Source organism: Myxocyprinus asiaticus, chromosome 7, assembly GCF_019703515.2.
Source record: "Myxocyprinus asiaticus isolate MX2 ecotype Aquarium Trade chromosome 7, UBuf_Myxa_2, whole genome shotgun sequence".
NCBI classification, from domain to species: domain Eukaryota; kingdom Metazoa; phylum Chordata; class Actinopteri; order Cypriniformes; family Catostomidae; genus Myxocyprinus; species Myxocyprinus asiaticus.
This window is the reverse complement of record NC_059350.1, coordinates 51,821,000-51,965,178: the sequence shown is the minus strand read 5'-3', so window position 1 is coordinate 51,965,178 and position 144,179 is coordinate 51,821,000. Positions and strand designations below refer to the sequence as shown.

At 36.7% G+C, this 144,179-nt stretch overlaps 6 protein-coding genes across 7 annotated transcripts; 3 read left to right on the top strand and 3 right to left on the bottom strand.

Moving 5' to 3' along the window:
- The first annotated feature begins 1,819 nt into the window (after window positions 1-1,819).
- On the top strand, window positions 1,820-10,712 carry LOC127444355 (arginine and glutamate-rich protein 1-B-like). The gene is made up of 4 exons (XM_051703662.1): window positions 1,820-2,451; window positions 5,411-5,636; window positions 7,308-7,391; window positions 9,791-10,712. The coding sequence occupies exons 1-4, from the start codon at window positions 2,117-2,119 to the stop codon at window positions 9,953-9,955; spliced, it is 810 nt and encodes a 269-aa protein (XP_051559622.1). The 5' UTR covers window positions 1,820-2,116; the 3' UTR covers window positions 9,956-10,712.
- A 4,830-nt stretch (window positions 10,713-15,542) lies between these two features.
- LOC127444351 (ephrin-B2a-like) lies at window positions 15,543-33,284 on the top strand. Its single transcript, XM_051703657.1, has 5 exons — window positions 15,543-16,151; window positions 21,554-21,843; window positions 28,091-28,183; window positions 28,605-28,718; window positions 31,725-33,284. The coding sequence occupies exons 1-5, from the start codon at window positions 16,039-16,041 to the stop codon at window positions 32,120-32,122; spliced, it is 1,008 nt and encodes a 335-aa protein (XP_051559617.1). The 5' UTR covers window positions 15,543-16,038; the 3' UTR covers window positions 32,123-33,284.
- Window positions 33,285-66,360: 33,076 nt separating this feature from the next.
- LOC127444349 (interferon-induced GTP-binding protein MxA-like) lies at window positions 66,361-81,288 on the top strand. Its single transcript, XM_051703655.1, has 12 exons — window positions 66,361-66,740; window positions 70,335-70,472; window positions 70,591-70,745; window positions 71,184-71,322; window positions 71,437-71,635; window positions 72,735-72,813; window positions 72,903-73,025; window positions 73,409-73,550; window positions 73,903-74,061; window positions 75,096-75,172; window positions 75,261-75,506; window positions 79,711-81,288. Exons 1-12 carry the CDS (start codon window positions 66,551-66,553, stop codon window positions 79,933-79,935), a joined length of 1,872 nt encoding a protein of 623 aa, XP_051559615.1. The 5' UTR covers window positions 66,361-66,550; the 3' UTR covers window positions 79,936-81,288.
- A 1,416-nt stretch (window positions 81,289-82,704) lies between these two features.
- pcnp (PEST proteolytic signal containing nuclear protein) lies at window positions 82,705-88,646 on the bottom strand. Of its 2 annotated transcripts, none has more exons than XM_051703666.1 (5): window positions 88,523-88,646; window positions 86,854-87,068; window positions 86,590-86,664; window positions 86,342-86,397; window positions 82,705-83,224 (listed from the first exon to the last, which is right to left on the bottom strand). In XM_051703666.1, exons 1-5 carry the CDS (start codon window positions 88,566-88,568, stop codon window positions 83,116-83,118), a joined length of 501 nt encoding a protein of 166 aa, XP_051559626.1. In that variant the 5' UTR covers window positions 88,569-88,646; the 3' UTR covers window positions 82,705-83,115. The 2 variants fall into 2 exon arrangements, with proteins under 2 accessions (XP_051559626.1, XP_051559625.1); XM_051703665.1 differs by having other exon boundaries at window positions 86,854-87,071; window positions 88,523-88,582.
- A 1,782-nt stretch (window positions 88,647-90,428) lies between these two features.
- On the bottom strand, window positions 90,429-96,749 carry LOC127444359 (myosin light chain 3, skeletal muscle isoform). The gene is made up of 6 exons (XM_051703668.1): window positions 96,615-96,749; window positions 96,256-96,286; window positions 93,652-93,795; window positions 92,999-93,169; window positions 91,156-91,233; window positions 90,429-90,909 (listed from the first exon to the last, which is right to left on the bottom strand). The coding sequence occupies exons 1-6, from the start codon at window positions 96,615-96,617 to the stop codon at window positions 90,881-90,883; spliced, it is 456 nt and encodes a 151-aa protein (XP_051559628.1). The 5' UTR covers window positions 96,618-96,749; the 3' UTR covers window positions 90,429-90,880.
- Window positions 96,750-105,425: 8,676 nt separating this feature from the next.
- LOC127444350 (glutathione S-transferase LANCL1-like) lies at window positions 105,426-123,500 on the bottom strand. The gene is made up of 11 exons (XM_051703656.1): window positions 123,447-123,500; window positions 122,159-122,259; window positions 121,922-122,039; window positions 117,957-118,164; window positions 115,065-115,212; window positions 114,535-114,681; window positions 113,029-113,211; window positions 110,767-110,943; window positions 107,455-107,527; window positions 106,948-107,026; window positions 105,426-106,862 (listed from the first exon to the last, which is right to left on the bottom strand). Exons 2-10 carry the CDS (start codon window positions 122,243-122,245, stop codon window positions 106,950-106,952), a joined length of 1,218 nt encoding a protein of 405 aa, XP_051559616.1. The 5' UTR covers window positions 122,246-122,259; window positions 123,447-123,500; the 3' UTR covers window positions 105,426-106,862; window positions 106,948-106,949.
- Window positions 123,501-144,179: the final 20,679 nt, after the last annotated feature.

Below are 144,179 nucleotides of genomic sequence, written 5' to 3'. Positions count from 1 at the left end.
TGGGCAGGAGGAGAACTTATAGTAAAAAAGGACTTAAATATTTATCTGTTTCTCACCCACGCCTATCATATCGGTTCTAAAGACCTTAAAATTTTTGGCCATTATTACCTTGGCATTGTATTGACCTACAGAGCCGAGATATTTTCTTTACAAATCTTCATTTGTGTTCAGCAGAAGAAAGAAAGCCATACAGTACACATCTGGGATGGCATAAGGGTGATAAAAGATAAGGGAAGTTTCATTTTTGGGTGGACAATCCCTTAAGATTACTTACACTGATCAGCCACAACATTAAAACCACTGACAGGTGAAGCGAACAGTCAGTTCTTGAATTTCATGTGTTGGAAGCAGGAAAAATGGGCAAGCGTAAGGATCTGAGCGACTTTGACAAGGGCCAAATTGTGATGGTTAGATGACTGGGTCAGAGCATCTCCAAAACGCCAGGTCTTGTGGGGTGTTCCCGGTATGCAGTGATTAGTACCTACCAAAAGTGGTCCAAGGAAGGACAACCGGTGAACCGGCGACAGGGTCATGGCCGCCTAAGGCTCACTGATGCACGTGGGGAGCAAAGGCTAGCCCATCTGGTCCAATCCCACAGAAGAGCTACTGTTACTGTAGCACAAATTGCTGAAAAACTTAATGCTGGCCATGATAGAAAGGTGTCAGAACACACAGTGCATCGCAGCTTGCTGTGTATGGGGCTACGTAGCCGCAGACCGGTCAGAGTGCCCATGCTGAACCCTGTCCACCATCCAAAGTGCCTACAGTGGGCACATGAGCGTCAGAACTGGACCATGGAGCAATGGAAGAAGGTGGCCTGGTCTGATGAATCACGTTTTTTTTAGATTATGTGGACGGCTGGGTGCGTGTGCGTCATTAACCTGGGGAAGAGATGGCATCAGGATGCACTAATGGAAGAAGGCAGGCCGGCGGAGGCAGTGTGATGCTCTGGGCAATGTTCTGCTGGGAAACATTGGGACCTGGTATTCATGTGGATGTTACTTTGACACGGACCACCTACCTAGAGATTGTTGCAGACCGCGTACACCCCTTCATGGCAATGGTATTCCCTGATGGCAGAGGCCTCGTTTAGCAGGATAATGAGCCCTGCCACACTGCAAAAATTGTTCAGGAATGGTTTGAGGAACATGACAAAGAGTTCAAGGTACTGACTTGGCCTCCAAATTCCCCAGATCTCAATCTGATTGAGCATCTATGGGATGTGCTGGACCAACAAGTCAGATTCATGGAGGCCCCACCTTGCAACTTACAGGATTTAAAGGATCTGCTGCTAACGTCTTGGTGCCAGATACCACAGGACACCTTCAGAGGTCTTGTGGAGTCCATGCCTCGACGGGTCAGAGCTGTTTTGGTGGCATAAAAGGGACCTAAACGATATTAGGCAGGTGGTTTTAATGTTGTGGCTGATCGATGCATATATTCTGTTGCTTTCTTTCATAACTGATGGAAATGTAATGCAGACAATATCAATATCAGGCCAATATCAGATAACCTTAAGATTGTGCATCCAGCAGTCAGAATTCCTTATCAGTTAAAAATGAACCCCGATTTAAATTGATCGTACTATAATTAGCTACATTTAGATATTATAAGCCTGAGGCTGCTGTATGTTGCATAATGTATTATGCTTTATGTGTGTTATAACGCTAAAGGTGATTTAAATTAAAATCCAAATAAAAGGCCTGATGCATTATCGCAGTGCTTTCCGAATGGTTGATTATCGTTCACGCTCCACGCCGGTTGATGGCAGTAATCAATGCGAGTGTCGATCGTCCCACGGTAAGAAAAAAAAAATCAAGAAGATGCATTCTGGGATCTGAGATCAGCCACCCTCCATTTTGCTTTTTAACCCTACGAAATAAATGGCTCAGTGCAGCTAAATTACATTGTTGTTATTATACGACTAATTTGCAGATAATAGCAATCAATCATTCTCATGCAGTCCGGCTTGATTCCTTAAGTGTGCGATTAAGGGCTTGTTTTTGAAGACGATCGAGTGCTTGTGCCGCCGGTAGTCACTCGTCTATCCGATGCTATAGAGGTCTTCAGCGTGTGGAGCTCCTGACTACTACTACTGAACCCTACCGGCTTTTAAATGGGTCGTTCGCGGAGCCGTAGCTCTTCCCGGTCCAAACACACCAAAAGCAGCAAGCACAGTAAAAAGCGCAGCCGCTCTCGGTCAAGGTCCCGGGACAAAGAGAGGAAGAGGCGCTCAAAGTCCCGAGAGTCCAAAAGGAGTCGGAAGAGAGAATCGCGCTCTGGATCCAAATCAAACACGGCCACGTCCCGCCGGGAGAGGGAAAGACCTGTATCGCCGCCCGAGAGAATTGATATTTTCGGCAGGGCTTTAAGCAAGAGGAGTGCCGTAGATGAAAAGCAGAAGAAAGAGGAGGAAGAGAAGAAAGCTGAATTGGAAAGACAGAGGAGAATGTGAGTGCCGCCAGTTTGTACACAAATGTGTAGTAGAACATGACATGAACTGTGTGAGCCATGAGGGCTCACAAAAAAAGTACTGTGGTGGTAACATGGTACATGATGGTATCAGAAGGCATCAGTGCCATATTACTTTGATATCCCTGCTGGGAAAAAATGGTTTCCTCTACCAATGTCATTACAAGTGTAGTATGTTTTGGACCATATACCATGAAGATTTTATAGTTTGCATTGGTTTCCATTACAGGTATTGGTCCCTATCCACTAGACATAACATGCCACCAATAGAAGCCAACCCATTCCCAGTAGACCCATAGTGACCATTATAGTTTTCAATAAAACCAGTGCAGTTCCCATAATAACCATTAAAACCATTAGTGTGAGGGTGTTTTTTTGTTTTGTTTTGTTTTGTTTTTTCTGCAAGAATATACCATGGTGCTGAATAAATCCCACATTAACATACCATGGTATTACCAAGGTGCTCAAAGAATACCATGGTATTACCATGCCCAAAAACATGGTATTACTATTGCACATGTCCAAAAGCATGTTATTGTTCCGTGTCCAAAAAACAAGGTAATGGCATGGTATTTTTTGTTCTGGAAGTGACTGAAGACACAATCTGGATTGTTGTACCGATAAGTTACGATAGATCAATATATATCGGCCAAGCTGATATTTTGCCATTTTAAGATTATAGCCGTGTCTGATTATCCAATTTAAAAGAAGTGGTCATTCTATCTAGTATCAGTTCCTGAATCTACTAAAATGTAGTGAGTCTTAAAACAATTCATTACAAAATACATTAAAATTAAGTAATTTTGTGAAAAATTTGACTATCATTAAATAAAATATACTATATTGCCAAAAGTATTCGCTCACCCATCCAAATAATTGAATTCAAGTGTTCCAATCACTTCCATGGCCACAGGTGTATAAAATGAAGCACCTAGGCATGCAGACTGCTTCTACAAACATTTTTGAAAGAATGGGCCGCTCTCAGGAGCTCAGTGAATTCCAGCGTGGTACTGTGATAGGATGCCACCTGTGCAACAAGTCCAGTCGTGAAATTTCCTCGCTACTAAATATTCCACAGTCAACTGTCAGTGGTATTATAACAAAGTGGAAGCGATTGGGAATGACAGCAACTCAGCCACGAAGTGGAAGGCCACGTAAAATGACAGAGCGGGGTCAGCGGATGCTGAGGCGCATAGTGCGCAGAGGTCGCCAACTTTCTGCAGAGTCAATCGCTACAGACCTCCAAAGTTCATGTGGCCTTCAGATTAGCTCAAGAACAGTGCGTAGAGAGCTTCATGGAATGGGTTTCCATGGCCGAGCAGCTGCATCCAAGCCATACATCACCAAGTGCAATGCAAAGCGTCGGATGCAGTGGTGTAAAGCACGCCGCCACTGGACTCTAGAGCAGTGGAGATGCGTTCTCTGGAGTGACGAATCACGCTTCTCCATCTGGCAATCTGATGGACGAGTCTGGGTTTGGCGGTTGCCAGGAGGACGGTACTTGTCTGACTGCATTGTGCCAACTGTGAAGTTTGGTGGAGGAGGGATTATGGTGTAGGGTTGTTTTTCAGGAGCTGGGCTTGGCCCCTTAGTTCCAGTGAAAGGAACTCTGAATGCTTCAGCATACCAAGAGATTTTGGACAATTCCATGCTCCCAACTTTGTGGGAACAGTTTGGGGATGGCCCCTTCCTGTTCCAACATGACTGCGCACCAGTGCACAAAGCAAGGTCCATAAAGACATGGATGAGCGAGTTTGGTGTGGAAGAACTTGACTGGCCTGCACAGAGTCCTGACCTCAGTCCGATAGAGCACCTTTGGGATGAATTAGAGCGAAGACTGTGAGCCAGGCCTTCTCGTCCAACATCAGTGTCTGACCTCACAAATGCGCTTCTGGAAGAATGGTCAAAAATTCCCATAAACACACTCCTAAACCTTGTGGAAAGCCTTCCCAGAATAGTTGAAGCTGTTATAGCTGCAAAGGGTGGGCCGATGTCATATTAAACCCTATGGATTAAGAGTGGGATGTCACTTAAGTTCATATGCGTCTAAAGGCAGGTGAGCGAATACTTTTGGCAATATAGTGTATGTCAGCATTATATTTAGAGGTCGACCGATATGGATTTTTTTAATGGCTAATGCCGATATCCAGAGAGCAGGGTGGCCGATATAATGCTGACATATCACACAATTTAAAGCTTAAAGGAATAGTTCAACCAAAAATGAAAATTTGCTGATAATTTACTCATCCTCAGGCCATCTAAGATGTATCTGAGTTCCTTTCTTCATCAAAAAGAATTTAAGATTTTTAGGATTTCATTTCAGGCCTCCTCCTCTAAACAATGCAAGTGAATGTCCTCCATTTTTTGACGGTCCAAAATGCATATTTAGGGTGCCTCAAAATCCACACAACTCCAGTCGACAAATAAAGTTCTTCTGAACGCAAACGATTGATTATTTTTAGAAACAAAACAGTACTTATTTACTTTTTAACTACAAATGTTCACTTCCGTATATCTCTGTGACGCGTGCTCATGAGAGGGATGACGTAAGCGTCATGTGGAGGAGGAGTCAGGAAGCGCGTCATTGTTTACATTTTTTTTTATTATTATTATTATTATTTGGAAATTATTTTTTATTTTAATTTATATTGTTTTGAAATTGTTTTGGACTGTTTTGGTTTGTGAACGGCACACGTTTCTCTTGTAAACAATGACGCGCTTCCTGACTCCTCCTCCACATGATGCGTGATCTAGCCAACGAGCTTACGTCATCTTGGCCAATGCCAATAAATTAAAAATACCAAACACCAGCCGATATACAGAAATCAATGGTTACATACAGAACACTTATTATGAAATGAAACAAGTAAGCAACAAGTAAAATTTCAGTTTGTGGTACTAAATGAAACAACGCACATTCTTTTTTCCTACCCCTTAGTCGACAGCAGGAGATAGAGGAACGGCTGATAGAGGAGGAGACGGCGCGGCGTGTAGAAGAACTGGTCGCCAAACGTGTGGAGGAGGAACTGGAAAAGCGCAAGGATGAGATTGAGAGAGAAGTGTTGCGACGGGTGGAGGAGGCTAAACGCATCATGGAAAAGCAGTTGCTAGAGGAGTTGGAAAGACAGAGACAAACAGAGCTGGCTGCTCAGAAGGCCCGGGAGGTAACTTGCATTTGAACACACACACCCCAAAATGTACTACCTTCCTTTCTTCTGTTTATCCCTGTACTGATCAACTTAGGGGCCGTTTGCACAAGACGAGTTTTTGCGTTTGTCTGTGCTGTTTTAGAATCGTTTTTCAGTGGAAACATGCGCTAGATGGTAGGGGTTGCAAGACTACACATTTTTAAGTCAACTAGTTGAGCCCATTAGTAGAGTCGAATTCGACAAATCGTAATGTCATCTCCCCCCACCCCTCATGGGTGGGCCAGAAATTCCACTCCCCTACTCATTGAATTTCACGAAAGATATTTGTTCACTTCAAAAATGGGTTTTAGCTAGTTGTTTGTAGTAAAAAAAAAAGAAATAGCAACGTAGTTATTTGTTGTCAGGCATTAGATAGCCAGCTAGGCTGTGCCTGAGGTCTTATATGTTGCCACGGCAACGCACATATGTAGTTTGACACCTGAGGGGGAAATTATGAGCAACGGTCTGAGCGTTGTTTTGTATGTGAATGGATCAGATGGAAGAAACATCAACCATTATGTTATCTCCAGTGTTGGGTAAGTTACTCTAAAAAGGTAATTAATTACTAACTACTAATTACATATTCTACAGTGTAATTAGATTACTGTACTAATTACTCTGTCTGAAAAGTAATTGCATTACTTATTACTAATTACTTTCTTAAACCCTTATCAACCTTGACCAGATGAAAATACAAGGATAGACATGAAACTGTTCTTTTAATTCTTTCAAATAAATCATATCAAATAAAATAAAGTATTCATGAACTTTCAAAAGAATTTAAGGGGGCGGCGTTAAATTAGAAAACATATATTTTAACATTAGACATTAAATTTCGATTTTATATTCACTCTTGTTTTTATCTAGAATTGTTCTATACAATATTTAACCCAATTACATCAGAAGTAACTGTAATTAAATTACTGAAAATTAAAAGTAATCCCTTTACTTTTTTCAATGAAAAAGTAATTTAATTACAGTAATTAATTACTTAGAAATGTATTATACCCAACACTGGTTATCTCCTTGTAAGCACCAATGTAAGTAACCTAATCTTTAACAAAGTTACCTGTTTGATGTTCAAATAGTGTATTGTACAGCGCTACCATCCTCTCATCTTTTTTAATGTTTCCACCATGTGAACAGAGTATTTTATTCATTTTTCTTAAAGAAAAAAAAAGAAAACACATGCACAGCTCATTTGAGAGCCTTGGTCGCAATTGTAAGCCTATGTACTCGCCTGAACAGTTGCTTACAGATAGAAGTGATGAAAGTTGTTCATGCTTCTGTTCCTCCCATACACCATTGGAGCTGACTGCTCCTCAGACGGCACTTCACTGTGTGACCTTTTTTCTGTGAGTGAGATGTAAGCAGAGATGTACCGAAAATACAGGTCAGTGGTTTGAAAGAACCTCCCTTGCTGATGGGTGGTGTGTTTTGCAATAAAAAAGAAAGTATTCCCAATTTGATTCCTCTAGGAACTCCATTTATTCATCAGTGAAGGACAAGTGTAGGTTTATCCATGTCTGGTGAGCTCAATGTATATTCATTATCTTCTCATTTACGTGTTGCTAAAGTTGTACTACTTGTTTTTTGGGAATCATTGTGAAGTCTTTACAATAACATTTAACCAGTTTACTTTTGCAGGAGGAAGAGAATTCAAAGCGTGTAGAACTGGAGAAGATTCTGGTAGAGAACAATCGCAAGATAGCCGATGCTCAAGCTAAACTGGTATGTGTATATATAACAGTTCAATTCAATTTTATCACCAAAAGGATGTATAAATTAATTAATTCAAACTTAAGTAATTTAAAATATAACAATTAATTTTCAACACAACTTTACATTATTTTTATCATACAAAGTACTTTTATTCAGATCCTTACAGCTCACTCCAAAAAACAAGATTGGAGTTATTTTTGTCAAATATAGTGCTGCACAACAGAGCATCAGATGTGATATAATGCTTAAATGTAATACAATTAATGTTTGATTTTTGATTAATGGTTTATTATTAGTAGTATTATTACAGAGATTATAACATAACTATACATTAGTGATATATATCTGATGTATTTTTTTTTCCATTTAAATTGAGCTTTTATTTTGGTGAAAACCGAGTGAAGCTCTTTCAGTTTGTATGTTTTTGACGACAGCTTCATTACTCCAGAAAAGCAGGTGGCTACATGACCCAGTGTGATTATTAAACCGCTAAAGGCTGCAATTTATGTGCTCTGTGCTGAAAAGTGAATGCAAGCTCTGCTCTTTGTTGTCTAATACACCCAATAGTGCACGTGATGGTCATGATCATGAGGTGTTTTCATTATTTAAACAGCTGGCTTCATATATCCACTTTGATGTGTGCAGGACATGCAGACTGTATATTTCATTAAATTGCATCCTTTGCAATTGCTTGTTTAATAACAATAGGACATAACGTAACTTCAATTTGTTAGCTGAATGTTTACATGACATTCATACGTCAGACGGTATCCATGTTTAATATCGGAGCATTTTTATCAGCATGAGTAACAGTTTGCAAACTGTAAAAAAAATAAATAAAAAATAAAAATTTGCTGAATAATCTATTATTATTCTTAAAAATAAGCAGTGAAATAGGTTTTTTTTTAAAAAATATGATTAATTTTTGAAAAACTTTTGTTCCCCAAATCAAAGTCAGGTTGTGTAACCAACATGTTGGTTTCCATTTTGATGTCATGTGACAAAAAAAGAAAAAGAGAGGAACCCTTAAGACTGAGTAAAAGTAAAAAAATAAATACCTTGAAAAATATATTTGAATTTTTTTGGGGGAAATTAATGATTAAGTTGTGTAATACCTTTTACTTGGTTAAACCACATGACATTTTTCAAGTCATTAAATAAATGTTTTGTCGATTGCTATAAATGTTTTTCAAAAAGATTATATTTCTAAATTATATTTCTATGAACTTGATAAATGTTTCTAATTTTCTCAAAGATTTCTAATTTTTATTACCTTCAACAAACTTATTTGTCAATAACCCTTATGCTTTGAGCTATTTACTCGTACCTGGTAGTTGAGACCATGGACACTGTGTAGCTTGCATGTGGTTATTTTTTTTTCTTCAGTTCTTTTAGTGTCTTGCAAGCACCTAGAAACCTTTCTAGCTCTAATAGCTATGACTTGCTGTCTTCTCATATGCAGTGAGCGTCCCTTTACACTGATTAAATAGTCTTTTTTATGTGATAGGGATTTAGTGTAGTCCTTTGGAATGTTAATATTGCATAAGCACTAATTAGCTGCTTTTCCACTATTGGGCCAGTGTGAGCCAGGGCCATCAACTGGCCAGCCGGGGCCAATAACCTCGCACCTCAAACCTCGAGACCAAAATCGATCTGCATTCCCACCATCAGGCAAATAGTCCCGCAGCGTTGCCCAAAAAGCCGCCCTGGTGCCAACGTCACACACCCTGCCCATTTCAAAAGCAAGAAGAAAGCTCAAGCCGAGGTATCATGTTATCTAGTTATCTAGAATATCGAGTTTATGTTGTTTGTAAACATTAGCTAGCTAGCAAGATGAGTTCGCGTTGATAACTCACCGACTGTAACTGCCATAGTGTCCCGAGTGGTCTCCGCTAACAGCCAGACACCGTCTCTGCACACCATCCATGACCTCGAACCATGGAAAGTTCTTTCTGTGGGCACTGCTTTGTCCATTGTGTATTTTAACGGATTTACCCGCAATTTATTCTATTTTTTTTCTGAACCTGTACCGTTGTGCGCTGGATACACAACCTGGCAAGTTTGGCGAAACTCCGCCTTTGACATTGACCCCGCATCAGTCCCAGTTGGCCTTGTTTGGCCCAAGGGTAATCGGAGGGCCAAAGGCCATTGGCCGTTGGCTTCGAGAAAGCCCCGAGTCAGCACGATGAAGTCCCAGAGGTGACCATGGGAACGCAACTGGCCCTGGCAGGCACTAGCATGCCCTCATTTGGCCCAATAGTGGAAATGCGGCTATTGACGTGTATTGTAGAGATTTGTTTCTTGATATAGAAGCCATAGTTTAGTTCTGGTGTTAGTGCATCAAGATACACAACAAGTATTAGTTTCTGGATCTTGCTAACAAACTCACCACATATTGTGTCCTACAGGCAGAGGAACAGCTACGAATAGTTGAAGAGCAGAGGAAGATACACGAAGAGCGTATGAAGTTGGAGCAAGAGCGACAGAAACAGCAGAAAGAAGAACAGAAGATTATTTTGGGGAAAGGAAAGTCGAGGCCTAAACTGTCTTTCTCACTCAAGGCCACAGAGTGATGGAAACAAAGTGGGCGGGATACCATGGGTTCTTCAGACTTTCTTCAAACCACTTCTTCGTCTGAAAGAATCGTGCTGCAGCACGAGTTTTTCTTTGTAGGTCTCATGTGGTGTGATTCAAATTCTCTGAACAATGGGAACAATCAGTTTGTCATATACCCTTCAATTTTTTCCTGTTTTAACTGTCTGTTTTGTATTACTGACTCTTGTATAGATAACCTCCACTTGTCCTCCATGTAGTCTCTGCAAATGCATTTGGTGTATTGCACAAGTGAGGAAAAAAAAGGACCGGCCTGACCTGCTGTCTCATCTAAATGTGCATTATGGTTTCCTTTTTCATTAATTCAAAACCTCAACAAACTGATTCGAATTGAAGTATTTTTTTTTTTTTATATATAGTTTATTGATAATATAATGGAATTAAAATGCGAGATGGGTAGGGAAGCTCGTTGAGTTGGAAAATCAACTTTGAACTAAAAGGTAACCAATCTGAAGCATTGTCAAACAACAATAACCATTTAACATTTTTACATTCACATTAATAATTGTACATTCAAGATGTAAAAGGATGATGCTGTAATAAAAGGGTACCTGGTCGTTGCATGTCAGTGAGCTGCGTATACAGTATGTCAGTGACGGGATGCTTTTAGAGGTGAATGAGTGGAAGATTGCAGATTGGCCAGAATTTGTGTTTGTGGTTAAGTATTTAACAGTTATCAAGGATATGTCAGGAATCTCCAATAAATCCATGAATGTGTCCTGGTTCTGATATCTGCTTGCTTTGGCAAAAAGTTATTTGTATTAATCTGGGTAGTTTCTTAGATTAAGCTTGAATTTAAGTAAAAAAAAAAAAAAAAACTGGGGTACAACAGTGCTAATTGTGCTTTTTTTCTGATCACAAAGTGTATCAAGATTGAAAAAATACTTTTTTTTTTGTTTGTTTGTTTGTTTATAGAATTTGATGGAGAAACAACATTGTGTGAAAAGAAATAATAGCGGAAGGTTGTTTTGATTACAATTCTTTGAAAAATCAATCAAATAAAAGGTGGCTAGGGAGCCCAGTGGGGATAAACTGATATAGTGTAAATATAAGGACAATATAGGGCAAAATTGGTCAACTTCGGCAAATGCATTTGAGACAGAGATGTTTTTTTTTTTTTTTTTTTTTTTTTTTTTTTTAGTAACAATGACGATGCTTATTCAAAATTACCACTTCAGAAAAGGGTTAACCATTTTCTGTTCTTTTTAATCACATTTGGCATTCCATAACATCAAGTACTCTATAAACAAATTAATCTCCATTATAATTGGATCAGTCTGTGAACCCAATTTAAACAAATTGATTCGCTCCATTTAAAGGAATATACCGGATTCAATACAAGTTAAACTCAGTCGACAGCATTTGTGGCATAAAATTGATTACCACAAAAAATAATTTTGACTTACCCCTCCTTTAAAAAATAAAAGCAAACATCTGGGTTTCAGTGAGGCATTTACAGTGCAAGTGAATGGGGCCAATTTGTAAATGTTAAAATTCTCTCTGTTTCATAAGCATAGCCACAAGATGTAAACAATATGTGTGTTAACATGATTTTAGTGTAATAAAAGCGCTTAATCTTTTACTGTGTAAAGTTATAGCCAATTTAATAGCTTTGTTGCCATGATGAAATGTCAACAAACCCTAAAATGACTGTAAAAATGATGATTCAAAAATTTTACAGCTTAAAAATTACGAGTTTTAACAGAAGAATTAATGTAAGAGCTTTTATAAAAATTATAAGCTTCACATTTCTGCCTTTAAACCCTCCAAATATTGGCCCCATTCACTTCCATTGTAAGTGCCTCACTGAAATTTTTTCATTTATTTATTTTTTTAAAGGAGGGATGAGTCAAAATTACCTTTTGTGGTAATCAACATTCTGCCACAAATGCTGTCTATTGAGCTTAACTTGAATTGATCTTTTAAGAAAAAATGATTTTTTTATGAGGGCCTTTAGCCCTTGCAACAGGGGGGCTTTTTACTCCAAATACTATCCTTTCACTTACTGGACAGTTAATACAAAACTTTTGATTTAATCACCTGTACAAAACTGAAAATGATTAACAAGTATTTTGTCTAAAATTTAAATGTGATAATTTCAGGGATTCTAATTAGCTATATAAATTTGCAACATTTTAACAATTATTAAATATTGGATTGAATCATATAGGTGTAATTTTAGGTAGAGATGACACCTAAGTGGGTGACGTCCCTATCAACTTTCAGAAATGTTTTACCACACAGAAAATACTTTAACTTTATACTATGTTTTTATTTTCATTTTAACAACTATTCAATGCCCTCAGTATAATTATTTAAGGTGTAAATTATTGTCCTACCTCTTCTGAAGCGGTGCATGAATGGTGTTGTCACGTGGCACCTGTTCCTTTTCTCAGCGCTCTTCAGGATGCAACAATCGCAGACGTTTGTAAGTTTATAAATACAGCACATTTAAAAACAACTGATGTTGAGCCAAAGTGCTGTACAATAATAAAAAAGGTCAAACAAAATAAAATAATACAAGAATAATTGCACAAATAAGTACTAAAGGAAACAAATGTGTTAACATCTCAAGCAACCTCAAATGCTAAAGAGTAAAAACGAGTCTTTAAGTTAGATTTAAAAATAGCAAGGGTAGGAGAATTTGGGGGCTGCTACTGAAAATGCCCGATCACCCTTAGACTTTAAACGAGAACGTGGAATGGAGATAAATAATTCATGACCTGAAAGATCTCGGAGCAGAATGTGAATGAAGATCACAAATACATTGCGGGGCAAGGCCTTAAAAACAAAAAGCAAAATCTTAAACTAACTGGTAACCAGTGCAAAAATGCCAGCACAGGGGTGATATGGTCTCTTTTTCTTGAACCAGTTAAAAATCTTGCCGCTGCATTTTGAACCATCTGCAGACGTGCAAGGGAGGACTGAGGCAGGCCCACATACAAGGAATTACAGTAATCTAGCCAGCATTAATAAGGGTATGAATAACATTTTCCAGATCTTTCTGTGAAAGAAAGGTTTTAATTTAGAAATGGACCTAAGGTGGAAGAAGCTTCCTTTAACAACGGCATTAACCTGCTTATTGCAGAATCGAAAATGACACCAAGGTACTTAACATTGTTAAGCAAGTTAGAAGATAAAGTACCTAACTGGTTGCCAATGTTCAAGATGCAAAACGGAGAGCTAAATGCAATTACTTCTGTTTTATTTCATTAAGTTGAAGGAAATGATGTGTCATCCAACACTTTATATCCTCAAGACAGGAAAATAGATTACTTAATGAACAGCAATTGGTAGACCAAACAGGGAGATAGAGTTGTGAATCCTCATTCGTCAGTATAACAGTGAAATTAGATATTGTATTTTTGAAAGATAGAGGAAGCATATACAGAGAAAAGAGTTGAGGACCTAAGATGGAACCCTGTGGAACACCATATGTAATGGGTGCAGAGGATGAAGAAAAACCACCAATGCTGACAGACATAGTTATCTCTTTGAGATAAATCATTTTCTGGAGATTACGTGGGCAGATTACCATTGGTATTTTATGTCCAGTCCTTGAAATTAGTAGATTTAAACAAGCATACTTTTCGTGTACAAAATGTTTGTTGTCAAAAAGTAAAAAATGTCATGAGTTCTTTTAAAAGAAGCCCAGTGGAAGATTCTGCTTTTCGGCAGGAAAGCGCCCTCTTTAGGAAGACACCTTAAAAATGTATTGGAAAAAAACCTAAAAGTAATTAATTGTAGACTAAGCCTAAAGTCTACTTTGTTCAGGAGGTTACTTTAGATAAAAATGTAAGTACATATAAATAAGCAATATGAGAAAAGATTATGTGGGATTGAGGGGAGTTGGAAAGCAGAAAGTGGGGGAAATGTCAATATTCCAGTGTTCCATTGTGCCCATGTTGTGATTTTGCACATGTACATTTTTAATTTAGCCTACCCTTTGTTTCGATTTGCTGGATAATACATTTAAAAGAATGTCACTTTATTTCCCTTGGATATTATTTTCTTGAAGTAAATCTTCTTCAAAAAGAAACATTTGACTTTGACCCTTAGGTCTATCGAATCGCATATTGCTGCATATTATCCAAGTTTATCGCAGATCACATTTTTCCTCCTAACCGTTCAGTGGTCAGTTCTTAATTTGTTTATTCTTTAGAAATTATCAAAACAAATGGCTAATATTTAATATGACGGGGCAGAGAGAACTACTGTAAGAAATTAGACTTGTTATATGCGGTAATAATGTTATATTGCCTATATTACCAGACTGACTATCACACATTTTCTTAATACCAACATTTTGAATATTAGCTATATGTCCCTACCAACTTTCAGACGACCCCAACGCCCTTGAATCGAATTTCCTCAAAATCAAACTTTGAGTAGACATTGCATGCATTTATCTTATTGATCATGAATATTTAGCAGTGTATAGTCACAAACAGGTGTTAAGGAAAGTACTGTGGTAGTTTTAAAATAAAATCAAAAGTGCCTTTTACCACAGGGTGCCGTTAACCCCGTTGTACCCTATTATAGGCTATATAAATCATGGGACCAACATTAGGTACTAAGTGGGTTAACATTTTGATAACAGGATGTTATCATCACCTAAATGCTTTCAATTCGCAGCCTAATTAATAGTTTGTTTGACACCAGTGTTACTTCAACACAAGTCCAAAGCGCAAATACACAACTGATTCACGCACGAACGCAGACCAGACGATGAAAGGGCAAACGCGTTCACACTTTAACACCGGTCGACATCCAATTATCTCTGACCTGTTAGTTTTCCCTTTGATTACTGTCCAAACACGCGACCGACAATAAACAAAAGTTGCCGAGCCATCGACCAAATGTTTCAGTTTATTCGTTTTCGAAATATTTGTCTGAGGCTTCTAATCTTGAAGTTGCTAATGTGTATTTTTTAAAGGGGGTCAGCAGTGAACGGATGACGAAATGCACCACACTCGTGTGAATATTACAGATTCTGAAGATCTGAGTGACTTTTTAAGGCTTATGTGACTAAGAGGATAAGCTTAGGAAGTACAAGCTTCATACAAGTTTGGATTAAAACAAAAGATTAGTTATTTCATCGCAAGAACACTTTTCTTACTCAGATAAATTCAGAAATTAAAATGTTAACTAATAGATTAATCCGTGCGACTCACTTAAACTTGTTCTCATAATAGGCCTAATTGTTAGGCTAAATGTGAGGGGTCGTTCACAATGAAGACGTCTGCACCTTTTTTTTTTGTTTCTCTCTCAATCTAAACATGCGTTTTTGAGAGTCTTGATGTTATTTAAACGCCATGTCAAGTTAAAAAGAACGTCTAATTAAAAAAAAAAAAAAAAAAAAAAAAAAAACGCACGCTTGTTTGAGCTCAAGAACACGTTCCGTCTGAACGGCCCCTTAGTCCGCTTCAAATAGACAAGATGTCACTCATTCAGCGTCATCCAATCGAGAGTAATGTGGGCGGAATCTACAAGCAATACTGGGTTGTCCTGAGAAGTCTCCGAGCACGTCTTGAGGGCACTCCAAGACTGGCGGAGTTGAATGCAAAGACGAAGAACAGGAGAGCCACTCATACTGCCTTTAAATTAGATACGTCAGTAACATCTGAGTTTCGAAAAACTATGCTGCCACTTCTAGAAGCATCCACTTTTTAACTATTTTTCGTCTTCTATATCCTTAGGAATGTAGGCTTCGCAGAGGATACATGTGTACATTTTAATATCCAAACAATCTGATTGCATGGATTTTCGCCCGCCGTCTACCGATTTTGTATAATTTGTCCGCTGTTGTGCCAGTTGCGCAGGAGCTGTTATTTTAGCTGGTTTTATCGAACTGTTCCTTTTATAAAGGGCTTCGTTTCGAAATAAATCACTGACTCCGTTTCCAACAGATGAGAGCGCTCAACACATCGGATTCTTCTCGTAAGTGACCGATTTGTGCCTGTGGATCTCCCACTTGTATACAGATTCAAGAGCACCCCGTTATAATATCAGATTTTGACTGGAGAACTCATTGTACATCGCAATGGATACAACTATGTGGAGTTATATTGTTGGTCTTTTCGTGGTTGCTTGTCGAATAAAACTGGCCCGGTCTACAATTTTAGAATCAATCTATTGGAATACTTCGAACAGCAAGTAAGTGAATCTAATTTCATTTTAATTGGTCGATTTCTTTATTGATTGCATTACCATGTCATAGTTATGTAACACAAGATAGCCCACTTAACAAATTCGTAATCAATGTCACTTTGGTGGAGGACCACCCACCTTTCCTGACTGCACGGTTTTAGTTACAATGATGCTTTATTGGCATTAACATTGAGATGTTGCAGAGCTCGTTTCATTTGCGGAATTGGGCTGAAATTAGTCTTTTTTCTTTTTGAGATAACGGTATAATCTTAATTTGAAAGCAGATCAGGTGGATTACTCGTGGATTTAGAACGTCCAGATGTATTTACATAATTTATTTTGGTAACACTTTACAATAATGTTCCATTTGTTAACATTAGTTAACATGAACTAACAATGAACAATACATTACAGCATTTGTTAATCTTGGTAAATGTTAATTTCAACATATAGTAATACATTAATACATTAGTTAATCCACTATGCACAGAAAAAAATGTGAAAATAAGTTTCTTTGATATGAAATTTAAATGTAGGCTTTACTCAAATACTTTGTGTAGCGTAAACCGTAATGAATTGAGTTAACCTAACCTAAATTTGATCTGCTTAAATAACTCTGTTGAACTTTGCAACTTGTTGTTGGCTAGCAACAAACACATTACAAGTTCAATGCAGGGTGGCCCAACAAAAAAACAAAACAAAAAAAAACAAACAAAAAAACAAAACATGGCCACTACGATTGGTTTCTCATTTTCAAAAATGCATAAAGGCGTTTACACAAATTTTGGCATACTTCCACGACTTTTTTGTAAACAACGAAAAGATGTCAATGTGACATCATCATGAGTAACAACTGGGGGGGGTGGGCAGGAGCGGAGCAAATTATTTACTTATTTATTTGTAGCAAGTTGTTGCTCACGATGACATCACAGTGACGTAATTTTGTTGTTTACAAAAAGTCATAGGAGTATGCCATAAATCGTGCAAACATAGTGACCACGTTTTTTTTTTTTTTTTTTTTTTGGGGCCACCTTGTATATCTTTTTGTACTCTTTTTCAGGTATGGTGCTGCTGAGTTTTTCAGGTATGGTGCTGCCATATCAGTTGTTACGCTGATGATCCCTCAGTATTTGTTTCATGATAAAAGCAATATACTGACTTTTCAGTTGTACTGTACCCAACCTCAACCTAACCATTAGCTCCACTCTTCTCCACAATGGTAACCTCCAAAAATATTCAACATGACAGAACATTAAACACTGAGAAGTATCCTATACATGTTTCATAGAAATAAAATAAAATAAAATAACACTTAATTTTAATTAATTTCTAATTTACTGTCCCAGTCCAGTCCCATGAAAAGCATGCTGAGAACTGAAAATCCCCTGCCCAGTTTCAACAATACATTGATGCAGCAAATAGTATTCACATAGTCCCAACACAATTGGATTAAGTGAACATAGATGGATTGTACACAATGAAATGAAGTTAAGACCAAGTTAAAAACAATTGTGTTGCGTTAGCTCATTTTAAATATGTTAATTGAGCAAGCAGTAAAAATCGCATTGAGTAAACAACATCCATAAGAAGTCTGAATCCATTTGAACAATTTCATAGAGTGAATATCACTTGGACTTTGCACAATATAATTATGTTCTCATTTCAAACATGAATGTATTAAGTTGATTTCAAGTGTGCTGGTTTAGTATTTTCAAAAGAGCTGTTTTTCCTTTTTTTTTCAGCGTGAACTAACAATGAACTATTGTATTTTAATTAACAAACATAAAGAATAATAAATGCTTTAAAAAATATATATTGTTCATTGTTAGTTGATGAGACCTAATGCATTAACTAATGTTAACGAATGGAACCTTATTGTAAAGTGTTGCCGTTATTTAAAAAAAAAGGCTTGTAAATGCACTGTTTTGCATAAATTGGTTAGGTTGTTAGATATCTTACAAATACCAAGAACCCTGGTATTTGCTGTGGAATTGCAGTAGAATGAGGCTGCATTCAAAGAAATCAAACTTGTGGAGGCCTTACATCTTGGTCAATAGTTTAAGAGTGCTGAGCCACAGTCTAAATTTAGGACTGATTATAAGCTGAGAAATGTTATATTGAAGAGTGGAATACAGCCTCACACTAATTGGCATAGAGAGAGCTGATGCCTGAGCTCCTGTTTTGAGTGTGAAGTGTAACTAGGTGAATGGGTGTCCAAGGTCTTTCCAAAATTATGCATCTGTCCCTCAGCACACCTTTCTGCTTCAGGACAAATTGTTTCAGTACACTAGGCTAAAAGAAAAGGAAAGGCACTTTCAGTGATTGAAATACCCAGCCTGGTGTTTTTCCAGCTGCCAAAGTAGCCTACATTCTCTCTTACTGCCTTGAGGTGGTCTTGTGAAAACCATTAAGGTGCCTGAGAGCTTGCCATTTGGTCAGCTTACCCAAAACCATGTCTGGACGTTGTTGACATTCACAGTTAGGATTACAGTTAACTATATACCTGGGTTAAATTATCTAAGCAGTCTCACACATGTGCATTGATTTCATAATTTGTAAAATAAAGATATGTTTTTATACCAAGAACCAGCCGCTCAAGTGAAATGGGTTGTCTAGGTAGTATCTTCACAGTGGTGGACCTGTATTGAAATAGATCAGTTTTGTTTAGATGCAGGATAACATTCTTTTAAGATGCTAAGCTGTAGTGTAGTGGAGCTTTGGTGCAGGTTGTAATCAGTTTTCATGAGTTCCAGTAGCTCAGTGGGTAATCTTTGTCACAGAGCTTTGGAGACAAAAGGTGCTCCTGGATGAAGGCACAGTTCAACCCCCATCCCAGTTTGTTCTCTGCAAGAACCACACAGAAGTTGGTACCGCAGGAGGTGGAGGAGGGGCCCTAAAGCTTCCTGTCTTCTTAGGACCCCCAGGAGAACCTCAAGTGTCCCTTTCTTTCCAGGTTTTAATGACTATATGAGGATGCAATTTAGTTTTAGAAAGTGACCTTTTTGTTCGAGCTTATGGTTTATAAGGGAGTAAGAATGAGTTAAAGAAAGAGATGAAGGAAAACTATGTGTTTTTGGTGGCCCATTTATTGTATAAGTTAGGGATGCACCGATGTACGAGCCACCGATATTTATCGGCCAGTTATTGACCAAATTAAAACCATCGGCATATTGGTCAAAAGCATGAAAATGTCAATATCAATAAACAATGGTTTATTAATTACGTAAATTTACTGCGTAACATATAAAGTTTATAATAATTTATTCCGTGTGTAATATGAATAAATACCTACCAATTTATCTGCAGAAACTGAAGTGCAAAATTCGTTTTAGAAGTGCAAAATAACCTTTTTTTTTTTTACCTACATCAATCGACAAGTTATTATACTTTTTTATCATTAATTTATCTTTTATTGTGGTTCTGTAAAAATTCGGAATGTCCTGTGTTCAGCAGATTCAATCTACAGCAAGTTTAATGGGAAGTATTTATTTTTAGAAAAATAAAATGGCTTTTGAACCTCTTTGTCCATTTTTTTAAAGCATAATTCCTAAGCAAAACAGTGATCTGATGACAAAGTAAGGTAAGTGCTAAAATATCGGTATTGGCCTTCAGCTTTTTTTTTATTTATTTTTTTTAATCGGTATTGGCCATAATTTTCATATCGGTGCATCCTTAATATAAATGGATATTTATATGCATACAAGCCTGGTTTAAAATGGAATTTGGAGTTTCAGTGTGTTTGTTATAACGAGAAATTAGCTTAATCTGTGAATCTTCAAACAATTGAATGGTCTTTATCAGAACCCTTCTATAACTAGTTTATGTTGTAAAATATGACTATAATTACATTGTAATAAACATCTATAAAGTGTTTATTACAAGGGTAGAGACAGGACAGCCGGCAAGCTGTCAGAAATGAGTGACTCTTGATTTTGTAAATATTTTACAGGGGAAGAAAAATGTGTAAGTGCAAGCCAAGGTCCTAATATCCCCAGTGCTTTTGATACATTTGCATTCTGCTTCAAGACAGAACTCTGAAAATTAGCCGAAGGAAATTGCTTGTCTCATTCCATTTTAGTTTATTGCTTGTTTTATGGCGTAGGGAGGGGATAGACATGGCTACCTTGTTTAACAAAAGTTTTCTGGGTATTGTTTTAAATTGCTTCTACAATAGATTACGTGTTGGTGTTTTATTGCTGGGCTGTTGTGCAGACAAGTTTTCAACTAAGACCATTAAGTAGTTGACTTAAACCCTTAAATGACATTAATAAAGCCATATAGGCCAACTGTTCAGTAATAAATTGTCTCTTTGGTTAACTGATGTACCCGAAGAAACTGTCAAATACACTCAAGCTGATGATATTTAAAGGAATATTCGGGGTTAAATACAAGTTAAGTACAATTGACAGCATTTGTGGCATATTGTTGATTACCACAAAAATGATTACAACTCATTGCTCATTTGTTAAAAAAAGCAGCATAAATAATAGCAGTAAGGCGCTTACAATGGAAGTGAATGGGGCCAGTCCAGACATTTTAAAATACACACTGTATCAAAAGTATAGCCACAAGATAAACATATGGGTTAACATGATTTTAGTGTGACGAAATTGGCACTTACCAGATTACAGGGTTTACCAACGTAACATCATCACGACAACGAAGTTGTAATATTGGATATAACTTTACACAGATAAGGCTAGTAAGCGATTTTTTTCACACTAAAATCATGTTAACCCGTATAATGTCAACATCATGTGGCTATACTTTTGAAACATTGTGTATTTGAATGTTTACAGACTGGCCCCATTCACTTCCATTATAACTGCCTTACTGTAACCACAAGTTTTGCTTTTTTAAAGGGACAAGTTTAAATTATTTTGTGGTTAACACTATGCCACAAATGCTGTCGATTGAGACTACCTTGATTCTAACCTGGAACATTCCTTCAATACTTTGAAGATACATTTTATACCAATAACATTGGCATCCAAAAGACATTCAAACATGATCAATTCTACATCTACTCCAAACAACAGAGAATTCATTTATTTTTATGAATACTTATCAGTATTTGTTTTCCATGTTTGTAATTCCATAAGCCATACTTTAAAGGGATAGTTCACCCAAAAATGGAAAATCTGCCATCATGTATACATCCTCATGTTGTTCCAAATTCAACATGAGATATTAGGCAGGATGATAGACTCAGTCACCATTCAGTTTTATTGCATCTTTTTCCATAAAGTGATTGGTTAACATTAGGGAACATTCTGCCTAACATCTTCTTATGTTTACAACATGAAGGTGAGTAAATGATGAGTTTTCAGTTTTGGGTGAGCCATCCCTTTATGTCTTATTCTCATTTTTGGAGAACTATTCCTTTAAAATCATTGTGTTCCCTACAGGTTTGTTCCAGGAAAGGGTTTGGTACTATACCCCCAGATTGGGGACAAAATGGACATTGTGTGCCCACGAATCAAGGCAGGCTCGACTGAGCAGATGAACATAGAATACTTCCGGGTCTATCTTGTTACCAAAGAGCAACTGGAGACCTGTCGTGTTGCTAAGGGTGACATGGCTCTGCTCAACTGTGACAAACCGGACCAGGACGTGAAGTTCACCTTTAAGTTTCAAGAATTCAGTCCCAACCTGTGGGGCCTGGAGTTCCTCAAAGGAAAGGACTATCACATCATCTGTAAGTGTCTTTCCATGCTTTCTCAAAGAATTTACCTCAGGTGCTGATTCATGATCATATTTCACCACTGTTGCCAGCCTTAATGTTGACTAGAACAAGCCAAAATGCAGAACCGATCCCACTCCTGGGAATTTCCGCATCCAGCATTGTCTCCCAAGATATCTTTCCCCTGTTTTCTGTCTGCGCAGGGGTCTGACTAATGTGGTCCTCCAAATTTCAGTTAACAAATCAAGTTTATAGTTCTATGTTAATGTGTTCAGTCTCCTGGCAAGAGTATTTACCACACAAGATGTCTTTGTCATTTTGAGGTATTTATGTTCATTAATCATTCTATTGTTTAGCTTGCACACATTAATTATTTTATAATGCTTTAAAGTAAAGCCAATATTTCACCCAAAAATGAAAATTCTGTCATCATTTACTCCCACTTTTGTTTATTCAAACCTTCACCCTAACATCTCCTTTTGTGTTCCAAGGAGGAAAGAAACAATGAGGTTCAGAAAATGACAGAATTTACACTTTAAGGTCTGGCTATTAGTTCGCTTTCCCTTTCAGGGGTGAAAAGCCTAGAGTCTGAGATGTTCTCTGTAAAGGAAGTCGTATTGATGGCTCTATAGATGGATGTTATTAGTATCATTTGACTACTTCGAAAGTGGCCATCGTTCAGTTTAGCGTGTGTTGATCTCTGCCCATTTTCAGTTGGCACATTCCTTAATGGCCGTTTGTGTGATTTTAAGATTTACATGCTCCAAATCCCTCAATCCTTTGTCACTATGAGACAGATCGGTTTGATGTGATTTTTTAAGGCAGCTTGGCCTGCAGCCTGAGGGACAGGGATATCTGACCTAAATGATTCTAAAGAGACTTACCTCCGTGACTCTGTCTTGTGTTCATGCGAGTTTTAGAAAGTGTGTGCGTAACTGTGTTGACAAAATGAGAGTGAGAGAACAAAGTTTTTTGTTAACCTCTTTTATAGACATAATGGAAAGTCTTTGACATTTGTTCTTGCATTTGCTTGTGAACAAGGTAAAAATTGTGAGGAGCTATAATTAGTTTATTATCAGCTTGTAGTTTCCGGAGGGAGAATAAAGGTCTTATTACAGTGTTGCACATTCATGCATGTAGAATCAGCAGACAATAAAAAGAGCTTGATAACAATGAATAATGAAACTGATCATTGGTGAAGCACAGAAAATAATGATATCACCATGTCTGGCTTAAATAAGTTCCATTTGTTCTAGACACAGGCAGACAATTATTTTTTTCTCCCCTTTTCTCCACAATTTGGAATGCCCATTCCCAATGCGCACTAAGTCCTCGTGGTGGCGTAGTGACTCGCCTCAATCCGGGTGCCGGAGGATGAATCTCAGTTGCCTCCGCGTCTGAGACCGTCAATCCGCACATCTTAACACGTGGCTTGTTGAGCACATTACCGCGGAGACCTAGCGCATGTGGAGGCTTCATGCTGTTCTCCGCAGCATCCACACACAACTCACCACGCGCCCCACCGAGAGCGAGGACCACATTATAGCGACCACGAGGAGGTTAACCCAACGTGACTTTACCCACCCTAGCAACCGGGCCAATTGGTTGCTTAGAAAGACTGACTGGAAGAAATTTTTTATAATTTTGCTAAAAGTACAAGCAAAATATGTGGTTAAAATCTATGGTGTCTTGATCCAGCCACGGAATAATAATAAAAAATAATAATTATAAAAAAAAAAAGTAATTCTGACTTTATTTCTCACAATTGTGACTTAATAACTTTCAATTCTGAATTATAAAGTCACACTTGTGTGATATAAACTCACAATTACAGGATATAAAGTCACAATTGCAAGGTATAAACTTGCAAATTGCGTGACACTCGCAATTGCGAGATATAAAGTTGTAATTGCAAGAGACAAGGACGCAGTTGCATATTTGTGTGTCATAATGTGTTATCTCAGAATATCTCAGAATTGAGAGTTTATATCTCATAATTTCAAGAAATAAACTCGGAATTACAAGAAATAAAGTCACAATTGTGAGATAAAAAGTCAGAAAATTACCTTTTTTATTTTTTTATTCTGAGGGCCGAATATAAATCTGATAACTACACTCATAAAATAAAATAAATGAAATAAAGGTTCAAATAACAACCAAACAGGTTTTTACAGTCGGATGCCATAGGAAAAACTTTGTAAAGTTCCACAAAGAACTTCTTATTCTCTAGTCCTTTTACAAAAACCATCTGGTGCTTTAAAGAACCCAGAAACCAAAACGCTGGTCTGACGAACCTATAATGAAACATCAAGAACTTTTTAACCCTATACAGTGAAAAATTACCCTTGAAAAGACGGTAAGTTCTTTACTGAACTTCAAGGAATGTTTTGGGTTCAAAACAAGTTAAGCGCAATCAACAGCATTTGAGGTATAATGTTGATTACCACCAAGAAATATTTCAACCTTTTTTTTTTTTTTTAAAGGCGGTTCCAGTGAGGCACTTAAAATGGAAGTGAATGGGGCCAGTCCATAAATGCTAAAATACACTCTGTTTCAAAAGTATAGCCACAAGATGTAAACAATATACATGTTAACATGATTTTAGTGTGATAAATTCACTTACTTACTAACGTTATTGTCATTGTCATGACAATGGAACCCTGTAGTCCCAGTATTAGATATAACTTTACTCATATAAAATATGCAAGCATTTTATCATGCTAAAATCATGTTAACATGTATTATGTTTATGTCCTGTGGCTATACTTTTGAAACGATATGTATTTTTAGAGTTTATGTACTGGCCCCATTCACTTCTATTGTAAGTGCCTCACTGTAACCACAATTTTTGCTTTTTTTTAAAATAAAGCAGGGATGTGTCGAAATTGTTTTTTGTGGTAATCAACATTATGCCACAAATGCTGTTAATTTAGCTTAACCTGTATTAAACCTGGAAGAACCATTGCAGAACCTTTATTTTTAGAATAGTTATCTATTGTAGGCCTATTCATATTATATACAATATAATAGTCTTTTAAGATATGGCTGCTAAAACTGAAAATAATCTACCAAAATTAACAGCTGCCTGTATGCTACCCTTGCATTTTCCACCTCCACATTTGTGACCTGATCGCTGGCTTCGTGACTGGCTAAGCTGAACTGGCCTGAGGCTCAGAGTGTGCTTGTTGTGGTTAGGAAATGAGCGGGCTTCATTCAAGCCGAAGAGTCGGGTCAATTCTAGAGAGGCCGCTGCGCACGAATGTGGGAACAGTTGAAGGGAAGTAGGACATGACCATCTTTCACTCTCTCTGTTTCTCCCTCCTTAGCTCCCTCTCTCTCTCTCTCTCTCTCTCTCTCTCTCTCTCTCTCTCTCTCTCTCTCTCCCACCCCCACTCCCTTGGCCTTTCACTTGCTGGTCACTCAGTTCTTCCTGTGTCCTAAGCAGTTTGGAGGGGAAGTCCATTTGTTCATGCGCGATTGGTCTTAATCCTCACAGTGAAAGAGAGATTACCGCCAATGGAATTCTTTAGCTCTGCTATCAGAGAACACAGCATGGGTGCACAGGCACAATGGCGTTTAAATCGTTGACCAAACCTCTCCACTGGCCGCAGATTGATGTGCAGAGCAAATCCTTGATATTCCGTGATAATGATGTGAAAAGACTTTAGTAATATGCTTAGTTTCTGTAAAGTTCAAACCAGCGTGATCACACTGGGGTTATTGCTCTCAATATGTGGTTTTTCTAAATTAGCGTGCACGTGAGAGTGTGTGTGTGTCCTGCTTTTCTTAACGATTTTCATATGGATTTACTAGCACGTAACACCACAAACACAAGCTTTTAAGAAGCTTTGCCGTGCTGCAAAACTGAGATTTTCTCTCTTGTGTCAGCAAGCTGAACCTGCACACACATACACTAACAAACATGATTTATAATGACTACTGAACACGTGACACAAATGTCCACAAGGAACACTTTAGAGGTTTTAAAGTACCTGTGAGTACACATGTGGAAAGTTTAACCAGTCATAAACTAGCTCACTTAGTGCCAAATAGCCAAATACATCCACAAGGCTGTGAGAAAAAAGTAACCAGAGAGTGAAGAATTATTTGATGGCATGTAAAATAAGTTTAGTAAGATGGACAGTGTGTTTTTTTTTTAATCCCTTTTCTCCCCAATTTGGAATGCCCAATTCCCACTACTTAGACAGTCCTTGTGGTGGTTACTCACCTCAATCCGGGTGGTGGAGGACAAGTCTCAGTTGCCTCCACTTCTGAGACCGTCAATCCACGCATCTTATCACGTGGCTTGTTGTGCATGACTCCACGGAGACTCACAGCATGTGGAGGCTCATGTTATTCTCCGCGATCCACGAACAACTTTCCACGTGCCCCATTGAGAGCGAGAACTGCTAATCGCGACCACAAGGAGGTTACCCTATGTGACTCTACCCTCCCTAGCAACCGGGCCAATTTGTTTGCTTAGGAGACCTGGCTGGAGTCACTCAGCACACCCTGGATTCGAACTCGCGTCTTCAGGGGTGGTAGTCAGCGTCAGTACTCGCTGAGCTACCCAGGCCCTGACAGTGTGTTTTAACATCAGAAATGTAAGCTACAAAATATTTGATTTCTGGATGCGTCAATGTCACTAAAACATGTTATATGATATATATAATAATATATGAATAAATATTTAATAATAGTATAATAATATTCAATAGTAATATATTAATAAATAAAATATAATAAAAGCAAATTATGTATATATTTATATATATATATTAGGGCTGTCAATCGATTAAAATGTTTATCAAATTAATTACATGATATGCCGATTTAGTAATCAAATTAATCGCAATTAATCCCATATGTAAATATTTGCTGAGAAAGCCCCTCAAATAACAATAATTCAATATATAATGATTCAATAATTATAAAAAGTTATTTTTAAATATTATAAATAAAATATATAAAACAATTATAATTTGGATAATTAAAATTAATAACACTTTTGCGGCCAACGAGTAAAGCATTGATAAACCAAAAACAAAAATTGGCTTCAGAATCCAATAGATTGTTTATTTCCATATTATTGAACATAAGCCTATCATTGGCCAATAGTCCACAGCAATTCATTTTGCAATTAAATTCGTCAGTCAGTCTGAGATTTATTATAAGGGCTTTTCTAAGGAAGCGTCAATGTACACCTGCGTCAGACAGACACTTTTGGAGCGTCTAACTTTGGTTGCATCGTGTTATAAACATACAGTTTTTAGGTTGCTCTGTAAAGTTAAATGTAGTTTGAAACTAAGAAAAAGACGTCTTGAGATACCTGCATTCGGATTTTCGCTCCATCATGTGTTTGAACCAAGAAGCTCTAAAATACGGTTTGAACGCCTTCTTATCTTGTGACTTGTGCTGCTGTCGGTGAGTGTGGTTGGTTTGTTCTCTGTATAAGCTGCACGTTGCCTATACAACTGGAATTTCGCTTACTGCCCCCTGGAGAAAAAAGGTGGTACTTCAAGCTTGAATTGCTCCGATAGTAGGAATATTCCTCATAGTCCGGGACTCAATTAATTGCGTTTTTTAATACATTATTTTTCTATATAATTTAGCGCACTAAATCAGCAGCCCTAATATATATATACACTACCTGTCAAAAGTTTTGAAACACTTACTCATTCTTTATTATACTTTTTTTTCACATTTTAGAATAAGAGTAAAGTCATCAAAACTATGGAATAACATAAATGGAACTATGGGAATTATGTTGTGACGAAACAAAATCCAAAATAAATCAAAACTGTTTTATATTTTAGCATCTTCAAAGTAGTCACCCTTTGCCTAGAATTTTCAGACATGTACTCTTGACATTTTCTCAACCAACTTCTTGAGGTATCACCCTGGGATGCTTTTTAAACAGTATTGAAGGAGTTCCCATCTATGTTGGGCACTTATTGGCTGCTTTTCTTTATTATTTGGTCCAAGTCATCAATTTCAAAAATGTATTTATTTATAAAATTTTAGTTTTATAAAGAAATAAATTAATATTTAAGCATACGCCTTCAGATCAAAAGATTTTTAAGATCATGAGAAACATTTCAGTCAAGTGTTTCAAAACTTTTGACCGGTAGTGTGTATGTATATATATATATATATAACCCGGATATGTTCTTCACAGGTTTCATGAAATTCACCCGGATGCTGTGATTACTTATTTATTTATTTGCGAACAACATTACAAAAATGTATTTCTTCCTTTCAGCCACATCGAACAGTACTTTTGAAGGTTTGGACAACCACGATGGCGGTGTTTGTAAGACCAAATCCATGAAGCTGATCCTGAGAGTTGGACAGAGTGAGTACCACCCACACTCTCTTTCTCCATATGCACACCTGCATCACTGCAATGATGAAGATCACTCCTGCCATAACAGTCTTTCAAGTCACTGGTCTAGTAGAGGGTGTCCATGCTAGTGTGCCTCAGCGTGTAATTGAAATGTCATGTGAGCTTGTTTCCTATGGCTATGCCAGCTGTCCCTTCCTTGGTCTTGCGGGAAGATGCTCGCAGCTTTAAGCCAATTCATTAAAGTCTTTCTCAGATCCTGGGGCATTATACCTAAAAGCCAGAAAAGATGTAGGGGTGGTCCAATTTTCAGAACAATTTTTTAGTTTGCTAAACATGTTGTAATTTATTGCACCATCTCTGTTCATATATTTTAGTAAAAGTTTTCTTTTTGTTGTCAGCCATAAATCTTTCTGTATATATTTGTTTTTAGGTCCTACGGATTCATTCTCAGTGAAAAACCACCCAACAAGATACCCTCCAAAAAACCATAACAATGAGGACCAAAGCATCTTCAACAAAGAAAATGATGTTGTCAGTAAAGTTGGTATGTATTCATGTGAATGAGGGTGAATCTCATCATGTCCAGATTGTATTTCACCACAACATCAAAATAATGATAAATTATATTTTGCATAAAAAAAATTAATAAAACATATTACGGTTATAAAAATCTAATGAGTAAAGATGCATTATGGTACATGGACAGACACACTGAGGAGAGATTTCACAAGGTTTTTAAAAATTGTGCCACAATGCAAAAATCTTAATTGCCCTAACAAAAGGTTTTATTTTCTTTAAGATAAATATACATTATTTCTATAATTTATTTATTTTCATTTTGGGGTGAAATATGACCCAGACACATTTTGTGAAGTGTGTGCTTTTGTAGACAACTATACAATTCACTCTGTTTTATGAACTCAAATCTTAAATCTCACCTTCAAGTTTGTAGTTTCTACCAGTGTTGGGTGTACTCTGATTACAGAGTGATTAGTTACTGTAATCTAATAACATTTGGCACAAAATAAATAGTGTAACAGATTGTAATCAGATTACATTTACTGACTTTCAATTAATTTAAGTACATTACTTGGGTTACACATTGTAACAGTTTGGGAAAGGACGATGCGGGAACCAAATTAACAATCAGCAAAACTTTAATTAGACAGAACATCAAACTGAAAACACAGAGCGGCTGCGTGTGTCTCTTTCTCTCCCTCTGGCATCCTCGGCTCTTCCCTTTTCTCCTTCCTGCTGATTAGGCAACACAGCACCGGGCATGCATCCTCACAGCCCAGCCACGCCCTCCTCCTCATCACACTTCTCTACCGCCTGATTCAGGCCGGGGTGCCATCCGGACTGGCTTAGTCCCTCCATCTCTGGAGGGGAAACGCTGCCCTTCCGGCCGTTCCGCCACCTGATGGTCCTCCCCGCCTCCTGAGAATCTGAGAGAGATGAGGGGAGGCAGAAAGAGCGAGCATGAGAGACAGAGAGAGAGAGAGGAGAGAGAGAGAAAAGAAAACGCTCTTCTTCGGCTCCCTCGGGCACGCCACCCACCAGGTCCTCAGCCGCTCCTCCGCCCCCTGGCAGACAACAGCCGCTCCTCCATCATCTGGCGGATGGCAGCGGGTCCTCCGTCCCCTGGCAGATGGCAACGGCTCCTCCGCTTCCTGGCGGACAGCAGCGGTTCCTCCAGCTCCTGGCAGATGGCAGCGGCGACTCCGTCCCCTGGCGGACGTCAATGACTCCTCCTTCTCCTGGTGGACGACAGTGGCAAGTTCTCCCGGACTCCTTTCCCAGGTTTTGGCACCAGTGTAACAGTTCGTGAAAGGAGGATGCGGGAACCGAATTAACAATCAACAAAACTTAAATTAGACAGAACATCAAATTGAAAACACAGCAACATAAACACACAGAGTGGATGTGTGTGTGTCTCTCTCTCCCTCTGGCATCCCCGTCTATTCCCTTATCTCCCTCCCGCTGATTAGGCAACTCAACGTCGGGCATGCATCCTCATGGCCCGGCCACCACCTTTATTTATTTATTTTTTTTTTACTCCCAATTTTTTCTCCCTTTTTCTCCCAATTTGGAATGCCCAATTCCCAATGTACTCTAGGTCCTCGTGGTGGCATAGTGACTTGCCTCAATCCGGGTGACGGAGGAAGAATCTCAGCTGCCTCCGCGTCTGAGACCATCAGTCCGCGCATCTTATCACGTGGCTTGTTGAGCGCGTTACCGCGGAGACATAGAACGTGTGGAGGCCCTTGCCATCCACCGCGGCACCTACGCACAACTCACCACGCGCCGAGAGCGAACCACATTCTAGCGATCACGAGGAGGTTACCCCGTGTGACTCTACCCTCCCTAGCAACCGGGCCAATTTGGTTGCTTAGGAGACCTGGCTGGAGTCATGAATTATAATTATAATTGAAACATGAATTATGTTAGGCCATGTCCACAAAAATACATTTTAGTTTGAAAACACATCTTTTTCTTTATATTTTGGCCTTCTGTCCACACTGAGACTGTGTTTTTCACAGCGAAAACTGAGCTTTTCGAAAATGCTCTTCCAAGTGGATAAATTTGAAAATGCCATCTTCAAGTTGTAGTGTGGACAGGGAAAATGGAGATATCGGAAAACGATGACGTATTTGTTGTCATGTGACGCAGTCTTGTGATCCATTCAACCCGAAACGATCAAGATGGTGGCCCATGTTGTAGCAGCGATGTTGTGCCTGCTATTCACTTTGATAGCGCTGTTAAAGATAAATGTTACTTTGTACAACCTTCACAATGCATTCCTTCAAAGACAACGGGAAGTTTACTCGGAATTGCTGTCCGGCAACGAACACGAGGACAATAGCATTTCAGACTGTACATGGAGTGACGATTTTTCGCATGCGCAGTAAATGGGTTTTAAGAGTTTTCATAAGTGTAGTGTGGACAAGCAATTTTTGGAAAACGATTGAAAACGACAGTATGGACAGGATGCCTTTTTTCAAAAAATGTTTACGGATTAATGTGGACATAGCCTTAGTATATACATCTGTTTGCATTTCTGTAACAGCTGAAGGGCATTCATTCCCTAACAAGTCATTGTAATGGTCATGTAGACATTATTTTTACTGTCTATTACATTTTCTACTAAGTGTTTTAGAAAGTAAAAGATTACTTTCAGTGAAAGTAATCAGTGAAGTTAGTAATCTGATTACAATTTTAAGTAATTAGCAATTTGTAGTGAAGTACTTTTTTTGAGTAACTTACCCTATACTAGTGTTTACTTACTAAAAGGGCTAAATATATTGTTATAGTTTTTGGGATATGTAACACTGGCACTGTTGTATTTAAAAAAAAACATGAAAATCTTTTGCTAGTTTAATGTGGTCTAGTTAGCTAAAACTAGCAGTTCTAATTAACTTAAATTATTCTCCTCATGTTGACTGATGATCATCACTTATAAAGCAGGACTCTTCTTTAAGTATCATTGTCTTTGTAATAAAGATCATGACCTTGAACTGATCAGTACCTTAAACCCCTTCATGTTGTCCAGACTCTATACAGAATGGCGAGGCCGGCGGGAAAAATGGAGAGTCTGTAGGATCTACTGGTTCTGAAGTGGCCATGTTTGCTGGTGTGGCATCTGGTACTGTCATCTTTATCATCATCATCATCGCTCTGGTAGCACTTCTGCATCGCCGCCATCAGAAACACTCTGCACAATGCTCAGCCCAATTGCCATTAAACACGCTGCCCAAGCGCGGAAGTGCAGCAAGTGGCAGCAGCAACAATAACGGCTCTGAGCCGAGTGATATCATCTTTCCACTTCGGACCTCAGGAAGCATGTACTGTCCGCACTACGAGAAGGTTAGTGGTGACTACGGACACCCCGTCTACATTGTCCAAGAAATGCCACCACAAAGTCCTGCAAACATTTACTACAAAGTTTGACAGCAAGCAACAAGGATACTAATACGTTTCAAATGATGGACATCTGTATTTTGATGGCATTGAGATGGCTGGTTTAGCCTGATAAGTTGGATGCTACATGGGCAGCAGTCTAGTTCAGAAGAACTTCTGGATTCTGGTGCACATGGGAATTTGATCTTCTGTTGACACCTTAACGTGATATGAGAAAGCTGAATGACTTTCAAAGCCTAGAACAATCTCACAAATGAACAAGTCATCAAAGTGCTGCAAAATCATACTGAATAAATCTCAAATAAAGGGAAAACCTGGAGTTCTCATGTGAAGAGAGCTACGCATCTACCAGCCATAATTTCTTGAAGAAGGACCTCATCAATCTGATTATGTTATGAACATACAGGTCCATTTTTAATTTATTGTTTTTGCTTATTTTCACAAACCTCAACTCCCAGATCTTTGCTGAAAATGGACTTTGGAATTCCTCAATGTGTTTGAGTCAATCCAAAGAAAGTCTGGCTTATAAAGACTGTCTGCATCCCAAAGCTGGCCTCATGGATGTATATGACAATTCACTTTTCTAGCCCTTATTCAGTTTCAACCAAGTGTCAATGTGCAAGACTTTGCTGGTGTGGTCTTCAAAACGCATGTGGTTCTTTCAAATTTGCTTATGACTTTTTAAACATTTATTCAAAGAACAAACAAACAAGACTGAAAATCAAAATGCAGAAAGCCTCTTTGTTGACTTGTTAATGTAAATACAATATCCAGGCATTTAAATTATGCTTTAAGTGATGCTTTATATGAATTTGAACACTTGTTTGCCCATTTTCCTACAACATGTTTGATCATCATTGTTTAAACATGATAAAAATGCAAGGAAAGTACTTCCCCAAACCAGAAGCCACATGTTGCTGTTACACATGGATATATTGCGAGTACACATGATCAACATGTTTGTTTTAAAAAAAAAAAGAATGTGCAGTTGTTAGACTTGTTTCTTAATTCTAGCCAATAGTGTGTTGAGGAATATTCACATTCCAGTCGACTGACAATGTTGAATAAATTGATTCAACATAGTCACTTGTGCTGCTCTCTTAAGATTTTTGTTTTTGTATGAATGAATGGATGGATGGATGGATGGATGAAAAGTACACAAAGTTGTTTTCTATTGTTTAAATAAACTAAGTGGCCTCTTAGTCAAAACTCATGTGTATCTGGACTCAATTTTCACCATATCAAAAGCATCACTGTCAAAAAGCTGTTGTCCAAGAATCATTCACAAACAGGATTGTGGCAAAGTGAAACAAACTCTCGTTCAGCAAAAGTTTCAGAGTCAGAAAGGTACAACTTCATAAACTTCCATTTCAGGATGTGTTAGAGAGAACAATTGAATTATACATGATACTGACTAAATTATTTATCAAACAACTTTGGAGCACTGAAAATGTCAAACTGTGCAATTGTTACCTTAAAGAGCTATTTCTACCTGATCTGACCCTTAAAAATCACCTTTGTGGGCACAAAAATCTAATGTTGCCAAGTTGATTTGTCATATTAAAGCTGAAGTGTGTAATTTTTAACCTGGTCTCATAGAATCGCGTTACTTTATCTATATTTCTGCAAATTGATTTTTACGTGACACTCTCTGCATTTTGCAGAAGTTTCCTGGTGAATTGAACACTAGAGGCGCTACAACAATAATTACTTTTATTCCCTTTCACACAAATAACGATTCTTTTCTCCTTGGTCCTCAGACAATGCTATCTTACAGCATCTAAACACTTTTATTATGGCGCAAGACTTGTAAGATATATTTGAACGTTTGCATTACATAATCAACTACATTTACAAGCTTTTTTGAGTGCGATCAAATTGCGCATTAGCTCAACTGATAAAGCATTGCACTTGTGATGCAATGTCCTGAAGAGCACGCAAGTGGACTGAAAGTCATACAAGCAATTGTGTTTTTTAGGTCACATTTATTTTTAGGACTCTATCATTTAAGTTTAAGGTTTAGGGTAGGGAGGTAGGTTTTGTTGGTTTAAAACTAGGGCTGTTCATTTTAACACGTAAATTCAGTGCGATTAATTATATAAATAAATATTGCATTCAAAAAATTAACACAATTTATCATGTCCCCGGACCGTATAAAGGAATATACCTACCATGTGAGCTGTTCAAGCTTGATGTACCACTTGTTTTCTCCAGGGGGCAGTAAGTGAAACTTCAGTTCAGTATGCAACATGCAGCTTTTACAGAGAACAAACCACACATACCAAGAGCAGACAGCACAAGATGAGAACACGTTCTTTCTTTCGGACACAGCTTGATGGAGAGCATATCCAAATGCTGGGATCTCAAGATCTGTTTTTCTAAGTTTCAAACTACATTTAACTTGACTCAGCAACCTAAAAATGGTATGTTTATGACACGATGCAACCAAAGTGAGACCCTCCAAAAGTGTCCGTTTGATGCATGAGACCATTTACGCATCCTTAGAAAATTCCTTATAATAAATCTCAAACTGACTGACAAATTCATTTGCAAAATGGATTGCTGTGAACTGTGGGGCATTAACCTATATAAACCTGATCTGTTTAACTCGCTTTTAGCGCCACACAGAGGACATTTCACCTCGGAAATGTCGTGATACGCATAAAGAACAATGTTATATAATTTTGCAAAATGTCACCACAGTTATGTAATTTTCATTAAATTGGGCTAGGAATTTTTGTGCCACTAGCATAAACATTTGAAAAGTTATTTAAAATAATGGTTTCCCAAACACTCCCTCCATCTTACATTGGTCAAAAAAAAAACAAAAAAAAACAACAACACCAAAAAACCAATGTTGCTACGTTGGTCTTGTCAGGATGCTCAAACAAACAGAGCAATGTTTTGATAATGCTACAGTGTTTACACTTTCCAGGGAAGTCAGCCTGGCTTACTTTGAGTTTTTTCTGCATATTAAGCTGGAATAGGAGAAAGTATTTTAAAATTAAAAACATTTTACACATACTTTTGACTGAATAAAACTAGGTAATTTTGATGTTACCACATAAAGAGTATATTTTAGGTTGCCTGACAAATTGTTTTTACTGTGAGCAATCATAGAGGATAAAGCAAGATTGGCTGCTCAGTGGGTTCTTCCCTGTCAGCCACATAGGAAGTAAATGCCACTTGGCTTAGTTTCCAGTGACGCGTTGGGTCACCGAGACACACAGACCTCTCCCACGGTGAGGAGTATAATGAGATACATTTCAAAAGACCCACTCACACCTCATGACCTTAAACACACTTACTGTCTCACTCAAGCCTAACTACACACCCATACCCTCACACTGTGTTTACTCTTTTACTTACAGACTCAGATAAGGACCTCTAACCTTCCATAGACCACCATCTGTAGTCGTTGCTCTCCCCTCTTACGTTACAAACAATATTCCACCCTGAATACTAAGCAGGGATAAAGGAGAACAGGAAACTGTGTGATTTTGTTATGGAGGGACAGAACAATGGGGTGCTAAATCTACATGTCAAGCCAGCTGCCTGTCACAGAGAGCCAACAGAAACATTTCTGTCATTACGGACATGATTGCCATTTTATAAAAACTGCATCCTGGAATTTATGCATTTCTGTCACTTTTTGGGAAAGTTCATGGAACATGATAATTCTTCACAATAATTGAAATCCAAACTATAGTTTGGGGTTGAGACGCTCAGGTATATTTTTTATGTTCTGGAGGTCTGGATTTTCATCAGAAAGTCACTGTTTGTTTCTTTAATTATGTTTGTAGTAATTATATAGATTTATATGCCTATATATCAGCCAGGCAAATGAATTGCCTGATATTTTGAGAATGTGTTTAACTGCGAAAAGACTGGTGATGAACTACATTACCCATGAACTTAAAGGGAAAGATCCACCAATCAGAGAATTACAGCAAATAAATTGTGGCAAAGAGCTCTGCAGCGATCACCCACTTCAACAATGCAAAACTACTTATATAAATGTATTTATCTAAATATTTGTCAATATGCTTTAAATATATTGTTTCTATACTTAAAATCAACAACTTTAATTAAACAGTTTTATATTTTTCGTTTATGTCATTTGCTTCATGGGATTGTAGTTATCTCCTCATTGAAAACATTACATGCACAGTATTGTACCTTTCTCATTTAGTAAATTTTTCAAAAATGTTTTTGCTTCAAATGAAAGTTTGTAATGTTGTGATTTACCTCAGAGCTGGTTAGTTTGTTTCATGGCTTAGAACTCTTTTAAGAAGGATTTTATTAAATCCCTACAAAAAAATTACAAATACAAAATTGACTGACAGCATTATTAATTGATTAAAAACGTTTTTTTTTTTTTTTTTTTTTTTGCTCATTTCAGTTCATTTATAGTAAACATTGTGTAAAATGAGTGTCCATCGAGCTGAAATTTGTAATTTCTGCAGCACTAACGTCACGAAACAGAATTGCAAAAATAATGATTGTTTTCAAACTAGTTTTCCGAACACTCTGCAAAAAAGGTAGCCCCACCCCAAACTCACGCCATTGGTTGAGTCAATGTTGCTGTCGGGCTAATCGGGATGCTCAAACAAACAGAGCAATGTTTTGATAGCGCCACAGAGCCACAGTGGCTTACTTACAGTTCACTTTTCATATAAAGCTGGGATAGGAGAAAGTATTTTAATACTGAAAAAAAAACAAAAAAAAAAAACATTTCAGCTTTAAATTGTACTGTGTTCCATTTAAAACCCATATCTGTTTGGCACTAATCTGTAGTAATGTTTTATCACTGTAGACTAAATAACCCAAGAGGAAGTTTGAGAAGGTCCAATATTCTGTATACATTTTAATTACTGAGAAGCCACATGCTTCTACACCAAAGTATGAAACACTTGTAAAGAGTTTTTGTTCCACACTACTTACAATGGCATCGAAATGCTACACTCAGAACACACAATGCTTTGTTAAATCAGAGCGAACACTTGAAGTCACTTATCTGGAAGAGAAAATACATCTGGACTAAAAATGACAAAAGAACCCCCTAGCCTGCTGCTTCATCATATTTAATGCTGGTTAAAAATCAGGAGCAATTACTCGTAGACCACAATGGCTTAACCAATATTAAATATATTTTGTAGGAGTGGGTGATTGTGTGCCTTTTGTGTAATGTCTGTGACTCAGAACTCACAGGAAATGGAAAACTTTTGGGGAAAATCAAGATATCTTCATGTGGCAGGCACATTTCCTCCCCACCAAAGCCTGTAGGCTGTGAAATAAAGAACCAGTGAGGAAAAATAGGGGTGGTGTTTAGGGGGGTAGGTAGTAGTGGGGGAAGGGAGACACATCTGTCATGCAGGGTGGGGAAAGAAAAGAGAGGAAGAGGCTGTGGTATGTTTTTACTCCGAGGGAGAGCCATAGATCATCTTAGACCTGTCACAAATGGTCTGTTTGCATACACTACTGTTCACAGGTTTGAATTCCTTACACAACAGGAGGTCACTCAACCTGTGTTAGTTCAACGATAAATGAAAATTATATCATTATTTACTCAACCTAACGTAGTTCCAAACCCATATGCTGTTTATATTTCCATTGCAGCTCTCTAAATAGTCAGTTTGGCATCTTTGACATTTGGTCATGAGACATATGTGCAGCCTGTGGCATAGACACCATATTTGACTTGAGAGCTATGGCGGAGGGGAAGATTTTCAGTGAATTACAACTAACATTTTGCATAATTACACACCACTGACTTAAGAAGACTTGGAATATAGCAAACAAATCATATAGACTATGTTTGTAATGCTTTTTTTCAGCCTGATCGCCACAAAATTGCCTGACTGTGACGTTTTTTGATATTAGATGATATAACATGTTTCATTCCACGTATCACGGCAGTTCTTAGGTGAAATTTTCACTGTTTGTCACTAAAAGCAAGTAAAATTTTCTCCCAAACAGATGAGGCTTTTAAGGTTAATGCTCTATCGTATTTTATATCAACAAAACCTACTTCTCTACCCTAAACCTTTAACCTAAACCTAACCAATAGTGTCATAAAAAGCAAATGTGAGAAGAAAAACGCAATTGCTGAAGCAACAACATCATTTTGTTGTGCTTCTGTGACACTTTTGACTCACATGTCGACTCACATGCTCTTCAGGACTCGTACCCTGATTCTTTGCAATGCAAGTGCAACGCTCTATCAGTTGATCTACCGCACAATTTGATCATGCTTGAACAAGCTCATAAATGTAGATGGTTATGTAATACAAACATTAATATTTATCTCTTTACATTCATGCGCTATAGTAAAAGTGTGTTGATGTCATAAGATAGTATTGTGTGAGGAACAGGGTGAAAAGTGTTTTTGAACTGATATTATTATATGGCATTTTACTTCTGATTTTGTGAAAATGAATAAAAGTCATTATTGTTATAGCACCTCTAGTGTTTCACCACTATTTCACCAGGAACCTGCCGCAATAATTACAACGAGCCATGTAAAAAAATTATTTTGCAAAAATGTAGGTATAGTAACATGATTCTATGACAAATGTGGTCACTATGAACTATCTCCTTTTAAGTTCCACAAAATAAAAATAAAAAATAATAATAATAATAACAGCATATGGATTCAGAATGACAACAGGGTGAGTAAATAATGACTGAATTTAAATTCTGGGGTGAACAAAATTTTTTTTTCTTTAACTAAACTTAAAGGAATAGTTTACTCACCCTCAGGCCATCCAAGATGTATATGACTATTTCTTAATCAGAACAGGATTTAAGATTTTTAGGAAAGTATCCCAGGTTTGGCGAATGGACACCAATTTTTGACGGTCCAAAAAGTACACTTAGTCAGCATCAAAGTAATCCACACGACTCCCGCCAATCATGTAATGTCTTCTGAAGTGAATCGATAAGTTTGTGTGAAAAACTAATCGCTAATTAAAAATGTATTAACTTTAAAAAATCGCTTCCTGTAAGCACTGAATGCCTTGCTTTGCTGTCGTGTGACGTCATCATATTGGCTTGTTCATGCGAGAATTTAGAAGTTCTGCTCTGTTTACCACAGAAGAACGTACTTCACGCAAGAGTTAGGTCAATTCAAACAGCTACAGAGAGCTGGTGGATCGATTAGCTTCAGAAGACATTACTTAATTGACTGAGTCATGTGATTACTTTGATGCTGACAAAGTATGCTTTTTGGACCATCAAAAATTGGTGTGCATTCACTTGCATTGGATGACGTGAAAAACCTGGGAAACTTACCTAAAAATCTTAAATGCTGTTCTGATGAAGAAAGAAGGTCATATACATCTTGGATGGACTGAGGGTGAGTAAATTATCAGCAAATTAAAATTTTTGGGTGAACTATTCCTTTAAGGCCTCAATACACCGACTTTCCAGTGTGGTTATAACATAAGTTCTAACATATAATATAAGTGTTTTTTTTGCATTGAATTGATTTACAGTAATGGCTTCGTACAACAAAAAATGTGGCCTTACATATGACTATACGCTTAGTATTTTTTCATATCAGAAGATATTGCTTATCCACAGATGAAATATGCAATTTTGTTAATAATCGTCCCACTCTTGTGATTTTGTGCCATTGCATTTTTAACTTGAAATAGTTTGTATTGATTCAGTCCTCGAGGTAGCCAGTTCACTGTTCTTATTCAAAAGAAATTTAGAAATGACATGTCAAGGCAGTGTTTTTGATATATAAGGTGCCATGTAAGATGCAATTTTCTGAAATTATATGGGAAGAAATAAGCTGCAAATGAATGAAGAAGTAAAGTACACAAAAGAAGAAGGAAACAAACCAAAACAATGACAATGACAAACTGCCTGCAGATGAAGCCTTCAAAGTTACCCTCCAGTCTCTCAACGCCATATATCACCCTCCTCACGTTCAAGTGACAGGGAAAGTGGAGGAAAGATTAAGGGCTTGCGTACCGAGGAATGTTAAGTGTGGTTGAAGCATGTGTGCTGAGTATAGACTGGTGCACGTTCAAGGCCAAATGGTTTGGAAACAATTAAAGTAATGGAGAAGGAAAAGGCGGAACGTCTCCCCTCCCCACCATCCTCACCCAAGCAGATGACTAACAGTCCCACAGTGGCCCAGTGTCACCTTAGACGATTGCTCCTTTATCTCATTTCTCACTAACTTTCAAGTACCCTGTCACTGCAAGCACGGCTCGGCGCATCAAGCAGTCTGTAGAGTTAATAAAGTGTGTGAAAACTTTTAAAACACTTCCATTTTCTATAGAGAAAGACCCCAGCTACACTTAATGCATAGGGCATGGGGGTTAAAAGCACGATTAAATCTTGCTGCTTTGCTGGAATCTCACACTGATGGATTCAAGGTCAAATAATAGATCTTTTTTAAAGAATCTTGTGTGTTCTAAAAAGTTAGTCTGTAACACAGTATGCCACTGTAACTATCGTTATTATTAAAGGAAATAGTTTACCCAAAAATTAAAACTCTGTCATTATTTACTCACCCTAAATGTTGCTTCAAACCAGTATGACTTTCTTTCTATCGTGGAACACAAAAGGTGATTTTTAAAAAGTTTAAACAGGGTTTATTTGCCATATAATGCTGGAAATATTGACTGAAAAACCCCCACTATAAAATTACAGTAAAAGTAACAGATATGACTCACACACTATATAAAAGTCTTCTAAAGCCATACAATCACTATATTATATAGCAAATATATAGCAATTAATCCCTGTGAAGACTTTTTAAAAATGTACCTTTTACGTTCCACAGGAGAAAGTATGTCATAGGGTTTGGTGCGACATTAGGATAAGTAAAACATCATTGGGTGAACTATTCCTTTAAACTTGCAAATGCTTCTTTGTTCCAACACCCAGTAAAAATAAACCCACATTCAGCCCAAAGGAACGCACATTGACAGCCAGATGTGCTGTTGTCTGTCATTTACTTGGCACTGGAAAGTCTTTGGCCCCAGGGTGTGGAGTTCCCCTTCTGCTAAGTTGTGATGTGACATTTCGGTCTGAAGACCTTTTTTTACATTTTAAGTATCTGCCGCTCTCATTCTTGGTGTCGGTAATTTCGTCTTTGTGAAGTAGAATGCGAAACGTGACTCGGTGAAAGCCATTTAAAAGAGATGTAGACCTAATTCTAAAGAAATAATTAGTAGAGTTCAACCCCTCCTAGCTTAACCTTGACCTGTTAACCCGCTTGAGTCTTTCATAAAACAAGGATTAGAAAGCCATCTGATTATATTTTGTTACAGATCATTATGGAGATTGAGAGGCAGGTGTGGATGAATGTTTAATCAGATCACCACAGAAGCATCTATCTATCTATCTATCTATCTATCTATCCATCCATCCGTCTGTCTGCCGTCCGTCCGTCTGTCTATCATTCTATATATCATTCTATCTATCTATGCAAGCAGCACTATTATTATTGCTCATATTTCTGTTCAAAATGTATCAAAACATTTGTGCTACGGACATGAATGATAGACCAAATTAGGTGGCTTATTGAGGAGAGTTATGGTATTACTTTTCTGAACAACCTGACTTTTGCCTTGTGGACAATAAAAGATGTATAAAACAAAATAATCAGAAAATGTAAAAAATCTGGTTTCATATAATATGCTAAAGCAGAATGAGCAAAAACCAAAGACCAAATCTTGATGGAGAGACTAGATTTGTAGAAAAGTGTGAAACATTTGCAGGGAAATAGGTTCGAGCCAAACACGCTGTGAGAGTACTATGGCACACCACAAACAGACCCGGCTGCCACCCTCATTTCTACCCTCTTAGCCAACTGGTTTATCTGCTCTCACTTGCTCTGTAAATCGCTCTTGGTAGTAGATTTCACACCCCAATAGAAGCAGCTCTACAGTAATTGGTGGTGCGTGTGGACAACAAAAGAAGCTGACACCTTTGAACATCTGTTCTTACGACACAGCAAAACTTTTGTTTGCTACTTTTTAATTGAATTAGAGAGACTGCTAACGTTATCCCATACATTTGGATGATAAAAGCCTGCATGTGGAGTTAAGAGTTGCTGTAGAATCCGCCATGCCAACATCTGTTGTGAATGATCACTGTACATTTTTCCACTCAGTATTTTACCAGTTTCCACTCAGAGAAGGGCAAGTTGATGTTTCTTTGTTGTGACAGGTAAAGGGGAAAGAATGGAGAGGTTTGCTAGTGGAGATTTAAGCACAGAGCTCACTTCCTCTTATATAGGTCATTGCCAAGCAAAGACATTATTGTCTCGGTTTTATGTGCCTTTTAAATCCATAGGGTTAAATGTCATCTCAAATATGGTATGACCACAAAAAATGTCACACTATAAATATAGAATAGTCAAAACGATAAGTAAAACGAAACTTAATTTTTGGCTTATATACATCACTGTTAAAACCTGAGGTCTCTCCAACAAAAACATGTTAAAGGAATGTTCTGGATTCAATACAAGTAAAGCTCAATCAACAGCATTTGTAGCATAATGCTGATTATCACAAAAATGATTTAGATTTAGGCCTCATTTATTTAAAAAATTTAATTGTGGTTACAATATGGCACTTACAATGGAAGTGAACAGGGCAAGTCCATGAATGTTAAAATACACATTGTTTTAAAAGTATAGCCACAGGACATAAACATTATACATGTTAACATGATTTTATTGTGATAAAATTGCTTACTATCCTTATCTGTGTACAGTTTTATTCAATATTGCAACTATGCAATTTTATTGATTTTATTCCTTCAAATATATATATATATATATATATATTGGTTTTTGTGCTGAATTTAAGTGGTTGACTCAGCAGAACAATAATTATAATGAACTGAATATAACCATGTTTGTTAAAGCTGTAGTATGTAATTTCTGCTCAACTAGCATCACCAAACAGAATTGCAATAAATAACATTGTTTTCAAACAGCTTTGCCAAACACTACCCCAGACAGCCATTAATCGAACAAACAGATACTCCCATCCCAAAACTCATGCAATTGGTTGAGCCAATGTTGCTGTGTCGGGCTGGTCAAGATGCTCTGACAACAAATCAATGTTTTTATAGAGCCACAGAGACACAGTGTTTACAGTGTTTGAGAAAACTGACCCCAAATTGCTTACTTATAGTTGTGTCTTCATATTAAGCTAGAAGAGAAATTATTTTAACATATCGAAAAACTAACACCCTTTACAAAAAAAGGGTCAAAAAAGCATACTAATTGATAAAAAATACATTTAATTTTTTTTTTTTTTTTGGGGGGGGACACTTTTAACATACGTTATAGGCTATTGTGCCAACAATTCTTTCTTATTTTTTCAGAACATTGATTTTTTACCCTTACAAAATGTGTGAATGGCAGCTGGAAAAAGCATTCCAAAAGGAACTGGAAATGAAAAGCAGTAATGAGGGTAAATTTTCTTATATTGTTCTCCTGCTAAAAGCCATCACTGATCGTCAGTGAAGCATTTTGTAACAAAAGTGGCCCCTCGGGTGAAATCTGGATCACGATTGCATTCTTTCTCAAATCGGATCATGGATTCACGGCTACGAAGTTAACAAGCACTCTGGGACCTTTTGATTCTAATAGCTTTCTACTACTCAAGAATGGATCCCGTCTTCACCATCTGTGTGACATTGACTCTAAAACTGACTTAGGCTTAAATGGCTTCCACTGTGCCTCATGAATTGCCTCATCTCAAATGTCTTAGATTTCTGATTGAATACACAATATAACCTCTCACTCTCCATTGTGAGCAATTCAATGGCGAGAATAACATTCAATCACATCCCATTCAATCTTGCGGAACCCGTGCTGGCAATTGACAAAGATCCTTGTAACATGCAAGGATGTTTCTGCAGATTCGACAGAATCGAGAAACACAACACACTTCAGCAGTAACCTCCCCATCCTCCCTTTTCCTCAAGCAAATGTGAGATTTGACACAAAAGTGACACTTCAGTGAGCTTGAGGCCATATGGGCGCCCTGTTGTAACAAACATGCAATTAATCCTGAATTAGTCCACCCAATCTGCCACACACTACAGTCTGCAGTCTCTGCGGGCACCCTGGGAAGTGGACTGGAGAAAAGAGGAGAGTGTGTCAATGCTACGGTACACACACGGCTTCCAGGAAACATCAGAGCATCCATTGCACATTTGCTTGACATCAGACTGATCATTCGAGCTCCTCTCTTCTCTAGAGATTCCACACGGCAAGACACGATGATGAATAATTTAAACAAATGACAAAATCCATATAGAGTTGAGATTACAAGGTTTCAACAGAATATGCTGGATTTGGATTTGGAAGGATTTGGTTTGTCTGGATTACGATTTTAATATTTAGCTTATAGTTTATAGTTTCGATAAAAAAATAATTAAAGCAGCTTTGGCATTCAAAATGAGTCTAATTCCATTGTAGGTTTTTAAAAATGGTACATTTGATGAGTAAAGATGACTTGTGACTCTTGACTCAAATTATACTCTATAACTGATACCATAACAAAACAATTAATGTGTGGATGCAGCAAATAGTGGTTACATTTTGGATTATACATTTGGTTAATTTACCTTAATTGACTGGAATAAAAAAATAAGTACCTAATCTAATAATATGTGGCTGCTTTAAATTATCTTATTTTGGCCACACTACTATAGATTCACATGCTTTTAAAATCAGTCATAAGTATATGTGCACAAATTGTGCTATCATGCAAGTGACACATATTGCTATAGATAGTACACATTAAACATTTTAAAGTGAAAGTGAAGCAAAGTGAAGTGTTAAATGAAAATAGGTAATAATATATTTTAGCCATTAAATAAGACTGATCTTTTCTTTTTTTTTTTTTTTTAAGAAATTAAATAGCCCTTTTATTTTGGTCTCCTACTATTTTACCATGTTGCAAATCAATAAAATGCTATTGGTCATCATAGTTTTCCTTTTCTTTTGTGATTTTTCACCCCTTTGGCCCTTCCAAACATTTCAACTCACAGTATTTTTCCAGCGTAGCCACAACCAACATATTTGCTTTGTTTAACCTCTAGAGCTTCTGTGTTTGTTTTTGAAAAAGAGACCACTGTTTTTTTCAAAGAAACCTATGAATCACAAAAGGCATTACTCTACTGTAATGTTTTTTTTTTTAAAGGGATAGACATGCTTTAAGGGATAGTTCACAAAAAAACTAAAATTTCTGTGATCATTTACTTGCCCCAGTGTGATTCCAGCCCCATATGAGTTCTTCCGTGGAATACACAAAAAAATGACGTTATCATTGACAGAATGTTTGCCTGAGTCCCCATTAGCCGCTTTTCCACTATCGGGCCAGTGCGAGCAAGAGCTATCAACTGGCCAGCCGGAGCCAATAGCCTCGGACCTCGAGCTGCAAGACCAAAATCGATCTGCGTTCCCAACATCGGGCCAATAACTCCGCAGCGTTGCCCCAAAACCCACCTTGAATACGCCGCTGTGGCGAACAATGTCACACACCCCACCCATTTCACAAGCAAGAGAGAAGCTCAGGCTGAGGTATCATGTTATCTAGTTATCTTTATTAGTTAGTTATGTTTATATTGAATGTAAACAGCAAGATAAGTTAGCGTTGACAACTCACCGACTCTAACTGCCATGGTGTCTCGAGTGGTGTCTCCACTAAAAGCGGGACGATGTCCCAGCACACCGTCTGTGAAAATAATTTCTTTGGGCACTGCTTTGTTCATTGTGCCCGCATTTTTTTAATTAATTTTTTTCCCTGAACCTGTACTGTTGTGCACTGGATACACAACCTAGGAAGTTCGGTGAAACTCTGCCTTTGACATTGAACCCGCCTCAATCCACGGTTAGCCTTGTTTGGCCCTAAGAGTAATCAGCAGGCCAAAGGCCATTGGCCCAGAGAAAGCCCAAAGGAAGCACGATGAAGCCCCGGAAGTGACAGTGGGAATGCAACTTGCCCTGGCATGCACTAGCATGGCCTCATTTGGCCCAATAGTGGAAACGCAGCTATTGACTTTCAGTGTATTGGGAAAAAAAGCTACAATAAAGGCAATAGTGATTGTGGCTAATATAATTTTCCAATTTTCAGTTTTGGGTGAACTATCCCTTTAAGTTCTCAAGATGCAGATGGAGATACTCATTTATGTATGTCTTTGTTCAGTATGTTAGAGTTTCTTAACATAAATCCAGGAGTCAAATTTGAAATTATCTAAATTTGTGATGGAGTGGATTTACTCAATTTCAGAACTTTACAAGAACCGCAATATGCTGATATGCTGCAGTCACACTGGTTTCTTCAACTTTGGGCAATGGGTTGTTTTATTAAAACAAACAGATTTAAATGTTTTCTTTTTGTTATATAAATGTCAAATTAAACCTGACTTAAAAACATTTTACCAGGTCTTCATCATTTATTTTTGGTATACATTTTATTGTGTAAGCTGTGTCTCAGACCCAAACTTAATATTCAGCTATGAACATCCCTTATAAAAATAAAACTTATTACAATTTTAAAACTATGATAATCTAAAAAAAGAGTGAAGTACATAAACATAAACCATTTCAATATTTATTGTGTGAAAATGATTTCTCACTGTTGCGGGGTCATTTCTACCACATAAAACAATTTTGCCCTAAATAAAGTTTTTTATTTATTAAATGTTAATATACTGGTATAAAATCGACAACATTTTCAGGGTAAATATCAAGGTAAATATCACTTTTGAGTAGAATGTTATTATTGGGCATATTTTCCAGTCAAGCTTTAATTTTTCAGAATTATGCAAAAAGTATAAACAAAAGTGTAAACAATATGTAATTGTGTGTATTTAGGATACATACAATTTTAACTATGAAATTAGCCTTAGTAAAATAAGAGTTGGCCATTTTGTTTCAAAAACATTAAAAATGTCATTTCCATCACAAAATTCTATTTAACACAATACAGAATTAAAGATGTGATGGAAATGACACTTTGGTGGGAATTTCCATGTCTTTCATAAAACAAAATGACAAAAATGACATAAATCTCCTGCGATGCATTATGTAGGCTGTTGGACATTGTTAGTAAACAAACTTTTAATACAAAAAAAAAAAAAAACGGGATTTTACTTAAAAATTCACAGGGCTAAAAGTGCCCAAAGCTAAAGAAACACAGCTATATGGAAACACTCTAGTAGCTCATGATGACTCTGGATGACCCGATCTTCACAATTGTAGAGATGCATGGTGACACTCTATGGTTCCCTACGGTTAGGTTTATGCTCAGTGATGAAGATAAACATTGTGGACCTGACAGTCCTCATGTTTTTGCAGAGAAGGTCAAAAGTGGAGACTTACACAGAAATGCTTTGTTGCTATCTCCAGTGGCACATCTTAGCATCAGGAAGGCTTCCATTGACAGGACAACTGGAGCCTTCCACATATCCGAGAGGCCGTTTGGATCTGCAGAGTATGTTGTTTTTCTCACAGGGTGTGCTCCACATAGCCTTTGTCTTCTCAGACTTACCTTCAAGGCAGCAGGGCAGAGGTCGATTGCAGGCAGGGTGTGTCCACACAACAGTGGACTTGCATGGGCACATTTCTGGGGCCTCTGCAGCCACAAGATCCCCTGTTAGGTTAGCCTTGGGCTGCAAAGCACTCATTTAAAGGCTTTGTCAGAAGCCTCAAAAGTGCTGCATTCTCAGCCAGTATAAGTTTAAGTGACATCCTGTTTACTGATATGCTTCCATCTGGTCGATTTGTGAAGGAAAAATAGATCTATATTTCACTGCCTATGATGCCCCATAATCCGGTCCGTGCGGTTTGCTATATTTTAAATAGCCATCTCTATCCATGACTGCCTCTTCCCCCTGTGGTACACGCCTTCCAAACCCTAGTGTGTAGGCTCCCATATGGAATATACTTTGACAGGCTCGCTTTCAATATACGCAGACGCTGAGCACTCGCATCAAAATGGAAGTATACCCAGAGCTTTAGATTACATTTCTACTCCACTGACAGTTAGATTTAGGGTTGGGGTTAGGACATATGGTTAATAAAATGTGCATTGCATTTGACTGTATTACATAGTTTACAACTAAAACAACTTGCTTTTGGTACCACTCTGTGGACATTTCAAGCAAAAACATGATTTCACACATGCCTATAAGTTCAACAACACTTCCAGCTTTGGTCACTGGGGGCAGTGGTTCAAATTTCGGCAGGCACAGACTGATTTTAGCTGATGAAACTATGATATGCACTGTTGCTGCGTTTACAGAGTGGTCAGTCTAATAGACGTGGATTAAAAGCTACAAAATTCCACCAGGGCTTGCCAGCAGCAGAGAGCTAAAAGACACTAGTAAACAAACATGCAACTTGCAAGCTGCTACTTCACAAGGTGCATCATATGTACACAGCAGATGTCTGTAAACATACACTGACAGCTTTGAAAATAAAAAGTTTAGTAATTTGTGTGAAATTGTGTGAGAGCGGGAGATTAAAGGGAAAGGAAGAGAGAGAGAGAGAGAGAGAGAGAGAGAGAGAGAGAGAGAGAGGAAAGGAGAAAGAGAAAGAGAAAGAGAAAGAAATAGAGAGAGCCTGGCAAAAATTCTGTATTAAAAAAAAAATTTCCTGTGGCTTTTCCAGTGTGGGGGAAGGGAAAAGTGTTGTACCAAGGTTGACATCATTCCATGGCAGTGGCACTCTTTACTATAACTCTATGTTGTGTGTATGTGTGTAAAAGGGACAGTGTACTCAACATAGTCTCATGAGTATTCGTCACAATACAATGTGGTGGTGACTTCATTTGTACAAAAACATACGGCTTATACAACCAATCACATACACTTCACGAACACACTTTCAGAACCTGAAAATGTTGCTTTCTACCATATTATACATCAGAACTTTTAACTTTAATATCATGTAAATATTTACGTGCTGGGTAGGGTAAGCTGTTAAGGCCCTGATATACTTCCAGAGAAGTTCTTCTTCATTCTTAGTTCAGGGGTAAAAAGAAGTTTGAAACAGCCGAGCAACGGTATACTGTTTCCGAACATTCAGACACTCATTCAGACACTTCTGTGGGAGGCATTTAGAAGTACATTTAAATATGAGGATGCTACATATAGAATAGAATTCACATGAGGTCAGGTAATACGCTTACATGTTACACATTGCCATAATATGCACCGATTACACTCTGTTATTGTAGTTTGTGATGACACTGATACTATTGCAAAGATGGGTGTATTAAAAAGAATACAGAATACAGACAAAAGAATGATAATAGAGGCATATCTTACTTTGGGCAGATGTGTGGATGGTTTTCACTGCAGATGACACATGAGTGAATCAGCATGTAAAACAAAAGAGTGAATGGGCACTAGAGAGTATAAATCGAATGACATGTTTTTGGAAAATGTCTCCTAACAAAAGATTGTACAGATGTAGGTAAATCTGCACCAGCTCGCTAATAATTCTACACCCCGGTGTTTTCACATTGACTAATTTTGACTGACTGAACAACATAAACAAAATTAGCTGTCGGTTTCAATATAGATGGAGCTTTAGGTCACACCTACCGATGATGTGGACCAATGGCAGTAAGAAAGTGTTTAGAAGCCGGTACAAATTTTTCCTGCAGGTTCTCCCCAGGGAGCTGTAACAAACCACTGAAACGAATGCAAAAACACCTTCTTTTTGGGCAGATTTTATTCTAAATGACGTAACACCCATTCATCTTCGATTTTGTAGGAAGTATATCGGTGGCTTAATTAAAAAAAACGCCACATCGGGAACTACAAGGACACAAGGCAAGAGTCTTTCATTGGTGGGTGTATAACTTTTACTATTTCGTACAAATGAACTTTTACAAACTTGTACTATTGTGACGAATTCTCATGAGATTGGGTTGGTGTACTGTATATTTTGTATGCTGTAACTACTCAACATTGCTTTAAAGTTTTTCATAATTTTTAGTAGGGATGCACCGATATAAAATGTGTGTGTGCCGATAACTGATATGCGATTATTTCGAGCTAAATCTGCTAATACTGATACTCATAGTTTGGTGGTTCTACATTTTTATGGTACCTTGTTTCAAATCACTAATAACTGATTACACAACTTGGAAAGAATTTTAATCTTAACTTTATTCTCTTTGCCTCTACATGACTTCCAGGTTTCAGAGTAAATGGTCACGGTTGAAAACAAAACACTGAAACAAAACTCACTTTACTGTAACATTCCTAACTCACATAAACTGAATTCTGAATAGCCTCTTGTTAGCCTCACATTGCATTGATAAGATTTCTTAATTTTTTAAAAGTTCTTACCTCACGTCCCACAGTTGCTTTCATCGGCTAATACCAATGTTTGTCCAATACATCAGTGCTCTCTAATTTTTAGTCACCATTTGGTCACGCGGTGTGACAAATGAATTTTTAAAAGTACAAATATTCTATGTAGATTCTCAGTTAATATGAGTTCATAAAACTGCATAGATAATCATGATTAAAGAATCAGCAATATGTGGTTTAAAATAGTTTTAGATGGAGTATGGCATACCACACTGCATGACAACTTCCCAAATGTATTTCATATCACCCACCCATCTCTAGCATTGGCCTGGAAGCAGATGATCGTTTTTGTCTATGTTCAGAATACCTTACTACCCATACTGTTTTTTGCAGTATGCTTATGTATACCGTGTGCATGGAATACTTGGATTACCTACTACATTTGTCAAAATGTGTCTTATACAACAGAGCACACTACGTGTAACACTGTATCCAATAATGCGAAGTGCTCAACTTGACCTTATATTTGATATATGACAGATAACAGCACAATCATCTGCATTATATGCTAAACATTTGCATAAAATTGGATAAAAAAAAAAAAAAGAAGAAGCAAAATAACCATTGTTATTTCTGAAATGATAACTGGATGGCACTTGAATTAAATGTGCAACATAGTGAGGTCATATAATAGTAAGCATTTGCATATTTTATACTGTTTCACATACTGTATATGTATAAAAAAAATTAGTAGGCAGCAGTATACTCCACAGTATGCAGTAAGCTAGTATTGCACTCTGATCATAGCCTTTCTCTTGTCTGTTTGCATATATTTTTTCTTCTATGTAATGCACTTGCACTTAAATAGATTTTTTCCACTTGTGTGGCAATTGTACATAGTGAGCCATATAGGTAAATGAATTTCCAGTCCTGCCGTGAGTGGGCCGTTTCATAGCCCAGAAGGTTCCAATTTAAACACACAGAATGTATATTTTGTATGGGGGACATTCTCAACATGTCAGAGAAAAATGGCCAGTGTATATCTGTAAAAATATATAATTATAAGTCACAAAAATCGTTTCAGACTGTTCCGTTTGCAAAAAGGGGTTAACAAAACATTTCACTGTCACAAGTGCAGTCTCCAGCCATCTAGGGAGTGAAAGTTAATAAATGCTTTTCACAGCTTGTGTTTTCCCTTCCCGTTACACTTTGACTAGCCAGTCAGCGTTCACCTCAGCGGTCATAAATTACAGTGCAGTGTGTTTGCCTCAGATCCTGATGGTTTATTTCAACCCTGTTCGTCCATGACAGGCTTGACAATGTGGCTGTGCGATCCACTCCATATCAGCTTTTTAGCCCCATCAGAGTATGTGTGATCTGTGTCAATAGTTGTGAGAACATCTGTGAAGCATGGATGCAATATCTAAGCTGTTGTTCCTAATATCCATAGCAGCGGGTAATCAAAGTCGTGTTAAAATACAGACCAACAGCATGTTTGTGTGTTATATTGCTTTCATATATATATATATATATATCCTGATACCTCAAAACCATTTTTGAAGAGACTGAGTAGGCGTACCGAAACTTCCTTTTCTTTTTTTTTCACGATTTCTCCCCAATTTGGAAATGCCCAATTCCCAACACGCTCTAAGTCCTCATGGTGGCGTAGTGACTCGCCTCAGACCGGTTGGCGGTGGACGAATCTCAGCTGCCTCTGCGTCTGAGACTGTCAATCCGTGCATTTTATTACGTGGCTTGTTGAGCGCGTTACCGCGGAGACTTAGCACGTGTGGAGGCTTCACGCTATTCTCCGCGGCATCCACGCACAACTCACCACGCGCCCCACCGAGAGCGAGAACCAAACATTATAGCGACCACGAGGAGGTTACCCCATGTGACTCTACCCTCCCTAGCAACCGGGCCAATTTGGTTGCTTAGGAGACCTGGCTGGAGTCACTCAGCACACCCTGGATTCTAACTCGCAACTCGCAACAGTGGTGTTAGTCAGCATCGATGCTCGCTGAACTACCCAGGTCCCCCCGAATCTTCCTTTTCAAAATTATACCTGTTTTTTTCTTTTACTTATTCATTTTTTATTTTTTTTTTGGTTATGCTGCAGTTTGCAAATACAGTACTGTGAGACTGATGATTTGAGGACAGCATCTTTATTATATTTCAGCAACTGTTACTCAAAAGACAACATTAAAAAAAAGTTAATTTTAACTGTTACAAAATGATCAAAAATCAAGTTTAAAATTTTTTCTTTATTTCTGTATTTGACAGTTTATTTCAATTTTAACATCAAAAGAGTGTCTAAATAAGTGAAATCATTCAAATAAATGTATTAATTAATTGAATATTAATTTTCAACATAACATTGCATTATTTATATTATACAAAGTACTTTTATACAAAACCTCACAGCAGTAATTGGCCAGTTAGTTCGTGCATTTCTTGTCCACGAACTTAAATAGTTTGAAAAAAAGACTAAGCATCAAGCATAACTCTATTCTCTGGTTTTGAACTAGTGTTCTTTTCGTAAATTAATCTGTTTTTGAACAAGTCTTTAAAGTGAATGAATTGTTCTCATTCCCTTCCACTGTTTCAGTCGTAAATGATTCTGTGTTGTTTAACGAATCAGTTGAGTCAGTGACTCAATGGCTTGTTCATAAAATAAAAGATGCTCGTTTGTCATCATCTTCTGGTGTAATTTCCAGAAATGGTCACTAAACGAATCAGTGAATGAAACCAAATTGAACTATGTATCAAAATCTTCACAAATATTTTGAAAACCGCATATACAGACAAACGGAGTAATACACATAGCAAAGCGTCCCAGTGCTGGGGACACTACTTGAAATTTGAGGACCATAATTTACTGTTGTAGAATGTACATTTTTGTCAGGTAAGGGGCCGTTCACATATTTTTGGATTCATCTCTGCTGTTTTTCAATAGTTTTTCATGTTAAACATGCGCTAGGTGGATGTCTTCGACCGTTGCCCGCGTCTTGCTGGCTTTTCGTGTCTCATGGAGGAGCGACACGTTATTTAGATGCGTGTGAAGTAAAAACAAAGTTTCTTATTTTTTAATAAACGAGACACATTCGCTCTGTTCTATTTGTTGTGCTGAATCTAGCTTTTTAGCTAAAGAATGCATTCGGCCTGAATGGCCCCTAAGAAGTGTAGTTTGTCCACTCAAAGCCATAGACGTCTATATGGAATGTGTATGTACGTGTGTGTGTGTGTGTGTGTGTGTGTGTGTGTGTGTGTGTGTGTGTGTGGGGCGGGTTTGGGTGGTTTACAAGGACATTTTTTTAGGTTACAAACTGGTAATTACAAGGGTACTATGCTATAAATGTGGTTTATGAGGACATTTCTAGTGTCCCCATAATTCAAATCGCTTAAAAAACATACTAAACGATGTTTTATTGAAAATGTAAAAATGTAGAAAGTTTTTTGTGAGGGTTAGGTTTAGGGGTAGGGTTAGGGTTAGGAGATAGAATCTATAGTTCGTACAGTATAAAAATCATTATATCTATGGAGAGTCCTCATAATGATAGCTGCACCAACATGTGTGTGCGTGCGTGCGTGCGTGCGTGCGTGCGTGCGTGCGTGTGTGTGTGTGTGTGTGTGTGTGTGTGAGTGTGAAAGAGGGAATGGGAAGTCGAGTTTTGCCCCTGAGGAGACTCACTTTATTATTTCAAGACTGCATTAGCCAGATTCTGCTAATGGAGCAGGACTATAACTCAGCAGTTTGAAAGAGCTGTTGCCCTAAAGCACAAGTGTCCATTTGACCCCAAATATGAATACAGATTACAATGGTGATGTGCAGTGAACGTAAATAAATAGTGCTCACATGCAAACAAATACAAAGTGCATACAGGGGCAGACACACAAATATATTTTCCTTTATAACTCACGTACACAAAAATGCAGAGATATATACACACAAATGTGTGATGTAATGCATCGCCTGTTTAGAAGTATGACGTTAATGTTGCGAAACTAAACTAGGACCAGTAGTATACTAATAATAATTGTACAGTATGTTAAGATTGAGAGGCCAACGGCTCATATTTTCATAATATAATTTTTCAGAATGTTGAAAGAGATTAATTGATACATAAATTAAAGTATTAGGCTATCAAAAGATTAAAAAAAAAAAAAAAAGGTCACTGTTTACTTTTTACTGTTTACCCTCCAAACTAGTAAGAATTTTCACACAGCTTTTTTACATTCAATAACAGTGCATAGTGACTGTGAAGCAAATTACTATGTGTGCTACTGTATAATGAGAGGCATAAAAATTATTGCTTTAGATTCTTCAATTTCTTTTCCCCTTTTGGGTCATTCCATGTGAACTTAACCAGAGGTCCCTCGCTTCAGATTTTGTTTCTAATAATTGTATTTTATTTATTTATTTTTTTATTTTTTTATTTTATTTTTTTGTACTGGTGAAAGATAAACAGAAATGTTGATGAAAGCCAAAATATTAAATGCCACGGATCAATATTTACTGAGTAATTGATTATTTCGTAGACTGTGGTCAATATCAGAATTTTCGCCTATGATTTTGGAGCAAAAATCTACTGATGGTGAGGTTTAGGTTTGGGGTTTGGGGTGTACAGTTTAGAAAGTATACAATCCCATTCACTGTATTACAGCCTGTAAAGCTGAAAGCAACTCGCTTCACAGCTCGCTTTTGGCGCCCCTATATTGAAATCACACCCAGAAAATGGAGCTCATGCGTGTCCATATGCGCAACAACACTTACTGCTTTGGCCACTGAGGGCAGTGTTTCGAATATCAGTCAGCACAGACCGATTTTTGGTAAAGAAAAGTCATCCTACTGTGAGATCAGTCTGAGATGGCAGCGTCATTATTTTATTTTTACAAAGATATAAGTAGGTCTATGACTTAAATCAGTTGGTTTCAGCATGCCTTTTTGCATTATATGCCATTATGTGCCATTATATTATTATGAAAATTGGAAAAAAACACTTTTTGTGTTATTTTTCCAAAGTTGGGGTGCCAATAACCCAGAAATATCTTAATATCCATTTAGATTCTAGTTTTGAACAAACTTTCTTGAATCCAAATGTGGGTCACATACTGTAGTATGAAGCTATTTTTTTTTCAGCAAAACATTGGTTTGAAGTGCAAATAATGTTTCTAACTAATGTTAGTTAATGTACTAAAAATGTAACTTTACTTATTCACTAAAAACAATAATGTCAAAATCTCGATTTTCGAGAGTCCAAATACACTATTATTATATCTAGTTTTAGAATTTCAGAAATGTACATCTGCAAAGCTCTGGAATGCATCATTTTTGGGCGAATCATTCCTTTAATACATTCTTTGTACCTGTGATATTTCTAAATATACAGTACCGTGCAAAAGTCTTAGGCACACAAGATGCTTCACAAAAACATTTGTCTTAAGATGGTTATTTTTATTTTCGGCTTTAGTGTGTCAATAAGAAATATACATTTTTAGACTCCCAAACATTTCTTTTGCAAATAAAATATAACAGAAGAACAGGGAGCCCTGCAACAGATGGCATGATCCCCACAAAGCCCCCCACTGAATACTGAGTCAGTCTGGGATTACAAGAAGTGACAGAAGCAATTGAGACAGCTGAAATAGATAGAAGAACTGTGGCGAATTCTCCAAGAAGCTTAGAACATCCTATCTGCCAACAACCAAGAAAAACGGTGTCCAGGTGTATCTAGGAGAATTGGTGCTGTTTTAAAGGCAAAGGTGCTCACACTGAATATTGATTTAGCTTTTTTTATGTTTACTGGACTTTGTATGACATTAATTGATAAATGAAAACAAAACATATGGCATTATTTTTGAAGACATCTTCACTATGCAACATTTTTCACAAGTGCCTAAAACTTTTGCACAGTACCATATATATATATATAATTACATAAATGCCATGCCTTTAATTTTGTATGTTGTAGCTCTAATAAGAGCAACCAGCTCTTTAATGTAAAGTTTAAAGTTTAAGTTTAATTTACATTTTTTATTTTTTATTTAACATTTTAAGTTCTATAATGAACTCAAACACAAAATATTGTACAGAAATAAGAGAAGGGGGGCCTCAGCTCCTTTTCTGGTGCAATGACTCTTGCTGCTTCTTAAGGCAGAATGGGAGAAAAGGAAAAGAGGCACAATATGGCTATGAAGAGTTCTGGTCCACACCCGAGCCTAGACAATAGAGGAAGTCCTGCCCCATTATGTATTGTGTTTAATAAAGAGCCAGGATGGGGAGAGGGAATTTGTCAATATCGCTGTGCACTGTTACACAGTACACAATCACACTACCGGCATTATGCCAAACATTTGGAGAGTTCTCATGTGAGCGAAAAACAAGTGATTTTTCTTTACAGTGCCATACAAAGGTCTCAAAAACTCAAACACTTCTTTAATGGGTTTAAAAAATAACTGTAAACAGGTGATTGCCATATGTACCAAATACCCTTGACATGGCAGATGTTTGTGATTTAGTACCATTTACAAACTTTGGTGGGGAAACTAATGTGGTGTAAACATAATGGCTATTGTGCTTAATAAACACAGAAAAGCCTTGTCTTCATTATTTAGGCTAATGGGTTCACATGCAAAGAGTGGGTTGTTTATATTGCTAACTGTTGAATTTAAAATTACTTTACTGAGAGAGAAGTAAAACATTTTCTGTTTATTTAGGAAAATGTTAAAGACTTTCTTTTTATTTTTTGTTCTGTCATTTGAATGTTCATGTTCACAGAAAACAAAATTACAATACATATAAAAGTGGTGCTGTATTACTGCACATTTCTGTAAGAAAAAGTACATGATGTCAATGTCCCCAGTTATGCGCACTGGACCCACTTTATATTAGGTGTCTTTAACTACTATGTACTTCAACATTTGATACAGTGTACTTATTATGTTGTTACACTGTTAACCTTACCACTAACTCTAAACCTATCCCTAACCCTATTCCTTAAAGGTGCAGTATGTAAGATTCAGAAACCCTTGTTATTAATGACACCTGTGGCTGTTAAGTGAACTGCAGCCAGCTACCTGTTGCTCGTGCTCGTGCACACACTCCATAGGGACTCGTGCGAGCAAGCATTAACCAAAACAATGACAAAATGTACAAAGAGACTGAACGTGATTCACCGGCATCATGCTGACAGATGAGGTAGCATAATTAAAATTACACAGTTATGATTGTTTTACTACAAACTTTGAGACTAAACTAAAACTACTTATCAGCTAACATAGCATACTGATACACACATACAGCTACATACTACCGAGCTATACCAGACAGTTTACTGTTGCACTGCACTATTATGTTGCACTGTTGTATGTTTTGTATGTCATATATTGTACTACGATCAAGAAACCAGTGTATTTGCTTAAATTTATCCTGTATACATGACTTTAATATAAAGGGACCCAAAACGAACGAAGGTCCCTCCAGGAATCAAATGCCCTGCCGATGTTCACTCTAGTTTTCGCTCGACCACGATCACGTTCCCGCTTAGCCAGATGGGATTCAATAGATAAATCTTTTTTGGCTTACTCAGAGTTTGTGTAGGAGTTGGTGTTGTGCTGGTAGCCGGACGTTTGCTGGATTCCATCTCTAAGATAACGTTACCTAGTGTTGCAGTTTGTTGTCGCTGTTGAATAGCGGAAGAGAAGCACTGAGGCAAGGCTCTTGGGAGCGCGCACAAACGTCACATCCTTTGGATTTTCCTGGCAAAACCGACCTGCTCCCTTCACATGAAAATCAGTCTACAGGCTTTAATAGGCAACCTAGGAAGAAAAAAAAAGGCAAATATTACATGAAAATTGTTACATACTGCACCTTTAACCTACCCGTACCTCAACCTCAGTAGCAGCAAATGTGAATCTTCTGAGAATTTTGTAGAACAACATGTAGTTACACAATAAATATATTGTATTATGTATTTTAATGTTATTTCATAGTAGTTCAAGACACCTCATATAAAGTGTGACCAGCACATTTGTATTGGCAGCAAGGGCTCACTGCTGGGTTTACCATATTGTCCTGGCAATTAGTTGTCGTAATTCCACAGTAATTTTTACAGCAGTAGTTGTACAATTAATTATAATTAAATGACAACTACTATGGGTTCATAGTGAACAGGACCAGGAAATTACTGCGATGAAGCAACATTGCGCATCAGAATAGCAATGATTCTGTGTCTGAATTACAATAATCGGTAACACTTTTCATCAATGTTCCCTTTGTTAAGGGATTATAAAGGGGTTCAGTTATGACATCATTTACAAATGTGTTATAAGTCATTTATATGTGATTATAACAACATGCACATGTGATTTTAATGCAATACCTGCCAAATATTCCAAAAAACCAAAACCAAAAAACAGCCTTTTATCTCACATGTTAAAAATGCTTAATAACACTTATTCAACATTAGTAACCTATGAAAATGTAAAAAGGACACCTGTGAAGCATTTATTAAGGAGTTCATTAAGCCAGCATTAGAAACCCTGTACAAAAAAAGTTAAGTATGGTTTAATGGTCATTAGGCTTTATTATGCTGTGAATGAGCATGAAGATCTGAAAAGGTTTTTTTTTTTGTTTGTTTGTTTTGTTTTTTACAGAGGACTTTAGGTAACTAGGACTAGTTAAAACCATTCTTTTGACATCAACATGACAAGGAAAGTAACAACACAAGTGAGTCAAGATATTATAGTAATGAATATAAACACAAAGCGGACAGTATAGCAAAATGACATAATCCCTCCTTTTAATTTGATATTAGTCTATTTTGCTGCATTATGATATAAATCATGAATAAATTACGAATAAGTATATTAATTAAGCATTTATAACATGCAAGTTAAACGCTCACTATTTAGCAACTATTGGATGAAAGTTGGCTTTTTATGCATGTTGCTACATTGACTGTGTATAAATTATTTATAGTGCATTTGTAAATGACTTATTAGTCATTAATGAACCCTTTTATAAAACCTTAACAAAGGGAACATTAATGTAAATTCTTACTCAATTATCTCTTGAATTTTTACAGATTAACTTTCAATTTTTACTAACTTTGAAATTTACCGTACGATATATCAAAGCTGTAACCACATATATATAGAATTGGGGAGACCACATTTAATAGAAAATTGTCCATTTATAATCAACATTATTTGACCACTACCCTGAAAATTGGGGGCCCTTCATTATACATTTTATTGATCAGAAGGACAATTATTAAAAAATAAAAAATAAAAACGATTTATGATAACTAATGTGTATATTGCATTTTATTCAACATTCATTAAACTTCTATTTACTGCAAAAAGGTTAAAAAAGATCTGCTCATGTATCATAAGTTTCATAACGAATCATTTCCTTCACAAATCTTCATTTTAGAAAATACCAAGAGGCCAGTTTTCCATGGAGAGTTGGTAGTTTGAAACAAAACTTCAACATTTGCGCGACTCTTTGAGACATTATTTGAAAGCCATCGTAGTGCAATGATTTCAGTGAAAAGGAACACATCTTTTCTTTTCCATGACCATTCTACATTACAGGACAGACAGCAACATAAGCAAACTGGCAGTTGTTATAGCAAATGACTTATGACAGTATAACAGTGATTAATCAGCAGAGAATTCTTTTAATGCATGACTTTACATATCCATCACATAAATCACATGACAGAAAAGCACTGCAAACATATAACATTGCCAGTGAATGAGGTGTTTCATGTTGCAACAGAGAGAGAGAGAGAGAGAGAGAGAGAGAGAGAGAGAGAGAGAGAGAGAGAGAGAGAGAAACAAACGCTCTGCAGATTAACAAAATAAAAAATAAAACCATAAAAATATAGCCTGTTCATGCATACAGACATCAACAAAAGTGGTGATCTCACCGGGAAGGAGTTTTGTCAAATTTACTAAACAAATGAACAAATTGAGGAAGACGTTTCAGCTTTGAGGTAGCTATGAGTCTGAACAAGAAGAAGCACTGGTCTCCATGGGCTACATCAGGCGGGAGCGCGTGGGTGAGACTGTTTCATGCTTCTTGGGCTATGTCATGCCTCCCATTTTCAGCCTGCCAGCATCCATGAGCACAGGCAACTGAGGGACCTTCACTCAGAGTTGTGGGTGACAACACTGAAAAGAAGTACATGGGAAAAGATATATGCTACAATGAACTGTCAAAGTGTTTATTCTTACAATGGATTGTAGAAAAGGTATACAGACATATTATCACAAACATTAGTTATGATGGACCAGGTTGTCAGGCTACAGAGGTTGGTTGGCACTGGTACATTTTGGGGTCAGAAGTGAGTGTTGCCACAAAAATGTACAGTAACAGTCCTGGTGGTCATCAAACTCAGCTCTGATAAAGCTTACATCTTTGACAATAAAAATGTCTCTTGAGGAGGGCCAAATGCACATACCTGTGATCTTTCCATTGTCAAATTTGATTTGACCTTTTTGCAAGTGACTTTGAACAAGACATAGGAAATCTCTTCGCTAGTGCTTTTCTTTCATGTTTTTTTTTTCATAGTTAGCACGGATGGTCAACATGTGATCACCAGCTGATGCTGCACAAAGCAGTGCCTGTTTTTTGTTATTTTTAATCCCAGGCTCTATAAACAAGTGCTTAATGTTTTTTTTATATATATAAATGGGTGGCTCTCCATACAAAAGCATATGGGCAAAGGAAGGAAGCCTATTTGAATGAGGGGAAGATGTGTGTGTGCATTTGCATGGGAAAGGATTCAAGTAAGACTGTACATAATAGACAAATCCATGTGGTCCAGATTCAAAATAGAAAAATAACAAGACACTGCAATATTTCTATCAGGATACCATGTACTATGCATAAAACAATCTGACAGCTGAAAAATGTGTTACAAAATAGTAACCTAGAATTGCAGATTAGAAGTTACTTATCAGAGTAAAATTGACCATACTCCCATCTTTTAATATATTTACACCACCAAGACCTTTGCAACCCCTAACTAACTAACTAACTAACTACATTAGTTTCATTCAACTATGTGAAAAGACTAACAAACTCAATTAGTTTCATTCAACTAGGTGAAAAGACTATCTAACTAACTAACTCAATGAGTATTTTACCTGGTTGAATCAAAACTCACTAACTAATTAAATTAGTGTTTACCTGGTTGAATCAAAACAAACAAACTAACTAACTAATTAACTAATTTAATTAGCATTTTTACCTGGTAGAATCAAAATTAACTAACTAACTAACTAAAACAAAACACAAACTCAAGACATCCCTATGTGGGCTGACTCAAAAACTGGGCTTAAAGTTTTACCACATTACTGTAAAAAAAAAAAAAAAAAAAAAACTTTCAGGACTGCCTGTTTCAGCAAGCATGATGATAGCACAACACACAAATGCTTATTCTGAAGCTTTAAATGTGTATTGAGAACAAACTGAAGTTTAATTCTTTAGCCACAGGATCATCAAACGAGGTCATAAAAATAGCTTTTCAACACTCCAGATGTAATGGGAAATATTTAATAAATGAATAGATATTTTTAAAGCTCATTTATAATAATATTTAGGACATCTTTCAACAGCCCTGAAAATGTGCACTGGTCAATAAACATTGGTCAGACAGTGAGTGATCATGCACTGCCCTTTTGCCAAGCTCAAATCCTCACACTTATTTCTGGTTGTGGAGTAGAATGGCCCACATGAGTAGAATGGAGAAAAACATTTCTTTAAACTCTTCAAAAATGTGCTGTGGTGGAATCATGTCATCCCTATGTCATTAGATGGTAATACCATGGTTAATTAATATACCATGGTACTAAAAGAAGACCATAGTCATAAACCACTATACTGATATAATACTCAGTTTTTTTTTATTTTATAGAAAGAACATGGTAAACAGTTACTGTTCTTTTCAAAGTAAATTTTTATAACACCTTGTATTCTAAAATTACTGTATGATTTTATAATGAGTTCTGGGAGCATCTGTAAAAGTTTATTGTAGACTTTACAGTAAGGTCGAGGAATCACAAAAGCAGGGACTCATGGGATGACCTATGGCAGATGAAATAGTAGCCTGAACTATCAAACTGGTGTAGTGGTTATAGACTGGTGATTTAAAGGTTATAAGTTGAACCCTTGCAAGTGTCAATCCTTGAGTTATCACAGTGGCTATAGGGGATTGTCCTGTGTAATACCATGTAAGTTGACTAAAAGTCATTTTGGATTAAAGCATAAGATAAATGACAAATTAGAAATTACAATTACGCTTTAATTACAATTAGGTAGCATAGCTGGTATTTCAATTACCCAGAATAGAATGTTTTACAGGAGCTGTAGTTTTATACCAGGTCGGGTGTTAAAACATTTTGTGATGACCTGTGCAATGGAGTGTAATATAGTCATTTGCATCTGTAATGGTGATATTAGCTGAAAATTAATTAATTGCAGCAGATCTGTTACTTTTTAAAGGGCATATTGGATTGGCTGATTTAAATATTAAACTTGTATTATATTTTATGTCCAACATTAAGACATGAAGGTTTGACAATTTTACCCTGTTTAAAAGAGCATATACATTTGTTCTGTATTTTATGGAATCATTACAAAAGATAATACTCTGTCTATGCGGCAAAACTTTATTGCTTCTTTATTGTGCTATAATATATAATGATCACTGATGATAAATAAAGTGATTCAAGTGCAAGGGCTAATGGGTATTCCCCACCTTCTCAATTTTGTACTTGATTGTTTGAGTTACCCTTTAACTCTGAATTGTATGGATTTTTATGCCAAAGAAGTTCAAGAAAAATAGGCTTGTTATAGCTCCAAAACTTGACATTTCATGTAATGTTTAATTATGACAATTTGTTTGATTCAGTGATGACAACATAGATGTACAGTTGAAGTCAGAAGTTTACATTCACTTTAGCCAAATACATTTAAACTCAGTTTTTCACAATTCCTGACATTAAATCGTGGAAAACATTCCCTGTCTTAGGTCAGTTATGATCACTACTTTATTTTAAGAATGTGAAATATCAGAATAATAGTAGAGAGAATTATTTATATCAGCTTTTATTTCTTTCTTCACATTCCCAGTGGGTCAGAAGTTTACATACACTTTGTTAGTATTTGGTAGCATTGCCTTTAAATTGTTTAACCTGGGGCAAACGTTTTGGGTAGCCTTCCACAAGCGTCTCACAATACGTTGCTGCAATTTTGGCCAATTCCTCCAGACAGAACTGGTGTAACTGAGTCAGGTTTGTAAGCCTCCTTGCTCGCACACACTTTTTTAGTTCTGCCCACAAATTTTCTATCAGACTGAGGTCAGGGCTTTGTGATGGCCACTCCAATACCTTGACTTTGCTGTCCTTAAGCCATTTTGCCACAACTTTGGAGGTATGCTTGGGGTCATTGTCCTTTTGGAGGACCCATTTGCGACCGAGCTTTAACTTCCTTGCTGATGTCTTGAGATGTTGCTTCAATATATCCACATCATTTTCCTTCCTCATGATGTCATCTATTTTGTGAAGTGCACCAGTCCCTCCTGCAGCAAAGCACCCCCACAACATGATGCTGCCACCCCCATGCTTCATGGTTGGGATGGTGTTCTTCGGCTTGCAAGCATCATCCTTTTTCCTCCAAACATCACGATGGTCATTATGGCCAAACAGTTACATTTTTGTTACATTAGACCAGAGGACATTTCTCCAAAAACTAAGATCTTTGTCCCCATGTGCACTTGCAAACTGTAGTCTGACTTTTTTATGGTCTTCTTCCTTGCTGAGCAGCCTTTCAGGTTATGATGATATAGGACTCGTTTTATTGTGGATATAGATACTTTTTTCCTGTTTCCTCCAGCATCTTCACAAGGTCCTTTGCTGTTGTTCTGGGATTGATTTGCACTTTTCGCACCAAACTACGTTCATCTCTAGGAGACAGAATGCGTCTCCTTCCTGAGCGGTATGATGGCTGCGTGGTCCCATGGTGTTTATACTTGCATACTATTGTTTGTACAGATGAACGTGGTACCGTCAGGCGTCTGGAAGTTGCTCCCAGGGATGAACCAGACTTGTGGAGGTCCACAATTTTTTTTTTCTGAGGTCTTGGCTGATTTCTTTTGATTTTCCCATGATGTCAAGCAAAGAGGCACTGAGTTTGAACGTAGGCCTTAAAACACATCCACAGGTACACCTCCAATTCAGTACACCTCATATCAGAAGATAATTGGCTAATTGTCTAAAGGCTTGACATTATTTTCTGGAATTTTCCAAGCTGTTTAAAGGCACAGTTAACTTAGTGTATGTAAACTTCTGACCCACTGGAAATGATATAGTCAATTAAAAGTGAAACAGTCTTTCTGTTGGAAAAATGACTTGTGTCATGCACAAAGTAGATGTCCTAAATGACTTGCCAAAACTATAATTTGCTAAAATTAAATCTGTGGAATGGTTTAAACATGAGTTTTAATTACTTCAACCTAAGTGTATGTAAACTTCTGACTTCAAATGTATATAGAGGATGATGCCCGCCTTAAAGGAATATTTGCATTTTAAATAATACAAGCTATCACTGTATTAATTTTCATGTCAACTACATATTTTAACACAGATTATTAAGTTGAAATCTAAAAATAAAGCAGAATTACAGGTATAACAATTTAATGCTTGTATCATGAAAAAGTGCCGTGTTTCATAGCTGTCCGAAAGTGATCTGCCGAGTCCAATTGACCTCCGAGGGTGTCGGAAAAACGAACATTTAAAGTGACAGAAAAACACCTAACTAACATTTTCATGTAGTAGATGGGTGTTGTAGATTCACACCATCAACTCTTGATGAAAAACACTTTCTGTGCTCCCACACATAATCCATTTTGATCGACTCTTCTCAGTAGATTCAATGCAAACCGGAGGTTAAGAGACAAAAACACGGGTCGCTGAAAAGGGGCGGGGCTGAATATCTGACTGAGCCGTTGAATTAGACACGCCCCCTCTTTACAGAACCCCGCCCTCCAAAGTATAAGCTACGTCAGTGGTTCTCACATTTTTGACTCCAAGGTCCCCCATTGTCGGATAAAATATTCGAAGGCCCCCCATGCAGGCTATTAGATATTTATATTATAAGATATATCAATTATAAGATTAAAACTTGTGAACCAGATATATATAGGACAGTATATTCTTCATAAAAACAAGCTGTTGAAGGGAGTTTTTCTTTATTTTTTATTATTATTATTTTTTTTAGCATTTTCAGTAAGTTGAATTATAATAATGATATAAAAATTATAATAATCTATCGTATTTTAAATAATTTTAAGAGATCTTGGAAGTGTGCTGAGGCCCCCTAGTGGGTCCCGACCCCCTGGTTGAGAACCACTGATCTACGTCACCGAGCAGCAGTGCGTCTTTTCAGGGTTGTCAGAAACAGCAGTAACAAAATAGTGCCCTTAACTGACGACTTTTACAAATCTCAATATGGCATTAAACCTGAATGATCCGCTTGAACTACACTTTGAAAACGCCCAAAATGATTGACAGGTAGAAACCACATCAAAGTCTATTTTTGAGTGATATTGAGTGAAGGCGCTTATAAAGTGGCAATAGCTAAAGAGATACATATAATGTCAAACAAAACATATAGGGCTGTTACAATGTGGGATCTGGAAAGGTCAAACAAAGGACAAATAACAACAACCCTATTCTATTCTTTTTTGCGCCCCGTTTTTTTTTTATTTTTTTTTTTTTTTTTTTTACAATGTAAATAAAGATTATGAGGGCAACATGTCAGTATAGCCTACTATGTACTTACAACAATTTATAGGCTTAGGCTAACTATTATTCTAATCATTTGTTGAACAATGAAGCTGTGCATCAGGGAAGAAACGAAACCATAGCCAAGTTCAGGAAATGAAACTTATAATGCTCTCTCTAGATTTATTCAGTATTCCAGTAAACGCACTGCGCTTGGCAGCATCTCTCTGATAGCAATTGAGTGTTTTACACATAGAATATTTTACTAATCGAGATACGAATCGATAGCACCAATAAAACCGAAATATTTAAGTGAGGTGGACACTTTGCCGTTGTATCAAGAGGATGAGTTACACGTTTAGTCAGCAATATGAGGAAAAAATCCGCCCTTGCATTGATACGATCGACAAATTACGTTCTTTGGGAGTCGAAAAGGATTTGGCACTGCCTGCCATCGCCGTGATTGGGGACCAAAGCTCAGGAAAAAGTTCTGTTCTGGAGGCACTGTCAGGAGTCGCGTTGCCCAGGGGTAGTGGTAAGTAATTCTGCCTTGCCATCAGGAATCATTTCTGTAAACACACTGTTGGGTTGCTCCTGCTGGGTCAAAGGGGTTGTAAGGGGTTCATTCACAGCTGAACAGCTGGTTGGGTTACTTTGACCCTGCTGCTGGTTTATTCATTTTCCAGCTCAATTAACGAACGCAACACAAGGCATTTTAACCCAGCATTAGAGTTAATTGTACTCACTGGGTTAGGTAAAATGAAATAACCCAGGGTGTGTGTAATTTTAACCCAGCATTAGAGTTAATTTTACTCACTGGGTTGGGTAAAATGAAATAACCCAGGGCATGTGTAATTTTAACCCAGCATTAGAGTTAATTTTACTCACTGGGTTGGGTAAAATGAAATAACCCAGGGTGTGTGTAATTTTAACCCAGCATTAGAGTTAATTTTACTCACTGGGTTGGGTAAAATGAAATAACCCAGGGTGTGTGTAATTTTAACCCAGCATTAGAGTTAATTTTACTCACTGGGTTGGGTAAAATGAAATAACCAAGGGTGTGTGTAATTTTAACCCAGCATTAGAGTTAATTTTACTCACTGGGTTGGGTAAAATGAAATAACCCAGGGTGTGTGTAATTTTAACCCAGCATTAGAGTTAATTTTACTCACTGGGTTGGGTAAAATGAAATAACCCAGGGTGTGTGTAATTTTAACCCAGCATTAGAGTTAATTTTACTCACTGGGTTGGGTAAAATGAAATAACCAAGGGTGTGTGTAATTTTAACCCAGCATTAGAGTTAATTTTACTCACTGGGTTGGGTAAAATGAAATAACCAAGGGTGTGTGTAATTGTAACCCAGCATTAGAGTTAATTTTACTCACTGGGTGGGGTAAAATGAAATAACCCAGGGTATGTGTAATTTTTAACCCAGCATTAGAGTTAATTTTACTCACTGGGTTGGGTAAAATGAAATAACGCAGGGTGTGTGTAATTTTAACCCAGCATTAGAGTTAATTTTACTCACTAGGTTGGGTAAAATGAACAAACCATCATTCTGGGTTAAATGGTAAAACCCAGCACTTGGGTCAAACCAACCCAGCATGTGTTCTGTCCATTGTTACCCAGTGGTGGGGTTAAGGTTGGGTTATTTTTTTAACCCAGCAATTTTTTGAGTGTATAATATACTATAAGAGTGCCTTTTCAACTAAGGGCGCACTTTTGGCTCTGCAGACTTCTGGTTTATGTTTATTTTGTTCACTCTAAATTTAGAATATCATAGTTTAAAAATGCCATGCATTTTCATTATTAATTTTAGAAGTTTAAGTTGTAAAATCTGGATCTGGGACAAGGGTACAAGAGTAGAATCTATACATAAAGGCATTTAAAAAGTAGCTAAATCAATTATGAATGCACTGTTAAACGTTTCCAAGACAATGTGGTCTTCATTTATCAAAAAATAAATAAATAAAATGAAATAAGTAAATAAATAAATAAATAAACTACCAATAGCTGAAGAAACACCCATAAACTTAAACTAATTAAATACTCCCTTTAAAAAATGTGCTGTGGTGGTATCATGGCATCAGATGGTAACACACCAGTACATTGATATCACCTTCTTCAGCCCAGCTGCTTTTCCGCGCTACGCTCTTCCGAATTTTGTCATCTAACTTCCTGTTTGTATTGAAGCTACTAAGAAGAGTCGATTAAAATGGATTACGTGTGGGAGCACAGAAAGTATTTTTCACCAAGAATTGATGGCGTTAGACTACAGCATCCCTTTACTACGTGAAGATGCTCGTGAGGTGTTTTTTCTGTCACTGTAAATGTTCGTTTTTCAGACACCCAAGGAAGTAAATTGGACCTGGAAGATAACATTAGGACAGCTATGACACACTGCACTTTTTTCATTATACAAGTGTTTAATTGTTATACGTATAATTCTGCTTTATTTTTTTAGGTTTCAACTTGTTAATAATTTGTGTTAAAATGTGCAGTTGACATGGCTGTGTCTCATTTGGAAGGCTGCGTGCTAGGTAGGACGCGTCCTTTGAAGGCTGCAGTATACCGAGCGTCCTCCTTTAAACAAATCTCATTTAAACGAGACGGCCTTCGTAGGACAAACGGAAACGGAACGTAACATGGTTGCTATGACAGCACGCCACTCTTTAACAAGCGCGAGCACTTCGAGTGAGAAGGTAACAAAGTCCCTTTAGAAGGGAATGTATGAGGTACATTTTAGGAGAGTTATAATGATGTAAAGAGAAAAGAAAACAGATTTTACAGTTGTGCTTTTAGTCTAATACTTTATTTTCATTATATATTAATATAATAATACATATCATACACTCTGCACCCATCTACTGGGGTACTTCAACTTGGGAATTAACATTACTTGCGTTTGAACGTCATATTTACGGGCAAATTGGCGTCATTTTTTATTTTAGACATTTCCGTTGAAGCAAAGAATTGTGGGTTGTGAGTGCCCAAGAAGGATACACCTTATGCATCCTCCGAATTCCCGCGAAAGAAGGCTGCATTCGAAGTGTCCTACTCACTTTTCTAAAACGAGACAACCTCGATGAAGTATGCGGCCGACAAATGTGACCTCAGGATGACGCAGCCTTCCAAATGAGACACAGCCTTCCAACAGTGACAGCTTGTATTATTACACATAATCATAACATTAAAGAAAATTACAATTGTACTTTTTAAAATTATTAAAATTTGTATTTCTCACCCTACATTTTTAGAAGAAATGTTACGGTAGTCTTACTGTCAAAAACACGCACCAAGGACTCCCTACATTGAATACACTTTTTTATTTATCTGTGCATTAATTTTAACTGTTATTATGCGTTGTGTAATGTGTAGTAATGAAACATTACAACCCCTCCGCCCTCCCAAACCAAACCAACCACATTTGGTCCACCTCAATTTTCAAACCAAATCTATGGCATTGTATGTGTATGTGTGTAAGTATGAATATAGTGACACCCCTTTCCCCGTCCTGGTTTAACACCCAAAAAATCTGCTCACCTTAACTATAACACAAATGGGTGAATGACACGAAAAGAAGGCCAGCTAGAGGTGTCTACAGAGATATTTTTTAATGACTTTGTGTTGTCTCTTGGACTCTCATGAACACAGAACAATATCATTACGTCCACAGCATGAAGGCAGGACCTTGTGTATTTATGAATGAAGTACTGTTGTTTTAACAACCCCCCCACCCCCCATGATAACTTTTGGCAACTCTATAACCGGTAAATCCACTTCACTAGCTGATTACACTTTGACATCAACACGATAGATATCTATATAGAACCGCTAGAACGGAAGTTCGAAGACAACATTTTTAAGATGGCTGCACGCTAGTTTCTCTGGCGCATAAGGCGAATACCATAGTACTAAAAGAATACCATAGTCAAATACCAATATATTGACAAAATACTCCAAGGTATTTCAATGAATGCCATGGTACTGTATTACCATGGTAGCATCTCCACAAAACATGGTAATGTCTAACTGATAAATAACTTAGGCCTAAATGAAACCACTGAATAGTGAATGGCAAAAAGACATTTTTTCTGATTTATTTATTTTTTAAACACGTTTTGTACAGGAATTGTTACACGATGCCCTCTTGTGCTCAAGATGATAAGAACTAAGGAGGAAGAAGGATGGCATGGGAAAATCAGCTACCAGGACTATGTGGAAGACATTAATGACCCAGCAGATGTTGAGAAAAAGATTCGTAAAGGTAGAAAAAGCTTAGAATGCATTTTTCATGAGATCTCTCAAATGAATGCAATCCATTGACAGAAAATATGTACAAATAAGCTTTGTAAACTTACAGATAAGTCTAATTACACTTGTAGCCCAAGATGAGATGGCTGGTGAAGGGGTTGGTATAAGTGAAGAACTCATCAGTCTACAGATCACCTCTGCAAATGTTCCTGACCTCACACTTATTGATCTCCCTGGTATCGCACGAGTTGCAGTCAAGGGTCAACCTGAGAATATTGGAGAGCAGGTAATATATTCTCTGAACTTCCTTTAGAAAACAGTACCAAGACAGTATCAAGGTAGTGATAAGATGAATATATATATATATATATATATATATAAATACCATTGTACTTTGATACATGTACTGTATCATATTCATGCACCACAGTATTTACATGGTATCCAAAAATGGTCATGACAGGAGTTGAGAAAATTGGATGCACAAGGTTAGTAAGTGATTTATCACACTAGTCTTAAGTTAACATGTACAATGCTTAGAGCTGAAGTGTGTCATTTCTGCATCACTAACGCCACCAAATAGAATTGCAAAAATAACCACTGTTTTTAAACAGCTTTCCAAATATGCCACCCATCTGCTGTTGATTGAACAAACATATAGACTCAACATGATACATGGTTTGCTTAAAGACACGGGCACAGTAATCAGATGCATTCATTCCAGATTAAGAGATTGATCAGGAAGTTTGTTACCAAGCAAGAAACGATCAACCTTGTTGTTGTGCCATGTAATGTTGACATTGCGACCACAGAAGCATTAAGAATGGCTCAGGAAGAGGATCCTGATGGCGAGAGGACTTTAGGTGCGCAGTACTCTTGTGCAGTACTCACTGCATACATGCAACCTTCCAAACCTTCAAAATGGATTAGTAAAATCATAAGTTTTCTGTTCTGATTGTATTGTATGTCTTATATAGGCATCCTAACAAAGCCGGACCTGGTGGATAAGGGCACTGAAGGGACTGTGGTAGACATTGTGCACAATGACATCATTCCCCTTACTAAAGGCTACATGATTGTCAGGTGCAGGGGACAGAAAGAGATCATGGATCAGGTCACTCTCAATGAGGCCACAGAGACAGAGAAGGCCTTCTTCAAAGACCATCCTCATTTCAGGTGGGTACATGGTCACATTTCAACATAATCACACAGGAAATTGACATACCTGCCGAATTACTGACAGGTGGTATCTCCCATCCGACATCTTTGCATCAGTTCAAAAGTGTCATGGGCTGTTTCTTAAACTGCGTTCTAATGTGTTCTTAAGTTCTCGTGGACTTGTTCGATGTCATCATCTATTGCCGAATTTCAATTCCAGTTCTGAAGAATGCAAGTACAGAGAATGCATAAAATTACCCAGATGTGTCCTTGATCAGTCCGAATATCGAGGATGCTTGTGGGCAAGAACCCCTTTAATGTCCCAGAAGTCATAGCGGCTCTATGGTGGCAGACAAAGGACGTTTATCATTGTGTTTTCCCTCAAGAGTTTTTCGCTGTAAGCTCGCGAAAGGCTACAAATGTGCTGGGACGGTCAATTACGCAACAGGAAGATCGCAGCACATCTCAAAGCTCGCAATAGATGTGCTCTATGTCCTCCTGTCCTTCCGAGTTCGTTCTTCCAAGGGAGCTTGGCAAGATTGGTCTTCATAAGAACATGTCCATTCTCTGCATTCTTAGCATTTAGTGTAGTAGAACCCATGTAGAATACCCATGGGTTCTACTTCAGTGGAAACCAGGAATAATCATGTTGACATTATCAATTATAAGCATGATTCAGAAATTGCATTTTCCCTCTAAGATTTTTTTTTTTTACTCTGCTCTCAGAAAGGTTTATGGTTGGGTTTTTGTAAGGCCATATGTTTAATGAAATATGAATTCCAGTTGGCTGTATTACGTAATTTAAATATAAATATTTACTCACTTTTTGGCGACACTCTGTAGACATTTCACCCGGAAACTGGAGCTCACACGTTCCTATACGTTCAACAACACTTCCAGCTTTGGCTGTGTAAGCACAAACTGATTTCAGCAGCAGAACTTTCAAACTACAGGCGCACAGTCTGCACATTTATAATAGTCGTCCATCAACAGCCAACTGAAAGAGTGCTATAACATCAAACTTTTTTTTGTGATTTGAGCTGCAATTTTACTCTACAGATATTGCTGATAGTATTTTTAACTAGCTGTCAAAAAGCTTATCCATTATTTCCCTCAGCACACTCTATGAAGAAGGCTTTGCTACTATTCCCAAGTTGGCTGAGAAACTAACCATTGAGTTGGTTCATCACATTCAGGTGAAATAATTTATAGTAAAAGAAACTGGCAAGATTATTTGACACATAATAAACATATCTAATTTTCCTATGGATAATATGTTATGTAGAAATCCCTGCCTCGGTTAGAGGAGCAAATCGAGGCAAAGCTTGAAGAGACGCAGAAGGATCTGGAGGCATATGGCACTGGACCACGAACAGACCCTACAGAGAGACTTAGCTTTCTGATTGATGTGAGTACAGCCATGAAGTCTACACATGTGCCAGTCATCCAACTTAAATCAGAATCAGAATAATGCACAGAACATTCTAGATTAAACAAGATCTAGAGCGTTCTCCTTGCACACTCACTAACAGACTAGTAGTTGCTTACCAGCAACAGACACAGCTATAAAACTTGTGCTAAAAGTGCTTAAGTTTGAATTTAAGTAAAGAGTTTAAAAATAAAGATTACTTAAATCTTCCACAATGGTAAACAATGCCATAGCTGATAAAAAAGAAAAAAAAAGCCTCATAAATATGCAGTCTCATAAAAAAAAAAAAAAAAAGAAAAAAAAAAAAGAATTGATTTTATGAGAATAAATCTCTCTCTTGTTGTCTGGATTGTTGAATTCAGAAAGTTACAGCTTTCGCTCAGGAAACTTTCAACCTGACCACTGGGGAGGTGCTTAAAACTGCATCAGATCTACTGATTTTTCCAGAACTCCGCAAAGAATTTGCGAAATGGAAGTGCATCTTGGATCATTCAGGAGATCTCTGTGAGTCAAGCATATGTGAGAAATGGAGTAAAATAATCACTTGAATAAGAGTACTGTTACCACAATTTCACTGAATGAACTGTACAAGTGTGTATAAACAGTACATGTGCACACACTGGGCAGTAATGTGCTTGTTTCATATGGAGATTTGCTTTGAACAAAAATTTCAACCAACCTGCTTGAAGTGTTGTTTTTGCTGTTACTGTATATCTGATTATTCATGATGTAAGTTAAAATCAGTTCAGGAGACAGTAATAAAACTTCCACAACTCAAATGCTTAATTGAGGATGTATTAGCTTACTTACAATCACCATAGCAAATGTTCTGACAGTATTCTAAAATTATTCACAGTCAACATGAAGCTTCAGAGAGAAGTTGATAACTATGAAGCCAAGTATCGGGGCAGAGAGCTTCCAGGCTTCATCAATTACAAGACGTTTGAGGGTCTTGTCAGGGAACAGATAAAGCAGTTGGAGGAACCTGCATTAAAGACACTGAAGACCATATCAGGTGAGTGTTTTTTTATATACAGTATATATATATATATATATATATATATATATATATATATATATATATATATATATATACAGTATACATTCAAATTTCTGATTCTTCTATATGCATACATGTAGTCTAGTCTGATTTTAGCAATGTATTGTAAGTCAGCAACATTGTAAACAGTATGTGGACATCTGCGCATTGAACATGAAGTTCAAAAATCATGGGGATATATATATTGCATTAACATTGACCTCACTTTGTGGTTGGGGCTATTGTCATGCTGAAAAATGATAGCGCGTTCCCCAAAATGTTGCCTCAAAAGTGGAAACATAGAGTCTGTTCCAAAACCTTGTGAGCTGCCTCGCTGCTTACATAAAGGCAGCTGTCTTCTATGTCAGTATCTTAATTGAAATGGAGCCTCAAGAGACCGGTATGGAAAGCTCTACATTGGCAGCAACTCCACGCACCATTCAAATAGCACTCGTCGTGCGCAGCACACGGAAATTACAATTGATTTTAATACCGGTGATGCGAGATGAACGAAGCGATTTTATAATGAGCATAAATATAAATAGCACACATATAGGGCAAAATAGTCAGTTTTCTATCATTTAAAATGTTTTTATTAACTTGTCAATGTTGAATGGATTACAAGCATATTTATAATCGCAATGTCTCTGGTTTATCTGCTATCTTCGATTTATTTTTCACCAGTTGTATTCAAAGGTAAGCCAAAATAATGTTTATTATGCAGCTTAATTATGGTACCTACCTTTTGGAATAGTCTGCGTGTCGGCAGAGGGGTCCTATGATGCCTTAATGCTGCCTCTGGAGGTAGCTCGCTAGGTATTGGAACAGATGGATAGAATTCTCAAGAAAGCCATTGTACCATGAACAAGGAAATCCAGATCAATTGACCATGTTATTAGTGTATTGTAAATTGCTTTGAATAAAAGGTGGCAAATCCGTTATTAATCTGGCAAACCAGTTTCACAAGATAATCAAGCTTGTAGGTGAAAGCTGTGTTTGTGTTCACATAGATATGGTTAGAAAGAAGTTTATCCAGCTGGCCCAGTGTAGTTTCATTGGATTCCCCAATCTTCTCAAAATAGCAAAGGTAGGTTTTTTGTGTTTACACAAATGTTTATGGCAATACAGAAATACAGTTTGCATATCTATCTTACAAATCTTACACAATTTGTCAGGCTAAGATTGAGGACATCAAGCAAGAAAAAGAATCACTTGCAGAGTCCATGCTGAGGACCCAATTCAGGATGGAGCTCATTGTTTATAGTCAAGATGACACATACAGCCAGAGCCTACAAGATGCAAAGGGAAAACTGGAAGAAGGAGAAGAAATGACACCACTTCGTTGTGCTACTGTGGCAAAGAGCACAGGCAATCATGCCACCCTGCGTGAGATGAGGCTGCACCTTGAGTCCTACTACTCTGTAAGTGTGCTCACTAGAGTTCAGTTATGACAACTCTCAAAATGATTTAGCATATTAATATGGGTATGACATATTGAAAGGATTTGGTCTTGGCAGACTAGAAAGTACGAAGACTTGCTACTGCTAAAACATACACAGACATACTGCGTAAGAATGTGGACATGTTGCTGCTGCACAATTTGACAATTACAAGACATGCTGCTGCTGCACAGTTAGACATACATACAATCCCCATGGAGCAGATCTACACAGGTGAACCTGGGGAGGATGATGGTTTCAGAGAAAAAAACTCTCACAGCGCACTGCAGTGAAACCGGCTTATCTGCAAAACGGAGTCATTTAAATGTTAGACAAAGAGAGAGTACTCAAGTTGATTGGCCTACTGATTATATGTCAAAGGACCTATCAGCTCACACCATGCGAGCCGACTGGCTTAACACATCACATTTGAGTGAGCCAATTGGCTAAGAGATAACAAATTCAAAGAACCTATCAGCTTGCACAATGTAGAGTTTCATGGCTGAACATCAGTTCATATGTCTGTATTGTATTCAAAGGCAGTGCTTGAGGTGAGCCGATATTCACTGGTACAGACCATCGGCAATACTTCGCTATTCTGTTCACGATACCAAGAATTATTCTTGCATACTGGCAGCTCTCATATATTGCCCAGTAGTCTCAATGAGGCAGTTTGCCCAGTCATTCTCACTAGAAAAAATGGTTAGTCTTGCAGTCCGAGGTTTACAATATCTGCATTACATTTGGTACATATTGTAGCCTATTCTGGCCAGTAGCCAAGAATTCAGATATGACAGATATGGTTTATGGGTGGGCAATAAACTGTACATCAAAAGTGATTGTGTAAGGATATCTTGTTACTTATTTCTGTCTGTAAGTTAATGCAATTAATCTCATTAGTCTTTTATGTGCTTAAATGTTGCTTATAAACAGCTTTTGTCCTTCCTAAAACTGAAGTGCATTCAGTTTTAAAGCATCCAGTCACTCTTTTAAGAAAAGTCTAAATATATAAGTAAAAATGAATGCACTTAAGGGAAAAAAAAAAAAAACTAGCACATAAAAATTATAAATATACAGTATATACACTACCGGTCAAAAGTTTTGAAACACTTACTCATTCTTTATTTTATATATATATATATATATATATATATATTTATTTATTTATTTTTTATTTGTTTTACATTTTAGAATAATAGTAAATTCATAAAAACTATGGAATAACATAAATGGAACAATGGGAATTATGTTGTGACGAAACAAAATCCAAAATAAATCGAAACTGTGTTATATTTTAGCATATTTAAAGTAGTCACCCTTTGCCTAGAATTTGCAGACATGTACTCTTGACATTTTCTCAACCAACTTCTTGAGGTATCACCCCTGGATGCTTTTTAAACAGTATTGAAGGAGTTCCTATCTATGTTGGGCACTTATTGGATGTTTTTCTTTAATATTTGGTCCAAGTCATCAATTTCAAAAACTTTTTTTTTTTTTTTTTAAATACATTTTAGTTTTATAATGAAATAAATTAATATGGTGGCACAATTATATTTTTGTCTACAAAATTAATTTCAAACATTTAAGCATACGCCTTCAGATCAAAATATATTTAAGATCATGAGAAACATTTCAGTCAAGTGTTTCAAAACTTTTGACCGGTAGTGTGTGTATGTGTGTGTGTATATATATATATTACACCATATCTCAGAATAGCATTCTTCTCGCCACAATTGTACAGAGCGGTTATCTGAGTTACCGTAGACTTTGTCAGTTCGAACCAGTCTGGCCATTCTCTGTTAACCTCTCTCATCAACAAGGCTTTTCCGCCCACAGAACTGCCGCTCACTGGATGTTTTTTGTTTTTGGCACCATTCGGAGTAAATTCTAGAGACTGTTGTGCATGAAAATCCCAGGAGATCAGCAGTTATAGAAATACTCAAACCAGTCCGTCTGGCACCAACAATCATGCCACAGTCCAAATCACTGAGATCACATTTTTTCCCCATTCTGATGGTTGATGTGAACATTAACTGAAGCTCCTGACCCGTATCTTCATGATTTTATGCACTGCACTGCTGCCACACGATTGGCTGATTAGATAATCACATGGATGATTGTTGGTGCCAGATGGGCTGGTTTGAGTATTTCTGTAACTGCTGATCTCCTGGGATTTTCACACACAACAATCCCTAGAATTTACTCAGAATGTTGCCAGAAACAATAAACATCCAGTGAGTGGCAGTTCTGTGGACGGAAATGCCTTGTTGATGAGAGAGGTCAACAGAGAATGGCCAGACTGGTTCAAACTGACAAAGTCTACGGTAACTCAGATAACCGCTCTGTACAATTGTGGTGAGAAGAATAGCATCTCAGAATGCTATTTTGAAAAGCGGGTTGGTGCTGTTTTGGCGGCACGAAGGGGACCTACGCAATATTAGTCGGGTGATTTTAATGTTGTGGCTGATCAGATATACAGGTGCATCTCAATAAATTAGAATGTCGTGGAAAAGTTCATTTATTTCAGTAATCCAACTCAAATTGTGAAACTCGTGTATTAAATCAATTCAGTGCACACAGACTGAAGTAGTTTAAGTCTTTGGTTCTTTTAATTGTGATGATTTTGGCTCACATTTAACAAAAACCCACCAATTCACTATCTCAAAAAATTAGAATATGGTGACATGCCAATCAGCTAATCAACTCAAAACACCTGCAAAGATTTCCTGAGCCTTCAAAATGGTCTCTCAGTTTGGTTCACTAGGCTACACAATCATGGGGAAGACTGCTGATCTGACAGTTGACAATCATTGACACCCTTCACAAGGAGGGTAAGCCACAAACATTCATTGCCAAAGAAGCTGGCTGTTCACAGAGTGCTGTATCCAAGCATGTTAACAGAAAGTTGAGTGGAAGGAAAAAGTGTGGAAGAAAAAGATGCACATCCAACCGAGAGAACCGCAGCCTTATGAGGATTGTCAAGCAAAATCGATTCAAGAATTTGGGTGAACTTCACAAGGAATGGACTGAGGCTGGGGTCAAGGCATCAAGAGCCAGCACACAGACGTGTCAAGGAATTTGGCTACAGTTGTCGTATTCCTCTTGTTAAGCCACTCCTGAACCACAGACAACGTCAGAGGCGTCTTACCTGGGCTAAGGAGAAGAAGAACTGGACTGTTGCCTAGTGGTCCAAAGTCCTCTTTTCAGATGAGAGCAAGTTTTGTATTTCATTTGGAAACCAAGGTCCTAGAGTCTGGAGGAAGGGTGGAGAAGCTCATAGCCCAAGTTGCTTGAAGTTCAGTGTTAAGTTTCCACAGTCTGTGATGATTTGGGGTGCAATGTCATCTGCTGGTGTTGGTCCATTGTGTTTTTTGAAAACCAAAGTCACTGCACCCGTTTACCAAGAAATTTGGAGCACTTCATGCTTCCTTCTGCTGACCAGCTTTTTAAAGATGCTGATTTCATTTTCCAGCAGGATTTGGCACCTGCCCACACTGCCAAAAGCACCAAAAGTTGGTTAAATGACCATGGTGTTGGTGTGCTTGACTGGCCAGCAAACTCTCCAGACCTGAACCCCATAGAGAATCTATGGGGTATTGTCAAGAGGAAAATGAGAAACAAGAGACCAAAAAAAATGCAGATGAGCTGAAGGCCACTGTCAAAGAAACCTGGGCTTCCATACCACCTCAGCAGTGCCACAAACTGATCACCTCCATGCCACGCCGAATTGAGGCAGTAATTAAAGCAAAAGGAGCCCCTACCAAGTATTGAGTACATATACAGTAAATGAACATACTTTCCAGAAGGCCAACAATTCACTAAAAATGTTTTTTTTATTGGTCTTATGATGTATTCTAATTTTTTGAGATGGTGAATTGGTGGGTTTTTGTTAAATGTGAGCCAAAATCATCACAATTATAAGAACCAAAGACTTAAACTACTTCAGTCTGTGTGCATTGAATTTATTTAATACACGAGTTTCACAATTTGAGTTGAATTACTGAAATAAATGAACTTTTGCATGTCATTCTAATTTATTGAGATGCACCTGTATATATATATATATATATATATATATATATATATATATATATATATATATATATATATATATACTGTATATATAGCACTTACAAAGGTAGCTCAAATGACATGATCTGAGATTCACCTTAATCCTTTTTACCAGATTGCAAGTAAGCGTCTTGCTGACCATATCCCAATGGTGATCCTCTACCTGCTGCTCCAGGAGTCTGCTGTGGAACTGCAGAGAAACATGCTGCAATTGCTGCAAGAGAAAAATGCTATAGATGACCTGCTTAAAGAGGACTATGACATTGGCCAAAAGCGGGATAAATTATTGAACCGCCAGAAACGTCTGATGCAAGCACGGAGCGTCCTGATTGCCTTTTAGAATTCAGTTAATATCACTTATTGCAATAGTTTGAATGCAACACAATCAAACAATGGTAGTGAAGTAACATGATGTTTCTCCCTTCCATCAAGCATTGTAGCAAACGTGTAAGCATGCTCTTTTGCCTAGTACATTTTCTCTCTCGGAGTGACTATTTTGCACACAGGTGTAAATAGCACCTTCCACACAGCGCAGCTATTTGCACCCCAATAGTCTAGTGGAAATATATACATTTACAACAAACGCCATTGTAAGACCAAGGTTTGATTCCATCTTTGTCCCACTCTTTTTCTGTTTCCTGTCTCCCCTCTTAATATTTTATTTAATACTATTTATAATAATAAATAAAAATGAATATAAAGGTTATTTTACTGTAGTAATATTATGGTGACCACATTTGTTTTGTTTTTTTTTTTGTTTTTTTTTTTTGGAAACTATGGTTTTAATGCAGTTAACAATGCTGTTACTACAGTAATATGGTGTTAGAATAGTAACCATGTTTAATTTGGTGGTTTCTGTTATTTTACCATAGTCATAGTATGGTTACTGTTGGAGCCATTGAAAGATATTATATTATTTATATCATCAGTTAGAATGAATTTAAATTATATTTTCTTTGTTTTATTTTGTTATTGTTTAGCAGTAGTGCTAGTGACATGCATACTGTTGTTGTACGACCCTTGGTGTGCAAATAGGTTATTGTGCCTGTAAGGTATAAAGGAAGTCAAGTCATACATGTGGAGGCCGGTAAGGGAAAACAGTTTACCAACTGCACGCTCACCACATGCTAGAATGCGGTAATCTATTTATTTGTTTTATTAGTTTTGAATCGATGGTCTGACTGTATTATGTTTCCAAATCAAAATAAAACTGAAACAAAAGGATGAAGAGCAAGTTCTGAATGCAACCCACAAACTTTAGATATTGGCCGGAACAGTTACTGTAGAAAAATTACAGTTAATTTTTGAAAAGGAAGGTTAAGGTAAGGTTTAGGTGTAGGGGTTGGTGTATTGTGTCTGTGGGACTGTAAATAAACACAATTAACATGCTGCAGTGATGCCCATATACTGTAAAATATCGGCCACTATTTGCACCGGTGTGCAAATAGTCAGCCATGATTAATTTATTCCATGAGTGAAAGAGTCCAATAACAGGGCAGTTACTGAAATTAAGCAAGTACATTTAACATGTAAGCCCCCATGAAGGGACCCTCTCCATGTAGAATAAAACAGCTTTTATAAGGTTACTGATATGACTGGAGTTTTAAAGGGTTAGTTCACCCAAAAGTGAAAATTCTCTCATCATTTATTCACCCTCATGCCATCCCAGATGTGTATGACTTTCTTTCTTCTGCAGAACACAAACTGAGATTTTTAGAAGAATATCTCGGCTCTGTAGGTCCGTACAATGCAAGTGAATGGAGATCAGATCTCCAAAAGATCAAAAAAGGAGATAAAGTCAGCATAAAAGTAATCCATAAGATTCTAGTGGTTTACTCAATGTCTTCTGAAGCGATCAAGTTGGTTTAGGGTGAGAGCAGACCAAAATATAACTCCTTTTTTACTGTACTTGACAGCAGTTTCCTTGTCGATCGTGAGTTCAAGCTCGATTAGACTTCCTATAGCGCCATCTAGCGCTCTGCCCATGCGTCAAGCACTAGGAAGTGTAATTGAGCTTGAAATCATGATCATGCCTAGAGACTACAATGGCAAGATGTACAGAGAACAGGGAATTATATTTTGGTCTGTTCTCTCTCAAAACCAACTGGATAGCCTCAGAAGACATGGATTAAACCACTTTCTAATGGAGTTTTATTGATTACTTTTATGCTGACTTTTTCTCCTTTTTGGAGCTTTTGTAGTTCTGGTCACCATTCACTTACATTGTATGGACCTACAGTGCCGAGATATTCTTCTTAAAAATCTTTGTGTTCTGGAGAAGAAAGTAAGTCATACACATCTGGAATGGCATGAGGGTGAACTATCCCTTCAATCTCATGTGAGTGTTCATGATTTTGTACATTTCAAAATGATAATTAATTTATTTTGGAGTAAAATGTTTTTAACGAGGAAAAAATTACTTAGTGCACCTTATAGCTGATGGTCTTTAGTTCACTTTATTCAGTATAAATGCGATTACTATTGTCCAATATGTTACTAAATGTCCAAGAGGTGCTGATAAACTTCTTGTCCAATTTTGTCCATTTGTACACCATCACATCTCTGACAGATTCATGCCTTCCATGTACTACAAGTAGACCAAATTCAGTGTGACCTACCTAGTCCAAAGACCCTTACCCATCATTCTTTTGGTTGCCACCACCCTCTCATCTATGGAATGATGCTGAAATGGCTAGTAAGTTTTTTTTGTTAATCACACTTTTTACAAATGTATTTGAGATATTAAGCTGTTTATTGGTTATAATGGGAAATGAGAGAATATATTGGAGGTGACATCACTGATACATTTAAAAGCATGAATACTTCAGAATATAACAGAACCCTAGCATTAACCATGTCACTATGAAAGCATATAATAATATTTTTCGGCCCAAAACCAGTTATAGCAATAATGCTGATATCGATTAGACTATGATAAGTGGACAGTATCCAATTGACTTTTTTGACCAATTGAGGTTTGACCATCTGAAATTTTTAGTTTACAAGAATCACTTTTTTCTTTAAGGTTAATTCTGCCTTTAAAAACAGACAAATAACAAACAGATTACAACACAGAAAATTATAATAACTCTTCCTCAGATCCACAAAGTGATACCAAATCTCTCATTTATTAGTGAATTTATGAACTACACTGTCTTCTTTCTTTGTTATGAATGATACTTATGCAAACCTCAACATCTAGACCAATACATTCCATCCCTGAATAACAACACTAGAGCCAAATGATTATAACGATTGGTGTGGCACATTTGGTGGAATTTCAGATAGGGCAAAAAGAACTCCTACAATATTGTACAGTGATATAGATTATTCAAAATGTTCTTTCTTGTGGTTTGCACTTTACACAGGAAGGCTTTTTAAAGAGTGGTTAGCTACAATAAAAAGATGTTTTAGGGCATAAACATTTATTACATATATACATTTGTACAATGTTCATCAAACAAAACAAAAGGACAATTATCTCATTGCCAAAAGACAAGCTATTTTAAGCAGTCAGATTCTACTGATCATTCTGTGTTTTAAGCTTCCTCTCCCAAAGTTTCTGATGGTCTGAGAATCCCTGCTTTCCTTTGTTGAAGGAATTGGGTCCAGCTGAAGTGGGAGTCTCCCTGAAAATCAAGACAACTTGTTAAGTGGATGTTAACAGCGCTGTAAAAAGTCTTATTTCTCATTCAGTGTTGAAAGTGTCGGTTATGTATTAGAGCACATTACTAGTTTTCTTTTATACTAATGAACTGCAAAGGGAGATGTTAGGTAGAATATCCAAGCTGCTCTTTTCCATACAAGAAATATATATATGGGAATTTATACTGTGTTATGTATTTATGTATGCTTGATTATGTAGTTGCTTTGGATAAAAGCGTCTGCCAAATGAATAAATGTAAATACTACCAAGCTCTAAGGAAAGCTTTGTTTACTGAACTGACCAAGCTCTAAAACCTCACATTGTAAATACAAATAGTTATCTCAAATTGTAAAAACAAAAAATAGTTTAGTTTACTTAAGCTTAAATTTGTACTATTCTTACTCATTTTAATGAAGTTACCATTACTCTCTAAACCCTAAAATTTATATTTATAAAAACATTTAAGTGGTCCTAATTAAACAGTACTCGAAATGTCACATTTTGGAATCATAACTCCAAAATTTATACATTCTTTAATCTTTGGCTTCGTGTACTACTAACTCAAAATTATCTAGTACAAAATGTGGAACTGTGTGGAATACCCTTGTGGAAAGCCCTTATGCTTGAATAAATTATGTATGCTTGATTAAAACAAGGGAACTTGCATAGAAAAATAATAATTCCTATTTTAAAATATATCTAGTTTTACAGGTTCCACAGATGCTTCAAAGTTAAATTCAAGGACTTTTCAAGCACATTTTTCGAGGTCGAGATGTCATTAAAACCAATTCTTTATTTGTTAATTTTAAATGCCAATATTTTATTAATTCAGTTAATTTTGTTTTAATAAAACAACACTTATTACAAGTAAAACATATCTCAAGGAGCATCTTTAACTACATATTCTCACAGTAACAATTCTTGGTTCATTCATGACGAAATCGATGTGCAATTGTAGTGTGCTCCCTTAAAATGCACTTCGCTTTCAAATAAGTGAATAACTGGGTCCGTAAACAGTAGTCCATAAGACTCATGTGCTGTGTTCCATCTTTTCTAAAGTCACACAACAGATTTATGTGAGGAACTGACCGGAATTGCAAATGGGTCATTCTCAAATCAATTTGACTTTCCAACTTACAAAATATTGAAATTTTCCGTTCAGTTCAGTTTGTGCCTTTAAGCGCTGAGGGTAAACATTTTGTAACATGCTGACATTCATTTCTATTCATAAAGGACAATTTGGCTGTTGTTCTATCTTTTGATTTCATTTTGTTTCACGAATGAAGTTAAAATGTGAATTTATAACTTTTTAACATGCTTGTAAAATCACTATATGCATATTTAAGCAGCCTATGAACTTTGACCTTAAATTATTTTCCCCACCTTTTTGTATTTAATTTTTTTAAACATAAAAGGTTATAGCATTGATAACACCAATGCCACGAAATCAAGGGACAAACGTTCTTTTTAAATGATTTAAATTATTAATAATAATTTTGTTATGCTTTTTTGCACACTTGTTCGGCCTTGCACTAATGCTTGTATTAAAAATAAGTACAAAATAAATACATAAATAACTTTACATGTCATAGAAGTGGTGTACCAGATGAAGGCAAGGCTTTTTCAGGCAATTGACAATTTCAAATATATTTTCTAAAAAATTTGCAAAACAGAGTCAAGCCATTTCATATCATTAAAGGTTAGGTTACAGAATGATACCTTTTAATTATTTTACTATTTGAAAGCTTTTTCATGACTAAAAAAAGTCAAGGGGCATGTTTGTCAACATATTTTGATATTGACCCAAATGTCAGAAATAACCTATTTTGTGAGCCACAAAGCTCTCTTTAAACAAGGGCAAGATGGCTCACAAAACTCATATAATTTTTTCACTCTGGAGAGTAATTTGTACTTAAAACGGATAGTTAAATCCGCCACAGCAGTATCTATAAGATATTTTTTTTAATCCTCCATTAACAATTGATTGTGTTTGCCTGGGTAGCTCAGCGAGTATTGATGCTGACTACCACCCCTGGAGTCGCAAGTTCAAATCCAGGGTGTGCTGAGTGACTCCAGTCAGTCTTCCTAAGCAACCAAATTGGCCCAGTTTCTAGGGAGGGTAGTCACATGGGGTAACCTCCTCGTGGTCGCCATAATGTGGTTTGCTCTCGGTGGGGTGCGTGGTGAGTTGTGTGTGGATGCCGTGGAGAACAGCATGAAGCCTCCACACGCGCTATGTCTCCGCGTAACGCGCTCAACAAGCCACGTGATAAGATGCGCGGATTGACTGTCTCAGACGCGGAGGCAACTGAGATTCGTCCTCCGCCACCTGGATTGAAGCGAGTCCCTACGCCACCACGAGCACACTAGGCATCGGGAGTTGGGTATTCCAAATTGGGGAGAAAAAAAAACAACAAAAAAACAGTTGATTGTGATTGGCCCTTTCTGAACAGCGCTGCCAAACGTAACAGTGGTCTGTCGTCGTGTTTTTCCGAAAATAAACACATTTCATTTATTAAATGATTTAAGCAACGTATTTTACGATTTTCTATAATTCAACAACTTTTTAAGCACCTCTTGGTGAAAATGGCTATTTTCAAGGGTTTGAAAAAGCCAAATTCAAGTACTTCAAACACCTTGTACAAACCCTGGTTTTAATTCTTATGACTGATTGTTTTGTTGTAGCTGGTTGATAGTTGTGTGAAGTCACCATTAGGGTGATAAGTGTTACCTCTTGTGAACATTACTTCAAAAATTAAGTTCAGTTTACTTGAGCCAGATAAGTATGTTTACTTAAAAAAATAAAATAAAAAAGCATGCAAACTGATTGCCTTAAAAAAAATCTATGGTCAACTAATTTGATTTTACAGTGCACATTTTGCATATTTTCAAATATGCTGCATCGCAATGTCATGCGACAGCCCAGTGACGTCCAACCTTCCGAGACTCGTCTATCGCAACAAAGTAACTTCTGTTTTTGCTTTCAATGAAGAAAAGATAATAAGGTGTCGGAACGACACAAGGGTGCGTACATGTTTTGGGTGCACTATACCTTTAAGATTCATGTGCAATAAATATTAAATATAAAATTAAATCCAACCTTCCAATATTCTTCATCCTCATCTTTGCCTCAGGTGGCATTTCCTCAGGCTCACTCTGAAAAGTAAAATATTGTCAGAATTATTAAATCTTAACATGTAATGCAATGCTTTTGTCAATATGATTAACACATGCAAGCAACATCAATTTAATGTGGACAAATCTGTTCACAGCATGAATTATTGCACAAGTACAAATACAGACATCAATATCTAGATATCAATTTGCACATTGAAGAAAGGCACGCACATCATCATCCTCATTGAAAACAGCTGCAAGTCCAGGTTTCTTGGTAGGTAAGGCAGGTGTGGGTTCTTTAGGTTTCTAAAAGAGAAGGGGGAGGAATGCAATACTTTTAAGTGTTAGAAATTCTCAAGTCCACATACAGTATAACAGTCACATTCAAGTAAAAAAAAAAAAGTCTTGAATCTATCTATCTATTCTAAGGTACGCAGCATCTTTCCTAATAAAATAGCTTACATTGTGACAGAGTACAATGTTGCGTATACGTACACTAGCTCCCAGCTTGATGGAGATGGTGGTGGGCTTCTTTGCTGCCTGGGCAGTCAAACTAAACCCAGTTTTAAGCAATTTAGGAGGCGCAGGCTTGCTTTTAGACTCATCTTCTGGGCTGATCTCATCAGCAGGGCGCTTTCTCAGGCCGTTCCCTGATGCCGTGCTGGAAGAGACAGTCTTAGTTTTCACACTGCTTCCCTTCTCTTCTGGTCCTGCTGGAGGCGAAACAACTTACCAAGGTGAGCGATGTTGCCTTGGAGACCAAAGGTGAGCTACAGTTACCTGAAAGATGAGGGATGCCAGGAGGACCTGCTCAGAGAGCCGCTGTTGAGCCCAAAATCTGAATTCAAACTGGTTTGCATATAACAGTGTGCAAGCTCCTCCAATAATGTGACTTTGAGTAGTCTTAAAGGGATAGTTCACCCAAAAATGAAAAATCTGTCATCATTTACTCACCCTCATGTTGTTCCAACCTGGTATGACTTTCTTCTGTGGAACTCAAAAGGAGATGCCCAACGTTATACTTAACATCTTTCTAGCGATGGGCGGATCGATACTAAAGTATCGATACTTCCGATACTGATGTGGTATCAAGAATATCGATCCTCACATAAAAAAGTTGATTCTGAAGTTTTTTTTTTTAAATGAGTGATCTTATTATTTAGATAACATGAATATTAATGCATCTCATAAGCTTCGAAGTGGAAAAAAGAATTATATTAGCGAATAGCTGCATGGCATCTTAATTAGTTTTTCTTCCGCTCATCTTGACGCGCCAGAAATGCTAAAACACACTAGCAGTCACAGACAGCGCTCACCCTTTCAGTCATAGTGCTCATTCAAAGAGGGAGCAGTGTTTTCCTGAGGTAATGACAAAAAAAACCCAGCATCTGGAGTTATTCACACAAAGTAATGACAAATCTAGACATGACATTTATTATAATGGGCTTGTGTGACACTTTTTACTGGTTTGTTTAAAGTCAGAGTTATTAAAACATCGATAATCTGTAATCCTCGTTAATAAATGATACCCTTATGAAAATTTACCATGGAATCATGACTGTAGTAACCACAAATGTAGTAAGTAACCATGTTTTTTTTTTTTTTTTTGGCAGAAATCAAGGTTGATACAATTAACCATGGCATTACTGTAGATATACATACATAATATACACACACACACACACACACACACACACATATATATATATAAGTAATATTTAGTTACTAATTTTTTCCAAAGAATTCGTAAAAAAAAAAAAAAAAAAAAAAATCAATTTAATAGAGGTATCGATATCGGCGATAGTGAAAATAAGTGGTATCGCCCATCCCTACTTCTTTTGTGCTTCATGGAAGAAAATACGTACAATTATGAAAGAATTTTCATTTTTGGGTGAACTGTCCTTTTAACTGACTGATCGTATTCAGTGTAACGTATTTAGTGTTATTAATATACATTGTTAAATATTATGCATCTATGTTTAACACCCTGTGGGGGGAAAAACAACTCGTCATCCTGCTAATGCGGCTAACTCGCAAAAACTCAAATTCTACGACTTTACAACTTCGTTTTATCCATGCATTCAAAAACGTACGTGTTACAACTATTCTCGAAGACCTTGAATTGTAAAATAATTGTAAGATAGAACAGTTTTGACAGTTTCACCTCCTTCTCTAGAGGGGCCTTCGCTGCTGCACTTCACATTCGCCATTGTTTGAATCTGTTTTTCAGCAGGTACGGCTACCAGATAGGACAAAATACCGCTGCGTTCGCTCAAGCTTTTCCGCTTACAATTTCATTAAATGAGAGCGGAGCAACAGTGCCGTCTGGCGTACACAATGTGCAGAATAATAATAATGATTATTATTATTATTTTTTTTTTCAACATCAAGATGAAGATTAAAATACTAGTCAAAAGTTTGGACACACCTACTCATTCTTTATTAAATTTATAATTTTCCACATTTTATAATTGTAGTCATTTAAACTATGAAATTACTCAAACGGAAGTATCAGAATATATATATATATATATATATATATATATATATATATATATATATATATATATATATATATATATATATATAAACAAATTAAAACTATCTTATATCTTAGTTTCTTTACCTTGATTGCAGCTTTGTATACTCTTGGCATTCTCTCAACCAACTTCGTGAGGTGCATCCTGAGATGCTTATATTGAATGAGTTATATATTTGGACTGGTCACAGTTGTTACATTTAAACTGCAGTTGTTTTTTCTCCGAGTAGCAGATACAGAGAGACTAAAGAATGCCTTTATGACTTGTGTGCTGACTAAAATCAGAAGGAGAGCACTGTTCTCTTTGGCATACTACTTACAGTGTGCATAGCTTATCTGATATGCTCTTCTTTTTTTTTTCTTTTTTTTTTTTTTTTTTTGCATGGAAGATGCCATAAATTAAAGTTGAATTGATATGAATTGAATTAATTCTATTGCTATCATCGTTAGTTCATAAAAGTCACTTGTATTGAGATTCTGATTAATAATAATCTGTTGCAGCTGGGTGTGTACTTTATTTGAAAACATTGACTCTAAAAACATTTAGGCTTTTCTGCAGGACCTCATTAGATAGTAATTATGAGACTCAGATTCTATACATATTAATACACTCTAAAAAACATAAATGTATGATTTATGCATTTTCATTTCACAGAAAATCCCATCACACTTCAAATTTAAATGCATAATTTTTAATATTATATATATATATATATATATATATATATATATATATATATATATATATATATATATGTGTGTGTGTGTGTGTGTGTGTGTGTGTGTGTATACTGTTTCTAATTTTTTTATAAAGATCTGTAACCTTTTTAATGTTAAATTTGGGCTGTTTTGAGATCAAGAATGCAGCAGACCAGCAGCATATAGCATGTCAGATTCTTCAAGACTTTAGATGTATTATCAGGATTTTAGATGTATTAGGGAAAGTGTGTATACTGTATATATACTGTATATACTGTAAAAAAAATAAATAAATAAATAAAAAAAAAAACATATTTACCAGCACTAGTTTATTTTAAATAGTCTTATGTGTGGAAAAATAATCTTTAAAAGTACAAATATTCCATGTAATCTCTCTGTTAATATGTGGTAATAAAAGCTGCATGCATAATAATTCAAGAATGAGTAAAATGCTGTTTAAACTAGTTTTACATGGAGTAAATTATGCCACACTGCTGGACATGTCAACTTCCCAGGTGTATTTTATGTCACCTACATTTACACTTTTATGTTAATGAAACAGATCACCCAAAAATGAAAATGATATAATTTCCATATTCAATGGAAAAAAGACAGACATGTTTTGTTAGAATGTTATCCTTAGTCACCATTCACATTCATATTCACATTCATTGTATGGAAAAAAATATGCAATGGAAGTGAAAGGTGATTGAGACTAGCATTCTGCCTAACGCCTTCTTTTGTGCTCCACAAAAGAAAGAAAGTCAGATGGGATTGGAACCACTCAAGGGTGAGTAAATGATCTGTTAATGTACAAAGGAAAAACTCTGTGTACTTTTGGAAGAAAGTTTATTGTGAAATGACTGTGTGAAAATCGGGATAGGAGAATATTGGTGGCCTGGGCACAGCAGTGTCATGTGCCTTTAACACACAGCAAGCAGTGTTGTTGTGACCCTGGATGGGTGGAGAAAGAGGAAATAAACCCTCTCTTCATGAGCGGCCATTTCCTTCTACCCATTTCCTTCTCCATCCTACTGTGGACAGCCGCCCCAGGTGGAACAAGAAGGCAAGGAGGATGAACTGCATAATAGGAGGATGTAACTTCCAAAACGATGGAGGGAAGGGAAACAAAAGATGTGGACAAAAAGGCATAAACCAGAATGGTTTAAAAGTGACATCCCATAGTCCTTTTTATTGATTGGTCTTCAAAACAGATCGGATGTCCTGACACCATGTCTGCAGATATAGTTCAGCCTTCCACACCACTCCCACATGGGCGGCCTCTTACACAGACAAGATGTGCTTGACGAAATCTGCAAGATGAGAAGAAGACATGCATAAGGAGATCATCCAGGCTGGCTCACCGTACAAGGCTTGGGGTGGCTTCTAAAACTAGTGATTCATTGATAGGTGAGCTTATTATATCATCCCAATTAGTGCCATGGGGTCTAAAAGTGAAAAAGACTGTCACTGCATGCTCTGTTTTGTAATATGTCTTGAAAGAATTTGCAAGGGGTAAATGGGCAAGGAAATCATTTGGGGCTTGTCGAAGCACGTACCTTCATAGTGGACGCTGCCGTTCTCATCTTCCTGTCCCTGCATGAGAGAGTCAATCTCGGGTTCAGACATCTTCTCACCTGTTGATGCCATGAATGGTATTGATTAGGAAAATCTTTTACATTCACAGTTGCTGCCTGCTGGTGTCAGATTTCAGATCAGAGACACTTACAAGTGCCATGGTATTATCATGTTTTTTGGATATGTTGCATGGTAATAATATCATACTATTCTTTCAAAGTAACCTGGAGTACCATGCAAGAATATGGTAAGCATTAAGTACTTATTATATATCAAAGTACCATAAATGTTTTGAACTTCTGACACGCCCACTTATTCTTTATAAATGCTATTTTCCAGGGGCCTGGGTAGCTCAGCGAGTATTGACACTGACTACCACCCCTGGAGTCGTGGGTTTGAATCCAGGGCATGCTAAGTGACTCCAGCCAGGTCTCCTAAGCAACCAAATTGGCCTGGTTGCTAGGGAGGGTAGAATCACATGTGGTAACCTCCTCGTGGTCACGATTAGTGATTCTCGCTCTCAATGGGGCGCGTGGCAAGTTGTGCGTTGATCGCGGAGAGTAGCATGAGCCTCCACATACGGAGTCTCCGCAGTGTCATGCACAACGAGCCACGTGAATAGAAGTGCGGATTGACGTTCTCAGAAGCGGAGGCAACTGGAACTTGTCCTCCACCAAACGATTTGAGGTGAGTAACCGCGCCACCATGAGGACCTACTAAGTAGTGGGAATAGGGCATTACAAACTGGGAGAAAAGGGGATAAAAAAAGAAATAATAAATTATTTTTTGCTATTTTCCACAATGTATAATAATAATAATAATAATAATAATAATAATAATAAAGCCGTCAAAACTATGAAATGCCACAAACTGCAGTATTAGAAATCAAAACTCTTCAATATTTTATCTCTACACACTCTTTTCTTAACCAACTTCACGAGGTACATCTTGGAGTACTTTTAAATAGTAGCCTATTGAAAAAGTTCTCACGTATGTTGGAAACTTCACCAAACGGTCCAACCCATACATTTAACAAAAAATGTTATATCAATTTTTGTTTTGTATTTAAATATAAAACCTTAAATGTAAATTTACATTTGTCTACAAAACTAATTTCAAGCATTTAAACATTTGCCTTTAGGTCAAAATGTTTTAAAGGGATGGCCTGGGTTCAGCTCAATCCACAGCATTGGTTGCATAATGCTGATTACCATAAAAATAACTTAGACTCATACCTTGTTTATTTAATAAAAAATAAAAAAAATAAAATAAAAAAAATCAATGGGAGTATATGGGAAGTAAAAGGAAGTTACAGTGGAAGTAAATGGGGCTAGTCCATAAACATTCACACACACTATTTCAAAAGTATAGCGACAAGACATAAACATTACACATGTTAACGTGATCTTAGTTTGATAAAATCAGGGATTTACTGGCGTTACGTCGTCAAGACACAAAGTTGTAATATTGAATATAACTTTACATAGAAAGGATTAGTACGTGGATTAATCACACAAAAATTGTTAACACGTTTAATGTTAACTAAATGTGGCTATACTTTTGAAACAGTGTGTATTTATGTGTGTTTATGGACTGGTCCCATTAATTTCCATTGTAAGTGCCTTATTGTAACCATGATTTATGCTTCTTTTTAAAAAATAAACGAGCGACAATTCGAAATTATGTTTTGTATTAATAAACATCATGCCATAAATGCTGTCAATTGAGCTTTACTTGTATTGAACCCGGAACATTCCTTTAAGATCACGAGAAACGTAATTTTGGGACTGGTACATTTCCTGTAATCATTTAATCCTCACTCACCCAGTGTTGACAGCACAATGCGCAGCTCAGCTCCCATTACTGTGCCATTGCCCTCCTTGTCGAAGACGCGCAGACCCTCAACGTAGTCATCAATGGTACCTTTCTGGAGGGTGTCAACAGTCTTCAGCATTGGCAGGAAACCGTCAAAGTCAAGTCTTTTGTTGGCCATGTCTATAGTTGTGCACATATCAGTGTCAACCAGTTAGGATTTGCACAGCGAATAGAACTACAGTACTTTCATAAGTTTGCAACAATGCTTCAGTCTTTATCTAAACCATATATTTATCATATTTACTTTTATATTTAGTCTATTTCTATACCTTTAATTAATACAGAAACACTACAACCACACCACACTACAACCACAATAAGGTTGTATTGGTCGTTAGGTAATGCAGTAGGTAACAACGAACAATATTCTTTTTTTTTTTTTTACAGATTTGTATTGATTTATTTAATTTTAGTTCATATTGCATTTAGTAATGGTAACATAAACAACTTTTAATGTACATTTTTTTTAGCATATGTTGATATTAACTGCTCAAGTTTTGTTCATTGTTAGTTCATGTTAACTAATGTAGTTAATGAATACAACTTTATTGTAAAGTGATATCATACATACACATATATACGATATAAGGTAAATGTCTGACCATCAGCGGATGGGTCGCCCAGGATTTTCTTCACATCCTTGTTGGTGGGGTTCTGACCCAGGGCACGCATGATGTCAGCAACCTGGTTGTAAGCAACCTTGTTGTCACCAACTCTGTCGAAGAGACCAAAGGCCTCTTTGAAGTCTGTAACAGAAGAATAAATGGGACATGTTTCAGTTATTGTCTGGATGTAAAGACCTATTCAGACAGTCACTATATTACAAAATAAACCACAAGAGGGTGAATAGGACCCCATCTTATGTCACTCTGTAGGGTTTTATTGTGCGATAATGACTCTTTGAATTCATCCTGACATTATCCTGATTATTACAAAGCTACTTACCAAATAAATAAATAAATAAAATATTGATTTGAATTAAAAATGATGTATGATGTAAAAAGAAAGAAACTAGCACAGCTAGGTGGAAATTTTGGTTTCTCCAAAGGTCCATTTTGATAGGGGTTTTTAAGGCACTATTCTTAGTAAAGCTGCCATGGAAAAGTGCATTATAAAAGTGCACACTGATTGAATTGAACTGGGTTGGTTTGCCTTAGATAAAGGTCAATTATACAGTTTGGTGTTTTAACAAAGTGGTTTACCTTAGAACACCACGATTGACCAATCAAAATCAAGTATTCCAGAGAGATGTTGAATAATTTCTATCAATTCATAGTATCATAATTTAGACTACTTTATAAAATAGGACTAATTTAGAATGAATCAAGCATCAGAGGTTAGTATTTATATTTCAATGCATCTTACAATATGGAAACAAGCAAATAAATGGTACCCACTTTAATTAGGTGGCCTTAACTACTATGTACTTAACCATTTTATACAATGTACTTAATATGTACATACATGTTGTTGCATTGTAATTACATTTAAAGTACTTGCATTTAATTACATTTGTAGTTACGTGGTTAACGTTACCCCTAACCCAGCCCTTACCCCAAAACCAAACTCTAACCCCTAATCCTAACCATAACCCTACCTTTACTCCTAAACCTACCCGTACCTCAACATTAGTAGCAGCAAATGTGGGAATTTTGCAGAACAACATGTAGTTACACAGTAAATACATAGACTTATATGTATTTAATGTTAGTACATAGTAGTTAAGGCCACCTAAAGTGTGACCAGTAAATTATTCACTATTATTTTTATAAAAATCATTCAAGTTTGGTGCATTTTCTATGTTTGTTTCTCCTTTTTAAAGAAAGGGTCAAAGAATGTAAGTGTACTAATGCCCTCTACACCCCCTGTATTTACCTTGCCAACTGTACATGCCACAAAGGAGGAAGGAAGCTATATTATAAAAAGGCTTAGCAACTGCATCTTCATAGGCTGTGTGGAGTTATCCGCTACTTTGAAAGTGATCCACTGACAGTAAAATAGCATCCTATGACTTCTGTGCACTAGCAGCTGTGCCTCGCTGTTGCATGAAGGTGTCATTTATTTTGTGACAGGCGATACCCTCTGAGAAAGTAGCCCTTGCCATACATGGCTATGACGGTTGATCCAAGTCGAATACAAGAATGCTGACAGTAGCGTAACCTACAGAGATGACCGACCGCATGCTTTTTGCACCTAACTTGCCCAAGAGGCTTGGTTATAATTGATTCTTTCTCTTCTGTATTTAAGATGTAGAAGTTAATCTTGGCTTCGTCTCTGGACATATTTGACCGCTACATCCCAAAAGGATACAGTGATTAATTCCCACTTTACATGCACTAAATAAATCAATTACACTAATTTTACCAGTTAAATGATGCAAAACAATTATGCATTAATGTTGATGCATCCTGTTTCCCATGTTATGAAAATCACAAATGTTACATATTATACATTCTTTGCTTTTGGTCATTCATAAGTTATGAAGGGTTTGAAGGCATGAGTTTGTTGAGGACCCAACAAAATGCAGATCCCTCCCTTCTTGTGGCTTTCCACCAGCAAAACTCACCACTGAGAATATGCATGATTTCAAACCCTAAAGGTCTGCCATTAAATAGCCTACAATCCAGCTTTGTTATTGCCTGGAACAGCCCTAATGTGCATATTTGTATATATATCTGGAAAAACCAGTACGCTTAAAAACAATTTGGTATCATTAGATCAAACTGCAAATGTTAAGAAACACTTATTACATTTTAACAAGAGAAGTCTGTGTTTTAAGATGTAATATGAAGGATAATCATAGCAGTAGTAGTGGTAGTAGTAGTAGTAATAATAATAATAATAATAAATGAAATGATAAAGAAAATCATTATAATTTGTAACTTATTTTAGAAACGCTTATAGGTGTATTAATTGGAATCACTTTTAGTCAGTTATCTAAAATGTACATGAACATGTCTCTTATGCATATCTAAGGGCTTAAACCAATTAACTGCAAAATAACTATATATATATATATATATATATATATATATATATATATATATATATATATATATATACTGTATATAAATCATGAATTTCTGCCATCAATTACATTTGTAACAATGATAAGAGAAATGTGTCTATTGGACTACTAAAAGTCATTATAAATTGTTATAATAAAAAGCATGATGAAATATGATGTACAGGTACTGAACACTCACCCTCAATCTGGTCAGCAGTGAATTCTCCAGCCTGGCAGAGAGACAAAAATAGTATGAATTCCACTGGCACACATGCCAACATCTCATAAACACACATGTCTGAATAAAGGTATTATATAAAAACATAATTGCAAACACAATCCTTCTTTGGACACCATCAAAATTACTGCTTCAATGTACTGGGCACACAAGTCTACATCTTCATATTGTATGTGCCAATGGAATGAAAAAGCTTCATGATTTTCTTTTTAACAGTGGCACCAACTTGACCAAAGTGTCCTAGTTTTTTCAGTGTGCTTATTGCCAGTTTTTCAGCGAAAAGAACATGAAAAAAGTACGAGAGTAATCCAAGTACACACCATGATGCAGTTTTGAGGATGGAGGAGCCGAGAGACAGAAGTCAAGAAGCCGGAATCCCAGGAGAGTGGTCCTGAGCCATGGTCAAACTCCTTCTTATTTGTGCTATGCTAATGATGTCAAGGGGCGGATCGTGTGACGCTGTGGAACTTCTTTAACTTTCTTCGGTCAAGCTGGGAGTAAGGCTCAGTGTTCAAGGGGAGGCGGTATTTTTAGATTGTGCTCCAGGCTGCCTCTAAGACTCCTTGGCTTTGGTCAGCAGTTTAATTTAATTTATAATTTGTTTATTTTTACTCTGGATTTCTGCAAAGTAAACAGCAAAGATAGACTGTCAATTCTGATCGCACCTGTTATCAGGTCTGTGCATGATTTGAAGGTACCACAATATTTCAGTGAGGCTTGATTACAGGGTCGATATTTTTAACTTGCATATGGTGGTCTCGGCCACTTATGGTTATATGAGAAGCCATGAAAAATCTCTTCTCAAAATATGTTTCCACATAATTTTTGAGAAGACAAGGAAGGTGCAGTGAATTTGAATTTGGGGCTATTTTTCTTTACAAGATAAATAAATAAATACAAATCTATATCATCCATTTTTAAAGTTCTAGTCTGATTGTAAAAGTGCATTAAACATTGCATGAATGAAATAAACATTAAATCTAATAGCAATGACCATACATGGCCAGAGTTTATTATTCAAAACAATGAGACATCAAGTTCATTTTAAGTGCATAAAACAATAGCAGCATTACGAACATTAATTGCTATAAAATCAACAGCAACGACGTTGCCTAGGTCAAAGCTTTCATCTAAAAACACTGAAACAATTTTAACCCTTACTGCTTACTGATAGTCCATCACCTATTCCAAAGCTGAGGTGCATATCTTACTGTTGTAACGTAAAAAAGCACATACTCAGAATGTTAATCTGTGAGACTATTGCACTTCAGGGTAAGAATATGATGATACTGTCATGAAAATGATCAATAAATTATTAACAATTTGCTGTCATTGCCATATTAATATGTAATCATGTAATATATAAAAAAGTAACTGTAGTCCAATTATGAGTATTTTAAAATGTAATTTAATCCAATTACAAGTACATGTAATCCGTTACTACCAGCACTGTATATATATATATAAATTATAAATTATGTGACGTGTGAAATGCACCTGCAGTCAATAAAGATGAAGATTTTGGTAAGCTTGAGTGCAAATTTGTATAATTATTTTTTTTTTGCAAGGCTATTTACAAACAAACATGCATAGCTTTTAACACAACAATGGGATAAAATAATGATACACTGGCCCAAAAGTATTTAGAAAATTAAGCTTTACTTAAAGATTAGTACCTGGATAAATGTTGTTCCATTAACAGAATATAAACAAGCACGCTTTCCAACAAAACATTTTAAGTTTGTTTTAAATGAAATTTTGTACTGTACAAAATTGTGTGGTGGTCGAAAGTTAGTGGAACATGTCCACAGTTAATATGATGAACTATAACCTGCACTGTAAAAAAAAAAAAAATGCTGTAAATTTATGGCCAGATTCCTACAGCAATCTACTGTGATTCTTAAATACAGTAGTTTGCTGTTAAAAAATGTGCATTCTGGGAGATCAAGAGCAGGCTCACTGTGAAGTGACTAGTTTTACGGTAAATAGCTGTTGTTTGCAAGGCATTAGGGGAAAATGAACATTCAAAATCATGATATCAGCTTGGTGAGAGCTAGTGACATTTTGAAATGTATATTTTAACCCATCAGCCTTCACTTGTCTGTCTAATGAGGAGTCAAATTAAAAAAAGGATAAATCAACCTTTGAAGCAATGTACATATTAAACGTATTAAATGCCAGGATTGAACAGTATATGTTTTTGTTAAAAAAACAAAAAACAAACCTGTACACATTAAAATAACAGTAGAGCACTGCATTGTGGGTTATAATTGTGAAATACCCATAAGCCTTTGCGCTTGAGTAAGTATGCGTGCTTTGGCAATGCATTGGAGCTACAAAAATTGTAAAAAAAAAAAAAAAAAAAAGAAATGGACAAAAGTTTTTATTCAGACTTAATATAAGTTTTATTTATTGTTGTTGTTTTGTTATCAATAGTTGTATTTTGTTTGAAATCACCATTATGGTGATAGTGTTCTCTTGAGCTGGCACCTTGGACCTTCTTTATTATTATATTATGCTCTTCCAGCAAGTCTATTTGTGATTAAATTAAACACAAGTTGTTGCACTGTGCTACTTAGAAGACAAAACCTAAGGTCAGACTGAATGACTGATCCTACCTTGCAAATGGCACTATATGTGGCAATAATGATGCATTACACATACAATATAAAATCAAAAACAGTAAAGGATATTTCAGCAAAATGAAATCAGCAAATTGAGTTTGATGTTTTTGATGAACTTACAACTTAACATGAGTTGTTAACAAGACACACACAGAAATTAACTCTCGGCATACAAAACGCAACAATGCTGAAAAATTTTGAAAAATGTTTTCCATATAATGACTGCATTCAGTTAACACAGACTGTTAAGCTCCAAAAAACACAATTAAAAGAACAAACTTCAAATTAGGGATGTGCAAAACTACCAGTTTTTATTATCAACTAGTAGTCAGTCTATTGAACTAGTCCACTAGTCGGTGTTAAGGATAATATTGTATAATTAAGCTCCATACTGGTCACTTGACCCCGATCAGACGTGTTGCAGAGGGATTAACTGACGCTAAATGCAGAACTTCAACATGATAATTAATGGATATTCAGCAAATAAATAGGCTAAATAACTATAACATGTTAATGCACAAAACTATCAAAGTAAGAAAAGAAATAAGAAAGGTTCCAATAAAGAATGGCACAAAACCATACATAATGATGAACATAAAGTGCTTCAGTGTAAACAGAGCGCTTGGGAGTCTCAAGCCTATCTTTGCTGTGCATTCAAAAGTGCAGAACTGTAAGATATTAATGCATGTACACATCTAGTTCACAACATTTTAACCTTTCTAATAGGGATGCACCAATGTACTGGCTGCCGATATTTATATGCCAGATACTGACCAAATTAAAACCATCAGCATATCGGTAATAAGCATAAAAACACCAATATCAAAAAACAATGGTTTATTTAGAATTAGTTACACACTTTGTAAAAACTCTGTGAATTCAAATGCACAATCCAAAAATAAAAATAGCCACAATATGTAGAAGGGTTGGCACTCTCAAGAACATGTAATATTTAATTTGTATTCTTTCTCGTTCTTATGATAATGTGGAAAAAAAACGCCATAAACACACATGACCGGTGTGAAAGCGGCACTTACTGGCTACATGAATGTTAGAAACAATCCAAAATGCTTTGAAACCAGCAGAGTTTGAATTCTGAGATATCGGAAATTACATATATTGGAAATTATTTATAGTTAGAACAATAAAAAAGCTTCTGTAACTCTTTATACATTTTTAATGCATTCCTAAGTAAAACAGTTGTCTGATGACAAAATAAGGTAAGTGGCAAAATTTCGGCATCAGCCTATAGGTTTTTGTTCAAATTGGTATCGGCCAAACATTTTCATATCAGTGCACCCCTGCTTTCTAACTGCATCTATTTATATAAACAGTGTCAGACAGAATCAGCAAAACACTTTAATCTCTGACAGTTTTGTTGCTAAAATTGGTCTGTGCTTACCGAAATTCAAACCACTGCCCACCTGTGGCTGAAGCTGGAAGTGTTGTTGAATGTACTGAATGGGCTGTAGGAGCTCCAGTTTCCGTGTGAAATGTCTACAGGGTGGCACCATAGCCACAGGAAGTAGGGGTGCTGAAGATGCTGCAGCATCCCCCGGTCTGCATTCAAGCCCACCCTGTGAAGTGCTGTCGAAATTGTGCATGCATTAAAAATTATTGACAATTGATAATTATTGATTGTTATTTAGAAACCATTGTATTCTGTGTTACTCTTGTGAAAGTAATGACGAAAACGTTTAGGGGTATTTTTTATTTAATCATCGATAATGAAGACAACAAGAAAAAGATTATGATGATAATTAAATTATTTTGATTGAAACTTACTCTATGAAAATGTGAGAAAAAAATTATACTGAAAGGCATTAACAGTGCAATAACAATATTTTCAAAAGGAACACAAAAAAGAATGTATTAAAATAATCCAGGCATAGTGTTGGGGATTTCCCCGCTTGAGCTGCGTGAATTGAGCTGATAACGATCAAAGGTCCCTAAAATGATTAACAAGACAATCATTTCTAAAAGTAATACTTTAATATACTCTTTTTATGCTATTATTTCAGCAACTCAGGTTTTAACAAGGATAGTTTTTATATGTTATATATTTTATGATCATAAATGTAAATATGTTTTTGAAATGTTTAAATAATTGGTTAAAGTTTTATAGCAGTGTTATAGCATTATAGGGTGTTATAGCGCAAGTTTGGAGAATTAGTGCGTTCACAGCACCCCCACTTCAAAAACCGTTCACACGGTTATGGGTGGCGCCAAAAGCTAGTTGTATATTTAGTTGTAACAGGAATGCATATTGTATTAACTCTACCCCCTAATCCAAACCTCAACCCTTAACCTAAACGCCAGTGGAGTAAAAATGTAATTTAAGAGTGAAAATGCAACCTCCGAATCATGCACACCAACACGATTACATCCTGGTTCCCATGGGACCAAAAAGCGTCAGAGGGAAAAGCAAACATATTGCAATTGATGCAAAAATGTCTGATCGGGGATGCTGCTTGTCGGTAACTCAAGGTCGATTTTAGGGTACATGAACGTGAACATTTGACAGAATTTCCATTTTTGAATGAACTACTCTTCTGAAGTAAAAGTGTAAACGAAATATACTGTATGTTGTAAGCAAATTCTAACCTAAATTTTAGCAGTCAGTTTGCTCAATCTACACATTTAAAAAGAGAATAAAGTAGGAATATTTAGCTGTTGCTGTAGTGATATTCATCATATGATATTACAATGTTCTTTGTAGTTCCCTGCTGTGTGAATGATCTCTTTAGTTGTTTTTGTTTTTCTTCTCCAGGCTGTCCTTCAGTTGATTACATGTGTTACTACAGACCAACAGTACAGCAATTGCAAAGACATTCCATTCTTGCCCCGAGACATTCACTCTTGCTTTTGAATGCTGTAGAAGTCATGTAGCCAAAGCCGCGCCCCTTGGCAGATGAACTCTATATTTGGGCGTTCTTTTGGGGAGTGTCAAGTTTCTCTGAGAGGGATAGTAGCACCTCAAGGGTCATTGACATGTCTTAGCTATGTCCAACCAGCTAGCACACTCTAGAATGTAAAGATGCTTAGCAGGTGCTCAGGTTACTCGCCGTTTTCTGATATAGGATCAGTTCATCAGATATCTATGATTGCTGTTGCAATTACATGGCACAAATCAAGACTGACTTCAGGTCAGCTGGAAGGGACACTCAGGAGTACAACATTTAAAAAAAGCTGTCCTATGGGCCAAGCATTGTCCATCAGCGTTTGAAAAGCCTTATTTGGATTTGGCAGAGAGTTTCAAGTGAGAGTTAAAGGACACTCAACCCAGACTTTTCTTTGGCCCTTCTTATATTTGAGAAAATCACCATATATATATATATATATTTTAATGGAATATACAGTGGGGTCCAAAGTCTATAACCACTACTGAAAATTTCTCTATTTTGCATTTTCACATACATTTTTTTTTTTCTTAAATAGGGGTTACACTAAATGTTATAGAGACAAACTATCAAGAAGACCAGTTGGAAGAAGCAGTAAAATATGAAGTCGAATGCAACATTTTAAACATTTTGGATGGCTTAGACAATTCACAGTCATTAAACTTGGAAAAAGTAAAGCACTTCTTTGCACTTCAAACTCACACAAGTATCTGGTAGGATGCTGAAGGGATGTCCCATTTGTGACAAGTGGTTTTGATATCTTTGGCTTTATTTATTTGAAATACAAGGGTCACATCTTCTGAATTGGTATCTTGGATAAAAGTGAAAATGTTGAAGAAATTAGGAGTAAAAATCTGAGCAACTTTGACAAGGGCCAAATTGTTATGGCCAGACGACTGGGTCAGAGCATCTATGAAATTGCAAGGCTTGTGGGGTGCTCCCAGTCAGCAGTGGTGAGTACCTACCGACAGTGGTCCGAGGAGGGAAATAACAAAACTGGCGACAGGGTGTTGGGCACCCAAGGTGGTTTTAAATGTGGTTATGGGAGGAATGTGTCACAACACACTCTGCTGCATATGGGGCTGCGTAGCCGCAGACCATTCAGAGTGACCATGATGACCCCTGTCCACTATTGAAAGCGTCTACAATTGGCAGGCGAGCGTCGGAACTGGACATTGGAGCAGTGGAAGAAGGTCGTCTGGTCTGATGAGTCCCGTTTTCTTTTACATCACATGGACGGCCATGTACGTGCCCCTTCATTGCAATGGTATTCCCTGATGGCAGTGGCCTCTTTCAGCAGGATAATGCGCCCGCCACACTGCACACATTGTTTGGGAATGGTTTGAGGAACATGATGAAGTGTTCAAGATGTTGCCCTGGACTCCAAATTCCCCAGAACTCAATCCAACTGTGCATCTGTGGGATGTGCTGGACCAACAATCCGATCCATGGCAGCTCCACTACGCAACTTACAGGACTTGAAGGATCTGATGCTAATGTCTTGGTGCCAGATACCACAGGACACCTTCAGGGAGTGTAGAGTCCATGCCTCGGTGGATCGTCTCTGTTTTGGTAGCACACGGAGGACTAACAGTATATTAGGCAATATTTTGTTTTGTCAATGTTTTGGCTCATCAGTGTAAACTGTAAATGTCAAACCAAACTACAAGGATCCATGCAGTTTTCATATTATAGTAACGGTCTCACAATACATATATTTAACTTTAAATAGAAACTGAACTTCAACCTTTGTATTTAAAAAAAAAAAAAAAAAAAAAAAGCATTGTGTTAAGATGGCCGATTACCATTTTCTTAAAATTAACTTTCACTATCGTTAGTTTTACCAATTTCTTTAATGTTCATATTACTCAAAAATTCATGTAACCAAGGGAACTTAAATTAATGGAGTTTATTCTACTAAAAAGGGTCTTGTCAGTTTTACTTAATCCATATGTGTTGGGACATGAACATTTTTTGTTTGGTTAACTGAAACAATACAGAGGATTTCTAGTTCCCAGCAAGCTTTGCATGGGACTCAACAGGGAAAGTAGCCTAAATGTTAAAGTGTTATTTTATGTCTTTGTGCAAGATAAATACAAAGGGTGAAACTTGTTAGTGATAATGTTTTATGTTGATGAGATTTAGAAGAATTTCTGTTATGTTGTAGTTTTGGGGGTTATCATCATGGTGAAGTGTGAATGTTGAGGCTACAATGAGGACCAATATATTTATAGTATTTTACATATTGCTTTATCCATTGAGCAATTGCTGTGACAACCATATAGCACAATGACCAAGTTGCACTAGGTAGAGCTTCCAACCAGCTTGTGTTCAGCATTCTAACATTATCTGACACTAGCTAGCATATCTCTACAAGAGTTTCTTGAGTTTTGTCATGTTAACTTTAGTTGGGTTTACTTGATTCAGTTAGGTTCCCTCTACTTGAAATATTTAAGTTGAAATTACATGGTTTAGAAAACTAATTTCAAAAATGTGGAACCACTGTCCATAACTGAAGCAAGTTCAGCCACAGAGTTTTTTTTTTTTTGTGTGTGTACTATGAACCAAACATGACAGTCTCTTTATCAGTGGGGCATAGTTATGCAAATGTTTCCAAAAATGCTTGAGGTTATAGCGATGGAACATTAAAAAATGGAAAGTTTAATTTTAAGGCGCTGCTAAAACTGTAAACCTTAATGCTCAAAATAAATCGTTCTGAATAGGGAAAAATTAAATCATATAAATTAGTTCAAATAAATTAACCTTCAAGAGTATTAAGCACTTCAGAAAACTGACACTTTTAAGTCACTTGCTTTATTGTATTGAGTTTAATTGAAACTGGGCAGTGCATTTCTATTTCCCTGCATGCTTTGTATGGCAGTCAACGGTGAGAGTAAATGTTAAAGTTATATAAAGTCTTTGTGCAAGATGAATGTAAAGGGGGTACTTGTTATTGTTGAATGTTTTGTTGCTATTTAGAAGATTTCTGTTATGTTAAAGTTTTTGGGGGTTACAATTATGGTGAATATTGGCGCTTGAGCTTTGGTTGAGGACAGGTAAAAATGTAAGATTGCTCTACAGTATATTGCTATACTCATTAAAGTTCAGCCAAAGAGTTAAATTTAAAAGTTAAGAGCCATTAAAATGTATGAGTTAGCTTCCTCAATATTTAAAGTTAAGAGCAATTAACGTGTAGTGCAGAATCAAAATCTGAAAGTTTTATTAATTTAAACTTGGTAGTTGTTTGCCTCAATTCTTTTGAGTCCTGCTAACTTATTAGGGCTAACAGTGAAGGGATTGGTTACAACTCGCAACCCTTGCTTACGTTTACATTTTCTTTGGATGGATACACTAACAAGGAGCAATCTATACAATATTATCCAGACATTGTAATACTCTAAATAGTGAGTCAAATTCTGAAGTTCCATTAACTGGTTTGAAATAAAATGGCTGGCATTAGTTCCCAAAGACACTGCATAACTCTATCGCTCCATCTAGTGTAGAAAAAATGGTTATAGACACTTGTCATTTTCAACCCCAATGTTAATGCTTATGTACTGTTTGACAAGACAAATGTGAATAAGAGCAGACCACTGCCAGCAAAACATATTTTTCCTTGTTTTTAATCGGCATGTAGGTGAAAATGAACATTTTTTTTATTTTTATTTTTTGCAAATACATGCTAACAGATTCTACCATCTAACACATGTTTGCCTTGCAGCACATCCTCTGATATCACTACCAGTATTATCAAGAGATAAAAAGGGAAACAAATGTTTTATATATTACTAATGCATATAGCAAAAACATAAATCTTACTGAAAGCATATTAACACAGTCAAGTGTCTTTTGTGAGTGTTATCTTAAAGGGATAGTTCACCCCAAAATTGTAATCCCTCATCATTTACTCACCCTCATGCCATTCCAGATGTGTATGACTTTCTTTATTCTGCTGAACACAAACAAAGATTTGTAGAAGGATATCTGAGCTCTGTAGGTCCATACAATGAAAGTAAATGGTGGCCAGAACTTTGAAGGTCCAAAAAGCATATAAAGGCAGCATAAAAGTAAACCATATGACTCCAGTAGTTAAATCCATGTCTTCAGAAACAATATGATATGTGTAGGTGAGAAACAGATCAATATTGAAGTCCTTTTTTACTGTAAATATACACTTTCACATTCTTTTGTTTTAGGCGACTCCCATTCTTTGAGCATATCACCGCCACCGGGGCAGGGAGAAGAATTTACAGTAATAAAAGGACTTAAATATTGATTTGTTTCTCACCCACAAACATCATATAGCTACTGAAGATATGGATTGAACCCTGAATTACTTTGATGTTGCCTTCATTTGCTTTTTGGAACTTCAAAGTTATGGACACCATTCACTTGCATTGTGTGGACCTACAGAGCCGAGATATTCTTCTAAAAACCTTTGTTTGTGTTCTGCAGAAAACAGAAAGTCATACACACATGGGATGGCATGAGGGTGAGTAAATGATGAGAAAATTTTCATTTTTGGGTGAACTATCACTTTAAAGCTGTCGACTCTGTGAATGCACTTCCACTTAAATTTACAGGGATGGTAAACTTAACACCGCAGTGTTGAAATTACGTCAGAATATATTCTAACAAATACATCAAAATATTGAGTCACGGAAAACTGCCTTAGTAACATTTAGAAACATTTCACACACACACACACACACACAGAGAGAAAAAAAAAAAAAAACAAACCAGAAAAAAAAAAAAAAGTGTAATCTGTTAAGCATATGATTGATAATGAACAATTAAAAACAGCTTTGCTTTATAATCTCGAAAATACAGTCCCATCCACCTTTCATTAGATTAGAGTGAAGAGCATCTCTCTGTAGTACTGTTTCACACATGTACATCAACTCTCCTAAGACATTGAGAGAATTCTGGCAGACTTGAAATATGCAGACATACATGCAGAGTGACAGTACTATTCCACTTTCAGAAGATGCAATCTTACAGCTCTACGAAGCTCAAGCGAAAAAGCTCAGCCGTCTGGAACAGTCTGGAATGATGCAATTAAAAGTAATGAAGTTTATTTGCATGATTAACATATAGATTGCCAAACATTCATAAAGAGGCATAGTTACCTTTACACTTCAAATGCAGGGAACTTTGCTCTAGCTGGTTGCAGCAAATCAGCCAGGAAATAAATAGTGCCTGCCATTCCTTCATAAGAAAATATAATAAACCAAGATGTATTTCATCACTACTGCTACTCGTAAGTCAAACCACAATCAATTTCCCCCGTGCATTAAATACATTTTTAGTACATTATAGGGCTAGGTGAAATCTATTGAATAATTACAATATATTTGCAATGACTTTGCTGATAATGTAAAACTGTGAATAACGCAATTATTTTAATGCACTTTTAATTTGGCCATTAAGTTTCTAAAGACGACAGATTCTAATTGGTCAAAATTACTGTTTGAAGCAAATACATAAATAGAGATATGTCATAAAAAGCTGAAAAAAGTATACATTTTTTGTATATGTTTTAGGCTGTACTAAAACAATCCCCACCCCTTAAAATGATTTGTTGAAAAGACCTATCTGAACTGTATACAAACATAAATGCATAACTCTTACTATACCTTCAAACAGAGAAAACGGAGTATCTGGAGTCTGGCAGCCATGTTTACCATAATTCATGCACCAATCTGCAAACTACAGATGAGAAGACATTAAATCCCATCATGCCTTGGTACACATAACAGGAAATGACAGCATTCCTCATGACAGCAAAATGATTTATAACAGCTTTCAGCCGTTACAAGAAATATGTATTAATTAACACAACGACAAAGCGTTATTTCATTGAAGTGCTTTGACCCATGATTAAAAGTGTTGCTTCATAAAACTTTACATGAGGAGCCAGAAACTCAAAGTCGTAGAAATACATTTCAAAATATTAAATTATTAATAAAAATAAAAAAAAACATCTGACAAAACCAACTCATAGTGACAGCAAACCAATCATTAGTGTAAGCTCAAATGTGGCTAATGCATGAACTTTATTCACTCTTTTTAATAAAGCTAACTAATTCAGTGTATTGGAAAACCTCTAAAAGGGGTTATGTCATTTAAATATATATATATTTTTGTTTAAATAAAATATTCTTAATTACAGCCCATTTGCAATTTTAGTCAAGGTTTCTTGAACCAAATGATTAAGCTGACCATGCCATTGCGTCCTCTGACCCTGATGGGCACCATTTTGCCACTTTACCTTGAAAACTTCCCAGTTAACGTCCTCTGTGCCCCTTCGCATTTGAAATGACTATATCAGTTTGTTGATTTCATTCTTAAATATATAATCTTAAAGAGATAGTTCACCCAAAAATGAAGATTAATTTTCTCACCCTCATGTTATCCCAGATGTGTATGACTTTCTTCTGCAGAACACCAATTATGATTTTTAGAAGAATATCTCAGCTCTGTAGGTCCATAAAATGCAAGTGAATGGTGACCAGAACTTTGAGGCTCCAAAAAGCACATAAAGGCAGCATAAAAGTAATCCATAAGTCTCCAGTGATTTAATTAATGTCTTCTGAAGCGATCCAATCGTGAACAGACCAAAATGTCTCATCAATGCAGTCTCTGGGCACAATCACGATTTTAAGCTCAATTACACTTCCTAGTGCTTGACACATGCGCAGAGCGCTAGATGGCACTAGAAAGTGTAATCGAGCTTGAAATCATGATTGCAAAGTAGACTGCAAATGTCAAGATATACAGTGAAAAAGGAGTTACATTTTGGTCTGTTCTCACAGAAAACACTCTCCAGTTGGATCGGTTCAGAAAAAGTGGATTAAACCACTGGAGTTTTATGGATTATTTTATGCTGCCTTTATGTGCTTTTTGGAGCCTCAAAGTTTTGGTCACCATTCACTTGCATTTTATGGACCTACAGAGCTGAGATATTCTTCTAAAATTTTTTGTTTGTGTTCTGCTGAAGAAAGTCAGTCATACACATCTGGGATAGCATGAGGTTGAATAAATGATTAGAGAATTTTGCTTTTTGGGTGAACTATTCCTTTAAGGGTTTGTTATGGGTTTAGATATATTTGGTCCTCGCCAATCTAATACTTTTTTTTGGGATAGGGGACAGAGCTTTGAGTGTTGAAAGTAAGAGTATCTTTCGCTAACTTTAATTTCAAAAGTTAGTTACAAAACAAATTTATATATATATATACACACACACACACACACACACACACACATTTGAAGTCAGAAGTTTACATACACTTAGGTTGAAGTCATTAAAACTAATTTTTTTACCACTCCACAGATTTAATATTAGCAAACTATAGTTTTGGTAAGTCGTTTTGGACATCTACTTTGTGCACAACACAAGTCATTTTCCAACAATTGTTTACAAACAGATTGTTTCACTTTTAATTGAATATATCACAATTCCAGTGGGTCAGAAGTTTACATACACTAAGTTAACTGTGCCTTTAAGTAGCTTGGTAAATTCCAGAAAATGATGTCAAGCCTTTAGACAATTAGCCAATAAGCTTCTGATAGGAGGTGTACTAAATTGGAGGTGTACCTGTGGATGTATTTTAAAGGCCTAGCTTCAAACTCAGTGCCTCTTTGCTTGACATCATAGGAAAATCAAAAGAAATCAGCCAAGACCTCAGAAAAAAAAAAAAACTGTGGACCTCCACAAGTCTGGTTCATCCTTGGGATGAATTTCCAAATGCCTGAAGGTATCACGTTCATCTGTACAAACAATAGTACGCACTTATAAAAAACCATGGTACCATGCAGCCATCATACCGCTCAGGAAGGAGACGCATTCTGTCTCCCAGAGATGAATGTAGTTTGGTGCAAAAAGTGCAAATCAATCCCAGAACAACAGCAAAGGACCTTGTGAAGATGCTGGAGGAAACAGGTAGACAAGTATCTATATCCACAGTAAAATGAGTCCTTTATCAACATAACCTGAAAGGCTGCTCAGCAAGGAAGAAGCCACTGCTCCAAAACCACCATAAAAAGTCAGACTACAGTTTGCAAGTGCATATGGGGACAAAGATCGTACTTTTTGGAGAAATGTCCTCTTGTCTAATGAAACAAAAATTGAACTATTTGGCCATACTGACTATTGTTATATCTGTATGATAAAGGGTGAGGCTTGCAAGCCGAAGAACACCATCCCAACCGTGAAGCATGGGGGTGGCAGCATCATGTTGTGGGGGTGCTTTGCTGCAGGAGGGACTGGTGCACTTCACAAAATAGATGGCATCATGAGGAAGGAAAATTATTTGGATATATTGAAGCAACATCTCAAGACATCAGCCAGGAAGTTAAAGCTTGGTCGCAAATGGGTCTTCCAAATGGACAATGACCCCAAGCATACCTCCAAAGTTGTAGCAAAATGGCTTAAGGACCACAAAGTCAAGGTATTGGAGTGGCCATCACAAAGCCCTGACCTCAATCCGAAAGAACATTTGTGGGCAGAACTGAAAAAGCGTGTGTGAGCAAGGAGGCCTACAAACCTTACTGAGTTACACCAGTTCTGTCTGGAGGAATGGGCCAAAATTCCAGCAACTTATTTTGAAAAGCTTGTGGAAGGCTACCCAATATATTTAACCCAAGTTAAACAATTTAAGGCAATGCTACCAAATACTAACAAAGTGTACGTAAACTTCTGACCCACTGGGAACGTGATGAAAAAAATAAAAGCTGAAATAAATAATTCTCTCTACTATTATTCTGACATTTCACATTCTTAAAGTAGTGATACTAACTGACCTAAGACAGAGAATGTTTTCTACGATTAAATGTCAGGAACTGCTTAAATGTATTTGGCTAAGGTGTACGTAAACTTCTGACTTCAACTGTATATTCATGTTAAGTTAACAGATGTACAATCTAAGTTTAAGATTAGCCAGACTCACCACACAGGCTCTGTAGAGGTGTTTGGGATCTTGCGTGATCTTGAAAAGAGCCAGGAAACCATAAGCGTTTCCAGCAGCTCCATGGCAAAGCCCATAGCCCTTCTTCAGAAGACCCCTCTGCCAGATCAGCTCCCCACACTGCAGTGCATCCACCAAATACTGCTTTACACCAAACACCTGGAAAGGAAAACAGCTGATGCAGTCCTTCTATACTAGTCCCAATAACCATACTGTAATTCACTTCCATACATCTTACACTAATAAAAAAAATGTAACCAATCAAAGAGAAATCATAAGTATGATCTTTATGATTTTTTTAAAATAAGAATTATATTATGTAGCATAATAGTTTCACTATTTGTAAGCCTTCTACATGTGCATTGTATATTGAGAGTAATGTATAATGTGTACAGTATGTGCTGACAGAACGTTTATGTATTGTGTGTACACAATATTGTCTATGCCATTGTTGCTAAAGAAAAATGTTTGTCCAGGTCTCGAATACATAATATACAGGTGCATCTCAATAAATTAGAATGTTGTGGAAAAGTTCATTTATTTCAGTAATTCAACTCAAATTGTGAAACTCGTGTATTAAATAAATTCAATGCACACAGACTGAAGTAGTTTAAGTCTTTGCTTCTTTTAATTGTGATGATTTTGGCTCACATTTAACAAAAACCCACCAATTCACTATCTCAAAAAATTAGAATATGGTGACATGCCAATCAGCTAATCAACTCAAAACACCTGCAAAGGTTTCCTGAGCCTTCAAAATAGTCTCTCAGTTTGGTTCACTAGGCTACACAATCATGGGGAAGACTGCTGATCTGACAGTTGTCCAGAAGACAATCATTGACACCCTTCACAAGGAGGGTAAGCCACAAACATTCATTGCCAAAGAAGCTGGCTGTTCACAGAGTGCTGTATCCAAGTATGTTAACAAAAAGTTGAGTGGAAGGAAAAAGTGTGGAAGAAAAAGATGCACAACCAACCGAGAGAACCGCAGCCTTTCTATTGTCAAGCAAAATCGATTCAAGAATTTGGGTGAACTTCACAAGGAATGGACTGAGGCTGGGGTCAAGGCATCAAGAGCCACCACACACAGACGTGTCAAGGAATTTGGCTACAGTTGTCGTATTCCTCTTGTTAAGCCACTCCTGAACCACAGACAATATCAGAGGCGTCTTACCTGGGCTAAGGAGAAGAAGAACTGGACTGTTGCCCAGTGGTCCAAAGTCCTCTTTTCAGATGAGAGCAAGTTTTGTATTTCATTTGGAAACCAAGGTCCTAGAGTCTGGAGGAAGTGTGGAGAAGCTCATAGCCCAAGTTGCTTGAAGTCCAGTGTTAAGTTTCCACAGTCTGTGATGATTTGGGATGCAATGTCATCTGCTGGTGTTGGTCCATTGTGTTTTTTGAAAAGCAAAGTCACTGCACCCGTTTACCAAGAAATTTTGGAGCACTTCATGCTTCCTTCTGCTGACCAGCTTTTTAAAGATGCTGATTTCATTTTCCAGCAGGATTTGTCACCTGCCCACACTGCCAAAAGCACCAAAAGTTGGTTAAATGACCATGGTGTTGGTGTGCTTGACTGGCCAGCAAACTCACCAGACCTGAACCCCATAGAGAATCTATGGGGTATTGTCAAGAGGAAAATGAGAAACAAGAGACCAAAAAATGCAGATGAGCTGAAGGCCACTGTCAAAGAAACCTGGGCTTCCATACCACCTCAGCAGTGCGACAAACTGATCACCTCCATGCCACGCCGAATTGAGGCAGTAATTAAAGCAAAGGAGCCCCTACCAAGTATTGAGTACATATACAGTAAATGAACATACTTTCCAGAAGGCCAACAATTCACTAAAGATGTTTTTTTTTATTGGTCTTATGATGTATTCTAATTTGTTGAGATAGTGAATTGGTGGGTTTTTGTTAAATGTGAGCCAAAATCATCATAATTAAAAGAAGCAAAGACTTAAACTACTTCAGTCTGTGTGCACTGAATTTATTTAATACACGAGTTTCACAATTTGAGTTGAATTACTGAAATAAATGAACTTTTCCACGACATTCTAATTTATTGAGATGCACCTGTATATAATGAACGTATTCTTCAATTTGAAGTGTAAGTCCAATCCTAATTCAGTTCTTAAAAAAAAAAAAAAGAAAAAAAAATAAAATAAATAAATAAATATAAATCTGTAAAGCTCAAAATACAAAGGGGACTGAAATGCTTTAGACCACTGGGATGGATAGTTATACCTTGAAAGCCTGTATCAACATGTAGATAACTCCTGGAGAGCCGTGACACCAGTGCACCAGAAGATCTCGAGAATCCCCCACAGATGGTGGGTAATTCCCTGATGGAAACTTCAGCTGGCACATGTAGTTAATGCTGGGTTGGACCAGAGAGGAAATCCTGTCCTGTCCAGCAACAAAACCAGGCTAAAGGGGGACAGATTGAATTACCATTAGATTTTCTCATGACTTCAACAATTACAAAAAACCACCCATTTGAATTTCCGTGACTTTTCCAGTTGTTTGCGATTTCCGGAAACTGATTTTGTGTTATATATATATATTTTATAATCCCCTGATACTTCAAAGTTTTCCATGACAGTGGAAACTGTAGAAAAGTCACTTCAAAGCAGCATATTCTGATCCCATACTAGGCTCAGAAATGAAAAGGGAGCTCAGGGCAGAAATGCAAAAAAATGCCAAAAAGCACATTTCCTCTGAAGGTATTACTCTGTTTTTTTTGTTTGTAACATCTGATATAGTTCTTAATATTCTTTTATAGTCATGGTTATACATATTATGGCATAAAATGTAAGTATATTGATTTCATTCTTAGTGTAAGTAATCAATTGTCAATCTTATGGGAATAGTTCACCCACAAATGAAAATTCTCTCATCATTTACTCACCCTAATGCCATCCCAAATGTGTCGGACTTTCTTTTGAAGAACACAGACAATGATTTTTAGAAGAATATTTCAGCTCTGTAGGACCATACTATGCAAGTCAAAATGGTCCATGGTTAAATCCATATCTTCAGAAGTGATAATGATAGGTGTGGGTGAGAAACAGATCAATATTTAAGTCCTTTTCTTTTTTTACTATAAATTCTCCTCCCTGCTGGTAGGTGGTGGTATGCACGAAGAATGCACATCGCCAAAAAAGAAAAACTCTGAGAAATGAGAGCTTAGGAGGGCTGCTTGAAAAGTAAAAAAAATGACTTAAATATTTATCTGTTTCTTACCCACACCTATCGTAACGCTTCTTAAAACAAGGATTTAACCACTGGAGTCATATGGATTACTTCAATGCTGCATGTATGTGCTATTTTTGAGCTTCAAAGTTTTGGACCCTGTTGACTTGCACTATATGGACCTGCAGAGCTGAGAAGTTCTTTTAAAAATCTTTGTGTTCAGCAGAAGAAATTCATACACATCTAGGATGGCATGAGGGTGAGCAAATGATGAGAGAATGTTTTATTTTTTGGGTGAACTATCCCTTTAAGAATTTGTATGAATGTATTGATTACATTGACATGAACAGATGACACACACTTTGCTTAAAATGGTAAAAAAAAATATGGCCACATAAAGGTAAAATTTATTCCAGGTGCAAATATTGCCCATTAATGTAAATGTTAATTTCAGACACTGTCTCATATGATTATTGGACTCCCAAGGGAAAGAAAAAGCCTCCTGAATGGCAGTCCTAGAGACTGAAACTCTTCATAAAGTACAGTGAATTTGTTCACCTGCATGAGGAAGTAGTAGATCCCTGACAGTCCATGGGCGGCACCCACATACTCCTCCTGATACCACTCGTACATCAGAGGAGTTTGTTCCTGAATCCTGTTTTTCTGAGACAGACTCTGTCCAGATGCCAGTATAGCTTCACAGATCTTTAATAAACACAAAGACTTGTTAGGTACAAGTCAAATGATGAATCAAATGAATAAAATACAACAAGAAATGGCTTTTGCAAATGTGCAATACTTTCTCCTATGAAAATGATTATGCAACCAAAGACAACTATAAGCAAGCCATTCGTACTGTAATCGAACAAGCTTGCTGATAGGACAACATTTGGCTATTTAGTGATTTTAGGCATTGAGAAAGACATTACATTTTGATCAAACGTTTTGAAAACCAGCATATTTAATGAGAACAGGAACATAAATATAGTAATTTGGGTCAGTTCTGATTTCATGTTGTCTTTCAAGTTCAATCCATACATAAGTAAAACTTGTATTACCCTGAATGTTCAAGAATGGGGTTAGCTGACCTGTTGAATGTATTGGATGGGGATAATCTCCTGCTGAAATTGCTGGTTGATGAAGATGAGGGAGTAAAGATACCCCACTCTACCATACAGCAGCTCATCAGGAAGTCTGCCGTTCCCCTGCACTACACACTGGTGAAACTGCAGGAGCCTGGAAACATTTGAGCAAATAGATGACAATAAGCTCCCTTGGGAATAAAAGCCAGTCAGGACTGAGAAAGCAAAACAGTATGGAGAAAGAAATGCTGTCCCTTAGTAACTGCCCATAGTAAGATTTATCCATCATCGTTCTTTTGTCGGTATTCTTCCCATTTACACTCTTTTATACAACAATCTTTGCAGTTGAATAACTGTCATCATAAATTACCATAACTGAGTGTAATCGGCGTATACTATGGCCGTGTATAGCATGTTAGCGCATTAGCATCATGAATTTAGGATGTAAACAAGGCAAATTGCGCATTTTTTACTGCATATATATTACTTTAAATCACCATCAAGTGGTTTAAAAAAGCATCTTTTACTGATCTAGTGTGAATTCTACTCATAGAATGAGGCATAATGTCACTGATAACACATTTTAATGTCACATTAGTTAAGGTTTTACCGAGTGTCCTCATATTTAAATGTACTTCTAAACGCCAACCGCAGCGGTGTGGCAGGTGTCTGAATGTTTGCAAACAGTATACCATTGCTCGGCTGTTTTGAACTTCTTTTTACCCCTGAACGTAGAAGAACACCTCCGCAAGTATATCAGGGCCTTAAATCTATCACAATTCACCCTCATCTCACCATCTTAGTATGAGATCTTTATGGAAAGAAACCATTAGGAAGCAAAATACAAACAATCCAACAACCATCAAATAATCTCCAATCTAACAATACAATAGTTTTGACACATGATACTAGATTCAACATGCAGAGCTGCCAACAAAACAGAACTCCAGACTGCAACTAAAATGGTCACAAATGCGACCAAAAATAATTGATTGTGACAATCCTTTAAAATCTAGTCGTAACTGGTGACAGTCGGGTTGTGTGCATTCATTTGCGGTTTTGTCAGATATCCTCTTGTGATTTATTGAATACATCTTTAGAGTGCGCACTTGTATGTCTCACGACGCTTTTCACCCATTCTGTTTCTGACGAGCTCGCTGCACCGCACGCAAAAACAAACCCAGCGTGAGAGAGTCGTGAACAAATTACTCTTTTGAACCGGGTCTTTTTCACGAATCACCCGAAAAGAACAGGGTTTGAACTCAGGAGCTCAGGTTAGCGGTTTGAATCAGCTATTCATTGTTGAACAGCAATCTAAATCGAGCAAATCTGTGATATGGCAACTAAAAACAGCCATTTGGCTCCTTAATGTTTCAGTTTAGGAGCCAATGGGTCGTAAGTAATTTTTTTTTAGTCTGGAGCCCTGCAAAAACTATATTTTGATAGTCACTCTGTCAATATATCTCTTTTATAGAAGCGAATGATATTCAACTAGGCATGTCATAAAATATTGATCGGCACATTATCGATATGTTTTTGAGGCATTGATCTATAAACATTAGCCAACATTTCAATAAGAAGCCTAATTTGCATGCTTTCCAATTGAGTCAGTTGGGCTTCTGTTGATTGTCTGGCGTAATAGCATTGAGAGACCACAAGGGGGTGATACAACATTTTCTGAAGCAGGTCGCAAGGCACAGGAATCACAACATAGGATTGGTATTTTTAGAGCTCCTTGCACAGGACGCATACACACAAAAGTTCTTCAAGAATGAAAGTGATGTTCATGAGTTTGCAGGTTAGAGTATGAAACTGGTTTAACGGCGCAAACTAAATGATTAGAAATGATTATGCAATTATTTCATTCAATCATTATGTTTCATTCAAGTTGTCAAAAAGACATACTTGTTACAAAGAAAATACATTGCGTAGGCTATGTGAAAGATTCATATCCACAATATATCATCCACTGATGGCTAGAATAAATAATCGTAGTCCTTTTAAAATTATTTGGGTAAAATTTAATGGAAACTATGCGAGTTACGCTCCGCAACGCTGCAGAGTTTTGAGCAGCCTCGAGAGACGGCGAGACCGCGCTGTGTATGACCTTCATAGAAAATAATTATTTCGAATTTCAGAATGCGCCATGTCACGTCCGGTTTGCAAATACTATTGTGCAACTGGTAGCCCTATTTATAACTGAAAAAATCCTGATATATATCGATAATCATCAGGAAAATCCTCCGATTATCGATGTGTGAAAAAGGCATCGATCCCTAGCCTATATTCAGCTCATCCATTTGGTTTTAAGTGGTCAATATATGATATATATATATATACAAATAATGGTTCGTTGACAAATAAGTATACCCGAGATGATTAAAAGGAGAAATATGCAAAGTTCTTAGAAATGTAATATTTGTGTTTTTTTTTTTTTATAGGTTTCAAAAAAGTTCTATAAAAAGACTTTCAAAATGTTGTGTAACCAGGTAATACAATATTTTTGAGTGTGTCTTGATCCTCATTTTCAAACATATTTTAAGGTAAAAAGTAGTTTTAACTATTCATGAACTATATCATGTTTCAGAATTTTTTTTAAATTATCTGATATTATTAGGAGTCACACAAGGGTCTACAGTGGTTATCTCTGTGATTTAATTCCTGTGTTAGGGTTTTCTTGTCAACAAAATGACTTAACACTAATTTAGTTATTTGTTTGGGGTTTAAATTCAGCATCTTTATTATATAATAAAGATTAGAGTTAGGGTTAACTTAACCCTAACCCTAAAAAGCATCTGTATTATAAAAGAGGTGTATTCAAGTCATTACCTATATGAATTGCATTTGCAATGTATTTTTGAATGTAGATGGGGTAGAAAAGTTCAAACACCACCAGACCTGTTCACACACTCCTCGGCCTCATGAGGTTTCTGGAGGCGATGATAGACCACTGCAGCTACAGCCAGCGGTCCTGCATCCCCGCACAGGAAGGTCGCCCAGCGCTGGGTTAAACTCCTCAGACTGAGACTGACATAGTCCAGAGCCCTCTGCAGGTAAGACGGATCTCCAAACACACTGTGGAGATGCAGGTAGAGAAGGGAAATACCTGCAATTGGATGAGAAGGAGATTAAGGGGGATATTGATATTTTAAGACGATACATTTATATTATCTTACAGGGCTCCACACTGCGACTAAAATGGACGCAAATGCAACCAAAAATAATTGATTGCGATAATAATTTAAAATCTAGTAGCCGTTGGCGACAAACGGATTGTGTGCGTTCATCTACAGTTTCGTAAGATATCGTCTTGTGATTTATTGAATACATCTTTAGAGGGCGCACCACCAGTGTGTCTCGAGCCGCTTTTAACCCATTCTGTTGTGATGAGTTCGCTGCACCGTATGCAACAACAAACCCAGCGTGAGAGATTTGTGAACAAACGACTCTTTTGAACCGGGTCTTTATCATGAATCACCCGAAAAGAACTGAGGGTTTGATCTCGAGCTCAGGTTAGCAGTTTAAATCAGAGTCACTTTCTCAGCGAATCAGCCGTAGTGTCAATGAGTTCATAACTAGGAGTGCAGACATTTCAAAATAAGTCTGTTTTTCAGGCTTATTTATAATTAAAACGCCCGCATTATGTACCACTTTTTTTTTCTTTCTGGCAATTATTGATTGGGATTGGAGTAGCACAATAAACTGCATCTGTGATTTAATTCAATTTCCATTCTTGTAGTCTCTGTGTCTGGGCCATCCGGTAACAGTAAAGGAAGACTAAGGCAACATTGTAAAACAATTTTTATTATACACACACACTGTATTAGGAGTGTAACGGTTCTCAGTAAAAAAAAAAAAAAAAACGAACCATACGGTTTGCCACCCACGGTTCGGGAAGCATTGGCATCTCAGTTGGTTCACCTCAAGAAAACAAAGTGTCAAACAGACACAGGCACAGTTCCAACCTCTGCTAATGCACTTGAATGGATCTGTAGATGGATACGCTCCACCTGTGTTTCACATGGGTCAAATTGATGACACAGTTCTGCAAGTGTTGTGTGTAGTTGAAAATAGCAAGCGGAGAAAACGAGCTGCTGATAGAGAAGCCCCCTGCATTTCTCCTTTCTGGGAACATTTTCTTTTTGCAGTCAATTACAACAGCGATGGTCTAAAAACGTTTACAAAACAGGCACTGTTTGCAAACATCGCTCGACAGGAGTGCCGTATGCTGGTAATACATGTCAATAACGCGCATGAGGGTTTATTTAAAACACGCATACAGGTTCTTCCCCTTTCCTCGCGCAGCTGTAATCTGTCGCAAACATCAATAATGCGCTTTGATTAATGGCATTAAGATGCTGTTATAGTAATACATTGATACATGACTAATCTTTTGCGCCGACATCACCCAGGGAAAGAGCCGCAGGTGAGAAGAAATGGCACACACTCCCTTCCAGTGCTAATTCGGAAAGTCATGAAACAGTTACTAAAGCGTTTAGGGTGTTCATGTGGGATTTCCACGTATGACTGAAATACTTGAGCTGCATTATCACAACATCCCTTCTCGTATGCATTTTCATAGCAAGGTTATTCCTTCTATAGTGATGTACAGCTTCCGAATATTGATTATATGTTGAGATTAATTTGAAGTGCACTTTATGTTGATGCATGTAGCGTATTAGTGCAGGTATTAAGTTAAAAGGTTGATTTAGTAATTAGAGAAAATGTTAGTTTTTTTAGTTAAGGACCCTGACAAAAATTAACCATGGTTTTACTATAGTAATATTGTAGTAACCATGACTGTTTTCACCATAGTTTTCTGAACAGAAATTATGGTTGATACAATTAACCATAGTTTTATAACAGTAATACTGTAGTTTCTATATAGTAACCATGATTTTACTATATATTGTAACCATGACAGTAACCATGTTTATATTGTGGTTACTATGATTTTACTTGGTTAAACGATGGTTACTGTTGTAAAACAATGATTGTTATTTAAGGGCAAACATGTTGAAGCGTTTACCAAATAGATTATTCTTTGGATTTGGCAGTAATATTTGTTTTATCTGAACAAAGCAAATACCAAACCGTACCGAAACCGTGACCCTAAAACCATGATAAAAACCGAACCGTGAGAAATTCGAACCATTACACCCCTATACTGTATATGAGATCCAGCTTTTGGCACTTATAACAATTGAAGGACTTGTACACAACTATTACACAAGGTGCAAACATTTAATGATGCTCAAGAAGGCAACACACTACTTTATGCATACTATACTTTATGTAAATATCTGTAATGTAGATTCTGAAGGGCAGTACTAAAAAAAATCTTTTATCTCTTATCTTTGTATTAAATATGAAAGGGGTGTGAACATTTGAGACAAAAATGGAATCCAAACTTATCTTCTCAACTTTACATGCTGTAAATTAAACCTCAGATTAATGGGTTATTATCAGCAGTTTTCCTTTTCTTCTGCTTTCTATCTAAATCGAGCAATTCTGTAATTTGGCAACTAAAAACAGCCATTTGGCTCCTTAGTGTTTTAGTTTAGGAGCCAATGGCTCCCAAGTCATTTTTTTAGTCTGGAGACCTGTCTTATCTAATATAAGATTATTAGAACTGTCAGAATTAATGCGTTAATCGCACGCGATTATTTAAGTTTAACGTGTTAATTTTTCTTAATCGCGATTAACGCATTTACCGTTAATACAGCATAAACACTTGTTGGGAGGGCGGAACCTTTGTAATGTGTCAACCCTGAGTTATGACAGTGACGGACACACCACAACAGCGCTTCCCTGTCAGTGCTAAAATGATGGAGAAATACCTTAGCGTTATTATCTGATGTATAAAACAAGCACAGATGAGAATTTTGATAGAAATCAAGTATTTTCAGCCTATGTGAGGCACATTTTAATTACCACAGAAGCACATCAAGTCTTAACTATCACTCCGCATTTCACAAATACTCAAAGTGATGCTTGATGCTGGCGTTTATGCTCTGCCTTGAATCATGAGCGCAACTTCATGATTGCTGTAGGAAAGCAGACAGCCACAGTCTACTGGCAGATTAATATTGTGGAGGACGAAAGTTTAAGAGATTTATTGCCCACTGCAATAAACACTAACCTATGGGGACTAAAGCCATCTTTACACCGTAAAGGTGGCACAGAAGCTGCATCTGAAATGGCAATTAGACGTATTTTCACAGAGCAGGAATAGATACATTTACACAGCAGTTGCAAATGCATAAATAATGTTATGAGATGAATATTTTAAAATGAGATAGAGAATATAGAAATATGAAATGAATGAATACTCAACCCATGGGGACTAATTCTTTCAATGAGTCAACTTCCCAATTAGACTTTGGAAAGTTTAAATTTAGATGAATTGGTGATATTTTAGTGCATTCCTGTCTTTATACTGTGGAAGGCTTTGTTTGGAAAATATTAATAAAGCATTATATTGTTACATATTGTTTTGTTTTCTTTCCTAATATGCAACTAAATGCATTTTGACAGGAAAATAAGTATATATGGTGTCAATTTTTAAAATATGCGATTAATCGCAATCATTTTTAATCGACTGACAGCCCTAAAGGTTATAGATATTTTTTCCATTCAAAGTTAATACTCTTTCTAAACCAGGTTACAAATGTACTAAAGAGTTTTTCATAAACCTCATAACTCTCACCGACTATGACTATCGGCTACCACCTTGGTTATCTGCCATAATTTCTCTGTTAGTGCAACAAATGCATATAGGCTGATATCAATGCTTGTTTGTTCAAACAATAAAAAAATGCATTAATAATGATGTTTTCATAAATGTATGCATCCAATCTCACCTGCCCAGCCAGTGTAGCAAGTACAGTCTCTGGGATCGGCATTCTTCAGTCCATTCTCCATGATGGCCAGAAGCTCACCGATCTTTCTGCTTATATGGCTGGCAAAATTATGGGTCAGCTGCACAGAGTAGAAAATGAGATTAAAAAATATGAGAAAACAGATGTTAATAGAGGGTAAGCAAATGCATTTTGGTGCATATTGTTAAGTGGATGATGGCAGCAGACACTACTACTCACATTGCCCTGCATGTCAAACATGTCTTGTGCACATCCAGGCCCTGAGTAGTCGGCATAGGGATTCTTTAAGGCTCGTTGTTCAGACATTTTTCATAAGTGATCTAAAACAAAATGTAACACAAGAGGAGGTTAATATAGAGGACACATGGCTGAGGATGCACTACATATTGGCTGTGTCTCAAAACTTAAGGTAACTATCATAATGGGCACAACATTTTAGGGCACAAAAGGTGCATTCAAAAGATTAATTTAAAAAAAAATTTGGCATCATAGGCGTATTCAAGCATATAAATAGAACATTTCTGGGCGTGATAGGCACGTGAACAATTTAGGGCATCATAAATGCGTTCGAATTAAACCGTTTTTGGTTTCAAAGGTGCATTCGAATGAACATTATAGGTTATCACAGGCGTGTTCGAAAGTTTAAATCGATTTTATTTTTTTGCATCATAGGCACATTCGAACACATGAATCAAACCTTTCTGAGCACGATGCACGTTTGAATCGAGCGATTCAGTACATCATGGATAGTTAAGGACATCATAGACATTTTTGTGTATCATCGGACTATTCGAACGTTCAAAAAATAAATAATAAAATAATAAAAAAAGACCATCATAGACGCGTTCGAACTTTCAAATAAAAAGTTTTACGGCATCAAACGCGCATTACAAAGTTTTAATCGTTTAAAAAAAAAAAAAAAAAAAAATCTAGTCATCACAGGCGCATTTGAACATATGCATCCACCTTTCTTGGGCATCAAAGGCGCGCATTCAAATAGAACAATTCAGGGCATCGTCCGTTTCGAATCAAAACATTTTAGATATATCATAGCTGCGTTCAAATCGAACATATTTGTTACATAATAGGTGCGTTCCAACATTATCATGCGCATTATCAAAATTCGGTCTAGATTGACTGCTCACTCAGTTTTGAAACACAACAAAAAAATTTAGGGCCTTTTGCATGAATACGGGCAGGCCCAATGTCCCGCCGCATGTCAGGAAAGTGTTGATTATCAATATCTATCCACTGCTTAATTATGCATTATATATATTTGCATCGAATTAATTACTATCTCAGCTTAGACATAAAACTGTTGTCTAGAAATAAGCGCTCCCCTTGTGCACTCTCATGTGCATGAGCAAAGCCCTTCATGTCACAATATGCATACTACAAAATACAAATTCATGGGTTATTAAGGTGCAGTTAAGTTTTTTTTCTATCGATGCATTCTTGCTAATACATTTTAAACAATACAAGTTTGTTTTATTACAGCTAGACATACCGCTATCTCTGCAGCGCTGTTAGATCCTTCTTGTCTGCTCGCGGGACGCTCTGCTTGAGTATTATTTCATGTCGCCATCTAGTGTACAGGAGGGATTCTGCACCATTAATCTAAAGAATTACATTTCAGAAATTAAACAAACATGTACTTATCAACGCAGTAAGTGCTCAAGCCAAAGTTCAGCTTTCTAAAATGTGCTTTTAAAAATTTAATATTAAGTTGTGTTCACTAACGCACACATTACTGTTCTCTATATTGAGAAAAATGTGTTTCTTTCTAGGCCTACACCAAAAACCTGTTGTTTTGGTGGTTCTTTCTGCTTGCACCAATCAAACCAGCTAAACGCTATAAAGCCAGTGAAACCAAAGGGCTCCAATAACTGCTGACCAATGAATTTCCATGAGTTTCCAATGAACTTTCTAGTCATTTTATGATTACTGGATTAGGATTTTTAAATATCATAAAATCTATTTATATATAAATTCAATTCCCCTTTATATAAAACAATTATCCTTTTAAGTAGTCTTCACACAAAAAGTTTCTGATATTTGAAAGTGGTTCCCTCTATGAGGGAATTGCTCTAAAAGAAATATCTAGCCAACAAAATATTTTAAAGTAATATATATATATATATATATATATATATATATATATATATATATATATATATATATATATATATACACACACACACACACACAGGCATTCCAAGACAAATTCCTTGTATGTGTAAGCATACTTCGCAATAAAGCTGATTCTGATTCTGATTCTGATTCAACTGATCACAATGTATAGTCAGGACATTAATAATGTGAAAAATTACTATTACAATTTGAAAAAAAAAAAAAAAAGTTCAGAACTTCTTAAACTACTACAAAGTGTTCTCATCAAAAAATCATCCACGTGCAGCAATGACAGCTTTGCAGATCCTTGACATTCTAGCTGTCAGTTTGTCCAGATACTCAGGTGTCATTTCACCCCACGCTTCCTGTAGCACTTGCCATAGATGTGGCTGTCTTGTCGGGCACTTCTCACGCACCTTACAGTCTAGCTGATCCCACAAAAGCTCAATGGGGTTAAGATCCATAACACTCTTTTCCAATTATCTGTTGTCCAATGTCTGTGTTTCTTTGCCCAATCTAACCTTTTCTTTTTGTTCTTCTGTTTCAAAAGTGGCTTTTTCTTTGCAATTCTTCCCATAAGGCCTGCACCCCTGAGTCTTCTCTTTACTGTTGTACATGAAACTGGTGTTGAGCGGGTAGAATTCAATGAAGCTGTCAGCTGATGACATATGAGGGGTCTATTTCTCAAACTAGAGACTCTGATGTACTTATCCTCTTGTTTAATTGTACATCTGGTCTTCCACATCTCTTTCTGTCCTTGTTAGAGCCAGTTGTCCTTTGTCTTTGAAGACTGTAGTGTACACCTTTGTATGAAATCTTCAGTATTTTGGCAATTTCATGCTTTGTACAGCCTTCATTCTACAAAACAATGACTGACTGATGAGCTTCCAGAGAAAGCTCTTCTTTTTTTTTTTTTTTTTTGCCATTTTTAACCTAATATTGACCTTAAGACATGCCAGCATACTGTGGCAACTCAAAAACAAACACAAAGACAATGTTAAGCTTCATTTAATGAACCAAATAGCTTTCAGCCATTTACAATATAATGGCAAGTGATTTTCTAGTACCAAATTAGCAATTTAGCATGATTACTCAAGGATAAGGTGTTGGAGTGATGGCTGCTGGAAATGGGGCCTGTCTAGATTTGATAAAAAATTACATTTTTCAAATAGTGATGGTGCTGTTTTTTTTTTTTTTTTACATCAGTAATGTCCTGCCTAGACTTTGTGATCAGTTGAATGCCACTTTGGTGAATTAAAGTACAAATTTCCTTCCGAAACAACAAAATCTATGCATTATTCCAAACTTTTGGCCGCCAGTGTATATGTATATATACACTACCATTCAAAAGTTTTGAAACACTTACTCATTCTTTATTATATTTTTTTTCCTTCACATTTTAGAATAAGAGTAAAGTCATCAAAACTATGGAATAACATAAATGGAACTATGGGAATTATGTTGTGACTAAACAAAATCCAAAATAAATCAAAACTATGTTATATTTTAGCATCTTTAAAGTAGTCACCCTTTGCCTAGAATTTGCAGACATGTACTCTTGACATTTTCTCAACCAACTTCTTGAGGTATCACCCTGGGATGCTTTTTAAACAGTATTGAAGGAGTTCCCATCTATTTTGGGCACTTATTGGCTGCTTTTCTTTATTATTTGATCCAAGTCATCAATTTCAAAAACTTTTTTTTAAATTAAATTTTAGTTTTATAATGAAATCAATTAATATGTTGGCACAATTATATTTTTGTCTACAAAACTAATTTCAAACATTTAAGCAAACGCCTTCAGATCAAAAGATTTTTAAGATCATGAGAAACATTTCAGTCAAGTGTTTCAAAACTTTTGACCGGTAGTGTATACATACAGTATATATATATATATATATATGTATGTATGTATATATATATATATGTATATATATATAAATATATACACCCTCACGTGACCTCGCATACACATGCGTGGATGTTGTATTTTGGGTTTGAAATAGCCGATGCATAATTTTAATGCATTTAAACCAATTGAGACCCTGGGTTGTCAGTAAATTGTTTGTCTTTGGGAGAAATGGCAACAAAATTACATCTGGTAAGAAACCTAATAAAATTTTTACATTGAAACCTGTTTGAGTCAAAATATTAAAGTTTTTAGTTTCATCCGATATGCCATTTATAATATTATAGCGATTTTTCGCGAAACGCCACACTGCTAAACACAATGTACACTACTGTGTACTTTAGCAAAAAAAAAAAAAAAAAAAATCGTAGAAATCCTATATTTAATGTGCATTATCACACTGAGAATCAATGGGTTCATCCAAAAACTGAACAAATGTTGCTTTCAGAGGCTTTATATGGAGTTAGGATGAAAATAAGGTGCATTTCGTACTGTTCAGAGACAAGTGCAGACAGACAGCACACTGTTGGTTAAGTCATTCACTAAATAGGGAGCAAGGGAGCATCCTATAGCTTTTCTATGCAGCTAGGTGCATTCCCTCCTTCAATCCAACCAAAAGTTCAGTTTCATGCTACAGATGATGTTTGGACCACTCAACATGTTTGGCAGACATGGAACAATGATAATCAGTACATAGATTCAGAATTTATAATTTATTTTAACATGGTTGGCAGTGATTGGATGATGCTGGCCATTACTTTGAATCAGAATTAATTATTCTATTTCTGATGTAATGTCTGTAACGTCTCAAAAACATGAATAACACTTCTGGAAACATAATAAACTATTTGAAAAAATAAAATAAATAAATAATAATCTGACTTTCCATAGCTTGGTATTATTTTAAATTTCACAACTTAGTCCCGCTGTCCACATATGTGAACATACATTTTTAGGAAAACTATTTACTCTAGAATTTTTTCTTTATTTATTTGTTATTTTTTTGCATGATTATTAGGTGCTACTAGTTACAAATCAAAAAGGGAAATGGAAAATGCACACAGCAGTCACACTCAGGTCTCAGGAGGATACATTTCCATGATGTTTCCAGGCCTAACTATTATGAATTTCAGAAGCCAATGGCTTATTTTGGCATTATGATGTAAACGTAGCTCAAACTGGAAGAACATGGTGCTAGAAATGCCATACTAAGGGAATCGATTCCTAGGGAAGTAATATGTTAAACAAAGTATACGTTGAATGTAAGGTTATGTAAGTTACTTTGGATAAAAGCATTTTATCTGAAAGACATGACATTTGCTGTGGAATATCCTCATTCCTTTCACCTGACAGATAACCTGGTCATAAAATGATGGAGATGCATGAACAGAACAAACAGTTCAAATAAAAAAACACTTTGATGTCTTGCATAATCTCTGTGGCATGCATGACATATCTATAATTAAGGACGTACTGGTGTCATTATGTAGTGAGAGATGAAAGTCCAAGCAGAGTCCACTCTTCAGCTACTATGAGAGAAAAAATGCATAGTTCTGAATGTTCTCAGACAACAATTTTCTGTTTTGTAAGAAAATTCCTCAAAACTTTTCTGTTCAGGACAAAAAAGACCCGGTAGAGTACAGTAGATATACAGCACTCCTCCCTTTTGATTATAAGCATTAACAATAACATAGGGTTGTTTTTCACACTGAACACAAGCTTTATTAAATAGCATTTCATCTGGAAAGAGTGCCACAATATATGTAGTGATACTATTCTTTTACTGTGGATATACAGTAAATTCTTCATTTTGGCCTAAAAAAAAAAAAAAAAAAGAAAATAGAAAAAAAGCTTATAATTACAATACACAATTACACATTGTATTTGTTTGAAACAGGACCTCATATGTACATATCTAAGGATCAGGATGAGGAAAGTCTCTTTTGACCATCAAGCAACAATTTAGTAATGCCCTAGCAACCTAGTAACGTAGCAACTCCCTAGCAATGCCCTAATAACCATCAAAAATAAATAGCATAAATGTAAATAATTTTAATAAAAATTTAAATTTTGTTTTACTTATTCATTTATTCACTGTTGTAGAGAATCTAAATGCATTTTTACTAAAGATTAAGGTTCAGAGTTGAAAACAGTGAAAAATGAATATTTACACCATCAACCACTTAGTAATGCCCTAGCAATGCCCTAGTAAGCACCAAAAAACACCCTGAAACTGCATAAATATAAACAAGTAGCTACCATAATATATACATATATATATATATATATTACATATTCATTGCTGTGAAGAACTGTTTTAACTCTTAAATTAAAAAAAAAAAAACTCTTAAATAGCAGAGGTTAATAGGCCTATTTAGATGTCAGATTTTTGCAGATTTTTTGCTCTCTGTTGAGAAATACACCACAGTAACCTTATCTCTTCTTTCCCATAGAGTTTCAGAAAATAATTTAACAATGTCACAAACTGTGCTCAGATTTGCCAAGATGCCAAAGTTTGTAACCAAAAATGAACTCAAACATTTTCCATCAAATTCTTTAAAGACTAAATTATTTGAGCTACAGTATGCTATCCACATTAAAGTTATAGTTTTATACTCTTACTGTATGACAATTGTCTCATTTGTTTCTAATTTTAGGAGAAACGTCTGAGAAAAAGTTGATACTGAAATGAAGAAGAGTTACGAACAAATAGCCTAATAGTTTTCCTTATTTACCGTTCTATGATCAATACAAATAAAAATGTTTTCCCGCCAGACAAATTATTATTAAAGTAACAAAACAACTCAAATTTGAAAAACATTACATACGTATATAAGTAATATATTCTTAAAACAAAGTTCCAGAACATCAATATCTTAGTAGGGGTACTGTTGTTCACATTTTGTCTGTAATATTTAAGATAAAAACTTTGTCATCTTGCTCTGCTGTGGACTGCCAATGTCATGGAATCACTTGTGGTGAAGGTGCATTGTGCAGACAAAGGCACCAAAGAGAGCTTTACTAGAGCACTCAATCCTCAACATGCAAACCCCTGCCAAATTGAGTTATGAAAATTTGATCAGAACGTTAATGTAAAAATGGCCCAGCACACTCCACTGCCAGCAATGTGGATAATCAGACTGCAACTCTTCTGCTTAATGGAAGCATGGCAGGAATGCATCTTGAATACTGATCTATTCTCCATTGCTCTCCCACGAACCCTCAAAGGACAAAGTTCAGCCCCATTCTTTGTTTTAAACATCCTACAGTACGGTATGCAGATTTAACAAAGAATAGTTTCAGCATGTTTGTGATTATGGTGTCATTGAATTGGTTTGTGCATGTGGGTGGGTGGCCATTATTCTTAAATATGTACAGGATGATTACCGTTGGTGTCACTGGCTAACTTTGCCATTGTGAATAATGGTGGTGTATGGAATTTGTAGTCTGAACAATGGCTTTTCTCTGGTGGCAATCACCTGTATAATTACTTTGCAGTTTCTGAACAATGGCAAGATCTGAGAGGTAATTGCAAAGGTTTAATCCCTGTCTTCAACCACTAAGAAAAGTTTTACATATCCAACAGCCACACTTTGAGAATATTAAGTGTTTTGAAAGCCCCAAATACTGTATGTACATTTACACAAATGATTTTGGTTTGAAAGCTAGTAGTAAATTAGATTAAGGGGATGAAAATGAGACATTTTATAGTTTCTTTTCCTCAGGTGAGTGTTTGTGAGTTGTAAATTTGTGCTGAATGCAGTTATATAAGGGATAATTTACAGTCAGCCAGTCATTATCTAAAAAAAAAAAAAAAAACATATAGGGTGATCTGGACCCTGACATGAAGCAGGATTTATTTTGTTAAATGACCAACTGAATGTACATTATCCTACATATTACATTTACATTTATTGATTTAGCAGACACTTTCCCCCAAAAGCTACTTACAAAATAAGGAAGGATACAACATAAATTATACATCTCAAGGAGACAGTAACATGAAAAGTGCCGCATTACAAAGTTTCAGCTGTATCAGAAAAGAACGATCCAGGACAGAGATTAGAGTGCAAACAATACTTGAATATTTTTTCAAAGGGTGTAGGGTTACACACAGCTAGTTACCACACAGTTAGTTAAAAATTAAACAAACAAACAAACAATAAAAAACCCAAACAAAACACAAAACAAAACAAACAAAAACTAACAAAAAAACAAACAAAAACAAACAAACTAAAAAAAAAAAAAAAAAGCAAAGCAAAAAAAAAAAAAAAAAAAACAAGTTACAAAAGGTAAAAATGCTGGTACATCCTAATTTTTGTTCACAGTAATAAGGACAGAATGAAAAAACAAAACACTCTTAATTGATAGTAAAACATGACACATTAAAAATATGTTAAAAACAATAAATAATACAAGACTTCTGAAATTTCTTGGACGTGTATAAATGGTACCTTGTCTCACATTCAATATTTATAAATTTGGTAAACATCCATCCATCCATCAACAGTTGAAGACAGAAGTTTACATACACCTTAGCCAAATACATTTAAACACAGTTTTTCACAATTCCTGACATTTAATCGTAGAAAACATTCCCTTTCTTAGGTCAGTTAGGATCATTATTTTGAAGAATGTGAAATGTTAGAATAATTTTAGAGTGAATTATTTATTTCAGCTTTTATTTATTTCATCACATTCCCAGTGGGTCAGAAGTTTACATACACTTTGTTAGTATTTGGTAGCATTGCCTTTAAATTGTTTAACTTGGGTCAGATGTTTTGGGTAGCCTTCCACAAGCTGCTCACAATAAGTTGCTGGAATTTTGGCCCATTCCTCCAGACAGAACTGGTGTAACTGAGTCAGATTTGTAGGCCTCCTTGCTCGCACATGCTTTTTCAGTTCTGCCCACAAATGGACTGAGGTCAGGGTTTTGTGATGGCCACTCCAATACCTTGACTTTGTTGTCCTTTAGCAATTTTGCCACAACTTTGGAGGTATGCTTGGGGTCATTATCCATTTGGAAGACCCATTTGCGACCGAGCTTTAACTTCCTTGTGGATGTCTTGAGATGTTGCTTCAATATATCCACATCATTTTCCTTCCTCATGATGCCATCTATTTTGTGAAGTGCACCGGTCCCTCCTGCAACATGATGTGGCCACCCCCATGCTTCACGGTTGGGATGGTGTTCTTCAGCTTGCAAGCCTCACCCTTTTTCCTCCAAACATAACGATTGCCAAACAGTTACATTTTTGTTCATCAGACCAAAGGACATTTCTCCAAAAAGTAAGATCTTTTCCCCATGTGCACTTGCAAACTGTAGTCTAGCTTTTTTATGGTCTTCTTCCTTGCTGAGCAGCCTTTCAGGTTATGATGATATAGGACTTGTTTTATTGTGGATATAGATACTTGTCTACCTGTTTCCTCCAGCATCTTCACAAGGTCCTTTGCTGTTGTTCTGGGATTGATTTGCACTTTTCGCACTAAACTACATTCATCTCTAGGAGACAGAATGCGTCTCCTTCCTGAGTGGTATGATGGCAGCGTGGTCCCATGGTGTTTATACTTACATACTATTGTTTATACAGATGAACATGGTACCTTCAGGCATTTGGAAACTGCTCCCAAGGATGAATCAGATTGTGGAGATCCGCACATTTTTTTCTGAAGTCTTGGCTGATTTCTTTTGATTTTCCCATGATGTCAAGCAATGGGGCACTTTTAAGGTAAGCCTTAAAATACATCCACAGGTACGTCTCCAATTCAGTACACCTCCTATCAGAAGCTAATTGTCTAAAGGCTTGACATAATTTTCTGGAATTTCCCAAGCTGCTTAAAGGCACAGTTAAATTAATGTATGTCTGTCTGAACACCCTATCCACCCTTTCTCCCACAGTGATCTAATTTTACATTCCAACTCATCATCCTGTCAGTTGGACCCTGCCCCAACCTCCCTTCTTAAACACTGTGTTTCAATACCTATTTCACATATGATAAACACATCTCTTGCATCTGCCATTGTTCCTACTGATCTTAAAATTGCCACTGTTACACCAGTCCTTAAAGGTCCCAACTTAGATCCATCTTCCCTCTGCAACTATCATCCTATTTCTAACCTGCTTTTTATATCTAAACTTCTGGAAAATGTTGTAGCCTCCCATTACAATCACATCCTGTAGCTAATAATCTCTATGACCCTTTCCAATCTGGTTTTTGCCTATTCCACAGCACTGAATCTGCTCTCTTGAAGATTATTAATGATCTCCTCCTCTCTGCTGACTCTGGATTTCTCAGTATTCTGATCTTGCTTGAACTGAGCTCTGTTTTTGACACTTTATGCCACAAAACACTCCTTTTCCATCTTTCAGATATTGGTTTTACTGGCACCGCTCTATCCTGGTTTTATTCCTACTTCACTAACAGACAATATTTCATCTCGATTAAGAAAAACAAATCCCCTACTGCTCCTCTTACTCAGGGTATCCCCCAGGGTTCTGTACTGGGTCCACTACTGTTCATTATTTACGTTCTCCCACTAGGTCAGATCATCCGTCATCATGGTCTGAGTTATCACTGCTATGCTGATGATACTCAGATTTATACATCCGTACGTTTTGATGAAACACATGCCATCAGCTCATTAACTGCCTGTATCAATGATGTAAAATTTGGTTAAACAGTAGTTTCCTCAAATTCAATGCTGACAAAACTGAGATCATGATTTCTGGGCCACAAACACTTATAAGATATATTTACTTTTGTGTCAATATTGATGGAAATCTGACCAAACCCTCTAAAACCATTGATCTGGGAATCACTTTAGATCCATCTCTTTCTTTTGAAGCCCACATCAGAACCATCACTAAAACGGCTTTCTTCCATCTACGTCACATTGCATAACTTCGCCCCATTCTCAGTTTGAAGGATGCAGAATCACTAGTTCATGCTTTCATATCATCACGTCTTGACTACTGTAACTGCCTCTTTACTGGCCTACCAGATAAAACTATTGCCCGATTACAATACATCCAAAACTCTGCAGCTAGAGTTCTCACTAACACCAAGCATTCAGCACACATTACTCCCATCTTGTTTAGTCTTCACTGGCTGCCTGTCTCATGCCATATTAAGTTTAAAATTCTTCTCCTGACATACAATGCTCTCAATGATCTGGCAACTCATTATATATGTGATCGGCTGCATCCATACACACCAGCATGCACTCTTCCTTCTTCTGATTCCAAACTGTTGTCTATCCCCAGATTTTGTCTATCCACTTTTGATGGGAGATTCTTCAGTGTAATTGCACCTAAACTGTGGAACACTATCTCAGAGCCTCTGTGACATCTCCTCTATTTCTATCTTTAAATCTCAGCTTAAAACACATCTTTTCTCAGCGCATTATCTATCTATTACTGATTGATGTTTTATTTCCCCCTACGTAATTGAGATTGTAACTTCTGTTAAAATGTATATATTAACGTACTTTGTCCTGTTAAATGTATATGGAGTGTAAAGTGTCCTTGAGCTTGTGGAAAGGCGCTATATAAATAAAACTTATTATTATTATTATCTATCTATCTATCTATCTATCGTCTATTTGCATTTTATTAAAACTTTTTTTAAATTTATTACTTTTAACTTTTTTGCAGTAGCTACACACAACTGCAAATGTCACATGATCAGCACACTACATTCTGTGCTTCTACTCTGATACTACAAGCTTTCTTTAGCAAGATCTGATCTAAACAGTTCTTGATGCTGGATTCGTTGCTGGTCTATAGGTGCCAGTATTGTCATAAGCATCGTGTCCATTTGAAACCCATGCTTGAGCGTACACAAGCTGTATTTGGCCTAGTTCCTGCCTCACTTATTTTCTTTGTCTCCCTCTCTGAAACTACACCTGTGATATCAATGAGTCACACACCCCTAAACCAGACAAGTTGTGCTCTCATTTACCACACTGGTACCCACCCTTTCTTTTCAAGTGTCTTTCACTCTCTCTCCCTGTCATTCTGGCCCTAGCTGAAGTGCTAATGGTTAGAAAATAGATTGCGCACCATGACACCCATATTAACAATTTCTGAACTGCTTTTCCCCCAGCCAGCCGTTGTTGAGAATGCTTAGCCTTCCTAATCTGAGAGCAATGCTAACCACTGTGGACAAATCCCTGAATGGACTTAATAAACACGCTCCTCATTAAAGAAGAACTTGATTTAATTGGGCAGAGGGAACACTCTTAATCAGGGGTAAAGCCATACTTATTGTTCCACATCGTACACATGAATCTGAATGGAGATAAGAGAGAGAGAATAGATAAAGAAAACAAGTGCATGGGAGTCCACATAAAGGAGAATGGAGAAATGATGTGAGCAAAGGACATTGTCAGTCATCTAACTTATCCAAAATATATGGATAAGTGGACAATATATATATATATATATATATATATACACACACACACACACACAACATTTACTTCCTGTCCTCAAATCTCAAATTTGATTGGACGAGAGATGTTCCATGAGTACTGATGTTCTCACACCATCAGCACTGGACGCTTCACTGTGTGTATCACTCCACTTGTGTTCGCCATTCTAAACTAAAGTGTAAGAGCAGTGCAGATGTGTTCAGAGCCATCTGTCTCTTTACATGTAATTTTGTGACATTACATATTTTAACCAGCAGGTGGAGGCAAAAGACCATTTTTGTGTGTAATATGAACCAGCTAGTGACCTGAAGTGAGTCAGCCTCACAGTGTTTATATTCAACAGCAAATCGTGATTGCTCCTATTACTACTACACTACTCAAGCTAGGAAATAGCTTTAAATGGCTTTAAACTAAAAAACATTAATGCTCATCTCAGCTAAGAGACACAACAGACTGATTAATTACACAAACATAAGGTGCTTACCTCTTACCGGACTTCCCACATTGGAGAGGACAAAATTGCAGAGGAGATTACAGTTTCTACAGTGAAAGCACCAGCTACCGGTGAAATAGGGAGGAATACCCCCACTTGGACAGCTATTTTCCCACTGAGAAAGTAGGATGCATTTCACCAAAATGACAATCTTCAGAAAGCTGACTAACACACAACAGCATCATCAACAGATGATCGCACACGCTCCATCTCTCTCTCTCTCACTCTCTCACTCTCTCTCACACACACACACACACACATTTCTCCAATAAAATGTTAGAAACAGCCCAAGCCATGATACTACAATTTCTGAAGTTGTTTTTGAGAGGCTTGAATGCATCATTTGGTTTGAACCAGCGACGCCAGATTCTGATCCGTTGCGTAAGAAAGTAGTTCTTAAACTCAGTTTATCCTATTTTTTTTTTTTTTTTTTTTTACATTTACTTGTTCATTGAACTGTTGTATATAAGCAATATCACACTCGCAATCGTGCTATATAGCCCTAAATCAGCACTGCTGTGATTACCTAAGGCACTCGGCCTGTATATATATATATATATATATATATATACACACACACACACACACACACACACACACACACACACAACCGGTCAAAAGTTTTGAAAAACTCATTCTTTTTAAACAGTATTGAAGGAGTTCCCATCTATGTTGGGCACTTATTGGCTGCTTTTCTTTATTATTTGGTCCAAGTCATCATTTTCAAAAACATTTTTTATTTTTATGAAATTTTAGATTTATAATGAAATAAATTAATATGGTAGCACAATTATATTTTTGTCTACAAAACTAATTTCAAACATTTAAGCAAAGATTATGAGAAACATTTCAAAACTTTTGACCGGAAGTGTGTGTGTGTATACATATAATTATACATTTTTTTCAAAAATCAAAAATGACTTTTTTCAAATAGTGATGGTGCTGTTTTTTACATCAGTAATGTCCTGACTATACTTTGTGATCAGTTGAATGCCACTTTCCTTCTGAAACAGCAAAATCTGTACATTATTCCAAACTTTTGGCCACCAGTGTTGTGTGTGTGTGTGTGTGTGTGTGTGTGTGTGTGTGTGTGTATATATATATATATATATATATATATATATATATATATATATATATATATATATATATATATATATATATATAATAAGCCAGAAGTAACATTCATTAATATAATTAACTATAATTAGAAAGTAAACTTGCTTGGGTAAGGTAGAGTATAATTATGATATTATTTAAAATGAAACAAATATTTAAATTGGACATGACTTTAATAAATGTAAATATTTTGATAAAAAATAAAATTATTATAATTATGTAATATTAATATATAATAAATAATATCAATGTATAATAATATATCTTTTTATGTATATAATTTGCAATATGTTTTTCATTAAAATATAACTAAAATTTTGTATATTTAAAAAAAATATTGATGTAACTGTCATGCATACCAATTGTAGAAATTTTGTATTCCTTTTATATGATACATACAGTATGTTTCACAGATTTCTTTACGTCTATTGGTTAGCAAAATGTAGGAAAAGTGCTCCTGATCCTGAATCTCTCTGATCATTTAATGCTGAAACAATACACTAAAAGTAAATATATTTAGAGAGCATGTAAACGTATTCTGACATATTATGAAAGATTGAGATAAAAATAAAAGTAAACATTTATCATATACTGTATAAATAAAAACATAATAAAATATCATTTAAACGTAAAAACAATAAGACTTGTTAAAAAACATATTTATTCTACCGTATATAGAAAATTAAGTCCCATTGCCAGCCAGCTCTACCTTGTTTCTAATGTGACCTGCAATTGATCAAACAAAGAATCTGAATTACAAAATGGACCACCCCACTTAAATGTGATCTCTTCTGCCCCATTGCTGGAGCGCTCTGTCCAGTCTCTTCACTGGGGTTTAAATCTTATGAAGCTCGAATGAAAGCTGACAGTGGTTATTTCTCATCATGGCCTGGCAGTTTCATGTGTCACAAGCGCTCAATATGGGCTTGATGGAAGTATAGAATAGTATTATGAATCCTGGTACTTTGTGAAAGCTAAGCACTTCTCTATCTGGGGACCTGCCAATACTGTCATGTTTCATACTCGTCTGGTGGCTCTAGAGCTTATATGGAACACTGATTGAGAAAATTGATTGATTCCTCATATATCCACTAATATTATTTTTTTATTCATATAATGTCTAGTTAATTTCAATTGTAACTTGTAAAGTCACAAAAATGTCTTTGATTGGAGATCTGTCCTACAGTGAAAGCAAACCCCTTGAAATAAAGACCATGTTTAATGCTATAAACTTTCTAATCCACAAGCTCTATATGAAGCAGTTCATTTCTATCAAGAAATTGTGCAACTACATTTTCATTATGCATTACACCATCTGCTAAATCAAAACAATGGACAAAATGTCAACTGTACATATACCTGAGAAGAATTTTATTTTTCAGAGGTATGTTTTATATAAGTATCAGCTTTGTTTCAGATGTTTATCCAAAAATTCTGGGGGAATAAAAATAGAAATGAGATCACATATAGATGTACAGAGATATAAAATGAATGTGTGGTGGATAACTTATTCCAGATAATTTGGTTTTAGAATAATTTGTTGACAAATGTTTGAGGTCACACTGAAATCTCTGATTTTGACTGCCAAAATAGCAAAATTTGCAAATCATTAGAGTTTTTATCTCAGAAGAAAAAACCAAGTCAAAGCAAAAGTCACCATTTGCACTCCTTTTAATCTCAACACTAGCGCACAGTGGATAAGCCGGTAAGAATGCCGGTAAAGGTGTTAACACGCAGATCAGTATTGGGGTAATAGGCAAAAATCTGTGTTTTTTTATTTTATGCACATACATTCATAAACACTTGTGCAAGAGGCAAAAACTGCCATGAAAACTTTTCAATAACATTTTTTTTTTTATTATTATTATTCAATGCACAATATTCTTGGAATAGGAATTCTATTGTGACCAGAAGGTACTCACGTTTTATCGGAAGTGACAACTGAACGAGCCAAGCTCTCTCCTTTCTCCAGAGAAAGTCAGGTTGGTCACAAACAGAATCAGTAGTGTCAGCTCAGAATGGCGTTTTGATAGGTTACATCACGGCCTGCACTTTAAGACTTTAAAAACCACTTTTGGGTGTGTGAAATGAGTCATTGTCTGTCTAGATGGGGAACAACTTCACATAGTTGTCAGAAACTCTGCAGTCATTGAAAAATGTTTGCACGACAAGTCGTCCTCAAATGGTTTACATTTCAAATGCGATTTTGCAATGCAATTGTCTTGAGCACAAGTTCATTTCTTATCCCTTTCACAAGCATGCCTCTTACAAATAGGTTTTGGACATCTAGGTAATCATTTGGCCCAGGGGATTTGCTAATAGGGTTTGAACCTATTTCTCCACTATTGTAACATTTAAACCTATTCACACACCTCAACTTCCATGTACATACTACGAAGTTTTGGGAATGACAACCACATTTAAATATGGGGAGTGAATCCACAAAATTTTCGATGAACATTTACTTTTAAGCAAATAAAAAACTTAAAGTTCCTTCATTACATGATAATTAAACATGTTTAGCAAACGTATGTAAAGACAGGTGTGTAAAATACGGTAAATTATACTCTATTTTGAAAAAATGTAACCTGTACAACAAATGTAGGAATATCCTACATCTGACTTAGAATGGAATACAGCATCAGTGCTGGGTAAGTTAAACAGTAATCCACTACAAATTACTTCTCTATAATTGCAATCAGATTACTTTACTGATTACTTCATACGAAAAGTAATCATATTACAAATGGCTTTACTTTTAATACTATCTAAAACAATTTTCACTGAAAGTTTTTTTGTTTTCCACTTAACGAATTCAAAATAATGTCGTACTGAACCACGTAGAGTATAATACTGACAAATACAATGTTTCCTCATTCATCATTGCTGTCCCTGTCCCTCATCACAGAAACAGACATACACTATATTGCCAAAAGTATTCGCTCATCTGCCTTTAGACGCATATGAACTTAAGTGACATCCCATTCTTAATCCATAGGGTTTAATATGACGTCGGCCCACCCTTTGCAGCTATAACAGCTTCAACTCTTCTGGGAAGGCTTTCCACAAGGTTTAGGAGTGTGTTTATGGGAATTTTTGACCATTCTTCCAGAAGCGCATTTGTGAGGTCAGACACTGATGTCGGACGAGAAGGCCTGGCTCGCAGTCTTTGCTCTAATTCATCCCAAAGGTGCTCTATCGGGTTGAGGTCAGGACTCTGTGCAGGCCAGTCAAGTTCTTCCACACCAAACTCGCTCATCCATGTCTTTATGGACCTTGCTTTGTGCACTAGTGTGCAGTCATGTTGGAACAGGAAGGGGCCATCCCCAAACTGTTCCCACAAAGTTGGGAGCATGGAATTGTCCAAAATCTCTTGGTATGCTGAAGCATTCAGAGTTCCTTTCACTGGAACTAAGGGGCCAAGCGCAGCTCCTGAAAAACAACCCCACACCATAATCCCCCCTCCACCAAACTTCACAGTTGGCACAATGCAGTCAGACAAGTACCGTTCTCCTGGCATCCGCCAAACCCAGACTCGTCCATCAGATTGCCAGATGGAGAAGCGTGATTCATCACTCCAGAGAACGCGTCTCCACTGCTCTAGAGTCCAGTGGCGGCGTGCTTTACACCACTGCATCCGACGCTTTGCATTGCACTTGGTGATGTATGGCTTGGATGCAGCTGCTCGGCCATGGAAACCCATTCCATGAAGCTCTCTACGCACTGTTCTTGAGCTAATCTGAAGGCCACATGAACTTTGGAGGTCTGTAGCGATTGACTCTGCAGAAAGTTGGCGACCTCTGCGCACTATGCGCCTCAGCATCCGCTGACCCTGCTCTGTCATTTTATGTGGCCTACCACTTCGTGGCTGAGTTGCTGTCATTCCCAATCGCTTCCACTTTGTTCTAATACCACTGACAGTTGACTGTGGAACATTTAGTAGTGAGGAAATTTCACGACTGGACTTGTTGCACAGGTGGCATCCTATCACAGTACCACGCTGGAATTCACTAAGCTCCTGAGAGCGGCCCATTCTTTCACAAATGTTTGTAGAAGCAGTTTGCATGCCTAGGTGCTTCATTTTATACCCCTGTGGCCATGGAAGTGATTGGAACACCTGAGTTCAATTATTTGGATGGGTGAGCGAATACTTTTGGCAATATAGTGTATATACGAACATAATTCACATTTTAAATGGATTATGCACAAATAATATATTTTAGAAATATGTGTAACCCAAGTAATGTACTTAAAAGCAGTTAACTTGATTTAAAATCAGTACCTATAATCTGATTACAAGAATTTAAATTGTAATGCATTACACTACTTTACAAGTAATTAAATCACTGTCATGTTGCAAGAACCAAAGAGGTTGTGACATGACATCACGTTTGGTTACGAGACACAGAAGAACCACTGAGGTTTGATTTGATCAACATAACAACTATATTAGATTCAGTGCTGTTTATGGAGTTGATTTAGAGTGAATAACGACTTAAATTACGGTCTTTTCATCATACAATGTGATCATCTGCTTTCGGAAGACTTGGTATATTATGTTCGAGTCGCATTGACTACTTTTATGACACTTTTGTGTGCTTTACTAAGTGAGTCTCAATGTACTACCACTGAATTGAATTCAGCAAATGGGACATTCATTAAGTTATTTATTTTTATTTTTCACAGAAGAAAGACATATGGGTTTGCAATGACATGAAGGGTCAATAATATCATAATTAATAGAAGTAAGAGAAGTCTTTTTTTTTTTTAACATGTACCATTGTAGTACCATAGTATTCTCTGAAGTATCTTAAAGTACTCAAATTTAAATACCATAATTGTACCATTGTGCTGCCACAGTACTTGTAAGGTACAACAGAAGGAGTTCTCTCAAAATTATTTAAAAAGTCCAGCTGCCTTTGAGAAAAAAAAAAAAAATTGAATTTGAACATTCCTTTTTAAGCAAAGCATGCTTTCACAAGACACAATTTGCATATAGCTGTAGCATTACATGCCTGTGAACATGAGCAGATAAGAAATATACTGTAAATGAAATGTGCCTGGCTGAGAGGCTCCAACATGCACAGTGCGTCTTAATGTGTGAAGGATGACTGTTGCTTCCTTTATTGACTGCAGGTACTTTACACTACTTTAAATTCCTATTAAGAGCCTCTCTGTGTTTTCAGCTACAGTGCTTGATTAATGGCCATATAGCACTAGTGGTGAGCTGGCGGCTGCCCATGTCACCCATGCCTAAATCCGCCACTGATACAGAGGCACAAGATGAATTTCAAGCCACCTACCCTCAGTCCCTTGCCAGATGCTTTTTAGCCTACTGGCTTCCTCTTGTATCAGGTTCATACAACTTCCAAAGAAAATAATTCAGCTTATTCCAAAAATCCAACAATGCAAGAAAACTGCATTTACATGACATTTTAAATTATTTGGTTATTCATTGGTTTTGAAAGTATTCAGCAATGCTTATGCACATTGGATAAGCTGAGACACCATCTCAGTAAAGGTGTTTACATGCAATGTGAAATTGCTTTAAACTCTAAAAAATAAAACCCTAAAAAATTTTAGACAATCATTTTTTTTAAAAGGTTAATAGAACTTTCAGATTTTGTACTGCACATGCAAGTTAGCTGCTTTTGTTGAGTAAGCTAACTCATACATTTTAATGACACTTCAAATTTAACTCTTCGGTTGAAACTTATCATGTAAGCTCAATTTTAATACTTAAAGTTAATTTATTTGAACTATTTTGTATTATTAATTTTTTCCCTTCTCAAATTAATTAATTATGTTGGGCATTAGGGTTTATAGTGTGGGCAAAATCTACATGTGACAATCGGTTTTGCTTAAACTGTTTACAGTATTACCGTTCCCTGATAAAATAATTATATTCAAGGCGTTTACATGACCTTATACATTGTCAGCTTAAGTATATTTTGTGTACGATCTTTCATGTAAATGCAGGTTCATGAAAATTAGTGTGAAAGTGTGCACGTTTGTGGTCAGAATTTCCTTTTATTCAAAAGTAATTAATTTTACCTACCTCCCATAGCAACCTTCTAACTTGTAAACATTTTTTCCCCCTGACAGACTGATAAAAACAGTGCATCTCTGAGTACTGCCAATAAGCCAATGAGATTGCAATGTAAATTACATCATACAGGTATGTACAATATACTATACACTCTGATTTCAAAATACAAAATGAAATAAAAATGACATTTTTGATAAACATAGCTTGAAATTATTTAATCACTCAAATCAAGAAAGGTACAGTAAGCACACATTTGCTCTTATGACTAATTTCAAGTAGCTAAAACAAAGACTGAATAGTTTGGTATACAAGTTATTTTTTGACATTATTTGACTTCTTTTTACTCACCAAACTTTAAAGAAAGCAAGCAATCCACCCCTTTTCCATTTTCCCCAGTGCTTTTTACAGTTTATGAACCTGTTTGGGTGGTGAGGACCTTTCATACTCATTTAAAAAGGAAAGAAGTCTGCTGGACATTCTTATACCTGGGAGATAACAAATGTTTTAGTGGGTGCCTTTTACAAATGTACGATTGAGCCCATATTTGAAACATGCTGAAGCTGTTTGTGGTTATGTAGTGTATCAACATGAGAGCAAACCCTGAACTCTAACACTTTAGTCTGTTTGGGTGATGTCTTGTATTTTCTTGTTGTAAAACAAATATGGCCTGCAGCTGCTGACTTTCATGTCAAGAATTCATGTTTAGAAGCCAAGTGAACTTGTTTATCATTTCAGGCCGACATTACAAATGCAGAAATGAATTTAGCTTCATTTTATTCTGAACCCAATAATGATATTTTAGATATAATTAGTGGCACTTGTTAAGGGAAACATCACTTTTACTACTGCTTCTAGACCACTAATGGGTATCCATGTATAGCTGCTTTTCCCACTATCGGGCAAGTGCGATCCAGGGCTACCAACTGGACAGCCTGGGCCAATAGCCTCAGACCTCAAGCCGCAAGACCAAAATCGATCTGCATTCCCACTATCGGGCCAATGACGTAACCCTAAAACCTGCCCTCAATACGGCACCCTGGTTCCAAAGTCACACACCCCACCCAATTCACAAGCAAGATGGAAGCTCAAGCTGAGGAATCAGACTCTGGAGACTAGCTAGCCCTCAGAATGAACAAGATGGAGACTGAAGCTGCTGTTTGTTTTCTTATTTTGGTGGAAAGCGAGAGCAGACTCAGCTAAACTCCGCCTTTGACATTGACCCCGGCTCAATCCCCAGTTGGCCTTCTTTGGCCCAAGGGTAATTGGCGGGCCAAAGGTGCTTGCCCGTTGCCCCTGATGAAGCCCCGGAAGTGACAGTGGGAACGCAACTGGCCCTGGCATGCACTAGCATGCCCTCATTTGGCCAGACAGTGGAAACAGCTATTGATATAATATAGGATTTTCAACTTGTGAATGATAAAAAGGGGTAAAACATCCCATACCAACCCTAAACCTGAACCTAACCATAAAGTCTAACCCCTTACCCAAACCTAAACCCAACCATAAAGTCTAACCCAAACCAAACCTAACCATAATTTTAATAGGAAAATAAGTTGTGTACCATTTAAGAAAGAAAACACTGGGTTTGGCATGAGACAAGGGAAATATATTACAAGCTGTTGACTGTAATGAGGTTCAAGGAATGAGGAAGCGGGAGACGGCGATTCCAACTCAGGAATGTCACTTTTTATTAAAAAAACAAACAAAACTAAAACAAGTTCGCTTAAAAGCGCAACGGTGAAGCTTCAGGTCAATAACTCAAAAGTTGAAACACGGCAGCGGCCAACACACAAGCAGCTTCTCAGCTGGGCTATCTCTCACGACTGCCGCTGTCTCCTCTCCTTAAAAGCCCTAATCACTCCTCACTGAAACACAAGACAGGCGTTGAGCACAGGTGGAAATCATTCACCACTCCATGCCTCCGCCTTCACATTGACATACATCAGTCATTTGAATTGCGTAAATAAATATGGAATACGTAACCAAATTGGTTTACTGACGTTTCCTTTCTTAAAATAAAGTGTTGGATAGGAGGCTAGCTAAAATTTGATGTGTATTGTATCAATTTTTTAAAATTTGTTTGTAGGTCTTTATGGGAATAAAAGT

What these genes read in the sequence shown, in the direction of transcription:
- LOC127444350 (XM_051703656.1), bottom strand. Translation starts at nt 122,245, where the DNA reads ATGTCTGAACAACGAGCCTTAAAGAATCCCTATGCCGACTACTCAGGG. An exon ending in TTGCTACACTGGCTGGGCAG is followed by an intron (nt 118,165 to 121,921) that starts GTGAGATTGGAT and finishes ATCCAATTGCAG; the next exon opens with GTATTTCCCTTCTCTACCTG. An exon ending in GCCGAGGAGTGTGTGAACAG is followed by an intron (nt 115,213 to 117,956) that starts GTCTGGTGGTGT and finishes AAATGTTTCCAG; the next exon opens with GCTCCTGCAGTTTCACCAGT.
- LOC127444351 (XM_051703657.1), top strand. Translation starts at nt 16,039, where the DNA reads ATGGATACAACTATGTGGAGTTATATTGTTGGTCTTTTCGTGGTTGCT. An exon ending in TGGAATACTTCGAACAGCAA is followed by an intron (nt 16,152 to 21,553) that starts GTAAGTGAATCT and finishes TGTTCCCTACAG; the next exon opens with GTTTGTTCCAGGAAAGGGTT. An exon ending in GATCCTGAGAGTTGGACAGA is followed by an intron (nt 28,184 to 28,604) that starts GTGAGTACCACC and finishes ATTTGTTTTTAG; the next exon opens with GTCCTACGGATTCATTCTCA.
- LOC127444349 (XM_051703655.1), top strand. Translation starts at nt 66,551, where the DNA reads ATGAGTTACACGTTTAGTCAGCAATATGAGGAAAAAATCCGCCCTTGC. An exon ending in ATCTTCTCAAAATAGCAAAG is followed by an intron (nt 75,173 to 75,260) that starts GTAGGTTTTTTG and finishes ACAATTTGTCAG; the next exon opens with GCTAAGATTGAGGACATCAA. An exon ending in ACCTTGAGTCCTACTACTCT is followed by an intron (nt 75,507 to 79,710) that starts GTAAGTGTGCTC and finishes CCTTTTTACCAG; the next exon opens with ATTGCAAGTAAGCGTCTTGC.
- pcnp (XM_051703665.1), bottom strand. Translation starts at nt 88,568, where the DNA reads ATGGCGAATGTGAAGTGCAGCAGCGAAGGCCCCTCTAGAGAAGGAG. An exon ending in TTTTCAATGAGGATGATGAT is followed by an intron (nt 86,398 to 86,589) that starts GTGCGTGCCTTT and finishes TTTACTTTTCAG; the next exon opens with AGTGAGCCTGAGGAAATGCC. An exon ending in AGGATGAAGAATATTGGAAG is followed by an intron (nt 83,225 to 86,341) that starts GTTGGATTTAAT and finishes CTTGATTTTCAG; the next exon opens with GGAGACTCCCACTTCAGCTG.
- LOC127444355 (XM_051703662.1), top strand. Translation starts at nt 2,117, where the DNA reads ATGGGTCGTTCGCGGAGCCGTAGCTCTTCCCGGTCCAAACACACCAAA. An exon ending in TTGGAAAGACAGAGGAGAAT is followed by an intron (nt 2,452 to 5,410) that starts GTGAGTGCCGCC and finishes CCTACCCCTTAG; the next exon opens with TCGACAGCAGGAGATAGAGG. An exon ending in CCGATGCTCAAGCTAAACTG is followed by an intron (nt 7,392 to 9,790) that starts GTATGTGTATAT and finishes TGTGTCCTACAG; the next exon opens with GCAGAGGAACAGCTACGAAT.
- LOC127444359 (XM_051703668.1), bottom strand. An exon ending in CACTGCTGACCAGATTGAGG is followed by an intron (nt 93,796 to 96,255) that starts GTGAGTGTTCAG and finishes CTTCTGTTACAG; the next exon opens with ACTTCAAAGAGGCCTTTGGT. An exon ending in GGGCGACCCATCCGCTGATG is followed by an intron (nt 93,170 to 93,651) that starts GTCAGACATTTA and finishes GCACAACTATAG; the next exon opens with ACATGGCCAACAAAAGACTT.